The sequence below is a fragment of the Oryctolagus cuniculus genome, chromosome 4, assembly GCF_964237555.1.
Source record: "Oryctolagus cuniculus chromosome 4, mOryCun1.1, whole genome shotgun sequence".
NCBI lineage: Eukaryota > Metazoa > Chordata > Mammalia > Lagomorpha > Leporidae > Oryctolagus > Oryctolagus cuniculus.
In genome coordinates this window covers 120134853-120279031 of record NC_091435.1, presented here as the reverse complement: position 1 = coordinate 120279031, position 144179 = coordinate 120134853, and the positions used below count along the sequence as shown (strand labels likewise).

The window sequence follows — 144179 nt, the reverse complement described above, 5'->3', positions numbered from 1 at the left end:
GCTTTCCCAGGCACACCAGCAGAAAGCTGAATTCGAAATGGAGCAACTGGGAAATGAACCAGTATCCATTTAGGGAGCTGGTGTCACAGGCAGCAATCCTACCCACCATGCCACAATGCTGGCCATAGGATTAATTTCAAGAGTACATAAGGAACTCAACTCAACAGAAAAATCCCAAATAATCTAATTTTAAAAATGGGCAAATGATCTGAGTACATATTTCTCAAGAGAATATATGCAAATGGCCAATAAGTAAATGAGAAAATTCTCAACATTATTAATCATGAGGAAATGACAATTAAATCATGCATTAGATGTCATCCTAACTCACTAAGAACATTTGTTATCAAAAATGCCAAATGCTAGTGAGGATGTAGATAAAGGGGAACTTTGGTAGAACCATCATATGAACCAGCAATTCCACACGGGGTATATATCCCAAGGTCAAGGGAACATCTGTTCTCATGTGTTAATTGTAGCACTATTCACATGGGATCAACTTATATGTCCATTGACAGAAGAATGGGCAAAGAAAACGTGGTAGATATACACAGTGGAATATTATTGTCATAAAAAAGAATAAAATTCTCTTATTTGTAGCAACATGGAAAGAACATCATATTAAGTGAACTAAATCAGGCACAGAAAGACAAATACTCCATGTTGTCACTTACATGTGAAAAGTGAAAATTTGATCTTGTAGAAGTAGAGAACAGTAGTAAGCAGAGCCTGGGAAGGTTGTTGGAGGGGGTGGTGGGAAGATAATGGTTACTGGGTATAAGGATGTGGTTATATAGGAGGGACAACTTTCTTTTTTTAAAATATTTATTTATTATTTATTTGAAAGGCAGAGTTTGAGAGAGAGAGAGAGAGAGAGAGAGAGAGAGAGAGAGAAAGGCAAAGAGATTATCTCTCTGCTGGTTCACTCCACGAATGGTTGCAATGGCTGGGACTGGGCCAGTCCAATGCCAGTAGCCAGGAACTCCATCCTAGTCTCCCACATGGGTGACGGGGGTCCAAGTACTTTGGACCATCTTCTGTTGCTTTCCCAGTCTCATTAGCAGAGAGCTGGACTAGAAGTGGAGCATCAGGGACTCACACTGGCAGCTTAACCCACTGCACTGCAATGCCGGCTGCAGGCACAACTTCTTCTTCTTTTTAAATATTTATTTATTTATTTGAAAGGCAGAGTTACAGAGAGGCAGAGGCAGAGGGAGAGAGGTCTTTCATCCACTGGCTCACTCCCTAGATGGCCGCAACTGCTGGAGCTGTGCTGATCCAAAGCCAGGAATCTGAAGCCAGGAGCTTCCTCCAGGTCTCACATGGATATAGGGGCCCAAGGACTTATTAGGCCATCTTTTACTGGCTTCCCAGGCCATAGCAGAGAGCTGGATCAGAAGTGGAGCAGATGGGACTCAAATTGGCACCCATATGGGATGCTGGCACTGCGGGCGGCGGCTTTACCTGCTACACCACAGTGCTGGCCCCATGCAGGCATAACTTCTGATGTTCTGTAGCACAGTAGGATAACCATGGTTGACAACAATTAATTGCATATATGAAAATAGCTAGTAGAGAAGATTTTGAATGTTTCCAATTCAAAGAAATTATAAATATCTGAGGTGATCAATGTACTAATTATCCTCATCTGATCATCATACATCGTGTCTATGTATCAAAATGACACATGGATATGTGTAATTAGTATGTGTCAACTGAAAATAAAACTATTTTTTAAAAAGTAAAGGTAAGCCGCGGCTCACTAGGCTAATCCTCCGCCTTGCGGCGCCAGCACACCGGGTTCTAGTCCCGGTCAGGGAGCCGGATTCTGTCCCGGTTGCCCCTCTTCCAGGCCAGCTCTCTGCTGTGGCCAGGGAGTGCAGTGGAGGATGGCCCAAGTCCTTGGGCCCTGCACCCCATGGGAGACCAGGATAAGTACCTGGCTCCTGCTTTCGGATCAGCGCGGTGCGCCGGTCACAGCGCGCCGGCCCTGGCAGCCATTGGAGGGTGAACCAACGGCAAAAGGAAGACCTTTCTCTCTGTCTCTCTCTCTCTCACTATCCACTCTGCCTGTCAAAAAAAAAAAAAAAAAGTAAAGGTAATACAATTTGGAGATGAAAGAGGGACAGATAGATGAAGAAAAGAAGTGAAGTGTTGTTACTCTTATCTTACATATCAGGGAGTTAAGAGAAAATATTGAAGACTAACAGAACAAGAAATGGTGGTTTCACTGCATAATTTAAAGTATAAATGTAATCAATAGAAAAATTATAAAATAGTTTATCTACAAAATGAGCGGGAAGAATAGAAGTGGGAGGAAGCAGTAGTGAGCTAAATCCTTGTCTTTTGTATATAGGTAGTATATACTATACAAAATTCAAAAATCAAAGTGAGAGAACAATTCATGTGATTTAAAATTTTAGCTATAACCCCATTAACAGTAAAAATAGTTGTCTCTGGGGAATATACATGGGAAAGAGAAGAAGAATGTGATGTTTCATTAAAAATCCTTTTGTAGGGACTGGTGTTGTGGTTCAGTAGGTTGTCGCCACCTGTGCTGCTGAAATCCCATATGGGAGCGCCAGTTAACATACGTGCTGCTCCACTTTGTATTCAGCTCCCTGCTAATGTGCCTGGGAAAGTGGAGGAGGATAACCCAAATGCTTTGACCCCTCCCAACTATGTGGTTGACCTGGGTGGTGTTCCTGGCTCCTGGTTTTTGTGTGGCCCAGACCTGGCTGTTGATGTAGGGAGTACCAGCAAATGGAAGATATCTCTCCCTCTCCTTCCGTCCCTCTCCCTCTCCCTTTCCTTCCCCCTTTTCACCCCCCTGCCTCTCAACCCCATTACTCAGACTTCCAAATAAATAAATAAATCTTTTTAAAAATCCCTTTTTACTATTTTTTTGGAAAAATTAACAGGCTAAATACAAAAACGTGTATCATGTGACACATTTCAAAATACTGTTCTATAAAGCCTTTAACACTGCCACCTTGTGGCAGCACAACCAAAACTTCATGTAAAAATCATGTATTTCATGAGGCTCAAAATTTAACAGTATTTTCCTTTTTTTTTAATTTTTTTTTATTTAGTAAATATAAATTTCCAAAGTACAGTTTATGGATTACAATGGCTTTCCCTCCCCCCATAATTTCCCTCCCACTTGCACCCCTCCCATCTCCCGCTCCCTCTCCCACTCTATTCACATTAAGATTTATTTTCAATTATCTTTATATACAGAAGATTGATTTAGTATATATTAAGTAAAGATTTCATCAGTTTGCACCCACACAGAAACACAAAGTGTAAAATACTGTTTCAGTACTAGTTATAGCATTACTTCACATTGGACAACATATTAAGGACAGATCCCACATGAGAAGTAAGTACACAGTGACTCCTGTTATTGACTTAACAATTTGACACTCTTGTTTATGGCATCAGTAATCAACCTAGGCTCCAGTCATGAGTTGCCAAGGCTATGGAAGCCTTTTGAGTTCACCAACTCTGATCATATGTAGACAAGGTCATAGTCAAAGTGGAAGTTCTCTCCTTCCTTCAGAGAAAGGTACCTCCTTCTTTGATGACCCGTTCTTTGCCTCTGGGATCTCACTTGCAGAGATCTTTCATTTAGGTCTTCTTTTTTTTTTCCAGATTGTCTTGGCTTTCCATGCCTAAAATACTCTCATGGGCTCTTCAGCCAGATCTGAATGCCTTAAGGGCTGATTCTGAGGCCAGAGTGCTATTTAGGACATCTGGCATTCTATGAGTCTGCTGTGTATCCTGCTTCCCATGTTGGATCATTCTCTCCCTTTTTGATTCTATCAGTTAGTATTAGCAGACACTAGTCTTGTTTGTATGATCCCTTTGACTCTAAGACCTATCAGTGTGATTAACTGTGAACTGAAATTGATCACTTAGACTAGTGAGATGGAATTGGTACATGCCACCTTGATGGGATTGTATTGGAATCCCCTGGCACGATTCTAACTCCACCATTTGGGGCAAGTACGATTGAGCATGTCCCAAATTGTACATCTCTTCCCTCTCTTATTCCCACTCTTATATTTAACAGGGATCACTTTTCAGTTAAAGTTTAAACACCTAAGAATAATTGTGTGTTAATTACAGAGTTCAACCAATAGTACTAGAACAAAACAAAGAAAAAATACTAAAATGGATAAAGTATTACATTGTACATCAACAGTCAGGACAAGAGCTGATCAAGTCACTGTTTCTCATAGTGTCCATTTCACTTCAACAGGTTTCCCCTTTGGTGCTCAGTTAGTTGTCGCCGATCAGGGAGAACATATGATATTTGTCCCTTTGGGCCTGGCTTAATTCACTCAGCATAATGTTTTCCAGATTCCTCCATCTTGTTGCAAATGACCGGATTTCATTGTTTCTGACTGCTATATAGTATTCTATAGAGTACATATCCCATAATTTCTTTATCCAGTCTTCTGTTGATGGGCATTTAGGTTGATTCTATGTCTTAGCTATTGTGAATTGAGCTGCAATAAACATTGAGGTGCAGACAGCTCTTTTATTTGCCAATTTAATTTCCTTTGGGTAAATTCCAAGGAGTGGTGTGGCTGGGTTGTATGGTAGGGTTATATTCAGGTTTCTGAGGAATCTCCAGACTGACTTCCATAGTGGCTTTACCAGTTTGCATTCCCACCAACAGTGGGTTAGTGTCCCTTTTTCCCCACATCCTCGCCAGCATCTATTGTTGGTAGATTTCTGAATGTGAGCCATTCTAACCGGTGTGAGGTGAAACTTCATTGTGGGTTTGATTTGCATTTCTCTGATTGCTAGTGATCTTGAACATTTTTTCATGTGTCTGTTGGCCATTTGGATTTCCTCTTTTGAAAAATGTCTATTGAGGTCCTTGGCCCATCTCTTAAGTGGGTTGTTTGTTTTGATGTTGTGGAGTTTCTTGATTTCTTTGTAGATTCTGGTTATCAACCCTTTATCAGTTGCATAGTTTGCAAATATTTTTTCCCATTCTGTCGGTTGTCTCTTCACTCTCCTGACTGTTTCTTTTGCAGTACAGAAACTTCTCAATTTGATGCAATCCCAATAGTTAATTTTGGCTTTGACTGCCTGCACCTCCAGGGTCTTTTCTAGGAAGTCTTTGCTGGTACCTATATCTTGCAAGGTTTCTCCAATGCTCTCTAATAATTTGATGGTGTCAGGTCGTAGATTTAAGTCTTTAATCCATGTTGAGTGAATTTTTGTGTAAGGTGAAAGGTAGGGGTCTTGCTTCATGATTCTGCATGTGGAAATCCAATTTTCCTGGCACTATTTATTGAATAGACTGTCCTTGCTCCAGGAATTGGTTTTAGATCCTTGATCAAATATAAGCTGGCTGTAGATGTTTGGATTGATTTCTGGTGTTTCTATTCTGTTCCATTGGTCTATCCATCTGTTTCTGTACCAGTACCATGCTGTTTTGATAACAACTGCCCTGTAGTATGTTCTGAAATCTGGTATTGTGATGCCTCCGGCTTTGTTTTTGTTGTACAAGATTGCTTTAGCTTTTTGAGGTCTCCTGTGCCTCCATATGAATTTCAGCATCATTTTTTCCAGATCTGAGAAGAATGTCTTCGATATTTTGTTTGTTATTGCATTGAATCTATAAATTGCTTTTGGAGAATGGACATTTTGATGATGTTGATTCTTCCAATCCATGAGCATGGAAGATTTTTCTATTTCTTGGTATCCTCTTCTATTTCTCTCTTTAAGCTTTTATAATTTTCATCGTAGAGATCTTTAACGTCCTTGGTTAAGTTTATTCCAAGGTATTTGATTGTTTTTGTAGCTATTGTGAATGGGATTGATCTTAGAAGTTCTTCCTCAGCTGTGGCATTGCCTGTGTATACAAAGGCTGTTGATTTTCGTGCATTGATTTTATATCCTGCTACTTTGCCAAACTCTTCTATGAGTTCCAATAGTCTCTTAGTAGAGTTCTTTGGATCCCCTAAATAAAGAATCATGTCATCTGCAAAGAGGGATAGTTTGAGTTCTTCCTTCCCAATTTGTATCCCTTTAATTTCTTTTTCTTGCCTGATGGCTCTGGCTAAAACTTCCAGAACTATATTGAATAGCAGTGGTGAGAGTGGGCATCCCTGTCTGGTAGCAGATCTCAGTGGAAATGCTTCCAACTTTTCCCCATTCAATAGTGTGGGGAGCAACTGGGAGCAACTCGGACTAGACTAAGTTACTGGAATTAAGACTTATTCTATGCATCTGCTTTCCCACAATATGGCGCTGAGAAGGGAAACAGCTTCTACACAGCTGCCTCCAGTTCAACCAATAAACTGTGGGACCTGCTCCTGATTGGAGGAGAGCAGCATACTCGGTGTGTGGGTAGCAGAGTTGGGATTGGTGGAAGAGGACTATAAAGGAGGAGAGAGACGGCATGCACCAGGAACATCTAAGGGGAACATCTAAGGGGAACACCTGTGCAGCCCCCGAGAGAGCGCCGGCCGGCGGTGTGCCGCTCCCCCGCGGAAGTGGGGAATGTGGCAGGGGGAACCGCCCTTCCACGGAGGTGGAAGGGATGGTAGCCAACCCGGGAAGAACCAGCAGCAAACCCGGGGAGGGCCAAGCAGACGAAAGAACAGCGCAGGGTCCTGTGTCGTTCCTCCACGAAGACGGGGAGCGACAAATAGGATGTTGGCCGTGGGCTTTTCATAAATTGCTCTGATTGTATTGAGAAATGTTCCTTCCATACCCAGTTTGCTTAGAATTTTCATCATGAAAGGGTGTTGTATTTTATCAAATGCTTTCTCTGCATCTAGTGAGATAATCATATGGTTTTTCTTTTGCAGTTTTTTAATAGTATTTTCTTAAACATCATCTGAGGAACGTCTCCCTCCAGCCCAGTTTTTCAGAAACAAGTTTCCATAGATAATCCAATATAATTTCTTTTATTCTTCTAGAGATATCTTAAACACACTCAAGCAAATGTGTGTAATGTATATTCTTTTTAAAATACATACATTAGGGATTAGCATTATGGCATAGTTGGTAAAGCCGCCACCTGCGATGCTGACATCCCATGTGGGCACTGGTTCAAGTCCTGGCTGCTCCACTTCTCATGCAGCTCCCTGCTGATGGGAAAAGCAGTGGAGGATGGCCCCTTCTCCCTCTCTCTCTCTGGAACTCTGACTTTCAAATCAATCAGTCTTTTTTTAAAAGTATGTTAAAATACCACATGCATTTATATTTTTTATTTTTCATTTTTAACAAGATTTATTTTATTTATTTTCAAAATCAAAGTTACAGACAGAAGGGGAGAGACAGAGAAAGAGACATCTTCCATCTGCTGGTTTACTCCCCAGAAAGCTGCAATGGCCAGCAATAGGCCAGGTTGAAGCCAGAAGCCTGGAGCTTCATCTGTGTCTCCTACGTGGGTGGCAGGGACACAAGTACTTTGGCTGTCTTCTGCTGCTTTCCCAGGCACATTAGCAGGGAGCTATATCAGAAGTAGAACAGCAGGGTCTGGAACTGGTGCCCATATGGGATGCTGGCATGGTAGGCGGAGGCTTACCCTACCACAGCACACTGGTCCCCTTTTTTTGAAAGGCAAAGTTACAGGGCAGGGGAGAGAGAGAGAGAGAATGATTATTTTTAAGCACAGATGAAGGAATAGTTTTTTTTTTTTTTTTTTTTTTAAGATTTTTGCCGGCGCCGCGGCTCACTAGGCTAATCCTCCGCCTAGCGGCGCCAGCACACTGCGTTCTAGTCCTGGTCGGGGTGCTGGATTCTGTCCCTGTTGCTCCTCTTCCAGGCCAGCTCTCTGCTGTAGCCCAGGAAGGCAGTGGAGAATGGCCCAAGTGCTTGGGCCCTGCACCCCATGGGAGACCAGGAGAAGCACCTGGCTCCTGCCTTCGGATCAGCGCGGTGTGCTGGCCGCAGCGCGCCAGCCATGGCGGCCATTGAGGGTGAACCAACGGCAAAAGGAAGACCTTTCTCTCTGTCTCTCTCTCTATCCACTCTGCCTGTCAAAAAAAAAAAAAAGATTTATTTTATTTGAAAGTCAGAGTTACAAAGAGATAGAGGAGAGGCAGAGAGAGAGATCGTCCATCTGCTGGTTCACTCCCCAAATGGTCCGAACAGCTAGAGCTAGGCCAATCCGAAGCCAGGAGCCAGGAGCTTCTTCCAGGTCTCCTATGTGGGTTCAGGCGCTCAAGCACTTGGGCCATCTTCCACTTCCTTTGCAGGTGCATTAGCAAGGAATTGGATTGGAAATGGAGCAGCTAGGTTTTGAATTGGTGTCCATATGGAATGCTGGCATCAACAGGTGGTGGTTTTACCTGCTACACCACAATACTAGTCCCCATTTTTTTCAGTTTTTTAAAGAACATTCTGGAGGGCTTTTTTTCAGTCAAAAATCATCTTTATCTTTAAAGTTGGTGTAAAATAAGCCACTATATAGATGTTGATTGATTTAACCAGCTCCCTATTGATGTTTAGTTGGTCTTTTGAGTTTCCAATGATACTGCAATGAATAATTTTTTAAAGATTTATTTATTTATTTGAAAGTCAGAGTTACACAGAGAGAGGAGAGGCAGAAAGAGAGAGAGAGAAAGAGAGGTCTTCCATCTGATGGTTCACTCCCCAATTGGCCACAACAGCTGGAGCTGCACCAATCTGAAGCCAGGAGCCAGGAGCTTCTTCCAGGTCTCCCATGCGGGTACAGGGGCCCAAGGACTTGGGCCATATTCCACTGCTTTCCCAGGCCATAGCAGAGAACTGGATCGGAATTGGAGCACCTGGGTCTCAAACCGGCGCCCATATGGGATGCCGGCGCTTCAGGCCAGGGCGTTAACCTGCTGCGCCACAGTGCCAGCCCCTATAATGAATAATTTTGTGTGTGTGCCATTTCAAACATTTTGCTAAAGGCAAATGTATAATTTGCATAGATTTTTGTCAAATGCACCTCCACTGAGTTTGTACCAATCTGCACTGCAAACAGCATACTATGAGAGTTCTGTGTTCCCACACCAATGACAAACATTTTGATATCCAGATTCTTTTGATCTTTACCCATCGAAGGGACCACAAATGAGTTCCTACAGTTTTGAGTTTCACTTGTTACCGGGCTGGGGAGAAGGTTGAGTATTATTTGCCTATGTTTGAGAGCTTGTGTTAGTTTGCCAATGCTGCTGTAACTAAGTGCCACAAACTAGGTAGCTTGAATAACCGAAAGTTATTGTTCTAATTCTGGAATCTAGAAGGTGTGAGATCAAGGTATTGGCAGGGCTTGCTCCTTGTGCACTTGTAAGGAAGGGCCTGCTTCATGCCTCTCCCTGGCTTGTGATGGGCAGTCAGCAATGCCCAGCATTCCTTGACTTGTAAAGCATTACTCTGATTATTGCCCTCATCTTCACATGGCAGTCTCTCTGTCAATCTCTCTCCCTCTCCGTGTGTGTGTGTGTGTGTGTGTGTGTGTGTTCAAATTGCCCATTTTTAAAAAGTCCCTATTGGCTGGCGCCGTGGCTCACTTGGCTAATCCTCCGCCTGTGGTGCCAGCACCCCAGGTTCTAGTCCCGGTTGTGGTGCCGGCTTCTGTTCTGGTTGCTCCTGTTCCAGTCCAGCTCTCTGCTGTGGCCCAGGAGTGCAGTGGAGGATGGCCCAAGTGCTTGGGTCCCTGCACCTGCATGGGAGACTGGGAGGAAGCACCTGGCTCTTGGCTTCGGATTGGCGCAGCGTGGGCTGTAGCGGCCATTAGGGGAGTGAACCAATGGAAGGAAGACCTTTCTCTCTATCTCTCTCTCTGTCTATAACTCTACTTGTCAAAAAAAAAAAGTCCCTATTGGCCAGTGCTATGGTGTAGTAGGCTAAGCTTCTGCCTGTGGTGCTGGCTTCCCAAATGGGTGCCGGTTTTAGTACCGGCTGCTCCTCTTAGGATCCAGCTCTCTGCTATTGCCTGGGAAAGCAGTGGAGGATGGTCCAACTGCTTGGGCCTCTGCACCCATGTGGGAGACCTGGAGAAAGCTCCTGGCTCCTGGCTTCAGATTGGCCCAGCTCTGGCCACTGAGGCCATTTGGGCGTGAAATCAGTGGAAGGAGGATCTCTCTCTCTCAGTCTCTCCCTCTCTAATAAATAAATTTTAAAAAATCTTTAAATAAAAAGTCCCTACTGATCTTTGATTACCTTTCTAAATACACTGTCTCCAAGAAAGACCATGAAGTACATGAAGTGGGTAGGACTACAACATATCAATTTTAAGGGAACACAATTCAATCCATATGAAAGCTATTCATATTTTCTTAAACTGCCTATTCACATAATTTTCTATTTAGCCTTTTAAAATTGATTTATAGAAATGTCTCAGATATTGAAAGAACTGGAAATTTGTCTATAATGATTAGAAATATTCTCGGGCCTGGCACTATGGCATAGTTGGTAAAGCTGCCGCCCACAATGCTGGCATCCCATCTGGGTGCCAGTTCATATGGAGAGTGAACCAGTGGATGGAAGATCTCTCTCTCCCTCTCTCTCTCTGGCTCTGCCTTTCAAATAAATAAGATAAATCTTTAAAAAAAAGTCTTCTTTTCACTTTGCTTATTAAGATGTCCCCGCACAGATTTTAAAAGATCTTTTTATTTATTTGAAAGGCAGAGTCACAGAGAGGTGCTCCATCCACTAGTTCATTCCCTAAATACTCAAATACCCAAACATCTGGGGCTGGGCAGGGAGGCAAGAAATCCATCTGAATCTCCCATGTGGGTGGCAGGAGCCCAAGTACTTGGATCATCAGCTGCTGCTTGCCAGGCACATTAGCAGGAAGCTAGATCAGAAATGGAGTATCCAGGACTCAAAACCAGCACTTTGTATAGGATTTAGCCTTCACAGGTGGCAGCTTAATCCACTGCACCACAATGTTTGCTGCACCTGCAGTGATAATCTTATTGATGGCTTGTGAATTTTTCTACATATCCCAAAAGATCATCTACACTTTGCCCTTATAATTCTCCCATGGCTTTCCACTAGTACTTTTATATATTAGTTTTTTAAAAACATATTTATTTATATCACACATATGTGCCCCCCCACACGTACAGATCTCCCACCCACTGTTTCACTCAAGTAATTGTAATTGCAACAGCAAGAGGTGAGCCAGGTTGAAGCCAGGAGTTGGGAACTCAGTTTGGGTCTCCCACATAGGTGGCAGGAACACCTGAGCCACCACCTGCTGCCTGCCGTGTCGCACATTAGCAGGAAGCTGGAATCAGAAGCAGAGCTGGGACTTGAACTCAAGCACTCCAATGTGGGATGCAGGCATCCCAAGTGGTGTCTTCACTGCCGCACTAACCAGCTACCCACTTCCTTTTTTTTTCTGAAGTGTCACATTTATATTTTTATTAAATATTTTAAATTCCTATTTATTTACCTAAGAGGAAGAGAGGGAGAGAGGGAGATGAGAAGACAGTGAGGGGACAGAGATAGAGATGATAGACAACACACCCCAATTTTCTGGTTCACTCCCCAAATGCCCACTAATGGCTAAGAGTGAGCTGTGCCAAAGCTGACACTGGAAATGCAATCCAGGCCTCCCAAATAGTGGCAGAAACACAATTACTTGTGCCATGCTGGCTGTCTCCAAGTACTACCCTGATAGGACACTAGAGTTGGGAGCCAGAGACAGGAATCAAATGGAGGCTTTCTGATGTGGGATGCGGGTGTCTTAACCTGCAACTTAAAAAAAAAAAAAAAAAAAACAAAAAAAAAACATTTGAGAGGTAGAGTAATAGACAGAGAGAAAGGTCTTCCATCTGCTAGTTCACTCCCCAAATGGCTGCAATGGCCAGAGCTGGGCCAACTTGAAGCCAGGAGCCAGGAGTTTCCTCCAGGTCTCCCACAAAGGTGCAATGGCCCAAGCAGTTGGGCCATCTTCCAATGCTTTTCCAGGCCATAAGCAGAGAGCTGGATTGAAAGAGGAGCAGCCAGGACTACAATCAGTGTCCATATGGGATGCTGGTTCTGCAGGTGTAGGCTTAACCTACTACTCCACAGTGCCAGCCCCTTAACTTCATCTGAATCACTAGGCAATCACCCACTCTTATTTCATTGTTCTTTTTTTTTTAAGTCAGAGAGAGAGAGAGAGAGTCATTCATTTGCTGGTTCACTCCACAAATGCCTGTAATAGCCAGAGTTAGTACAGGGTTAAGCTTATCACTATAAAATAAACAAAATATGTCATTCTAAAAATTAAAAGAAAAATAAGAAAGGAAGGAGTAGGGAGGGTGGGAGCATGAGCAGGAAGGAAGGTAGAGTGGGAAGTATCACTATGCTCCTAAATCTATATCTATAAAATACATTAAATTTGTCCATCTTATATAACTATTTTTAAAAAGATTTATTTGAAAGCCAGTGGACAGTGGCAGAGAGAATGAAATCCATTTGCTGGCTCACTTCCCAGATGCCCAGAGTAGCCAAAGCTAGGCCAGGGCAAAGTCAGGAGCCCAGAATTCCACTTGGGTCTCCCATGTGGGTGACAGGGTCCTCATCTACTGCCTCCCTGACACATTAGTAGGAGGTTGGACTGGAGTGCAGAATAGTTGGGACTCTAACCTGGCACTCTGATATGGAATGGGGGCATCCCAAGGGGCAGCTTCATTCCCTATGTCACATCTTCCGCCTTTGTAGTTTTATTCATTTGGATCTTCCCTGCTATGGGGGAGGGGGTGTGATGCCAACTTTCTTTCCAGATACATACTCAGTTTTCCATGATTAATTATTGAGTAGTTCATCTTTCCTTAGTTTTTTGAGATGCCATCTTTATGATATACTATGTTCCTATTTGGATTTGGGTCTATTTATTCTTGGATTTTTAAAAAAGATTTATTTATTTATTTTAAAGTCAGAGTTAGAGAGAGAACTTCATCCCCTGGTTCACTCCCCAAACAACACTAGTGGCAGGAGCTGGGCCGATCTGAAGCTTAAGAGCCAGGGAGCCTTCTTCTGGGGTCCCCTCAGGGTTTCAGGGGCCCAAACACTTGGGCCATCTTGTACTGTTTTCCCAGGCCATAACAGAGAGCTGGGTCAGAAGTGGATCATATGGGACTTGAACTGGCACCCATATGGGATGCCAGCACTGCAGGTAGCAGCTTTACCCGCTATGCCAGAGCCAGCCCCTATTCCTGGATTTTAAAAAAGTTGTTTTAGTGAACTATTTTACTAATGAATGAATTCTAGACTATTCTAACTATTAGTAACTTACATCATTAAATGTAACAAAACTTTTCCTTTTCAGAATTTTTACAAATATTCCTATTTATATATTTTTCATATATTTATTTTGGGGTGGAGGGAGGGGGGGGGAGAGAGAGAGAGAGAGAGAGAGAGAGAGAGAGAGAAAAACATCCCCTCACCATTGGCCTATTCTCCCAAATGACCACAACTGGGGCTGAGGCTAGGAACTCAATCCAGGTCTCTTCAAGGGGTGACAGGAACCCAACTACCTGAGTCATCACTGCTGCCTCCCAGTCTGCCTTAATACGGAGCTGCGATCTGGGACATGAACCCAGGCCCCAGGCATTCCAATGTGGCATGCAGTCATTTTGTTTGTTTGTTTGTTTTTGTTTTTTTTTTTTTATGTTTATTTTAATCTACTTGAAAAGCAAAGAGAAAGAGAGAGAGAAAAGGGGGAGGAAGGGAGGAAGGGATATATATATAGAGATAGAGAAAACATGATCTTCCATTTGCTGGTTCACCTCTCAAATGTCCACAACAGCCAGGCTGGGATAGGTTGAAGGCAAGAGTTAAGAACTTCATCCAGGTCTCCCACATGGGTGACAAGGGTCCAAACACTAACAGGATGCATTAGAAATGGAGTATCTGGGACTTGAACTGGCACTCTGATATCAGATGCAGGCTTCCCAAGTGTTGGCTTAACCCACTACGCCAATTACCTGCCTCAATATTTTTTCTTCAGAGAGATAAACTCTGAGGGCAGGCATAGCAGGTCAAATTGCTTCCTGCAACATCAGCATCCCATATGAGTGCTGGTTCAAGTCCCGGCTGCTCCACTTCTGATCCAGCTCCCTACAAATGGCCTGAGAAAAACAGCAGAAATGGTCCAAGTGCTTGGGCCCCTGCCACCCATGTGGGAAGCATGGAAGAAGCTCCTGGTTCCTGGCTTCTGCTTGGCTTAGCCTTGGCCACTGCAGTCATCTGAGGAGTGAACCAGCAGATGGAAGATTTCTCTGTCTCTTCTCTGTGACTCTGCCTTAAAAAAAATAAAAGATAAACTTTAAGGGTGGCATTGGGTACAGGGGTTAAGATTCTGCTTGGGATGCCTGCATCTCATATTATGACTCCCATGTTTGAATCTGAGCCCCACTTCTGATTCCAGCTTCCTACTAATGCCCACTTTGGGAGGCAATAACAGATGATGGCTCACGTACTTTGGTCTCTGCCACCCACATGTGAGGCCTGGATATAAGGTCCTGGCTCCTGGTTTAGCCTGGTCTGGACCTGGCTGTTTTGGGCATTTGGGAAGTGAACCAACAGATGGAAGATCCCTTTCTGCCTTTCAAAGAGTGAGGGAAAAAGGTCAAACTGGAGAGAACTGTCTTCTTAAAAAATCTGTATAACTTTTAATTCCAATCTCCATTTGTGTTCAAAAGGATTTAAGAAAAAATCAGGTTACAATATACTTACAGTGAACATTACCCCTTTTAAAATATAGTTCTATGCCAAAGGGATCACATAAACAAGAATAGTGTCTGCAAATACTAGCTGGTAGAATAAAAAAGGGAGAGAATGATCCGTCATGGGAAGCAGGATACACAGCAGACCCATAGAATGGCAGATGTCCTAAACAGCACTCTGGCCTCAGAATCAGCCCTTAAGGCACGTGGATCCAGCTGAAAAGCCCATGAGAGTATTTCAGGCATGGAAAGCCAAGACACTCTGGAAAAAAAAACCTAAATGAAAGATCTCCGTGAGTGAGATCTCAGTGGAAAGAATGGGTCATCAAAGAAGGAGGTACCTTTCTCTGAAGGGAGGAGAGAACTTCCACTTTGACCATGGCCTTGTCTAAAAATGATCAGAGTCAGTGAACTCAGGGGGCTTCCATAGCCTTGGCATCTCATGACAAGAGCCTAGGTTGATTACTGATGCCATAAACAAGAGTGTCAATTTGTTAAGTCAACAACAGGAGTCACTGTGCACTTACTCCTCATGTAGGATCTTTGTCCTTAGTGTGCTGTACATTGAGATTTAATGCTATAACTAGTACTCAAACAGTATTTTTCACTTTATGTTTCTGTGTGGGAGCAAACTGTTGAAATCTTTACTTAATGTATGCTAAACTGATCTTCTGTATATAAAGAGAAACGAAAATGAATCTTGATGTGAATGGAAGGAGAGAGGGAGTGGGAAAGGGGAGGGTTGTGGGTGGGAGGGACGTTATGGGGGGGAAGCCATTGTAATCCATAAGCTGTACTTTGGAAATTTATATTCATTAAATAAAAGTTTAAAAAAAATAATAGTTCTATGTATTTTGATAGATAAATACCATTCTGTAATTACAGCAATCAAAATATAGCACTTTTCCAACATCTCACCCTCAAATTTCCCTTGGGCTCCTTTATTGTAAGTTTCTTCCTTCCCTAGTATGTGGTAACCACTAATCAGTTTGCTTTATACTTTTGCCTAGATTGTCAAATAAAATTATGGAGTGTGAAGTCTTTTAATCTGGTTCCTTTAACAACAAATTCACCCATGTTGTTTCTTTTTATTGGTAAGTAATAATCCATTATCTAGATTTTCCAGTCTGCCAACTGAAGGATTTCTGTTTCTAGTTTGGAGTGATTATGAATTATGCAGCTATAAACATTCACAAACAGGTTTTCACTTATTTGAGTGAATATGCAGGATGGGAATGCTGGTTGTAGGGTAAATTACATGCTTAACTTTGTAAGAAACTGCAAAACTGTTTTGCACAATGGACCATTTTGCAACCTGCCAAGAATGAGAATTCCAATTGCTCTGCTGTGCATCTTTATCAGCACTTGGTGTTGTTTAAAAAAAAAAAAAAAAACAAAAAAAAAACAAAAAACAAAAAACAGAAAAACAAAAAAGCCTTTCTAAAATAGGTGTGGTATTATCTCATAGCTTTTATTTTTGTCTCAGGATTAATGATGAGTTTTTTTCATGTTTACCATCCACTTACCTTTCATAAAGTGCCTGTGCTCATTTTAAAAATGTTTCTTAATAGGCTGGCACCGTGGCTCACTTGGCTAATCTTCTGCCTATGGCGCCGGCACCCTGGGTTCTAGTCCTGGTTGGGGCACTGGATTCTGTCTCTTCTTCCAGTCCAGCTCTCTGCTGTGGCCCGGGAAGGCAGTGGAGGATGGCCCAAGTGCTTGGGCCCTGCACCCGCATGGGAGACCAGGAAGCACTTGGCTCCTGGCTTCAGATCGGCACAGCACACTGGCCGTAGCAACCATTGAGAGGTGAACCAACAGAAAAGTAAGACCTTTCTCTGTCTCTCTCTCTCACTAACTCTGCCTGTCCAAAAAAAAAAAAAAAAAAGTTTCTTAATAATTGATTTTTTCCCCCTGTGAACATTTAAAGTTCTCTTCACCCTAATCCGGTACATTATAAGTTTCATTCCTTGGATAAATTTCTACTGTAAATACATTTTCATATCTTCTATGGGATACACATATTACTGTGGAAGTGGCTTTTTGGTGTTGCTCTGAAGCAGCTGCCATGTCAAGAGAGTATGGACTGAAAGCAAAGTAGTGGTGCTGATTTCTGAGGGCCACTGACAACTGGAACCCAGAAGTGTCTTCCTGCCATAATAGTCTTGTGGTCTCATTCCAGTGCTATTGATAAAAGGCAACACTGTGCCAGCTGGGAAAGGAAAAATGTTTACTTGGTTGAGCTCTTGCATAATTCCTGCTACAGTCTAGTAATGTATGAAACTTAACTGTGACGTTCAGTGTGCTCTAAAAAAAATGCATGGAATTCTACGAGAGCTTTCAATAAAGAAATTTTATGAAGTTACAAAGCCAGTGCAGTTTCAACAGACAAGAGTGGTGTAAGTGTGAGAAATGGCTAGAGCAGGAAGAGGCCAGATAATGGAAGGCTTTGGCACTTTTATCTTAAATTTGTTTTAAGATTCTGTCTTAAAATGAAATGCTTCTGAATACTAATTAAATATCTGCATTAAGGATTTGTTAATTTTTGAAGATGGTAATAGTACTATAGCTAGGCTAAAAAAAGCCCAGTATTTTTAGATACATAATGAAATGTCTAGGATTTGCTTGAAAATAATCCAAGTGAGATACGAAAGATGGATGGTCAAAGGATGAATCAAGTTTGATGATGCATGAATGACTGAAATTGGGTGATGTGTACAAGAGGTCTTAACTTTGTACATCCTTAACATTTTCAATGATTTAACTAAAAGAAAAAATCAGTTTTCTTCTTATAGTAGTGAGAAGATATGAGGAGTAAAATCAAGGATGTTGGAGGACTGCATTGTGGCACATGCATCCCAATTGGGTGCTGGTTCATGTCCTGGCTGCTCCACTTTCGATCCAGCTTTTTGCTAATGTACCTGGGAAAAGCAGCAGAAGACAGCCCAAGTTTTAGATCCCTGCCACCCATGTAAGAGACCCAAATGAAGCTCCTGGTTCCTACTTTTTTTTTTTTTTGACAGGCAGAGTGGACAGTGAGAGAGAGACAGAGAGAAAGGTCTTCCTTGTCCATTGGGTCACCCCTCAATGGCCGCTGCGGCCAGCGTGCTGTGGCCGGCGCACTGCACTGATGCGAAGCCAGGAGCCAGGTGCTTCTCCTGGTCTCCCATGCGGGTGCAGGGCCCAAGGACTTGGGCCATCCTCCACTGCACTCCTGGGACAGAATCCGGTGCCCCAACCAGGACTAGAACCCGGGTGCCGGCGCCGCAGGCAGATGATTAGCCTATTGAGCCATGGCGCCAGCCCTGGTTCCTATCTTTAAGCCTGGCTCAGACCTGGCCTTTGGGAACCATTTAGTGAAGTGAACCAGTGGATGGGAGGCCTCTCTGTCTCTTCTCCCTCTCTAAGTCTGGCTTAAAAATGTTACTACAACTGGATTTGAGTTTATAAAGATCAATCTGGTTTCAATTCAGAGATTAGATTAAAAGATCAGAATGATTATGGGAGATCATTTTTACAGGCTTTTGCAAGGAAGATGGTCAGGCTAAAAGGAAACGAAAGTAAACAGATGACAAAGCTATCCTGGAGAACTTTACTGGGGGGGGGAGGTGACACTCAGTGAGATAGGAACAGGAAAGAGGAACATGTCTGAGGATAGAAGAGGACCACATGCTTAGTCTTGGACAAGTTTAGTGGTTGCCTTTGAGACGAGTGGAAATTTCAAGGAAGCAGTATGGAGATTTCAGTGAAAGCCAATACTCAAGTGGCAATCGGTGGCATGCCATAGATGATCATTCAATTGTGGCCATTTTATTTATGCATAGAATATAGGAAGTTCAGTGTGACAAGAAAATCTTGGGCTAAGAATTTAAAGAGATGCTGGCGAGGATGTGGGGAAAAAGGGACAATAACCCACTGCTGGTGGGAATGCAAACTGGTAAAGCCACTATGGAAGTCAGTTTGGAGATTCCTCAGAAACCTGAATATAGCCCTACCATACAACCCAACCATACCACTCCTTGGAATTTACCCAAAGGAAATTAAATTGGCAAATAAAAGAGCTGTCTGCACCTCAATGTTTATTGCAGCTCAATTCACAATAGCTAAGACATAGAATCAACCTAAATGCCCATCAACAGAAGACTGGATAAAGAAATTATGGGATATGTACTCTATAGAATACTATATAGCAGTCAAAAACAATGAAATCCGGTCATTTGCAACAAAATGGAGGAATCTGGAAAACATTATGCTGAGTGAAATAAGTCAGTCCCAAAGGGACAAATATCATATGTTCTCCCTGATTGGTGACAACTAACTGAGCACCTAAAAGGAAACCTGTTGAAGTGAAATGGACACTATGAGAAACAATGACTTGATCAGCCCTTGTCCTGTCAAGGAACAACTTACTACTTTATTCCTTTTAGTATTTTTTTTTGTTCTACTTAATACCATTGGTTGAACTCTGTAATTAACAATTATTCTTAGGTGTTTAAATTTAGCTGAAAAGTGATCCCTGATAAATATAAGAGTGGGAATAAGAGAGGGAGGAGATGTACAGTTTGGCACATGCTCAATTGGACTTACCCTTAATGGTAGAGTTAGAAACGTGCCAGGGGATTCCAATTCAATCCCATCAAGGTGGCATGTACCAATGCCATCTCACTAGTCAAAGTGATCAGTTTCAGTTCATAATTGATCATAATGATAGGATTAAGAGTCAAAGGGATCACATAAACAAGACTAGGGTCTGCTAATATTAACTGATAGAATTGAAAAGGAGAGAACAATCCAACATAGGAAGTGTGATACACAGCAGACTCATAGAATGGCAGGTGTCCTAAACAGCACTCTTGCCTCAGAATCAGCCCTTAAGTCATTCAGATCTGGCTAAAAAGCCCATGAGAGTATTTCAGGTATGGAAAGCCAAGACACTGTGGCAAAAGAAAAAAAAATTACCTAAATGAAAGATCTCTGCAAGTGAGATCCCAGAGGCAAAGAACAGGTCATCAAGAAGGAGGTACCTTTCTCTGAAGGGAGGAGAGAACTTACACTTTGAATATGCCCTTCTCTAAACAAGATTGGAGCTGGTGAACTCAAGAGGCTTCCATAGCCTTGGCAGCTCATGACAAGAGCCTAGGGTGATTACTGATGTCATAAATAAGTGTCAATTGTTAAATCAGCAACAGGAGTCACTGTGCACTTACTCCCCATGTAGGACCTCTGTCCTTAATGTGCTGTACTATGTGAATTAACGGCATAACTAGTACTCAAACAGTACTTTACACTTTGTGTTTCTGTGTGGGTGCAAACTGTTGAAATCTTTACTTAGTATATACTAAATCGATCTTCTGTATATAAAGATAATTTAAAATGAAGCTTGATGTGAATGGGATGGGAGAGGGAGCAGGAGATGGGATGGTTGCGGGTGGGAGGGAGGTTATGGGGGGAATAGCCGCTTTAATCCAAAAGTTGTACTTTGGAAATCTATATTTATTAAATAAAAGTTAAAAAAAAAACTGAGGGCATGATAGAGAAGAGACAAATTGCTTAATACGGATCTGGAGAGGGACAAAGGGATGTGGTAGTGGTCAGAGGAAAGACGAAGTGGTATGAAAAACTAGCAGTTGTAAAATGTCTAATGTTTCTAAGTGTCAAAAACTGCCCACCCAATTTTGTAACATACAAGTACTGGTGACTTAAACAGCTCTATGATGTTATGGGGCCATTGAGATTGGAATAGGTTGAGTTCTTGGGATTTGAGCAATTGGAGCTTACTTCCTGTAAGAATGTTGACTGTTTCAACAGGGGAGTTTTAAGCTTTCAGAACATGGGAAAAACTTTTTGAGCATGTTTAAATGTTAACAGGTAGGATCACACTGAAAGAGAATAGTTAACTCATAACTTGACATTGGGTTCAGAACAATGGGAATGCTTTAGTTATAAAGATATCTCCTCTAGAACAGAAAGGAAAACAGAAAGTGGCTTCTTAAATGGGTTTCTAAGCTGAAGTGAGCTGACGAAATTTCATATAACTAATTTCTCTTTGCCACTCCCACCAATGAAATCAGAAAGTTCATCTACTAAAGCTAGTGTTAAATTTTATTTGGCTTTGTAACTGTATCTTGTTTACTGTTTAGCCCAATGAGGGTTCTCGAAATCTTTCAAATGTAGAAATAAATAAAGCTTCTGTTTTTATCTGCAGCAAACTTTAAAGGAAATTTCCATATATGCTATAAATATTTATCATCTACCTAGGATTATTCTACTGTGCTTTACTTAAAATTAACTCATTGAATAACAGTACAATAACCCAGAGAGAGGTACTTTTATCAGTTTTCATTTTTAAATGAATAAATAAAGCACAAGGAAATAAAGTAACTTCATAATGTCCCAAGGAGTTAAGCAGTGAAACTAAGATCTGAAGGTAGATAATCTATCAAAAGGGCCACTTTATGAATTCATACCTAAGGCCTCTAAACAACCAATAATGAAAGAATGGATAAACACCATGATATCAAAACTGGTTAGAATGGGACTGGCTAAAACAGAGGACAGTGTTCCTTGTGTTTGCTTGTAGTTATTTCCAGCAAGTAAAAACTGAACTGCTATTCTGGAAGAAGCAAACTCGTAATTATGTGATTATTTTAACCAACACTGTAACATCAATAAACCAAAGCACTCTGATTTTCTTTCCTTTTTTCACTATTGTTGCCTTACCAAATCAGCAGTTACTTAATCTTTATGGTTTGGAAATTTTCTTTGTAAAAACACCTATTATAATTGAAAGTAATTTCAATAAATGGCATTTTTTTGTAAATAGTTTTTTTTTTTTTTCAAATGATTTATTAGAGACAGAGATAGAGGCCTTCCATTCGCTGCCTCACTCCCCAAATGGCTGCAATGATCGAGGTTGGGCCAGGCTGAAGCCAGGAGCCAGGAACTTCTTTTAGGTCTCCCATGTGGATGCAGGGGCCCAAGTACCTGGGCCACCTTCCACTGTTTTTGCAGGCCATAGCAGTGAATTAGAAGTGGAGCATCTGGGTATTGAATGGGTGCCCATATGGGATGCCAGCATCATAAGCAGAGGCTTAGCCCACTATGCCACAGCACCAGTCCCTCAAGTTTTATTTTGTAACATGTGACACGAGCTCCTTCAGCAGTCTTTTTGATCTTTATTAAACGAAGTAGCAGAATCTCAAGAATATGCACAGGACTGTTCCCAGTGTCCCTGTTCTCAAGCTCCTGGGCCATCCTCTGCTGTTTTCTTAGGCACAACAGAAAGGAGCTGAATTTAATCTGAAGTGGAGCCGCTGGGACTCAAACTGGTGCCCATACAGGATGCTGGTGCTGCAGGCCAGGGCTTTAACCTGCTGAGCCACAGCGCCAGCCCCAAATGACATATTAAAAAAAAAAAAAAGAGTTGTCGTTGTCAATAGTATTAGATGCTATTAGCTTACTTTTGCTTGGATGAAGGGTCTTAAAAAAATACAAGCAAAATGTGTATCATGAAAAAGCTTCATGGATTTCAATTCTTTTCACCAAAGTATATTTGTCTTAATTACACTTTCTATAAACTTTATGAAATATCATTACATGTAAAACTGTCATCTGAAACACACAATGGTAGGCATTGTGGCACAGCAGGTTGAGGTGCTGCCTGAGATGCCGGCATCTCATATGAACACAAATTTGAGTCCCAGCTGTCCCTCTTATGATCTGGCTCCTTGCTAATGCACCAGGTGAAGTAGTGGAATATGGCCAAATGTCTGGGCCCTCACCATCCATGTGGGAGACTTGGATGGAGTTCCATTCTCCTGGCTTTGGCCTGGCCAAGTCCTGGCTGTTGCAGACCTTTGGGAGTGAACCAACAGATAGATCTTTTTTTCCTCTCTGTAACTCTGCCTTTCAAGTAAATAAATAAGCCTTAAAGATCGTTCACACACACACACACACACACACACACACACACGATCCGCTGCATCTGTCACTGCATCCCCATCTGTCACTGAGTAAATATATAAAGTGAGGAAAAGAAAATGAACACTCATCTGGAAAAGGACAAATTCTCTTCTCTTCCTGTAGAAAATCTCAGATGCAATGAGCCAAATTTAAAAATTCCAAAGTGAAATAAAATTTTTAGGGGTAGTCACTATAATCAATAATCTAATCTGAGAAGTTGCATCATTATCACATTTATTGAGTGCTCACAGAACTCAAGGCACCTTCATGGTGTTTACAGAGCTTTGCTGATATGCTGATCTTGCCCTGAAGGAGCTTACAGTCTAGTGTTAGATGAGTGCACAAACATTAAAGATCAAAAAATTACCATACATATGAATCACATACCACAAAACCAGGGTTAATTGAGATCCAAAGATAGTAAGAGTGCTCTGGATGTATTCCTTCCAAAGATAGTTATCTTACTTAAGAGATGTGGAGGGGTTGGCACTACAGCATAGTGCACAAAGCCACCACCCGCAGTGCGTGGCATCCCATATGGGCACTGGTTTGAGACCCAGCTGCTCCAGCGCTATGGCCTGGGGAGGCAGAAGATGGCCCAAGTCCTTGGGCCCCTGCAGCCATGCAGGAGATTGGAAAGGAACTCCTGGCTCCTGCCTTCAGATCAGGATAGCTCCAGCTGTTGCAGCCATCTGGGGAGTGAACCAGTGGATGGAAGACCTCTCTCTCTGTAACTGCATTTCAAAAAAAAAATTTTTTTTTTTTTTTTTTTTTCAAAAAAAGAGGTATGGAATACTTCCTATCACTGCCTCTTTACTTACTTGCTGCAGTTGGGTAGAATTGCAGAGCAAGTATATGTGGATAACAGAGACTTTCTAGTACTTTTTCAAAGCATCTCTGATTATATGTTAACTTATACTGAAGTTATTTAGGTAACTTAACAGTTTAGGCAGTCCTGATACAAAGGAAAAATAACCCAAACCAAAGTTCTCCCCATTGGGTTCTATGCAAAGCTTAAAGTGAGAATTCCCACTATGCTATAGACCAACACACTGGATATTAACACAGTAGAACTGTGAGCTACACAAGTGGGTGCATCTCCAATATTGTGCTGGGACCTACCAGATCTGTGGCAGAATACACTTGTTTCTGGAGGTAATACACTGGCAAATACAAAAGGAAATGCTTGGAGGTAGAAAACACCTGCAATTGATGTTTTACACTCGAGTTGGACAGTGGATCCCACAGGAGACAGAGTTAAGGGCACCTTCTCATCCTTTACCCTATTGAGTCAAAATACATGTGCATCTGGTCATCTGCAAACACATTTAACTTGGCTGTTTTCCAATTTTTATGCCCATTCTTTCTTCTCCCTAATTGCTCTTGCTAAAACTTTCAGCACTATACTGAGTGGTAAGAGTGGACATACTTGTTTCAGATTTGAAGGGAAGTGCTTTTTGTTTTTCCCCATTCAGTGTGATACTGCTTGCTGGTTTGTCTCCTATAGCTTTCTTTCCATAGAAGAGATGATCATACGGTTGTCCTTCATCCTACTGATGTGATTTGTTGCTGATTTGCATATGGCGAATCCTTGCATTTCTGGGATAAATCTCACTTGATCATGATGTATGAGGTATGATCTTTTGATGTGATTCTGAATTAACCTGCTAGTATTTTTTGAGAATCGATAGGTTTTTGGTTTTCATATTGTCCCTTTGGTTTTATCATTAAAGTAATGCTGGCCGGAGTTTGGCAGCATTCCATCCTGTTCAATATTTTGTAATAGTTTGAGTATAGATTTCCTCTTCACAAGTTTTATAAAATTCAGTAGGAAAGTTGTCAGCTCCTACTTTTCCTTGATGGAAAACTTTTGATTACTGCTTCTATCTCATTGCCAAGTCCAGACTGTCTGCATCATCTTGAATGGTAGTGATGGAGGAAGAAAAAGCCCTAGATCCACGTTGACCTCACAGTAGGTACAGCAAGTAGGCCCCCTTTCTCTGCCTGCCCAACATAAACCCACCCTGCCTTGTTTGTTGGACACATCATGATTTGAAAAACCAGTTAATCAGCCCAAGCTCTCTCCCCACTATCTCAACAGCTCAGCCTTAGCCCCAATCCCTCCCAGGACTTACAGCACTAGCCCAAGCTCTCCCACTATCTTGGCAGCCCAGCTTTAGCTCAGACCCCAATTCCCTTCCCACCGTTATGTACTTTATAAGCACTTGTCTCAAAGGGAAGGTAATCTCTCTGCTGTGTGTTCATGGGCAACTTCACCCTGGAGCGAGACCCTCTCAAGCTTATTTTCAAGTAAACTTGGTCTGGTCATGGTTTCACACTTTGCATCCTCTTACAATGTGAGTCCAGGAGTTTATTCATTCCTCTGAGGCTTTGCAGTTTGGCAGTATATGATTCTTCAGTTTCTTATGATCCTTCTTATTTCAATAGTGTCGACTGCAATGTCTCCTTTTTATCTCTAATAATTTCGAGTTTTGTTAGTCTGGCTAATTTATCCATTTTATCTTCTCAAACTTTGTTTCATTGGTTTTTAGTTTTAATTTCATGTTTCTGCTCTGATCCTTATTACTTTCTGCCTTTTTCTGACTTTGGATTTGGTTACTTTTTCTTTTTTTAAAAGATTTGAAAGTTACACAGAGAGGAGAGGCAGAGGGAGAGAGGTCTTCCATCTGATGGTTCACTCTCTAATCGGCCGCAACAGCTGGAGCTGTGCCGGTCGGAAGCCAGGAGTCAGGAGTCTCTTCCTGGTCTCCCACATGGGTGCAGGGTCCCAGGCCACAGCAGAGAGCTGGATTGGAAGTGGAGTAGCTGGGTCTCAAACCAGTGCCCATTGGGATGCCGGCACTTGAGGCCAGGACATTAACCCACTGCATCACAGCACCAGCCCCTGTTACTGTTTTTCTAAGTCTTCAAGATGCATTAGATCTTTGAGTTTTTCTTTTTAATGGAAGCACATAATGCTATAAACTTCCTTCTTAATACTGCTTTTGCTGTACCCCACTGCTGCAATTAGTTTTCTGAACTTTAAACTTTTGTCAAACCAATGGCAATGGTTAAGCATGTTGTACTACCATAGTTTTCATGATCTGTGATTACTTTAAAACTTATTATATATAGGTGAAATGGTCATTTTTCTACTCAATTATTATTTATAGCTATTGTCTATACTCCAGGGTCTTTTTACTTGTTAAACTTATTCACTGATATATTAAGATATATTAAGCCTTTTTTTTAAAAAAAAACTATAATGCAAATTTAAAATATTATCTCAAAACCAAAAAAAAAAAAAAAAAAAAAAAGAGAAGGAAGGAGGGTGAAGAGGGAAAGGGAGGGAATATCATTATGTTAGAACTGCACCAAATCACAGATTACAAAGGACAAGATAGGACAGAGAATTACCTAAAAGGCAAGTAACTGGATTGAGAGCGCTAGCAAAGCACGTAGATTTACGCAGATCAGACACTTCTGTAAGTTGTTTCAAATTAAGAGTTAGAACAGGCTACAAGGAATCTTGGGTAAAATTAGAGGAGTAACCATAGTCAAGGAATCCGTTAACTACAGATAGGAGGTAAAAATGGTCATGAGAGGTAGGATTCATGCTTCAAGTGCACAGAAAAGCTAAGTGGAAACATTACAAAGTTTCTTCATAAATAAAACTGAAGAACTGGTAGTCCAGCCAAGCTAAATAATCAGGAGTAGGTAGCATATTTAAAGCTACAGAAGTCACAAATTTTGCCAAGGAAAAGAGAGATATTGAGGCAAAGAGAATGTAAGTGATAAAGAAGCAATGTAGTCTAATGGTGGGAGGCAGATCATAAAGTGTTTGTAGGAACATTCACCCTTAACATTCAGTGGCTTAGGAGGAACGAGGGGTGGAATGGCTTTAAAAAAAAAAAAAAAAAAGAAATCAGTGGCTCCTATACACAAAGTAGTAGCTGTTAAGTCAATTTCTCAAACAAACTGACAAAGGCATCCTGGAAGAGGTTTTTCGAGCCACCCAAAGAACCTGGATTTACAATGAACAGTCAAAACTGATGGGATTGCTAGGTTGTTAAGGGAGAAATGTAAGTTTTACCTTCCTTGTACATGACTGATGTGCTAGTTAATATGAAATGTGATGCTACTGTCCAGAATTGCTTCCGATCACACTGAAATACGGGTTCTACAAATCATTTTTCTCACCTGTATTTGTGAGGATTTTTTTTCTTTAGATGTTCAGAGTACTAAGTTGTGAGGCATAGATTTGCTGTTTGGGATAATACTGGATCAGACAAATTTTGGACCAAATTTGGAAAATTTTCCCCTCCTGTCATATTACTGGCTGACAATGAATTTTGGCAACATGAATAAAGTAATCAAGAAATTTTTTAAAAAAAAAAAAGGTACAATAGAACTGCTTTTGATTAAGCTTAAGCTAGTCTGTTTACAGTTCATCTTCTCAATAACTCTAATGGAAGATTCAATTTTGAGAACTCAAAAAAAAAAAAAAAAAAACCAGATCAAATAATTTCAAAACTCTTAGGCAAGAGCTAAAGAATTTTAGCCATTCTTTAGTATATAAAATAAAGGAAAAGTTTCAGAAATACTCTTTGTATTGATCCACAATTAACTTGAGAGTAATAACTGGAAGTACTACATGGTATGGGAGTTTAATTCTGGGCCTTATTTGGCCCTTATTAACTGTGTGACCTTAGGCAAATCACCCTGACAACCTACCTTAGGGGGGGGGGGGGGCTGAGACAGATAATTTTTACTCTGTAATCCACGGACTCCTATGAATTCCCTAATAAAAATATAAAAACTGCATTATGTATACTTTTTCTGATTTGGTTATCAAAGGCAACCCTGGTCTAAAAATAAGCTTGCACCACATTGAGATGATCACTTCCAAATTGTTACAGTTTAAAGTAGTGATACCTCTTGTGGTAGGCAAACTCTTAAAGATGATTCTTAAGATTCTCTGGTATACACACCCAGCATAGCAAATATGACACAGAAAAACCCTGTGACAACTAAAACACAGGGAGGAGAAGGGAATCCACAGGTTTATCCACTGGTTCACTCTCCACCTGCCTGCAGTTTTGGGATAAGCTGAAACCAGCAGCTCAGAACTAAGTCCTCATCTCCCACTTGGGTGGCAGGAAGTCAAGTCCTTAGGTCCTCACCTGTTGCCTCCCAGGGTACACATTCTAGGAAACTGGAATTGGAAGCAGAACAGCTAACACTCAAACCCAGACACTCTAAGATGCAGGCTTCCTAAGTGGCTTGAGTCAAATACTTATCCAAATAAACTTACTCCTAAATTCCATTTACTTTTTGAATTACCCATGTATTATTATGTAGAACTTTACTAATCAGTTACTGAATAATGATTTTAATGTTAGCAAGTAATTAAACTTTATGTGTAATTTTCTCTTTGCAATTGTAGTGGATCTCTTTATGAAGAATATAGTGAAATAAAAAAGGCAACAGTAAATCTAGTTCCTAAAAAAAATATAAATATATGCACTATCCTCTACCCTTTCCCCAAATAAGAAATTTTAAATGTACAATTAGGATTCCAAAAGGAAGATCCCAACAGATGTGATTCATATGCATATTTTTTCATAATATGCATTTTCCATGAACCTGACCATCCCTTCTATGAATAATTTCAAAATTTTCTTGCTCCAAAATAAACTTACCTTTTAATTCCATTTTTCATTAATTTTCTCAAGTAGCCTCATGCAGCAATTAGTGTTTAAAGGCAAAACTTAGCTTAATTTCTACAGCTTTTTTTCTTGAGAACTGAGGCAATGGAGAGTTGAAAAAGAGCACCTCCTAAGTTATAATAAAGTCATTTTATCATGTAGCTGTACATTTTAAGAAATGAACAAAGCCTCTCAACTTATGAATTGAAGCCAAGGCAAGCCTAAACTAAACCATCCTCCACAGCTCCCAAATTCTTTCAGATACTAAGCCTTCTGACACACTTCTAATACCACATTCTTATTTTAAAGCATGTGAGAAGGGCACCATACTCAACAGAAGTCCTAAGATGAAAAAAAAAATCAGGGACACAGGCTTATTATTCCATTCCCACCCCAACACCTACCCCTACCATCAGAGTAATGGTTTGTTAAAAATAAATCCATTACCTAGACGGAGAATTTAAAAAGTTGTGTTTAAACCAGGTAACTCTGGTGAACTGTTAACTGTATTGAAACAATCTCAGACACGCCAAAGCCTTTCCCAGAATTCTATTAGAAAATTTATGTCCCCATACAAGATCACAGGAAAAATATTTAGACCATCAGGTAGTCCTTATACTCAAATTATTATCATAATATCACCCTACCTATTTTATAAAAAAGGATATTTTTTTTTTATTTTTTTTATTTTTGACAGGCAGAGTGGACAGTGAGAGAGAGAGACAGAGAGAGAAAGGTCTTCCTTTGCCGTTGGTTCACCCTCCAATGGCCGCCGCTGCAGCCGGCGCACCGCGCTGATCCGATGGCAGGAGCCAGGATCCAGGTGCTTTTCCTGGTCTCCCATGGGGTGCAGGGCCCAAGCACCTGGGCCATCCTCCACTGCACTCCCTGGCCATAGCAGAGAGCTGGCCTGGAAGAGGGGCAACCGGGACAGAATCCGGAGCCCCGACCGGGACTAGAACCCGGTGTGCCGGCGCCGCAAGGTGGAGGATTAGCCTATTGAGCCACGGCGCCGGCTCTAAAAAAGGATATTCTATAAAAATCATTTGGCCTAGCAAAAACTCAGTGACTGACTTTGAACCAGATTTTTCTTTACTAAAAACAAGAATTATGTAAAGTAATGTTGCATTTATCTTCTAGGAACTAAAGTCTTCTATATAAACCACCCTTTGTATATAATCTATCATCTGGAAACATGTTGAAGTTGGGTTCAGAGATAAAATACAGCTCATATTCTTTCTCTCAGTCTATTTTGCTGGGAAAGTGAAGGAAGGTTAAAATCTTGGCTTTGACAAACAGAAAGCAGAAGCATAGACCGTGTCAACTGAGCAAATTCAGTGGGCCAAAATATTAGTATGTACATATTGAAATTACAGAATGAGATTTCTTGTTTTGTTGGCCCTAGGTAAAGAGCTTAAGAAAGACAACAAGCTAATTCATTCACTGAGTTATAGTCTAATTTAAAGATTAACATTTAAAAAATCCACACACCACACACACACATCCCATGTAAAACATTGCTTTAAGTTTTAATGTTTATTTCCCCAAGACAGCCTAGCCTGCAGTCTACTTGGATAAATTTTACAAGCTAGTTTTCTGCTGCTTCTAGTTTTAAACTTTAACCATGTTTCTGATGACAAGGAATGCTGCAAAAATACTCTAGTTCAACAAAGAGTTATGATCACAAAATAATTTTTATCCATTCTACAGTGTTTCAGAATTACCAGTTGATTTTTAAACACAAAGTAGATATAGATGCTAATGGTGGCTAATCTGGTATGTTTCTTATAGCAAACTGTTGTTCATGCAACACTTGTGCTCAAAGGGGAAGGCACAGGATTTCCTACAATGAGCCACCTTATAAAGAGTTCTTTTTGTACAAATTAATTTATGTCACATTTAATTTAGTGTGCATAACCTCAAAACTGAGGCATTATTCCAATTTATAAAAACCACTTGCATAACTTTTATGCAAGTTTTAAAAATACAAAGTTTTCTCTCTAAAGTGGCTCAAAATAGATTGTTCATGGCTGCCTACATCTAAGATAAAAAGATTCTAAAACAATTGAACAGATTAGGCATATTATTAAAGGTGTTCAAACCATTACTTGATTTGTACATCTACTCAAACCTCTTCATCGGTCTTTATTCAGCAGTACATATGCACCAAATTCCATTTTAGAAGTTTCCATATCATTTTCATAGAAAACAAAGTTTGAAAACAAGTAACATTTAAACACAGCACGGTATTCTACCACAACTGAAACTTTTTTCTTCTTCTTCTTTACAGGACTCAACAAAATCTAAAAATGAACTATGCTGTAGATTTACTTCATGCAAAGATCTTTATGTTATCTCTGAAAATGAAAAGGATGGCCTTTTAAGCACATTTTACTGTTTTTATACTATTATGGCAACTTGTGTACTGCAACACAGTCTATTTTGAGGGAAATTTATGATTTTTTTCATGCAAAAATCTACACAAATTAGTTTTGATGATATGGAAAGCTTTTCATAGCATCAAACATTCATCTGGTGCAAATGCACAGGGAAACCTTCCTGAAGTTTTCTGACTTGAGAAGCAACTAAAAAAAAAGCCATATTAGGTAAAGTAAATTAAAAAAAAAAAAAAAAAAAGGGTGGGATGGGGAAAGGGAATAGAGGAAATAGAAAACACAGGCTGCAGAGTAAACCAATGTCTGCTGCTAAACCGGTCTTTGTTTTCATGTCCAGTGTACAATAACACTTATGATCTCACTCTGATGATTTACTAGGTTTGTTATCAGCCCCCCTGAAGGCGAATCAAGCTTGCATGCGTTCACATACAGCACCACAACCACACTCTCGTACACAGTCACTCCAGGACTAGGAGTCTGCTTCATGAGTGAAGAGCCCTAGATTTGAAAGATGAACCTGGCTCTTTATCACTGAGCCAGACATTCATTCAACATTGTCCACTCACACACTGCTTCATAGCAAGGCCTGGGCTCATGTTCCTTTGACTTATATGGGCATTCTTTTCTCTTTTATGCTTACAAGGCTTGAAGATGACAATACTGCATTTCCCCTCAATTGATATAGAGTTAAGTCAATGTTCCTTTCTCAGGCACTGAAGATCTGTGACCTGTAGCCCTTTTTACTTTGAACAACCTATATAAGCATCCATGTAAAGTTTTCATTACATTTGCCACTCATTCTCACTCGCACCCACTCGCCATCTAGACCTCATTTGGGCATTTTCTGTGATTCCAAATGAAATCTTCACATTTTCTTTCCCGATTTAATGCAGCAGCAGATCCCATGAGCCAAGCTTGATGGATCAAACCTTTTTATATATATGTATATATATATATATATCTCAGTGCTGCATTGTACCTAACTTCCACAACATCTTTCTAAAACTGGAACCCTTCTGTTGGTACATTGGCAGATGAATTGAAACCAAATGTTCCACCTTGGATCGCCTCTGGAACAAGGCTAGGATCTTCATCAATCTAAGGGGAAAAAGAAAAGAATGTGATTAGTTTTAATGTATGTAGTAAACTGCAGAATAGCATTATTCTCACTATCCTTAAAAAAAGTTGTAAGGCCGGCGCCGCGGCTCACTAGGCTAATCCTCCGCCTAGCGGCGCCGGCACACCGGGTTCTAGTCCCGGTCGGGGCGCCGGATTCTGTCCCGGTTGCCCCTCTTCCAGGCCAGCCCTCTGCTGTGGCCAGGGAGTGCAGTGGAGGATGGCCCAGGTGCTTGGGCCCTGCACCCCATGGGAGACCAGGAAAAGCACCTGGCTCCTGGCTCCTGCCATCGGATCAGCGCGGTGCGCCGGCCGCAGCGCGCCGGCCGCGGCGGCCATTGGAGGGTGAACCAATGGCAAAGGAAGACCTGTCTCTCTGTCTCTCTCTCTCACTGTCCACTCTGCCTGTAAAAAAAAAAAAAAAAAAAAAAAAAAAAAAAAAAAAAAAGGTGTAGAGAGGTAAGTGTCAATCTTGCCCCACCATTCTTTAGAAAGCTGATACACTTTGCAAAGGTTTTTTCTTAAGGGACACTACAATGAGAAGAAACAATAAGCAGAATGGCTATCTTCTAATATAATCAAATAGTAGAAATAGATTGGGAGATGGTCCTAGGTCTCAAATCAAAACATATATACTAGTACTCACTATTACTTCCCTTATACCGAGCAAGTTAAGTTGATGACATTTAAAAAATTAACACCACTACTTTTGGGAAGTAAGCATAATCAATCTGGTCAACTTATAAATAATAATTGGAAATGAATGGTATTTGGCTTCAAGATAATAACAGTTTTGCTAATTAACCAACAATATACAACATGCTTTATATCTAAACACTCTTGAAATTCATGAAGTTACAAACCTACAGTGTGGTTCCTATAATCAAGAAAATCATCTGAATTACTCTTTCCACAATGTAAGAAAGAACAAAAACTTCCTGGCCTTGGGGTGGGCATTTGGCACAGCAACTAAGAGACCAGTATCCATCCCATACTGGAATGCCTAGGTTTGAGTCCTAGCTCCATTTACAATCTCACATCTTGTTAATGTGCACTATGAAAGGTGGTAGTACACCTACTTGGGTCTGTTCTACCAATATGGGAGGAGCTGTACTGACTCTAGGCTTCCTGGCTTTGGCTTAGCCTAGCTCTGCCTATTGTGAGCATTTAGGGAGAGAAATCAGCAGATGGAGATCTGTCTTCTGTCTCTGTCTTCCAAATAAACAAAAATTTTTAAACAAAAAGAAATCATAAGGTCTTCTCATTTTGTTAGTCACATAATTGCAAATTTGGACTTGAAAAAATTCAACTTAAAGAAATGTGATAAAAGTTTTCTTAGGAGTGGGCATTGTTAAGCAGAGGGATGCCTGTATCATATATTGCAGTGCCTGCATTAGAGTTCCAGCTCTGCTCAGACCCAGCTTCCTGCTAATATGCATTCAAGGAAGCATCAGGCAATGGCTCAATGGTCCCTGAAACCCACATGGGAGACTTGGGTGGATTTTCGGGCTCCTGGCTTTGGCCTGATCAAGCCCCAGCTGTTGTAGATATTTAGGGAGTGAACCAGGAGAGAGGAAGATCTCTTTTTATCTGTCTCTGTTGCTTTGCCTTTCACATAAATAAAAGTTTAAAAAGAAACTACTCTTAAGAGAATGTTCCTTTTCTGGATTTATTTCTGATAACTTCCATTATATTCTAAATAGGCCTTAGCTTGGACAAAACTAAAAATAGTCTAATTTTTTTAAAGATTTATTTATTTTTTTTGAAAGGCAGAGTTACAGAGAGGAAGAGATAGAAACAGATCTTCCATCTATTGGTTCATACCCCAAATAGCCTCAATGGCTGGGACTGGCTAGGCCAAAGCCAGGAGCTTCTTCCAGGTCTCTCTCTTGGGTGCAGAGGTCTAAGCACTTGAGCCATCTTCCACTGCTTTTCTGTGTGCATTAGTAGGGAACAGGACCAAAGTACAGCAGTAGGGACATGAACTGGCACCCATATGGGATGCCAGTGTTTCAGGTTGTGGCTTTACCCACTGCAATACAATACTGGCCCCTATAATTTTCTTTTGTGGCATTTTCCTTATTAGGTTCATGTTCAAACCATTCATGCTTAACAAAATAATGATTAATAACATAATTTTACTATTTTGATATTGAGGAAGAGTATATAATAAGAGTCATTCTTTGAAAAGGTGAGAAAATATTTCAAGAAATCCACTGTTGGCTCTATTTAGTCATTATATTTTTCTAAGAGGCAACTGTTTTTAGTTTTCCAAAGAGGTAATAATAAATTTCAACTAATATATACTGACAATCTGAAAATATTTTTATACGCTATATTTTATATTATAAAGTACCTTTCTCTTATCTGATAATCAGTAGCAGTTTCATTTTATCTATCTTCTTCATATTTGTTTTTGGTTACCAAATAAAAATAAAAGTGACAACATTCAAATGTGAATTACCTAGATTTTATCATAAAGGATTTATTAAAGGACATATGCTAATATCACAGATTTATAAATGTTATGCTATTACCAATAAAAATATGAGGACTATCAATACATCAAGTTTAAATAAAATGTGACTCATCTGGTGTCAAAAAAATTATTATTTTGGGGCTGAGGCTGTGGCATAGTGGGTAAAGCTGCTGCATGCAGTGCCAACATCCTATATGGGCACCAATTTGAGTCTTGGATGTTCTACTTCCCATCCAGTTCTCTCTGTTATAGCCTGGGAACGCAGCAGAAGATGGCCCAGGTCCTTGGGCCCCTGTACCAGTGTGAGAGACCCAGAAGAAATTCCTGGTTTCTGATCAGCCCAGCTCTGGCCATTGCAGCCATTTGTGGAGTGAACCAATGGATAGACCTCTCTCTGCCTCTGTAACTCTGCCTTTCAAATAAATAAATAAATCTTTAAAAAAAAGTTTCCAAAGAGTTCAAAATGTGTGTCTTAATAAACTTAAAAAAATTATCATTTTGCCATAAGAGTTAATATACCCTGAAAGGACTTAAAAATCCTGACATAGGTGTTTCTTTAAGCAAGTGACACTACCTGTCATCTATCTAATTAAAACACACACACACATATCCTGTAGTTTACTATCCTACGTCATCTAGAATAAGGTTTTTACATAAAAATAAGAAAACTACAAAGTTATGAAATACATCATCTGAAGAGAAGAACTGATCAATGATCTCATAGGCCAATTTGTAGATGTCTTCATTTTCATGATTTTGAAGTTGTTCAATTTTCTCCAGTCCTGCAAGAAATTTTATTAAGTAAAACAATGGTAATGTTTTAACAAATTGTAATAATCTTGGAAATACACAATAGCATATTTATATTATAAAATTGAACAACTTGAGTGTCTAACTTCATGTAGATGTGTAAGTAAGCAATGGGACATCTAGACTCTGTATTAACCCATTAAGTCCCAAGTTTTCAATTCTATGAATATTTCAATGACATATTTATTTCAAAGGTACCACAATGGTTTATTTATTGCTCAATTTAAGTCTTTATAGGTGTCCTTTACATAGAATGAGACATAATGAGTTAAGTAGAATAATATATAACCAATACATATAGAAACAATATGTAAAATTGCTTTTGTTTCTTAAAAGTAAAAAGTAAAATCTTCCTACTTCCTAGTACCTTCTAAGTTTTTCTAGAGAACAGTTGTGAGGGATTCTCAAAAAGTTCATTTAAATATGTACTTTTAATTTCATTTTTAATGAACTTTTTGAAGTGTTCCTATATGAAAAAAATTAGAAATACTAATATGATTAACAAATATTATGCTCAAAATACCTGTTAATTGTATGGGAAAATGATCAAGATCAATCACAGTATTTCAGGGGAAAAAGGAACCTTCCCTGTGAACAGTTTATTAAATCTTAGGCAGAAACACTGAAAAAATAACTGGTTGACATGCAAAATGGATCTTGTTTTGCTTTATAGGAGTAATATTTTAAGGCTTCTGAAATAAAGTGAAATTGCCCCTTTATAAGCAAAGTTCTTCCTCTTTTTTTTTTAAATGGAAGAAGTTATGCAGGCTCATTAATCATTTTATGTGCTTTCCTTTTGGTGATCCTTACATTAAAAAACTTAACTTCAACATGTAGGTTGAAGATTTGCAAGTGAACAGCTTTATTTCTTTTCTGAGCTTCTCATGCAAAAAATTTTAAATGCTTGCATGGTAATTCCATCAGGACATTTTACAGATATTTAGAACTAAAATTATCCCGTAGTTTGTTATCTTTCTCATTTAAACTGTTCTACAACTGTATTCTTACTTGCTGACAAACAATATTAACCCAAATCTAAAAGAAAGTCTAAATTCCCCTTTCCTTTGATGTCCCATAATATTCTCAAAATCCTATGTCACCCAACCCCTCCCACTAACATCATTAAAATGCTCTACCTGCTGGCCATACTCTATAGCAAGCAGACTCCATTGGTGTCCTTACAAAATACATATTTCTGGGTTTCACCACCAATAAGGTAGGCAATGTTCAAGAACCTATATTTTTAGTTTAACAATTAAAACATATTTATATGCCAATAAAAAAAATCAAGTAGTAGAAATAATTATTCCTTTTGTTAACTTTTCTGGTACCTACTCCCTAATTCGTTCTTGATATTCCTCATCCCCTTTTCCTAATTTGATAGTAATATGTCATGTTTTGTTATTCTATTTATCACTTTAGTAACTTTAAATACAACTATTTCTTATTAATTTTCAGGCTTCTAACTCTCGCACTTGGTTGAAGATAAAGGTTTTCCTACTATTGCACTTATTTTCCCTTCTATTCACTTCTCAAATAATGTCTTAAATACTTTTACTTTTATGATTATCTAGGTTGACAACATTCACAATCTGTTTCACAGCCACATTTGAGACTTTGTGTCCTGTCTATATGTTAATAACTTTAAGAGTTGAAGGCGAGTATGTGTTGTTTAAATCCCAGGTGGCTCTAGTACACAGCCAGATTTGGGAATTTCAGCCTATAGCATAAAATATCTGCTGTTCTACAAAGCTTGTAAGACTTTGGAGGGGTCTGGTTATTGGCTGCTTCTCCAGCTAGAAGTTGGCAATTTCTACCCCATATTTTATGATTCAGCAACACTGAACTACTTATAATTTGCTGAATGCTATTTCTCACCTCAGACTGTGCTCATGGTGTTATCTCTGCCTGGAACACCTTTCATCCCTTTTTACTTTATTAATCCTTATTCATCTCTCAAAATCCAGCTCAGGTGCCACTTCCTGCTTCTTCCAGGATGGATTAGGTATCCCATTTTGTTGTACATTTCTATTAGGGTAATTAGCACATTAAATCAGTTCATATTTATCTCCAAGACTAGACTACATGCCTTGAGGGTAAGGATTATGTCTTGTTACCACTATGTTCCCAGTACCTTAGCACAGTGCCTGTTCAATCTATAGCAGCAATTAAGTTACCTAAGCATATATATATTCAAAAGGCTGAGCAGAATTCTACACATAATATTTACATTATTCTGTTACTTAAGAGAGAAAAATACAGAAGTGTTATATTAGCAAGAAAATAAAGGCAGCTAAAAAAAGAGCATTAGAATTTGGAATAGCTGATAACAAACTTACCTCCACATTCTTCTATAAGATTGGCTATGGTTTCTGCTTCATCTTCAGCCATTTTTAATATATTACTTAGTCCATCGAGTACTACTTGCACAACTTGTGCATCTTTTACAGTCAACAAGTTGCAAAAAGGTGGGATAACATTTTGTTGGATAAGGTAGGCCACCTGACAAATAAAAACACCATGAAATATAAAATGTAGGTTAACTGTCTGTGTATCATATCATCTCACTGGAATCATTTTGACTTTGGAATTTTGAGCATGGACACATAACCTCCTCTCTCACACGATAAATTAACCCAAATTAAGCTCCTTTTGACATACAGCAAGCTAATTTTTCTTGAATTTAGAAAAAAATTGAAATGAAAAGGTATTATTTTTAAAAATTACAATGGTCAATGTGATGGCATCATGGGCTGCTTTGCTGTAATATTTAGCACTCTCACATGCCTGATTACCTCTCAATTCACTATTATATTTGTAATATTTTACAATCACTTAAATATTTCATTATTTATGTTATTATTTCTATTCTTTGTATTCATATTTAAGTGAATTCACTGCTCATCACCAGGCCACTGCTTTCTGGGAATCTACTGTCACCTAGCTCTGAAGTCACCCTCTTTACCTGCTCTGTGAAACAGATCTGAGCCTTTTAATAACACTACTGTTTCTTTGCCAGTTGGCACAGCTTAAGTTTTGTTACTTACAGGCCTCTGAATAGCCTTTCAATTTTACATTCCAGTCACCTCATATTTCTCACTCTACTTACTAGTCTTAGACACCTGGCTGATGGTTAATTGCTTGTTTGACTTGCTGTTGGTGAATCTGTTTATTGCTGTTGCTGTTTTTATTTTGCTTCCGTGTTGTCATTCATTTATTAGGACAATTTATAAAGCTGTTTCTTCCTGCCATATATTAACTAACTTAAATAGTCTGTTCTTTCTTAAAAAAAAAAGTATGTTCTGTGAACACAGGAATACACACACACACACACACACACACACACACAAAACCCGTGACTATAGCAGCCTCAATCTTATCCTGGATTAGAAAATTATTATAGGTTGATGACTGGAAGAACATTTCTCTTCAACAGAATATCCCTAAGAGAAGTGAAGGTGATACTTTTACATAGGGGAAAAAAATAACAGAATGCCTGCTTTCTTACTATTTTTCTTACATTATGATTTACCTAATTCTAAATCATAGGATTATTTGGACTGTTATTTGATTAGTTTTGAGAAATAAAGCTTAACTTACTTGATCTTTCCTTCCACTAATTGTTAAGTTACTTATGGCCCAAGCAGCTTCTTTCTGAGTGCCAAAATCCCCCTGTGAAAAGCAAAAGCAAACGGCTACAAACTGCAATATAGGATTAACTGGATAATATGTTTTCTGAAGTGATTTTTTAACTATTTCCCCAGTTTTCCTCCTAGACTCTCTACATATAATTTTTACTTAAGATAAGCCTTTGAGCTATATCAACTATATCCTACACATATGTAGGAGACCTTTTTATGAACTTTCCTGGAAACAAACTGACTTGACATTACTATTTAATAACACTTCAAATAAAATCAATGATAAAATGAAATAAATTAGTAAAGAAAATTCAGAAAAGTCTAAATTTTACCATATAAAGTTAAAAAAGATATTCTTTTAAACATATAAGAATTTTTAAAAATACCACTTAATGAAATTATGATAAAGATTTTATATATTGTCTTCCAAACATAAACTGAAAAATGGTGTTTTTAAAAATCACTCAAAAAGTCGCATATTTAATTTAGTAATCCACTTTTGAGAATTTACCAAGAAAATAATCGAAAATAGGGGCTGGAGTTGTGATGTAGCAGGTTAAAGTCATTGCCTTTGATGCCAGCATCCTATATGCGTACCAGTTCATGTTCTGGTTACTCTACTTCTTGTCCAGCTCCCTGATTAAAGTCTGGGAAAAGAAGAAGGGGAGGTCCAATTGTTTGGGTCCCTGCACCCACAAAGGAGACACAGAAGAAGCTCCTGGCTTTGCCTTGCCCCACCTCTGGCAACTGCAGCCATCTGGGGAGTAAATCAGTGGACGGAGGAGATCTCTCCATAATTCTGACTGTCAAATATACAAATCTTTGAAAAAATTTAAAATATAAAAAAATTTAAAACAATATTATGTACTTTTTTATATATGGTCAGAACAGCACCCTAACTTACCCACAGTAAAAGCAGCTAAAATTACTAGCAGGGGCATAACTGGCTAATAACAATAAGTCTACTAAATGAAATAACCATCAATTATTAGATATTAAGATATTGTTAGATATTACGAAGACTAGCAAAAAAAAGCCTATTACAAAAAAATAAGAGAAATGCAAATTAAAACAGCAATGAAATATCTTTTTATATTTATCAAACTGAGAAAATGGAAGTATCTGTTAGTGAAGCTGATAGGATAGCAAAATAGTTAAAATTTAAAGGTAATAATTCTTATATTTAATCCAACATGATTGGCATTATTGTTCATCTATAGATCCAATAATCCAAAATCTTATCTGGCAAAGAGAGAAAACTGAACAAGCTATTCCTAATAAAATACTACTATTTAAAAGCAAAACACTGGAAACATCTCAAATGGCATCAATAATAAAATGAGTACATTATCTATATATTGCATTACCATATGGTGATAAAAGGAGTAAGGAAAAAATAAACAAGGAAGCTCTCTATATATATAGTGTCATAGGAGTGATCTCTAGGAACTATTAAAATAAAGCAACGTGAGAATATTTAGTATGTTATCTTCTGTGCAAGGAAGGGTAGAAATAAGCACTTGAATATGTATTTGTGGGGCCAGCACTGTGGTGTAGCGGATAAAGCCACTGCCTGCAATGCTGACATGCCTTATGGGCGCTGGTTTGAGTCCTGGCTGCTCCACTTCCTATCCAGCTCTCTGCTATGGTCTGGGAAACCAGCAGAATATGGCTCAAGTCCTTGGGCTCCACCACCTGCATTGCAGAACCAGAAGCTCCTGGCTTCTGATTGGCCCAGCTATGGCTGTTGCGGTCGTTTGGTGAACCAGCAGATGGAAGACTTCTGTCTCTCTGCTTCTGCCTTTCTGTAACTCTGCCTTTCAAATAAATAAACCAATAAAAATTATTACTTTTAAAGGAAGATGGAATAGGAAGCAATGGACAAAAATGGAAATTAGAGTGGTGCTCATGTACCTTGAAAAAAGTACATATTCTTTCACTGGGAAACCACATAAATAGTTTTATATAATGGTGCTGGCAATAAGGCACAGCAGATTAAGCTGCCACTTGGGATGCCCACATCCCATATTGGGAGTGCCAGATGAGTTCTGGATCTTTTGCTTCTGATCCAGCTTCCTGATAACAGACCTGGGAAGGCAGCAAATTATGGCCCAACTATTTTGGTACTTGCTACCATCATGGGATGCCAGGATGGAGTTCTGGGCTCTTGACTTTAGCCTAGTTTAGTCCTGGCTGTTGCAGCATTTGGGGAGTGAACCAGCAGATGGAAGATTGCTCTTTCCCCTTCTCTGTCTCACCCTCTGTCACTCTGCCCTTCAAACAGATCAATAAATCTTAAAACAAAAAAAAACTGTAACAGAAAAACCCCAAATTAAAACATCTAAATAATCAAAAAAATAAAGAACAAATGGAAGCAAATAACTATGTATCATGTTTAATTTCAAGTGATCTTATTTTAAGCATATCACTGATGGGATGAATATACATTAAAAACAAAAACAAAAAAACAAAAACGCAAATTCTCTCATTATAAAAATACATTTTGGGAGAGGGCATCTGGCGTAGCAGTTGAGAGCATGCTTGGGATGCCTGCATCTCCTGTCAGAGTGCCTGCTTTGGTGCCAGCTCCATGTTAATGTGCATTCTAGGAGGCAGCAGATGATGAATTAAGTACTTGGGTCTCTACCATCCATATGGGAAACCCAGATGGAGTTCTATACTCCTGGCTTCAGCCTGGCTTAATCCTAGCTACTGGAAGAATATGGAGAGTGAATCAATGGAAAGATGATCTCTATTTCAAATTAAAAATTTTTTTAAAAAAGGAAAAAATGTTAAAAATTAGCAGCAATGTGGTCTCATTTTTATATAGGTTATATGTATAGACAGTCTATGTACACATATGTAATATGTATTTATGTAAAATATATTTATATTTGTGTTATTTTCTCTTATGAAACTCAGGATTTTTGTCATCAATGATATACTTTAAAATAATGTATTCAGTGCAGACCATTACAGCCATCTTGGGAGTGAATAAATACATGGAAAATCTTTCTCTCTGTGACTCTTTCAAATAAATAAATGAATTTTTCTTAAAAAATTATCACTTATTTTGTTTACTCAGGCCCAGAAGTAATAACAACCTTTTAACAATAATCACTCTTATACCTGAACTATGATCCTTAAACACCATTTCCTACTAAAAGAATTAACACACAATGGAGAAACATTTAACTCCAAGTCTAGGTCAGAAAGTATACAAGATAAGCCTGGGAATCATGTCATATAGAGCTCTCAAAAGCTATTGGGTGATGTCAAATACACAGGTACCAACCTAAAGAAGTTCCTGTTCATCAGGGGCAACTTGAATATCAAAACCACTAAACCATTAATTGAAATAGACTAAATCTTGCCAAAAAATGATAATTCATATTTTCCTAATGATACTAAAAAATCCATTCTGGTCTCTTTTTGAGGTTGTTAGGGAACTATCTCATTCTTTAAAAAAATGGATAAGAAAAACCAAGCACTTATCTTGCCTTTTCTAAATGAGTTACATTTTGGAGTAATTAATGGCTAATAAAGAAAAGCATTTCAGGGGCCACTGTTGTGGTGCAGTGGGTTAAGGCGCCATCTGATAAGCCAGCACCCCATATGGGCACTGCTAAGTCCTGGCTGTTCCATCTAAACCAGTTCCCTGCTAATGTGTCTGAAAAAACAGCAGAAAATGGCCCTAATGCTTTGGCTCCTGCCACGTACATGGGAAGCCTGAATAGAGTTCTAGGCTCCTGGCTGTTGTGGCAATTTGGAGAATGAACCAGCCAGCAGATGCAAGATCTTCCTTTCTGTCTCTTGCTCTCTAACTCTACTTTTCAAATAAATACAAATAAATCTTTTTTTTAGCGCTTTACTGAAGAATTGTGGCAATACATAAATGACAGAATTAGAAAGTAACCATTTCGCAACTTCTAGTAAAATAAGAGGTCCATGAAACATTCACCAATTACTACCTAAAAAGCTATTAGATGAAAGACTGATGGATAACTTCACAATTACCATGTGCAGTACGGTAGTAACAAATGAAAATCACTCATCAATCCTGAAATCACTAGATGTATGACAAAATATTGGTTCCTGATTTGAATTATTGGAAACAACATAGTAGTGTATATAGCTATTGCCTAAAACATTTGATTTTATCTACCAATTTACAGGAAAAATGGAGGCATAGAAGATACACAAGATATCTTTTCTTTAATCACAGACCAGTATTCAAAAAAATTGATGCTGTCATTGTGATACTATATTTTTTGTTTTTTTGAAAGTCTGTTTATTTTTATTAATTTGAAAGGCAAAGCAAGAAACTGTGAAAGAGAATTATCCATCCATTGGTTCACTTCCCAAATGGCAGCAATAGTTGGGGCTGCGTCAGGCCAAAGCCAGGAACCTGGAACTGCATCTAGGACTCCTGTGTGGGTATAAAGATTCAAGCCCCTGAGCCATCACCTGCTGCCTCCCAGGGTGTGCATTTGCAGGAAGCTGAATTAGAAGCATGGCATAACCAGGTCTCAAACCAGGCACTCCAATGTGACGTGTCACATCACAAGCAGTGGCTCAGGTCACTGTGCTATAACACTTGCCCCTTTCCCAAATGTTAATACAAGCACAAGAGATGATATGGCATACAATTAATAGCATACTTACTATTTGATTTGGGGCAATTTATTTGTCCATGCATGCCATAGTTTCTTCACCAGTCAAATGAGAACAATCCTGACCCTTAGAGGCATAATATATCAAATGAGTTAACAAAGGTTAAGTAGCCTTTATCTGAAATGCCTGGGAAAGAAGTGTTTCAAATCTCGGATTTTTTTGAACTTCGGAATATCTGCATTTGAGGGGTCTTCAAAAATTTCACAAAAAAATGTGGACTGTGAAAAAACTATGCATGGACTACAACAAGTTTTCTGTACCCATAAACTTATCTTTTAATTCTATTTTCCATGACCTTTTTGAAGTACTGCTAAGATTTGGATATTAATTTGGATGTTAAATGTTCTGCCAAGGCCCACATGTTTAAAGGCTTGGGACCCAAAGTTTTATGTTAAATGTATTAAGAGGTGTTTTTTTTTTGGGGGGGGGGGAGGATGGGGCTTTGGGAAGTGACTGGATGGCTTGGGTTGTTAAGAGTGGAGCCCTTATGATTCAATTCTGGTGGCTTTACAAAAGACCACATAGACACATACAGAGAAACATGATCTCTGTCTATTCCCATGTGATATTCTGCATCATCAGCATCACCAAACGCCAAAACAAGGTGACCTGCCCAATCTTGAACTGTGAACCTCCGAAACTGTGAGCTAAAATAAAGCTTTTCTATTTTCTAAGTTAGTTGTCTTGGGTATTTTGCTGACTCAGTACATAGTGAGATATACTGGGGATGGGACCAAAGTCTAAACATAAAATTAAATAAATAAACTTTATACAGTCTAGAGATAATTTTATACCCAATTTTAAAATTTATTTATAAAGATTTATTTTTCTGAAAGGCAGAGTTAGAGAGAGAGAGGGAGAGACAGAGAGAGATTTTCTATTTGCTGGTTCATTCCCCAAATGGCCACAACAGCTGATGCTGGGCCAGGCCAAAGCCAGAGCCTGAAAACTCATCTGGTTCTCCCACATGGGTGGCAGGGGCCCAAGCACTTGGGAATATCCTCTGCCACTTTTCCAAGGGCATTAGTAAGGGGCTGGAACAGAAGTGGAGCAGCCGGACTGAAACCAGTGCTCAAATGGGATGTCAGCATCATAGGTTGCAGTTTATCCCACTGTACCACAATGCTGGCCCTGTACAATATTTTTAGTGTGCATGTATTTTGATTGAAACCTATCACATGAGGTAAAGCGTGGAATTTCCCACTTTTTATATCACACTGATGCTTAGAAAGACTGATTCTGATGCATTTTGAATTTTGGATTTTCAGTTTAGTGATGCTCAATCTAAACATGTAAAGTGCTTACAATAGTATGTAGGCATTGATGCTCAGTACTAATAGTATGTATTTTTAGTAAGTCTGAGGACATTAGCAACCTTGGTAAAAGGATGACATTGAAGAAGGGCCAAGAGTTTCCAAAAAGAAATGTTGCTTGCATATAAAAACTGTTGAGCTCAAAATCTTTAATACTGCTACTTTATTGTAGCATCCATTTCACTAAATAAATTCTAATAAAATAAACAGAAAAGTATATATTCACATAGTTTTCATGTTTAAGTCCTTTCCTTTTACTCAGATATATGCAAGGTGATTTTCTTACCTTATCCAAAAGGTGTATTATCATTGGTACAAGATTGGCATCAATTACTGCCTGAACCTGCTGCTGATTTCCTGCAGTGATGTTAGAGAGGAACCACACTGCTTCCTGTAAAACAAGACCCTTTTAATATTTCTCATTAAAAAACAAAAACTGCACTTAAGGAAAAAAAGCACTCGCTACTACACTGTCCAAATGGTTTTATTATATAATGAATTCTGTAATCAAAATCTTAGGAATTTCACTTCCTTTTACCCTCCTTTTCCCATGTTTTTTTTTTGGACAAATGGCTAATGGCCCTAATCCAGGTCACAATGAACCCTTGTGAAGAATTCTTGAAAGCAATGCTCCCAAAAAGTATGACTCAAAAGAAGCTTGACTGAACAAATACTAAAGAGCTGATGAACTGTAATACAAATACAATTCCTAAAACTATTGGAAATGAGATTCAGTGCCCTTCCTGCACGTAATGTGCTTCATCTCTATTCTATTCTGATTAAGAGTCCTAGCCAAAGTATATAAATATCAATTATCTAAAACAATAGAGACATGAAAAATTAAATATTGGGTTGTTTTAGCATACCTATTCATATTAGTTATTCAATGCACTATTTTTCTGAAGTACTAACGTGGAACCAGATGTTTGATTTCTTTATTGCTCTACCTTAGTGATTTTTTTATATTTACCTTTATACCACAATGGTGGGTCCTAAGTGTTTTACCAGTTTCATAAATAAATCTATACTGAAGTGACAGCATGAAATAAGACAAATTATCTAATATCTTATGTAGGATTTTATTATAATTTAACAATAAATTTATTAAACTTACCAGTTTACTAAAGGGAAGCAATTTTCTCTATTTTTAAAAACCAATAAACAAGTTTTACTCCAAAAGTAGTATTAACTACTGTATTCGTAGGCTCTTTTGGATCAGATCACAGGACCATGTTTAATGAACCTGTCAGAGATTTTAGGGTGTTAGGCTACTTAGGTGAGCTGTTTTTGGGTCATAATCATCGGCAATGTTGTAATCAACAACCCATGTTATTTCTACAACAGCCTCAGATGCACTCCAATATCAGCATCACCACTCAGTGCCCCCTTTCCATAGCCACCATAAGCACACACATGCTCACACACACACACACTCTAGTAAGTATCCATAAAACATTAAACTTATAATTTCTTAACATTAATACTAACAATTTCCAGTCATACAACATTCAACACCCAATTATCTCTATTTCATCATTTCCAAGAGAGCCAAAGAGCACTTTACAACTGGTTTGTTTTACATATGGTAAAAACCATACATTAATCCATGTTAGAAACAGTGGACTATTTTATTTTCTCTCAATGTCTAAATGACAGTTTATATTAATAATCAATATTACAGATACCTCTTATATCCTAATTTTATAAATGAAAACTTAGCATTTTATGTGCCATTTACTAAATAGTATTTTAAAATACTTACTTTATTAATTTTCTCTTTGGGATGTGTCAGGAGTGCCGGGAAGTGTGAAAGAGCATCACAGTTCAAAACTACTTGTGTTTGCTCATCAGTTCCAGTAACAATGTTGCCCACAGCTCTAAGTGCAGCTGTCTGAAATGTAGAAAGATTTAATGAAATCATGCCCTATGTGAAATACTCCTTACAGGTTACAAAAGATACATGTGTTCTTTCACCCATTCTTTTATTCCAACTAACCAATCATTTCAGAGCACTTTCTGTCATGTGCTTATCTATGAACAGAGGTGTAAATAGAAAAGATAGAAGTTTCAGCTCTTATGAAGCTTACATTATTTTAAGAAAATACCAAACAAACAAATCAGAAGGATCATTTTAGATAGTAAATGCTTCTATGAAAAATTCGTATACGAGTTTCTTCCTCTTATACAAAATTCTTTTGGGTATATATCTAAATGAGGAACTGCTGATTCATATTCTAACTGTAACTTTTTAGGTACAGTATCCAAATCAGCTGTGCCATTTTACATTTCCAGTAGCAGTATATAAGGATTCAATCTCTTTACAACCTTGCTAATCTCTACTATTATATTATTACAGCTACCACAATGGACATGTAGTAGTACTAACTATGGTTTTGATGTGTTATTTTTCCCTCTTAATGATTAATGAATGATGTTGAACACTTTTGCATGTGCTTATTGGCCATTTATATGTCTCTTATGGAGAATAAATCAAATCTGCTGATTTTTAAATCTGATTGCTTCTTTAGTTTTGAGTTGTTAAAGACTTATTTGTATATTTTGGATATAAGTTCCTTTTCAGATATATGGTTTATTTATTTATTTATTTTTATTTGACAGGAAGAGTTATAAACAGTGAGAGAGAGAGACAGAAAGGTCTTCCTTTCGTTGGTTCACTCCCCAAATGGCCACCATGGCTGGCACTGCGCCAATCTGAAGCCAGGAGCCAGGTGTTTCTTCCTGGTCTCCCATGCAGGTGTAGGGGTCAAAGCACCTGTGCCATCCTCCACTGCCCTCCTGGGACACAGCAGAGAGCTAGACTGTAAGAGGAGAGACCAGGACTAGAACCCAGCACCCATATGGGTTGCCAGCGCCGCAGGTGGAGGATTAACCAAGTGAGCCACGGCGCCAGCCCCTCACATATATGATTTATAAATACTTTCTCCCATTCTACAGACTTTTGCACTTTCTTGAAAATGATTTTTTTATTTGAAAGGCAGAATAACAGGAATGGGGGAGAGAAAAACAAAGAAAGAGAGGGAGTTCTTCAATGCGCTGCTTCACTCCCCAAGCATGGTTTTTAATTTTGGTGAAGTCCAATGGATGATTTTTTTTTTCTTTAGCGCCTTGTGCTTATGGTGTCATATCTTGGAAACCACTGCCTAGTTTGAAGTAATAAAGATTTATGCTTTTTTTCATTTAAGAGGTTTACAATTTTGGCTCTTGATCCATTTTGAGTTAACTTGCATAATATAGTTTGAGGTAGGGGTCCAACTTTATTATTTTAAATGTGGATATCCATTAGTTCTGGCACTACTTCTCAAAAAACAGTATTCTTTCTCCCAGTGAACTGGTTTGGCACCTTTGTTGCAAACCAATTGGCCAGAAATGTATAGCTTTATTTAGGAAATTTTTATTCTATTTCATTGATCTGTATGTTTATCCTTATGCCAGTATCACAGTTTCGTTTACATTAGCTTTGAAGTTTTGAAGGTGAAAATTCCTCAAACTTTGTTCAAGATTGTTTTGGCTATTTCTGCCTTACTGTGTTTCCATATGGATTTAAAGGGCAGCTTGAAAATTTCTGCAAAAGAGACACCTGGAATTTTAACATTTAATTTTCATTTAATCTGTAGATAAACTTGGGGAACAATGCCATCCTAGCAATATTATGTCTTTTAATCCATGAACATGGGATGTCTTTCCATTCTTACAACAATGTTTTGAAGTGAATCAGCTTCTTTAATGAATAAATTTAAAAGGAATAAAGTAAAGTTACTGAATAACAGAAACTTGAAAGACATAACAACCAGACGCATTGTGTGGATTCTGTTTATCAATTTGATCAAACAGTGAAAACAATCAGGAAGCAGCAACCAGAATTTGCAAATTAGATATTCAATACTGTATTGTTTTGTTTTGTTTTTAAAGTGTGCCAAAAGTATTTTGGTTATATTAAAGAAAAGTTTTAATTTTAGAGATGCATGCTGGATGAAATAATATTTCATATTCAAAATAATCTGGAGAGAGTTGGGACACAGAATAAATCAATACGGGAATTCACTGTACTATTTTTCTAAATTATTCCATGGAAGTTAAAAAGTTAAGGAAATCTCTATTGGTTATAAAGTAAAATACAGAACATTAACTTTCCTTGAGCGCTGGCTAAAGGAAAATTCCAAGCCCTATATTCTCAATGAAGTCCAGTATTAAAACTGAAGATGTATTCTGAAAAAACAAAAACAAAGTACAAACCAAAAACCTATACCAAGACATAAGCACCATACTCAGTAAATGCAAACTTAATGATAAACGTAAAATAAATCACAAATAGCCCTAAGAGACAAACTATTTTATTAATCAATTCTGAATTTAGCTATCAGTTTCTCTTTCTTTAAAGTGCTGTTATTTCTAAGGCAACGAGTCTCTATTCCAACTGCATATCAGTATTACCTGAGGAGCTATTTAAAGGCTAATCAGATTTCTAGAAAATATTTGAGTTTTACTTAAACAGAATCTTGGGAGGTGTGGAGTTTGAGGTGTTCTTCCTGGTAGTTAAGAATCTGATTAAGCACCTATGTCCCATATCAGAGTACCTGGGTTCAACATCTGGCTCTGGCTCCTAACTCCAGCTTCCTGCTAATGTAGACACTGAGAGTCAGTAGGTAATGGCTCCAAGTAATTGTGTCCTTACCACCTAAGTGAGAGACCTAGACTGAGCTCCTGGTTCTGGCCCAGTTCTAGACATTACAGGCATTTGGGGAGTGAAATAGCAGGAAGGAGCTTTTTGTTTCTTTCTCAAATAATTCATGGAAAAAAAAAAAAAAACAATCTCTAGGAGTTGAACAATTAAAAAAAAAAAACTTTCTTTTTAAAGTTTTACAGTTGTTCTCGTTATCCAGCCAAGGCTAAGTGATGACTTAGGTTAAGTTTTTCTTATGCTATTACTATACTTTACAGACTCTAAGTCATTGCCACATAAAACATTCTATTTACCTCAGAAAATTAGAGAACATGCTGCATATCCCTTTACCATTGCAGTTTGACAGTTATTACTTCTATTTGTGTGAACTTCTCATCCTCTCTTTTGACACTACATATAGGTTCTTTCAGATAAATACTGTGTAAGAGGATTTAAGAACAATTGAATAAAATAAAAAAACAAGCTTAAAAAAGTTTAAGATGGTGAAAACAATTTAGGGAGCTAAGTAGCATTTATCTGCACAAAACCTTTTTGCACAAAGTCTTTATAAGTGCCAGTGAAGCTAAGAGCGAACCAAACTTTCCAGATCAGTAAAAAGGGACAGGGCGGAATGGGGGGTGGGGGGAATTGGACTGTGGAAGAGGAAGAAAAATAAGAAAAGGAGTAGGAATTCTAAGTATCAACACCTGTTTGATTGCACTCAAGCTGCTAAACTGAATTGCCTATAATACAAATCTGTATTCTACAAAGGAGTCTCTTCCTAAATATGTATTTTTCAGAGAGGGTGGGGAAAGGTAGGTTCAAGCTGTAGTATCCTTACCTCATTTTTTTCCACCTTTAAAATGGGAATAAAATAATTTACTCTTACCATCACAGACATGCTGTCATGCTAAGAATATCCTTTAAACTATTGAAATTGTTTGGCTCTGAATGTCATGTTTACAGCAATTATTATTAGAAAAACTTAAAATTTTTTATCACGAACAAACTTACCTGAACTTTAACTTCCTGATGGCTGAGCAGAGGAACCAAATGAGGAACTATTCCAGAGTCTATTACCATCTGTATCTGTTCATTGCCAGCATCAGTAAGGTAAGAGAGGGCCCACACTGTATCTACCAAAATCTAATGAGTAAAATGAGAATTCAAAGAGCATTTGAATATTTTCTCATTTTAGTAATTCTTAACCATACAATTAATCTAAGATTGTTCTACCACTTGTTTTCTTCTCTCACATGACGCCTTCAAAGAAACACACCAACACTTCAAAAATACAATGTGAAAATGAAGAGACTGAAGAAATGCTGGAAATGGAATTTAAATTATAGATTATAGGATTACTCAGAAGTAATCAGAAGCAAATCCACGAATTAAAGTAATATATACATGACACAAATAAAAAAATTTTCCCATGAAATTGAGAATTTAAAGAGAAATGAAAATGAAATATTGGAAATGATGAATTCAATAGATCAAATAAAAAATGTGGTGGAAAGCCTTAACAACAGACTCGGTAAGGCAGCAGAAAGAATATCCAAGTTAGAAGACAAATCTCTGGAGATTTTAGACCAAAAAAAAAAAAGAAGAAATAAGAAAATTAAAAAACAGTGTTGGAGATTCATGGAATACTATCAAACCACAAAACATACAGGACACAGGAGTTCCTGAAGGTGAGGAAAGAGAACGGATTACAAGGCCTTTTTAGTGAAATAATTACAGAAAAACTTCCCAAATTTGGAGAAAGGGGCCTCCAAGTACAAGAAGCACATAGAACTCCTAATAGATATGACCAGAAAAGATCCTCACCATGACACATTGTACTCAAACTCTCCACAGTAAAAAAATGAACACGAGAGAAACTCCAGATTACTTTCAGAGGATCTCCAATTATACTCACAGCCGACTTCTCATCAGAAACCCTGCAGGCTAGGAGAGAATGGTGAGATATATTCCAAGTCTAAAGAGAAAAAAAAACTGTCAACCCAGAATACTGTACCCTGGCAAAGCTCTCATTTAGGAATGAAGGTGAAATAAAAGACCTTCTATAACAAACAGAAATTCAAAGAATTTGTCACCACTCATCTAGCCTTACAAGAGATGCTTAAGATGTGCTACACACAGAAACACAGTCATCACTATGAAAGAAAATCTCCCAGCACGAGAACAAAGGAAATAAAAAGTAAGCAATAGGAATATTTATGGAAAACATCAGGGCCAATAGGCACCTTGAATGTAAATGGCCTCAATCTCCAGATAAAAGATACAGACTGGCTGAATAGATTAAAAAATAAAACTCATCTACTTGTTGTCTACAAGAAACATATCTCACCAACAAAGATAAATGCAGGCTGAAAGTGAAAGCATAGACGATATTCTACGTTAACAGAAACCAAAAAAGAGCTCGTATAGCCATCCTGGTATCAGACAAAACAGTTTTTAACACAAAAACTGTCAAAAGAGACAAAGAGGGCACTATGCAATGATTAAGGGTTCAACTCAACAGGAAGATGTGACAATAAATGTATACAAATCTAATTACAGGGCACCTGGCTATTTAAAAGAAATGTTAAGGATCTAAAGGGAGAAAAAAAAAAAACTCCAATACAATAGTAATGGGGGACTTCAATACCCCACTTTAAAAATGGAAAGATCATTCAGACAGAAAATCAGCAAGGAAATAGTTAATCAAAACTATAGACCACGTGGATCTAACAGATATTTTCAGAACTTTTCATCCTACAGTTGCAGAATACACATTCTTCTCACCAGTGCACGGAACTTTCTCTAGGATGGACCACATGATAAGCCATAAAGCAAGTCTTAGCAAATTCAAAATCATACTATGCCATCTTCTCTGACCACAATGGAATGAAGTTGGAAATCAAGAACTTAAGAATCTCTAGATCACATGCAAATTGAAAAACATGCTCCTGAATGAACAGTGGGTCATAGAAAAAAATCCAAAGAGAAATCAAAAAACTGTTGAGTAACAGTTTTTTTTTTAATACTATTTGTTGAACATTTTACTTAGTACAGAGTTAATCTTCTGTGTATAAAGTTAAATGAAAATAGATTTTAGTAAAAAATAAGAATGGGAATAGGAGAGGGAGTAGGAAGAAGGGTGGAAGGGCAGGTACGAAGGGAAGAATATCTATGTTCCTAAAGTTGTATTTATGAAATGCATGAAGTTATATACCTTAAATAAAAGGTTTCTGGGGGAAAAAATCACGATTTAAATCAAACTAGATTTCATATATTCTTTTGTGACAAAGTTTGTATTCTGTAAGTTTACCAATTACAACTAAATGTAATGTTGGTGCTTTAGTTATGGCTTGTAGAAGCAGTTAACTAGTTTTATCTTTAGTTCTTTGATGGCTTGACTTAAGAACACACTGCTAAATGTCTACCCAAGATGACTCTAATAAACATCACTATTTAGTAAATAATATTATTAATTAAATATGTAACTAAAAACAACAATATAGACTGGCTTGAGAAATTCAAGGCACATAAAAAATAAAGATAAATGTAATCAGAATCTCACCTAGATTGAGGTAAAGAAACATAATGCATCTCTGAATAAAGTAAATGAAGATGTCTGGTTTTTTAGTGGTAGTATAACTTTGAGATTAATCTTTTTTTATGAATATTTTAAAAGAAAAATGTTGAAATTTATACTTCAGTCAAGGAACGTGGCTTTCAGGAACCAAAAACAAAAAATGCTTATATAAATATTTAAGATCTATCTGATTCAATCAGACTATCTGGCGCTTAAAAAACATCTTTAGAGCAAAGAGCATGTTTAATAAATTTTGTACATTATATCACTACTTGATGTAGCAAAATTCTGATTTTAATTTGTTCTACATACTTTTAGGGGATTCTGGCAAAAAAAAAGTATAATCCTAAAACTGTAAAGAAATGAAATAGCTCATCAAACACTGCTATCACCATAGCAAATCGTTTTTTAAAGAAACACATTACTTTCTGATTATTGCTATCTATATTTCACACATGGATAGTCCCTTACCTATTATATTCCCTAGTTTTTCTAACAAATCAAAGGCTAGTCTGGCTTTTATAAAAAATCAGGTCAGTTTCCCACCTCATTTATTTGTTATGTTTAAAATCTTGCTTGTGCTGTTTTCTTCCCTTGTTTGAGAATAGTATTTTTTTTTTTTTGACATGCAGAATGGACAGTGAGAGAGAGAGAGAGAGAGAGAGAGAGAAAGGTCTTCCTTTTCCACTGGGTCACCCCTCAATGGCCGCTGTGGCCAGAGCACTGCGCTGATCCGAAGTCAGGAGCCAGGTGCTTCTCCTGGTCTCCCATGCGGGTGCAGGGCCCAAGCACTTGGGCCATCCTCCACTGCACTCCTGGGCCACAGCAGAGAGCTGGACAGGAAGAGGAGCGACTAGGACAGAATCCGGCGCCTCACCTGGGACTAGAACCCGAGGTGCCGGCGCCAGTCATTATAACTGGGAGAAATGGAGTAAAAATATGAAGAACAACTGATGTTCATAGGTTTGGTAAATGTATAGGAATACAAACTCATGCATACAGGCACAGTATTTCTACTCATTTTTCAAAAAACAAAAATGTCACTAAGTGCATGTTATCTGTATTATAATTGGCCAGGTTATCAATAAAAGCTTCCATTAAACATTCATGAACAAAGATAATCTTAGTAAGGGAGATTACTGACTAGAAACTTAAAAACTTTCTATATGAGTTTTTCTAACATTGATATACATGAGAGCACTTCAAAATCTGTGGAGACATCAAATTAAAAGACAAGCTTATTTTAGTGAAGAAAAAAAAAAAACCTGAAATCCATCCAGTTTCTTCATAATATACAACTTCCTTGAAGTTTTTGAAGACAACTTGTACATACATACATCTTTATGTATGTACATGTACATTACTGCATAGACTAAAATAATAACTGGGCTTGACTTCCTCACTGAAATTATATTTTATGATACAGGTAAACATAAATATAAAAATACCAAATTTGTATTTCAACCCTTGAAGTACAAAAATCAGATAGTACAATGACATGTCTTCAAATAACATTTTCTCCCCAATTTCCAGCCCTAAACATAAATGTACATAAGATATATACACACACACATAATAAGACATAAATGTATATACATAAACATAGGATAGAAAGCATTTACTCACATTTACGTCTGTATGATGAATTAAAACACAAAGGGCTGGAAGAATCTAAAGAGAGAATTATACAGATTGAAAAATACACATATATAACAACATACATAATGGTATCCTCTTTAATACCTACTTTTAAAAAATTTACTTATTTTCATTTCATTTGAAATATATATATAGAGAGAGATCTTCCATACATTGATTTACTCTCTAAATGCCTGCAACAGCTGGGGCTGGGCCAGGACTAAGCCAGGAGCCTGTAACTTAATCTGGATCTCTGGGTGGGTATCAGAGACCCAAGGACTTGAGCCACCATCTGCTGCTTTCCCAGGGTGCAAATTAGAAGGCAGATGGAATTGGAAATGGACTGGGACTCAAACCCAGGCACTATGATATGGAAAGCAGATGTCCCAAGTCGTGTCTTAACCACTGTGCCAAACATCCACCCCATCAACTTAAAAAACTAAAATTAAAAATAAAAATTTTTACCTCTTGAATGGTTTCCATTGGTGGTGGTGGGTCTTTGTGGCGACATAAGTTGACCATAACCCAAGTAACATTTCTTAAGAATGTTATAGGAATAGATGGACTTATGAACGAAAGTAAAGGTTTCACAACTCCAAGACTTATGACATAATCTCTACACCGGGGCCCATCACCTGTAGAAATAATTTATAAATTCAATAAAATATAGTGACAATAAGTTTTTCAGAAAACATAAAGTACTGGGTCCAATATGTGGCTTCCCATACTTTAAAAATTTCTTATAAATATTTATTTATTTGATATGAAGAATTACAGAGGGGGTAAGAAGGAAGAGAGATCTTCCATCTACTGGTTCACTCCCAAAATGGCCTTAATGGCTGGCTGGGCCAGGCTGAAGCCAGGAACCTGGAATTCCAACTGGGACTCCCAAGTGGGTATCAGGGACCCAAGTACTTGAGACATCACCTGCTGCCTCTCAGAATGCACACGTGCAGGAAGCTGCATGCATTGTATGTGGAGCGGGACTTGATCCCAGACACTCTGATACAGGATGCAGGTTTCCAAAGTGGCAGCTTAACCTGCTGCACTGCAACATCCACTCCTGCGTTCTGGATTTTAACCAGATGTATTACTTAGTTTCTAGTCAGTGATAACCAAGTTCATACTCTAGGCCTTAGGAGCCATAGATCTTTGGACCAAAAGAAGCAACATAAGATGTTACAGTACTCTTTTAAATATTATTCACATGTGGGACTTTATAAACTGCTCTCTTATCAAATGTCTTCATACCAGCTAAATTTTGGAGGGCTTACGGTTTTCAAAAATACTTTGTGGGTGGATAACTGCTGCTTTTATCTTCTCTTTCAATGTTATTTCATATAATTAAAAAAGTATAGGGGCCAGTACTATGGTGTAATAGGTTAAGCTTCTGCTTGCAGCGCTGGCATCCCATATAGGTACCAGTTCAAGTCCCAGCTTTTCCTTTTCTAATCCAGCTCTCTGCTTATGGCCTGGGAAGGCAGCAGAAGATGCCCAAGTGCCTGGGCCCATGCTCCTGCATGGGAAACCCAGAAGAAGCTCCTGGCTTCAGGATCGGCTCAGCTCTGGCCACTGCGGCCATTTAGGGAGTGAACCAGCAGATAGAAGATCTTTCTGTCTCTCCTTCTTTCTGTCTGTAACTCTACTTCGCAAAATAGATAAATAAAATCTTTAAAAAAAGTATAGAAATACTCTTACAGAGAAAATATGTGTTGAATTTCCATGTATGACTCAGTATCAGTGGACCAAAACAGTGAATGACAAATTATTCTGTACACTTAGAAAACTATGTCAGAAGAAAAGATAGTCCTATAATAGTCCTAGAACAATGATTCATTCCCAATGTGGTTTTTGGGCTTGTGCTCAGAGCAAAATCTCTGTGGGTACAGGAGTCCGTGTTTTAATAAAGTCTCTATATGATTCTGACAGTATGCTAAAGTTTGAGAACTAATGCCACAGAGAACTGTCAGATCAATTTCTGAATTGTCACTGTAATTTCTAATATGAAGGCATGCTGAAGTTACTATCCTGTGAAAACATTTTTTTCCTGCACTAAAATATTTAGAGATAAAACAATTGCTCCCTTTGCACTCATGTATTCTAATTACTTCCAGAATGTCACTAAAATAAAAAATTAAAGATCAAGATATGGCATAATAGTTATAATTCTAAAATTTGGTATAAAAGTAAAGGAATGAAGGAGACAGCATTCCTAACAGCACTATACCCTATGCTAAGAACAGTTTACAGAGATATCCTCCCAGAAAATTCATAACCATCTCCTGTCTTCCATGTTGTCCCTGCAAAAGGGCAATAAAGAGGAGGTACACCCAAGCAATTCTGATTATTTCTATGTGAGAAACACAAACAATATGTGGCATTAACAATCCTTAGAATCCTTCTGGTTTACTAAGTTAGCTTTGATAGGGAAAACTGAGAAAATAAAACAGACCTCAGCAGAAAATAGAAGACCCAAATGACATACATATTTCATAGTTATTCAAATAATTAAATGGTATAACAAGTAACAAAATGTTAATTCTGCCTATCATGACTTTATACTCAGTTAAAATTCCTGTAAGCTGTTTACCACAACTAATATTAAAGGCAAACTTTTTCCTTTTTGACAATTAGTAATTATTTTTATAACCTAGTAACAACTGTTGAACTAGTACTCTAAATGTTATACAAACCTATGATATTTCCCAAAGCCCATACTGCTTGCTCACAGACATTCTGATGGGGTGAATGAAGAAGCCTCAGGAAAAGTGGCACAGCATCTGAAAGAGGAAAATGTAAGTTAACACTTCAGGTTGAAGATTCTCTCTCTCTCTCTCTCTCTATATATATATATATATAAATTTATATACACACACTTTTTCCTTTTTAAAGAAATATGCATTTATTTGAAAGCTAGAGTCAGAGAGAGAGAAAGCTTCCACTCCTCAAATGGCTTCAAAAGCCATGGTTGGTCCAGGCTGAAGTGAGGAGCCAGAATTCCATCTGCATCTCCCACAAGGGTGGCAAGGGCCCAGAAACTTGGGCCATTATCCACTGCTTTCCAGGAGCATTAGTAGGAAGCTGGATCAGAAGTGGAGCAGCCCGAATTTGAACTGGGACTCTGATATGGGATGCTGGTACTACAAACAGAAGTTTAACCCACTGTACCACAATGCTAGCTTCATAAAGAAACTACTAAAAAACTGAATTTTTTTGCTGATATCTCAAAATAAAAATAGAATCTATCAAAAATATATCCTCATTAAATAATTTTTATTAGATTGGGGCCAGACTGGGGCCAGCACTGTGGCGCAGCAGGTTAACACCCTGGCCTGAAGCACCGGCATCCCAGTGGGTGCCGGTTCGAGACCTGGCTGCTCCACTTCCGATCCAGCTCTCTGCTATGGCTTGGGAAAGCAGTAGAAGATGGCCCAAGTCTTTGCGCCCCTGCACTCGCCGGGGCGGGGCGGGGGGGGGGGGACCCGGAAGAAGCTCCTAGCTCCTGGCTCCGGATCAGTGTGGCTCCAACTGTTGCGGCTGATTGGGCAGTGAACTGTCAGATGGAAGACCTTTCTGTCTTAAAAAAAATTTTTTTTATTAGAAACAGCACTTCTGGAAGAATTCTGACTAGCAGATAATTTAATTAGCATCGAAATGAGTTTTAAAACAAATATCAAATAAAGTTCATAAAATTTCATTTACAATTAAACCTGGGCTTAAACCTAATTTTAAGATTAATTCAGGGGCCAGCGCTGTTACACAGTGTGGTAAAGCCACCACCAACAGTGCTGGCATCCCATATGGGCGCTGATTCGAGTCCTGGATGCTCCACTTCCCATCCAGCTCTCTTCTATGGCCTGGGAAAGCAGCTGTGTGGGAGACCCAGAAGAAGCTCCTAGCTCCTGGCTTTGGATAGGCCCAGCTCTGGACATTGTGGCCGTTTGGAGAGTGAAGGAGTGAACCAGCAGATGGAAGACCTCTTTTTTTCTCTCTGCCTCTCCTCCTCTCTCTGTGTATAACTCTGATTTTCAAATAAATAAATAATTCTTTTAAAAAAAGATTAATTCATCAAATTTGAGAAGAAAGTTCCAATATTGAAATAACTTTTAAGCACTTTAATTTAAATAAACATCATGTGGCTGAACAGACAGGCCAGTGATTCCTGGACCACTTGAGACCTTCTGAATCAGGAAGTAATTGTATTGCTCAATAAAGATGGCAAACACAAGACAGGCCTTTGTCTGAACAGACTAGTATTACACTGAACAAGTGACTCTTTTTCTTTCTTTCCCATATAACTTTGAAAAATGCTATTTAAATATGAGGTACCTCAAAAGCTTGTGGAAAATGGATTAAATGCTAACTTTTGGTGCACACAAGTATTCATATTCATACATGTAGATTAATGATGATTACTTATAAAAACCTCTTTCTGATCTTTAAAGACCATATGAAACAGAAAAGGAAAAAGGTAGGGAATAAGATATTGTCTTGAAAAAATAAAATTTACCTAGGAGTCAACCATATAAAACCAAAAAAAAAATCACATTTAATAAAACAAAAAAAATATGAATCCAAAATTTAATTTTAATAGAATTTAAGGTAATTTGTTTTTCTAATATTACAACTATCTACATAATAAGGTACTAACTTAGATATCATTTTTGTTCCCTTTCAAAATCAAAAGATTAGTGCTTACGATTTTACAAGCTTAGACAAGTATACTGCTTACATATTTAAGATGCATTTTTAAAGTTCCTTTTAAAAATTATTAATTTCTTTGGCGGAAAAATTAAATAGTACTCATGAAAACAATATACCTGTTAGTATTATTATTACTATTTTAAAATATTTATTTATTTATTTATTTGAAAGTCAGAGTTACACAGAGGGGAGAGTGAGAGAGAGGTCTTCCATCTGATGGTTCACTGCCCAATTGGCTGCAACGGCTGGAGTTGAGCTGATCCAAAGCCAGGAGTCAGAAGCTTCTTCTGGGTCCCCTATGCAGGTGCCAGAGCCCAAGCATTTGGGCCAATTTGCACTGCTCTCCCAGGCCACAGCAGAGAGCCGCATTGGAAGAGGAGCAGCAGGACTAGAACTGGCGTCCATAAGGGATGCCGGCGCTGCAGGCAGAGGATCAACCTACTGTGCCATAGTGCCGGCCCCAAAAACATAACTTCTTTAAGAGAAGCTGAAACACAGTATGGCAATGGGAAAAATAATTTTATTTCTTCTGATGTCCTATAAATAAAGTATAACTATAATAATATAATCTGCTATTACAATTAGGAAATTACCCAGATTTTGAAAGGAATTAAATGAAGTTTTAGAAACAGAGTGTGTTGGTCAACTGAATAAGATTGCTAGGCTGGTCTACTTCAACAACTCTACATGTTATTGAGTAGCTATAACTTTACAACATAAATAGCTATATTTTTTTAGGAGAATCAGCGGGTTCTGTTGACTTTTTTTTGAAAAAATACAATGTTATTTGTTAATAAGCAACTTACTGGATTGAACTACTGCTTGAGTTTGTTCAGAGGTTCCAGATGCAATGTTCGTCAAAGCCCATGCAGCTTCAAACTGTAAAGAAGGACTACAAAACAAATAAACAAAAACAAATAACTTCAAACAGTAGTTATTTTCACATTGGTACAAATTTCTATCAACATCGCTGTCCACAAGTATTTTAAATATATTAAATATTTGTCTCTAAACATTCAGCATTTCTGAAACCTCCAAGGCCTTGTTTTCTCAAGTACCTACATGCTCAACCTAGTTCCTGTTAATTTTCAAAACTTAAACTAAGTCCCTCTTTGGCTTTTACCTTCATCTGTTGGCATAAATATAATTTGCATCATTTTTCCCATTCCTTTTGACTTTTCAATTCCATCCCATAGCTCCTGTCTTTTTTCTTTAAAGATCAAACTATCTACTAGAAAATCTTTCCTTCTCAAAGGGTACATACTAAATTAAAAACAAAGAACTTGTACTTACTTGTCATCTCTTTCAAGACAATGAACTAAAATAGGTAATATTCCAGATTTTATTAAGTCATCAATTGGTGGATTTCGATCACTGGACAAAAGCTTTCTGTAAGACATAATATATATGTATACATATAAGCTCCTTATGAAACTTGATGATACACAATATTAAAATGATCCAAATTCATATTTGACACTGTCATAAATCTGAATATTTGGTACAATTCTCAACTTGGAAATTTCATGTGAATTTGAAAGGCAGAATTACAGAAAAAGAGGGGAAAAGACAGAGATCTTCCATCTTCTGGTTCACTCCCCAAATGAATACAACAGCTGAGGATGGGCCAAGCTGAAGCCAGGAGCTTCATTCCAGTTTCTCACATGGGTGTAGGGACCCAAGCAATAGGGCCATCCTCCACTGCTTTCTGGGGCACATTAGTAGGGAGCTGGATTGGAACTGGAGCAGCCAGGACTGGAACCAGCACCCATATGGAATGCCAGTGTTACAGGTGGCAGTTTTACCCACTATGCCACAACATGGGTCCCTGAAAATATTTCATAACTTATTTAATGCAATCTTTTTGCTAATTTTATAAAAAGATTAATTTATGACTTAAATTTAGAGATGAATAAAAATTACAAAAATATCAATTATGAACCACTATTAGTACAATGTTATTCCTTAATGAGTCCTGAAGATAACTTATAAAAAGAAATTAAATATTTTATGTAAATTATTAATTTGAGAGGCAGAGAGACAGAGACAGAGAGAGACCTTCTATTAGCTGATTCATTTCCCCAAATGCCCTGAACAGCTGAAGCTAGGCCAGGCTAAAGCCAGGAGCCTAGCACTGAATCTGGGTCTTCCACATGGGTGGTAATGCCCCATGTACTTGAGCAATCACATGCTACCTCCCAGGGGGCACATTAGCAAGAACCTGAAATTGGAAGTGGAGGTGGGACTTGAATCTCCAGGCATTCTGATAGGAATTCAGGTGCCAAACGCCCACATCTACATGTTTTATATATGTTAGTATTACTTACTTTTGAGCTCAGAGAAGGAACTAGACAAACTCTATATAACACCTACCTTGCTAAGAAAGGAATTAAGAGATCACCAAAATATACAAAATTATTCACACTAGGTCACAACAGTCAAAAGACAAAAGACTTAAATTGCTGCTGTATTTTATTGCTGATATTCGTGTTCAATTCTTCATCCTACTCTACACTTAAAAAATTAAAGAGCATAAAAGCTCAACAACATTTTCATTTCAGCAACTAAAGAGAAATGGAGTAAGTACACCATCATACAGGGAAATACCTAAAGAGATGCTGGATATACTAAGGTAAATAATACACGTAGATTCCTGTCCTCATTGGGAAAAAAAAAAAAAAATCCAGTGTCTATTTTCAGATGTAGAAGATTGAAGGTTTAGCTGGTAATCCTCAGTGTGGCCTAACACAAATCTTTACCCAACTGGAATCCTCTGCACTACTATATGAAGGGAATTGTTTTAGAAAGCTTAACCTGATCATCCCCCTATATAAACTAAGAGATGGTTGCTTATTTTTACTTTATCAAGGTAAATTCTTTGACCTAGCTTTAAACTGCTCCACAAAAAGGCTGTCTTAACCTAACAAATCTTATTCTCTAAAACTCAATAATGTGTGGGTTGTATGTACCATTTCAATTTCATTTGCAGGCCCTTCGAATCTTACACCTCTTACTTTCCAGTTCAAGTAGTATGTTTTACACATCATCAATGAATTTCAAGAGTACTTACAGAGCCATAGTCCTACATTTGAATTGAATACCTTACCTACAGAGAATGAATTGTAACAAATGCTATGAAAAGTGTTTTTCCATACCACATGCTTATAAAGAATCTTAACCTAGTCTCTTTCAACTGAAGATCCATGAGACCAAGGGTCAAGATTTAACAAAAGATTTTTTTTTTACTCCTTCATTGAGGACATTTTGAAAGAGAAGTGGTTTTTATTCTTTGAGGGTATAATGCTGAATACAACATTATTTTATAAAGTTTGTTTGTGAGAAATGGTGACTTGATCAGCCCTCACCCTGACTGTTGATGAGCAACTTAATATGTTATCCCTCTTAGTATTTTTTTGTTTGTTCTACTTAATACTTTTGGTTGAATACTGTAATCAATACACAATTATTCTTAAGTGCTGAAACTTAACTGTAAAGTGATCGCTGTTAAATATAAGAGTGGGAATAAGCGAGGGAAGAGATGTGCAATTTGGGACATGCTCAGGCTGACTTGCCTCAAACGGTAGAGTTGGAAACATACCAGGGGATTCCAATTCAATCCCATCAGGGTAGCATGTACCAATGCCATCTCACTGGTCCCAGTGATCAGTTTCTGTTCATTATTGATCATAATGATGGGACTAAGAACCAAAGGGATCATATGGACAAGAATAGTGTCTGCAAATACTAGCTGATAGAATCAAAAAGGGAGAGAACGATCCAACATGGAAGGTGTGATGCACAGCAGACCCATAGAATGGCAGATGTCCTAAACAGCACTCTGACCTCAGAATCAGCCCTTAAGGCATTCAGATCTGGCTGAAATGCCCATGAGAGTATTTCAAGCATGGAAAGCCAAGACACTCTGGGGGGGAGGGGGGAACTACATGAAAGATCTCTGTGAGATCCCAGTGGAAAGAACGGGTCATCAAAGAAGGAGGTACCTTTCTCTGAAGGGAGGAGAGAACTTCCACTTTGACCATGGCCTTGTCTAAATATGATCAGAGTCGGTGAACTCAGGGGGCTTCCATAGCCTTAGCAGCTCATGACAAGAGCCTAGGGTGATTACTGAGGCCATGAACAAGAGTGTCAATTTGTTAAGTCAACAACAGGAGTCACTGTGCACTCACTCCTCATGTAGGATCTCTGACCTTAGTGTGCTGTACATTGTGATTTAATGCTATAACTAGTACTCAAACAGTATTTTTCACTTTATGTTTCTGTGTGGGAGCAAACTTGAAATCTTTACTTAATGTATGCTAAACTGATCTTCTGTATATAAAGAGAATCGAAAATGAAAAAAAAAAAAAAAAGTTTGTTTGGTGCCACTATCTTAAATTATACTAAGGTACCAGAAGTTTTAAATCTGTAAGTGCTTCTGCAACACCAACATAAAGGTTAGTACCACAAAAAAGGGCAAGTCAAGTCTCAGAATTATTGTGAAAACCAGACTATTCTTTCAGACTCCTGAAACTGTCTCAGGATCTCCCAAGGTTCCAGACAGTACTCTGAGAATCTCTGTTTCAGGGGCACTGGGCTTTAATTTTCATGCAGAACTCATGTTGGAAAGAATAGTCCATTAACTTGGACAACTGCGAGCATTAACTGATTTTTTATTTTTAAGACAACTTAAGTTTTTCTTAATATTTATTTATTTGTTTGAAAGGCAGGGTTACAGAAAGAGAGATCTTCTACCCACTAGTTCACTCCCCAAATGGCCGCAACGGACTGAAATGGTCAGATCTGAAACCAGGAGCAAGGATCTTCCAGATCTCCCATAATGGGTGCAGGGGCCCAATTATTTGGGCTGTCTTGCCCTGCTTTCCCAGATACATTAGTAGGGAGCTAGATTGGATATGGAGCAGTTGAGACTAGTGTGCATCCATATGGGATGCCAGCCTATGGCACAGTGTGGGTCCCCAAGCATAACCGATTCTTTATCATTCTTCGTATAAACATCAATTGCCATTTTGAGATATGAATAGTTCTATAATTCTTTCCTGCATGAAAAAGTCTTTAGAAGTTATTTTTATCTGTGGTACGTCTAACACTGTAATTCTATAATGTCCCTATCTGTTCTAGATTAAGGTAAATACACAAGGTAGGAAAAGTCAAATAATTATAAAAGGGATTCATTTACTAGACAAGACACTGGATGGGCCTATGTAATCTTTTTCTATTTAGAAATTTAAAAAAAAATTTTACTTATTTGAAAGGCAGTGGGAAAGAGTGGGAAAATGAAGGAGGGGGTGGATAGTAATCTTCCATCTAACGGTTTACTCCCTAAATGGCCACAATGATTGGGGCTGGGCAGGGCTGAACCCAGGAGCCTGGAACTACATCCAGAGCTCCCACATGGGCAGCAAGGGCCCAAACACTTGAGTCACCATCTGATGCCTTCACAGGCACATCAGCATGGAGCTGGATCAGATGCAGAGAAGCTGGGATGTGAATGGCACTCTGATAAAGGGATGCTTGCATTGCCAGAGTTGATTTACCTGGCTGTACCACAATCAGCCCCTATTATGAAACTCTGCAACTAGGATCAATTTCCTGTATAAGGTCTCTTTCCCACTGATAATCACAACATAAGGTATTATTCTTATATTCATAAATATACAAAGCAACCACTATGTTGTATTATGATACAACTGTATCTTTCTCAACCTATCTGTTTATGCAAAGATCTCAGTAGTTAACTTTTTCTGGCTCTTCCCTTAAAATATGAAACTTAAGTTTGTAACAGAAATGTGCAAGATAATTTGGTATTTCCAGCCGAGTTAGACACTGAGAGCATATGCACCTCTAAATCTTAATGTCTATTTGTCCATACACTGATGCAGTGAGTTCATAATTCTTTATGTACTGCTTGATTAATATAAACATTGTGAGAAGAATTAGCTACTTGGTTAACTGTTAGCAAAAGAAGCTTTGCAAATGATGTTTTTCTACCACTCTGTGGCACTGATCTGTCAAGTGACCTTTTTCCTATCATAATACCTATATATTATGCAGAATAAAGCTTCAATGTATTTAAAGTACACCTTTCAGCGCAGAAAATGTGTTGAAAGTACACAGTTCATTGCTAACAGTTTTAATACTCTGAATCAGAGAACATTTTTTTTAGGATAAATGATCTATGACTGTTTTCTATTATCTGCCATCAAAGCTAACACTGATTCATAGGATTACACATAGTTAACAACTCAAAATAAAACCTCTGTTCAAGTTTTAACTGAAACATGTCCTCAAAATTTAACTTACCTAGCAGCCTGAACTGCACTTAATTGAATTCCTTGGTTATCACTTGAAGCATTCTATAAAATATAAAATAATTTTATGTTGTAAATGCACAGTAATTAGTATCAAGTCTAACAAATAAACAGAGAAAATAAATCCCAACTTACTTGAACAATAGCTTCTAGAGAGGTATTTTGCTGGGAAAAAAGTTAAAAAGAAATTAATTAAAAGCCATCTTAAAATTCCATTATTTATGTAAAACTTTCATTGAATCAGCACAATATTAACAACTTACCACTCTATAATCACCATCTATATCAGAGTCTTCACAGATATCCTCATGCGGTACATTCCTTCTCTTTAAGAGATGTTCATCTCTTTTATTCTTTTAAAAAAAAAATCAAAGAATCTCATTTAAAAAAAACGTTACATACATTTGTAAGTTAGGCAATCCTGTGCCTACAAACTGAATGGCGTGCCTTTTGAAAGTAAAATTCAAATGCCAAATAGTAAACCAAACTGTGAATTAAACCCTTAAGCAACAATGAGGCCCAGACCCCAAATATTACATTTTTAATGAACCGTGAACCACATAAAAACAAACAAAACAAGAAGTATAACTAAAAAGACAATGTACCGTTTAAGTGAGAACCAAACATATGTGCATTTAAGAATGTATTTTACACATCATCGGGGAGCTTCTCTTTATCACCTAAAAGTAGAGTCAAAGCAAAAGTTGGGAAGTTCAAAATCAGGCAAAAACCAACCATGCTTTACGAAAATCAAGGGTTATTTGGATTTCACTTAAAATGTCTGGGCAAATTAAAAATACATTTAACTGTAACCTATTTTCATTCTTTAAAAATCGATGAAATTTGGGGTTGGTGCTGTGCTACAGCAGGTAAAGCTGCCGCCTGCCACACCAGTATCCTTTATGGGTGCTGGTTCAAGTCCCAGTTGCTCCACTTCTGATCCAGCTCCCTGCCAATGTGCCTGGGAAGCAGTGGAAGATGGCCCAAGTCCTTGGGTCCCTGCACTGGGAGATGCCAGGACCTTTATTTGGCTTCGGCCTGGCCAAACCCTGATCTTTGCAGCCACCTGGGGAGTGAACCAAGCTATTCTCTCTGCCTCTGCTTCTCCTTTTCCATAACTCTTTCAAGTAAGTAATCGTTAAAAAAAAAATTGATAAAATCTGTAACTGACAAGTTCTCCACTATCTTTTTTTTTTTGACAGGCAGAGTGGACAGTGAGAGAGAGAGACAGAGAGAAAGGTCTTCCTTTTGCCGCTGGTTTACCCTCCAAGTGGCCGCCGCGGCCAGCACGCTGCGGCTGGCGCACCGCACTGATCCCAAGCCAGGAGCCAGGTGCTTCCTCCTGGTCTCCCATGGGGTGCAAGGCCCAAGGACTTGGGCCATCCTCCACTGCACTCCCAGGCCATAGCAGAGAGCTGGCCTGGAAGTGGGGCAACAGGGACAGAATCCGGCCCCCCGACTGGGACTAGAACCGGGTATGCCGGCACCGCAAGGCGGAGGATTAGCCTATTGAGCCACAGTGCTGGCCCAAGTTCTCTACTATCTTTTAATAGCAAAATTATTTAGCATAACTGTATCTCTATGATTTACACGTTATATAAATCATTAAAAATGACAAAACAAAAAACATGTTAAGTTGCTGTTTATAGCCATTTTTGGACAGTAGGTAAGTTCTGCCTTGTTATCCTCAATACGTTGTTGAATTTAGTGAAAATCTTTTACTTCAAAAGAAAAATAAATGCTAAAGCACCTAAGAGTCACAAAAATCTTAACCACACTCAGCAAATAAAATGTAGTTATACAACAGTTAACATATTTTACATAAAAATATAATTTACATTTTATATATATATATTTTGTTAAAATTATACCTGGTAGTATTAATCTGACTTACCTTCCTTAATTCAACTACAACTTCATTTCGTTGTCTTCTCATAGTCTGCAAAAAATTTAAGGGAAAATGTTTTTAAATCAGCCCAAATTCCATCACCAGAATAAATCATTATTTACATTTTACTGTAAATTCCTAATCTTTACTTTTAGTCATTTATGTACAGTCTTATTTTACCGCTAATAAAGATGTTATCATACTATAAAATTTTCTATCTTCATTTCACAGTTATATTCCAAACTTTTTAAAATCTCTAATATCATTCAATTTATAACGTGGATAAATAAAAATTCTAAAAACAGATATAAGGTTTATTAAAATATAGAGGTATACCAAAGAGCTCATAATCTCACCCCCACATGAACTAATGACATTTTTAAAAACAATACATGTACAAGGTAAGTAAATTCAACTGCTTTCAAAGAAAAAGGGTTAAGGGAGCCTTCCTGAATGCACAGTCTCTTTCTCTAAAAGTAAACTTTGTACAATACTGACAGATTCATCTATTCTATTCTTCATCTTATTTTGGTTCACTTTATAGATCTTAAAACTCTTCCATGTGGGGCTGGCGCCGTGGCGTAGGGGACAAGGCTTACAGTGTCGACATCCCATATGGGCGCTGGTTCGAGATCCAGCTGCTCCACTTCCAATCCAGCTCTTTGCTATGGCTTGGGAAAGCAGTAGAGGCTGGTCCAGGTACTTGGGCCCCACACCTGCATTGGAGACCAGGAGGAAGCTCCTGGTTCCTGGCTTTGGATTGGCCCAGCTCCAGCTGTTGCGGCCTTTTGAGGAGTGAACCAGTGACAGAAGATCTCTCTCTCTCTGCCTCTCTGAACTCTGCCTTCCAAATAAATAAATAAGTAAATATTCAAAACTCTTCTGTGTTTGCAACATATGGATTAGCTTTTTCTAATGTTCCCATAACTATTCTGACAAGTAACCAATCTCTTATTTTCTAACATTTTTCTCATTTTTAAAATACATGGATACATGCTCACTGTAAAAGACTCCAACGTTCAGAAACGACACCATTTCCACAAGTTCAAGCTATTTCTAAATATCTTCTTCCCCAGTCTATTCTTATAGCAATCAGAGTAATTCTTATAGGCAGTCTAAATTTTTGTATGCTACAGAGTCCTTTGGCAGCCTGGTGAAATCAATGGACACTTTTCAGGTAATGTTTTTAAATACACAAAAGAAATACATAAGATTCCCAAGAAAACCAATTATGTTAACATGTAAGTAAAAAAATAATCCACATATTTATGTAAAATGTCATTAGAATGTATTTATTGTTACATCAAATGGGACCTAGCAGGACTGTAACAATAATATTTCAAACTAATGAAGTGATTTTTGATAGTAAAAAAAAAAAAAAATCACAGGTAACTTTAACAGTACTACTGTGATTCACTGGCTACACCCTAAATGAAGGAAATACTGTTTCAATTAGAAGTATAAATAGGGGCTGCCATTGCGATTTATCAGGTGAGGCCACTACCTGAGATGCAGCATCCCAAGTAGGCACTTTGTACAATTCTGACACATATGTCCCAGCTACTCCACTTCTACCCAGCTCCCTACTGGTAGCCTGGGAGAAGTAGCAGAAGATGGCCATGTATTTGGGCCCCTGTCACCCATGTGGGAGACCAGGATGAGGCTCCCAGCTCCTGGCTTCGGCCTGGCCAGACCTAGCTGCTATAGCCATCTGGGAAGTAAACCAGTAGACAGAGGATCTTTCTGTCTCTACAGACTCTCTCTCTCTGGCCCTGACTTTCAAATAAATAAATAAATCTGAAGAAGAAGGAAGAGGGAGAATGAATGAAAGGAGGAAGAGGAGGGAGAATGAAAGGAGGAGGAAGGTGGTGGAGGAGGAAGAGGAAGGGGAAAGGGAAGAGGATGAAGAGGGAGAAGAGGAGGAGAAGGAAGAGAAGGAGAGAAGGGGGAAGAAGAGGAGGAAAGAAAGGAACAGGAGGGGGAGGAAAAGGAGGAGTCCTCTTGAGCTCTACTCACAGACTGGGAGGAAGGGCCCAAGAACTCACTAGATCGTATCACTTCCCTGTTACAAAAACTTCTGATGGCTCTCTATAAAAGTTCAGTCTCTACAATGGCTTAAGTTCTGACCACATCACCTTCCCAATTCCCACCACTTGAAATCTTAGCTCCTACCATTCTATTTATTTTGCTCTATTCACACCAAGCTAGCAATTCCTCTAACACAGCCTAGCTATTTCTCTACACTGTCTTGCCTTAACTTAACTAATACACTATACAGTAACTCCTAAGAAGATGGACTCAGTGCCAACTGCTTAGTTTCCATTTTTTAGCCACTTTAAGGACTAAATTAGTTAATATATGTAAAATACGTATACAGTTCTTAGCACACAGCAGTACATGTGTCAGCTTATTGTTACTGCTACTGCTATTTCCTTAAGCTGGAATATCTTTTCTTCATTTCTTTAAGGCTCAGCCACTCAACTCTATAATAAGGTCTTCTTCTGATCATCTACCAGCTCTCTATCTGCTTACTCTTTCTCTCCTCCTTGCTTTATTTTTCTCCCCATTCACTGGTTTATACCCCAAAAGTGTGGAACAGCCAGGGCTGGGTCAGGCCCAAGCCAAGAGCCCAGAACTCCTCCAAGTCTCCTACATGGGAGGCAGAGACCCAAGGACTTAGGTTATCTTCTGCTGCATTCCCAGGCAAATTAACAGGAAGCTGGATCAAAAGAAAAGCAACATCCTAATATGGGGTATGGGTGTTGCAAGCAGCCAACCTAGTTGCACAACACCTGCTGCTACAATCAGAGTGTTAACATCCACCATCTCATTATTACAGCATTAAGAAGTAAACAAACAAGCAACTCTTTTATTTAGTTTAATAAATAACAAAACTGAGGCTTAGAGAAGTTCATTACTTGCCTACAAAGTAATCCTAGTCAGGATTAAAGCCCTAAGTGGCAGACATTTGGTGAAGTCAATGTTTGGGATACCTGTATCTCATTATGAGTGCCCATCTTGAGTACATGCTACTCCACTTCTCAGTAAGTGTCCTGCTAATGTGCACCATGGGAGGCAGCAGGCGATGCCTCCCGTACTTGGGTTCCTGCCACCCACATGGGAGACCTTGATGAATTCCAGGTTCTAGTTTTGGCCTGGCCCAGTCCCAGCTGTAAATGGGCATTTGAGGAATAAACTATCAAATGCAAGATCTCTGGCTCTCTGCCTTTAAAATAAAAATGAAAATAAGTAAGAATTAAAAATAAGAGAACTTAGAAGTCTCCTTCAAAGTCACTTAATCACTAGACTTTATTATTTCCCACAATTTAAGTCAAATAAAGTTTCTGCCAATGTGAGAGCCTATGGTTCACACTAAAACAAAATCAATGACTTTAACAAAACACACAGAAAATAGTATCTTCAAAATGTACTTAAAAGAATAACTTCAGAAGGACACAGATATTTCTAAAGTATCAGGATTAAAGTCGAACAGGTTTTAACTTTTCATTACATCATTAAATAAAACTGCAGTCACATGAATGCTTTGTTCATACTCAAATTATCTCCACATAGCACTTCTTTTTTTTTTTTTTTTTAAGATTTATTTATTTATTTGAAAGTCAAAGTTACACAAAGAGAGGAGAGGCAGAGAGAGAGAGAAAGAGGGAGAGAGAGAGAGAGGTCTTCCATCTACTGGTTCACTCCCCAGTTGGCCGCAATGGTTGGAGCTGTGCCATTCCGAAGGCAGGAGCCAGAAGTTTCTGGGTCTCCCACATGGGTGCAAGGGCCCAAGGACTTGGGCCATCTTCTACTGCTTTCCCAGGCCATAACTGTGTTGGATGCGAGGGGTTACATACTTTCTAAGCTCTAATAGGATGCAGGCTCTAGCACTTTTTCCCCCAACTAATAGCTACTTAATTTCCAATTACAGGTTACTTAATTTCTGCTAATTCTCAAGTTGTCAATGCATAGCTTTTTCTTTAAAACTCTAAAAATTATTAATTTAAGATATGATCACAGGGCCAGTGCTGTGGCATAGCAAGAAAAGCTGCCTCCTGGAGTGCCGGCATCCCATATGGGCGTCAGTTCAAGACCAGGCCGCTGTACTTCGGATCCAGCTTTCTGCCATGGCTTGGGAAAGCAACAGAAGATGGCCCAAGTCCTTGGGCCCCTGCATCCGTGTGGGAGACCTGGAAGAGGCTCCTGGCTTCGGATCGGCGCACCTCCGGCCACTGCGTCCAATTGAGGAGTGAACCAGCGGATGGAAGACCTCTCTCTCTCTCTCTGTGTATTTCAAATAAATAAATAAATCTTAAAAAAAAAAGATATGATTGTATAATATTCTATATAAAATTTAGCTATTTTAAATTTTCTTCAGCAAAAAGCTAGGACTCAATCTCACTAAAAAACAAAGGTTTAATGAAGAATTCTTTCTCAAGCTAATCATACAGAGGATAAAGTAACAATACTTTGATTTTATTTCATCCAGCCTGGATGTCATTCATACCCTGGGAAAGTTAAAACTTAGGCAACAGCAATAGCACTACAAACAAAATAAAATCAATCAGGCATGAAAAATCTTTTGTGTGCTAATGAGATATACTCAAAACTGGATTGTGCTAACAGATACACAGCTCCAGAAATTTACAAAAGTTCACTGAACAGTACATTTAAAAATGGTAAATTTTCTGACAGGTAAACTGTATCTCAATGAAGCTGTTTTTAAAAGGCTTATGTACATAACACATATACAAATGCTGCTTCTTCCTCCAACAATGGTTAATATTATCTTATTATTTAGAGCCTGCTGGAATGTAGTCAATCCTCAAGCATTTATTAATCACCTATTTGTCGAGGCCTAGAAATACAAAGATGGATCAGTGATGCCCTTAAGTAGGTAGTACTCTTTATGACACAAATATATAATGCCATATAAACAGAACCTTCACGACTAAATGGAAACTAGTGAAAGGCATTCCAGGTAGAAAACAGCACACACAACAATAGAGGACTACAAAAAGATTATATGTAGAATCTGTTTAAAAACATCAGAAGCCAGGAATGGAAAGGCAGGCAAGGAGTCAATTAAATCACGTCATGGAAACCTAAGCAGGGGCTGGCACAGTGGCATGGTGGGTAAAGCCACCACCTGCAGTGCCAGCTTTCCATATAGGTGCTGGTTCCAGTCCCAGCTGCTCCACTTCTGATCCAGTTCCCTGCTAATGCTAATGGGAAAGCATCAGAGGATGGTTCAAGTGCTTGGGGCCTGCACCCACGTGGTAGAGAAGGAAAGAAACTCCTGGCTCCTGGGTTCATAACAGCCCAGCTCCAGCCTTTGTGGCCATTTGGGGAGTGGATCAGCAGATGGAAGATCTATCTCTCTTTTGCTCTCTCTTTTTAATTCTGCCTTACAAAAAAATAAATAAATGTAAAAAAAAAAAAAGCTAAGCTACACTTTTTGGAGAAAAAGGAATCACTGGTGTTTTTCAACCCCAACTACTACCGCAGCCAAAATACTTGGTAGGTACAACAATTGTTTAACCTAGTATGGGTAAATAAAAAGCTAAAAATAGCAAACCACCAAAGTTTTTGCTATCTCTTTGACAGCAAGCAGCATGCCCTTTCCAAATAGAATATGCTGGCAAACTGCAAATAAATTCTAAGTTTTACATTTATGGTAATAAATGTGAAATTTAAACGCCTAATAGTGTTAAATACTTACTCAAGTGAGTTAATAATATCTACTAAAGGTAAAGATGCCTGTTTAAATCCTTCATTTAGTAATGTGTATATAAGATTGCTTCTCAGCCTTTTGGCTAAGATCAAGTGCAGAAATGTGTACGTAAGAAATACAGGGCCAGTGCTATGGCACAGTAGGTTAAGCTTCTGCCTGCGGCACTGGTATCCCATATGGGTTACAGTTCAAGTCCCCCGCTGCTTCTTTTCTGATCTAGCTCTCTGCTAATGCACCTGGGAAAGCAATGGAAGACAGCCCAAGTGCTTGGGTCACCGTACTCATGTGGGAGACCTGGAAGAAGCTCTTGGCTCATGGCTTCAGATCAGCCCAGCTGCAGCTGTTGTGGCCATCTGGGGAGTGAACCAGAGGATGGAAGACCTCTCTCTCTCTTTCTCCCTGTCTGTAACTCTGCCTCTCAAATAAATAAATAAATATTACAAAAAAAAAATAAGAAATTATTTCTAATTTTCAGACTGCAGATTTCTTTTCTTAGAGATTGTACTCATTAACAGTATAGCACCAAAGAAAAGTCAATTAGCACTATGAGTGCTGGGTAAAGGTTCTCATCAAGTCTGACAAGTGAAAAGATAAATGGGGATTAAGTACAAGTGAAAAGGAGCTTTGAGAGTAGGTTAGATTTAACCTAGGCAAGCTATGAGAGTAGTTTTAAAGAAACAATTTATTCAATTATCTTGTACAAAAGGTTACTTAGGGTGGAACAAATAAAAATATACATCAGGAAATGGTTTACTAGTAGATATGATTTTACAACCCTATTAGTGTGTGTATATGTGTATATACATATGTATATATATTTATACATGTTGAAAATATGGTATTTGGTAGGAAAAGAAAAAAATAAATAACCAAAGGCTTGGTGAGACACATAATCTCTCTCAGGGAAGAGAAACACTGTAAAATAAACTTTAAAAAAATTTTTTTAAAGATTTATTTATTTGAAAGAGTTACACACAGAGAGAGAGAGAGGCAGAGAGAGGGAGAGGCAGAGAGAGAGAGAGAAAGAGAGAGAGGGAGGGAGGGAGGGAGACACAGAGAGGGAGAGATGTCTTCCATCCGCTGGTTCATTCCCCAGCTGGCTGTGAGGGCTGGAGCTGTGCTGATCCGAAGCCAGGAGCCAGGAGCCAGGAGCCAGGAGCCAGGAGCTTCCTCCACGTCTCCTATGTGGGTGCAGGGGCCCAAAGACTTGGGCCATCTTCCACTGCTTTCTCAGGCCACAGCAGAGAGCTGGATCGGAAGTGGAGCAGCCAGGACTCAAACCAGTGCCCACATGGGAATGCCGGTACTGCAGGCGGCAGCTTTACCTGCTATGCCAAAGTGCCAGCCCCGTAAAACAAACTTCCAAAAATCACTTGTAAGAAGTTATGGAGGACAGTAATATACATGTTTGGACACCCTGGTCCCAGTGCAAAGTTCTTTATACAATATACTACATTACTTACATTACTAGGCTGACTTCCATTATATAGTTATTCAAATAAGTCTCTTTTCTCCATCAATATGGTATTTGCTTTCAAAATAGTCTTTTTCTTTGTGAACTTAGGTTTAAAGACTTCAACTTTAGCAATACAAGAAAATCTTCACTGAAAGGCAAATTACTGAATGACTTTGCTAAAGCACTATTTAAGGGGCTGGTGCAGTGGATCGACTTGCTGCTTGCTATACCAGCTTCCCAATCGAGTGCTGGTTCCAGTCCCAGCCGCTCCACTTCTGATCCAGCTCCCTGCTAATGCACCTGGGGAAGCAGTGGGAGACAGTCCAAGTGCTTGGGCCCCTGCCACCCATATGGGAGACCCAGAAGAAGGTCCTGGTTTCATCCTGCAAAAACTGAAAACTCATACCTATTAAACAACCTCTGATTTTTCTCCTTCCACCAGCCCCCTGGAAATCGTCATTCTACCTTTTGTTTCAATGCACTCGACTACTTCTAGGTAGCTTGTCTAAGTAGAATCATAGAGTATTTGTCTTTTTCTGTTTTGCTTATTTCGTTTAAGGTTCATCCACATCTTATCATGAATCAGAATTTTCTTCCTTTGTAAGTGTATCTAACATCCCATTGTATATGCATAACACATTTTGTTTCTCCATTTATCCTTGCAAGGATACCTGAAATGCTTCCACCATTTGGATGTGTAAATAATACTGCTATCAACATGAGTGTACAAACATGTCTTTTTTTTTTTAAAGATTTATTTATTTGAAAGTCAGAGTTACACAGAGAGAAGAGAGTCATGGAGGGAGGGAGGGAGAAAGAGGGAGAAAGAGGGAGAAAGAGGGAGAAGAGAGAGAGAGAGAGAGAGAGAGAGAGAGAGAGAGAGAGAGAGAGAGAAGAGAGAAGAGAGAAGAGAGAGAGAGGTCTTCCATTCGATGGTTCACTCCCTCACGGGCCGCAACGGCCAGAGCTGCACCGATTCAAAGCTGGGCGTCAGGAGCTTCTTCCGGATCTTCCATATGCGTGCAGGGGCCCAAGGGCTTGGGCCACCCTGTACTGCTTTCCCAGGCCACAGAAGAGAGCTGCATGGGAAGTGGAGCAACCGGCACCTGGGTGCCAGCGCTTCAGGCCAGGGCATTAATCCACTGTGCCACAGTGCTGGTCCCCCATATTTTAAAAAGTTCTTATTTTCGGGGCTGGTGCTGTGGCATAGTGGGTAAGGTGCCGCCTGCAGCGCAGGCATCCCATGTGGACACCAGTTTGAGTCCAGGCTGCTTCACTTCCAATCCAGCTCTCTGCTACGGCCTGGGAAAGCAGTACAGGGTGGCCCAAGTGCTTGGGCCCCTGTTCCTGTGTGGGAGACCTGGAAGAAGTTCCTGGCTCCTGGCTTTGGATCAGCCCAGCTCCGGCTGTTGTGGCCATCTGTGGAGTGAACCAGAGGATGGAAGACCTCTCTCTTTTTGCCTCTCCTTCTTTCTCTGTGTAATTCTTTCAGATGGATAAATATTTGGGTATACTGAACAGGACTTTCTGGATCATGATTCTATATTTACATTCTCACCAACAGTGCCTTAACGCTTTCAATTTCTTTCCATCTTCACCAGCACATGCCAGTTTCTATTTTTGTTGTTTTTACAGTAGTTGTCCTAATGGTTTTGATCTGCATTTTCCTAACAATTACTGATATCAAGCATCTTTTCATGTGTTTGTTTGGCTATCTGTGTTATCTTTCTTGGAGAAACGTCTACTCAAATCTTTTACCCATTTAAAAACTGGATTGTGTTTTTCTGCTGTTGCTGAGTTTACCTTTTGTTAGGAAAAAAGAACGAAATTTTGGATATTGACTCCTTAACAGATAAACCCTTAAAATTCAATAAAACATTTCTGGCACTGGGTGTTTGCCTTAGCAGTTAAGATAGCAATGTTCCATATCACAGTACTTGAGTTCCGAGACAGGCCTTGGTTCCCAACTCCAGTTTACTACTAATGCAGACCCTGCAAAGGCAGCAGATAACAGCTCAAGTAGTTGGGTCCTTGCCACCATGTAGGAGACCTGGACTGACTTCTCAGCTCCAGGCTTTGGCCAGGACAGTCCCAACCACTGCAGGTATTTGGGGAAAGGGTGGTGGGGGATTTGAACAAGAGGATGGAAGCTGTCTCAAAAATATATTCTGGATACTAACCCCTTACTACATTTATCATTTGCAAATATTTCCAAAGGGTGCCTTTCTTTTATTATTTTGCCACACAGAAGCTTTCTGAGTTTGATGTATTCTCACACGTCTACTTTTATTTTATAGTCTCTCTTCTGATGTCAAATCCAAGAACTCACTGCTAAGAATAATGCTATGAAACTATATAGTTTCAGGTCTTTTATGTCCTTTATCCATTTTTAGCTTATTTTTTGAGTACACTGTAAGACAAGGGTCCAATTTCACTCTTTGCAAATGGACATCAAATTTTCCCTGAATTATTTGCTGAAGAGACTTTCTTTACTCAATGTGTATTTTGTTATCTTTGTTGGGCTGTGGTGTAGTAGACTGGGCTGTGGTGCTGGCATCCCATATGGGCACAGGTACGAGAATGCTGGCCTGGAAGGCAGAGTGGACAGTGAGAGAGAGAGAGAGAAAGGTCTTCCTTTTGCTGCTGGTTCACCCTCCCATGGCTGCCACGGCTGGTACACTGCGCTGATCCAAAGCCAGGAGCCAGGTGCTTTTCCTGGTCTCCCATGCAGGTGCAGGGCCCAAGAACCTGGGCCATCCTCCACTGCACTCCCGGGCCACAGCAGAGAGCTGGACTGGAAGAGGGACAACTGGAATAGAATCTGGCACCCTGACTGGGACTAGAACCCGGGGTGCTGGTGCCACAGGTGGAGGATTAGCCTACTGAGCCGCGGTCTGGCATACAGTTGCTACTGAAATAAATATTTGAGATGTGTGTGTATATATATATATAAATTTTTTTTTTTTTTTTTTTTTTTTTTTTTTTTTTGACAGGCAGAGTGGACAGTGAGAGAGAGAGAGACAGAGAGAAAGGTCTTCCTTTTGCCGCTGGTTCACCCTCCAATGGCTGCTGCGGCTGGTGCACTGCGCTGATCCGAAGCCAGGAGCCAGGGGCTTCTTCCTGGTCTCCCATGCGGGTGCAGGGCCCAAGAACCTGGGCCATCCTCCACTGCCTTCCCGGGCCACAGCAGAGAGCTGGCTGGAAGAGGGGCAACCGGGACAGAATCCGGCACCCCGACCGGGACTAGAACCCAGTGTGCTAGTGCCGCAAGGCGGAGGATTAACCTAGTGAGCCGCGGCACTGGCTTCATATCCACTTCTGATTCAGCTCTCTGCTATGGCCTGGGAAAGCAGTAAAAGATGGCCCAAGTCCTTGGGCCCCTGCACCCACATGGGAGACCCAGAAGCAGCTCCTGGCTCCTGGCTTCCGACTGGCGCAGTTCTGGCCATGTGGTCAACTGGGGAGTGAATCATCGGATGGAAGACTTCTTTCTCTCTCTAATTATTTCAAATAAATAAATCTTTAAAAAAAGAGAAAAGAATCCAGTTTAAGTTCAAGAATATCTGAAACAGTGTTCACAAGATAAAAGAAACATGCCAAAAAATTAGTAGTAGTGAGAATGCAGATGATTATTTTTCCAAAAAAAGTATAATTACCTCTCACTACTCCTAATGAGAGAATAAACAAACCTCAAAACTGATTTAATCATTAATTCTGATCAGAGTACATTTCTGATTTCTTTGATTTTAAAAATATACACTTATCGGCCGGCGCCACGGCTCACTAGGCTAATCCTCCGCCTAGCGGCGCCGGCACACCAGGTTCTAGTCCCGGTTGGGGCGCCGGATTCTGTCCCGGTTGCCCCTCTTCCAGGCCAGCTCTCTGCTGTGGCCAGGGAGTGCAGTGGAGGATGGCCCAGGTGCTTGGGCCCTGCACCCCATGGGAGACCAGGAAAAGCACCAGGCTCCTGGCTCCTGCCATCGGATCAGCGCGGTGTGCCGGCCGCAGCGCGCCGGCCGTGGCGGCCATTGGAGGGTGAACCAATGGCAAAGGAAGACCTTTCTCTCTGTCTCTCTCTCGCACTGTCCACTCTGCCTGTCAAAAAAAAAAAAAAAAAAAAATACACTTATCTCAGGCCAGCGCCACGGCTCAGTAGGCTAATCCTCCACCTGTGGCACCAGCACCCTGGGTTCTAGTCCCAGTCAGGGTGCCAGATTCTGTTCCAGTTGTCCCTCTTCCAGTCCAGCTCTCTGCTGTGGCCCGGGAGTGCAGTGGAGGATGGCCCAGGTTCTTGGGCCCTGCACCTGCATGGGAGACCAGGAGAAGCACCTGGCTCCTGGCTTTGGATCAGCGCAGTGCACCAGCCGCGCAGCCATTGGAGGGTGAACCAGCGGCAAAAGGAAGACCTTTCTCTCTCTCTCTCTCTCACTGTCCACTCTGCCTATCAAAAAAAATTATATATATATATATATATACACACTTATCTCAAATATTTATTTCAGTAGCAACTGTATGCCAGGCCCTGTGATGAGAATTAGAATAGTGTACAGAACAGACAAGTACATAATCTAGAGGGAGTATATAATCTAGAGGGAGTTTACACTCTGATAGAGAAAATAAACACCGAGTAATTTATACAAATTATCACCCATATTTTTTAGGAAAATGACAACAGGGAGGTTTAATTTCTAGCTTGGTTTTCAGGAATGGCCTGTTAAAAAATGACACTGGGGGCCAGCATTATGGCAGAGCAGGTTAAGCTGTTGCTTGCAGAGTCTGCATCCCCTATGGGTGCTGTTTCTCTCCTGGCTGATCCATTTCTGATCCAACCTCTTATTAATGCTCCTGGGAAAGCAACAGAGGACAGCCTAAGTGCTTGGACCCCTGCATCCACATGGGACACACAGAAGAAGCTCCTGGGCCCCTGCCTTTGGTCTGGCCAAACCCAGCTGTTACAGACATTTAGGGAGTCAAGAGACAATGGACGATCTCCTGTCACTTTCTCTAATTCTGCCTTTTAAATAAATATATCTTTAAAACAATGACATTGAGGGGCCAGTGCCATGGTGCAGTAGGTTAATCCTTTGCCTGTGGTGCCAGCATCCAATATGGGCACAGGTTCTAGTCCCAGCTGCTCCTCTTCCGGTCCAGCTTTCTGCTGTGGCCTGGGGAAGCAATGGGAAATGGCCCGGGAGCTTGGGCCCCTGCACCAGCCTGGGAGACCAGAAGAAGCACCTGGCTCCTGGCTTCAGATTGGCACAGCTCTGGCTTTGTGGCCATTTGGGGAGAGTGAACCAACGGAAGAAAGACCTTTCTCTCTGTCTCTCCCTCTCATTGTCTGTAACTCTACCTCTCAAATAAATAAAATCTTTAAAAAAAAAAATGACATTGAAGCTCAGATTCAAAGGATGAGAAATAATCATGCAGGTAAAGGAAAAGCGATGGGGATGATGAGTAGTTAGGGAAGGCATTCTGACAGAGTAGCATGTGTAATGGAATCAGAATATAAATTAATATGTAGAACAGTGAAATGAGAGAGATAAGAGTAGACAAGTATCAAATATGTCAAGGTCATAAAAGTCTTATAAGGAGTTTACAAGTTAAATGCAGAGGAAACCACTAAAACAAGAGGGCAGTGACTTGATTTGATCTACTTTATTTTTAAAAGAACCACATTGATTATTTTATGAATCAGAGGGGCAATAGCAGCTAACTACTTTGGAGATGAAACAATGAGGTAACCATCACTTGCCCTAGATTATAACAATAAGAAAGCTAATAGAAAACAAAAAATGCGAGTAATATGAAATAAATAATGTCACTCACAACACTGTTTAAAAGAAACTGCTCTTTCCATGGATGCTCCTCAAGAAGTAGACAAAGGCTATTCCTTACCATGTGACATCCTCTCTTCCCCCACACTACAGATGACTGGGGATGGGAATTAAGGAAGGAACCTACTCAGGAAAAGCCAATCCATAAGCAGGCCAGCAGTTAAAAAAAACAAATCTGTTTCAGTTTGGGCAGTGCTTATTAGCTCAGATTCTTAGTAATTTTTTTTTTTTTTTTTTTTTTTTTTTGACAGGCAGAGTGGACAGTGAGAGAGAGACAGAGAGAGAAAGGTCTTCCTTTGCCGTTGGTTCACCCTCCAATGGCCGCCGCTGCAGCCGGCGCACCGCGCTGATCCGATGGCAGGAGCCAGGATCCAGGTGCTTTTCCTGGTCTCCCATGGGGTGCAGGGCCCAAGCACCTGGGCCATCCTCCACTGCACTCCCTGGCCATAGCAGAGAGCTGGCCTGGAAGAGGGGCAACCGGGACAGAATCCGGCGCCCTGACCGGGACTAGAACCCGGTGTGCCGGCGCCGCAAGGTGGAGGATTAGCCTAGTGAGCCACGGCGCCGGCCAGATTCTTAGTAATTTAATACAGAATTACATTCAAAATTAAAGACTCAGTAGCTAGCAAAAATCAAACTTAGTAGCTGACTTAATGGCTGGTGGAGCAATAGGTGAAGATTCATGAATTCCTACAACTGAAACAATCCTACCTCAACTATGTTGGGTAATGTGAGGACCAGTCCCTCAACTTTCCTAAGACTAAGGGTGGGTTCTTTGTTGTCTGAAAAACCAAATTCAAAACAAGTACCTATTAAGATGGGATTTTAATTTTTACAGAAGTAGAAATTGTGGCTGAAAAAATTATTAAACTTTCCTAATGGCAAATAGCTAATAAGATACAATCCTAGCTCTTTCCATTCTAAAAATCAAGGTTTTCCACAAATCTCAAGAAATAGTTATCAGATACAAAACATTTTGGATTTCCTTTCTCTTCAATTGTACACAGGGTCAGCTTAAGGCCAGGTACCTGAGAGATCCTGACAAGCTGGAAAGTCAGTATCATGAGAATAGGAACTTTGCCTGTGTTATTCATATTCTCCATCCTCACAGCTTACAACAGAGCCTCCAGAAACAGATGATGAATAACTATCTGTTGAATAAACGAATTCACTTGAGGAAACGGTAGAAGGGAAAGTCAGCGAAAACGACCTCTTGAAAGTTCAACTGTAACTCTCAGATAGCAGAAAGTTGTCATATCCCACCCACAACAAATCATTTCTTGTACATAAGTTTTCTTTGCTGTTGTTTTCAACCTAACAACTTATTGAGATGCAAAATGTTTACGGAAAATAGAACTAAAAGTATATTTTAATACAAAAATTTTAGAAATCCAGTTTTTTGTTTTGTTTTGTTTTGTTTTAAAGATTTATTTATCTGAAAGGTAGAGTTACAAAGAAAGAAGAGAAACAGATGTTCTATCCACTGGGTCACTCCCCAAAAGGCTGCAAAGTCTGAGGCTGGGCCAGGACAAAACCAGGAGTTTCACTTGGATCTCCCATATTGGTACAGGGGCCCAAGAACTTGGGCCATTCTCCATTCCTTTCCCAAGAGCTCCAACCAGTACCCATATGGGATGCTGGCATCACAGACAATGCCTTAATGCATTATGCCACAATGCCGGCCCTGAAATCCAATTTTTCTTACTACACATTTTCCATGAACTCAGCATCCCAAATGGGTGCCATTTCGAGTCTTGGCTGCTCCACTTCCTATCTAGCTCTCTGTTATGCTCTGAGAAAGCAACAGAAGATGGTCCAAGCTCTTGGGCCCTGCACCCACTTGGGAGTCTCTGAAGAAACTCCTGGCTCCTGCCTTCGGATCAGTCCAGCTCCGGCCACTGCAGCCATTTGGGGAGTGAACCAGTGGATGGAAGACCTCCTTCTGTCTTTGCCTCTGCCTTTTTGTAACTCTGCCTTTTAAATACATAATCTTTTTTAAAAAAGTATATAATTTGCAATGTTTAGTAAATTCACAAAGTTGTACATTGATCACTACTAAGTCCAGATGACTTTCATCTTCACAAAGAGCAGTTTCATACCCTGCTAATGCATCTGAGAAAGCAGTAGTAGATGGGTTAAATGATTGGGCTCCTGCCACCAACATGGGAGCTCTGGCTCCTGGCCTGGCCATTTTGACCAATTGGGGAGTAAATCAACATTTAAAGATCTCTATCTCTAACATTGTGCCATTCAAACACATTAATTTTTTTTTAAGTATTGTATTGAGTATATCAGAGTAGATAGTAGGAAACAGTTTTTTCTTTTGTGGTATCCTTTTATTTATAAATGCAATTACAGAATTTGTGATCTTCTATAACTGGCTTCTTTCAGGCAATGCAATGTTTTTAAGTTTAATCTATATAGTTGCATATATCAGCACTTCATTTCTTTTTATAGCAAAATAGTCCACTGGATGTATATACCATATTTTGTTTATCCATGTTACTTCATAGATATTTGAGTTGCTTGTTTTGGCTATTATGGATAATGCTGCTACAAACATTTTCATATATGTTTTTGTACAGATACATGCTTTCAATCCTCCTGGGTTGATATCTAGGAGTAAACTAGTGGGTCACATGTTAACTGTTATACTGTTTGAATGCCAAACAGCATTCCAAAGTGGCTGCAGTGTTTTTCATGCCCATCCTTACCAACATTTGTCACTGTCTTTTTGTTTATTGCCATCCTAGTGGATGTGAAATAGTATCTTGTGGTTTTGATCTATATTACCCTAATGACATTTATCATACTTTAAATTTATTGATTTCATCAATTAAAGGTAGTAATGTTACTGTTTTAAAGCTGGGAAAGAAAAGAGAATAGGGAAAATACTGAAGACATTAACAGGAAAAACGTGAATAAATATTTTGATGTAAGTCAAAATTATTTATCAACCATGAACCCAATTCTATATATGCTTATAATATAATGTGCATCTTATTCAAAGGAGAAATAATGACCCAACCATCTATATTTACATTGGATATTGGTACTCTGTAATAGGCCTTTTCTTCCTTTTTTATTCTAACATCCCTCACTCTCGTGGCATATGTGTCAATATCCCTCCTCATCTACAACACACACAAAACTAGACATGTGCCACATAACCTTTTACTGGCCAATCACAGAACCACATTTCCCTACCCACAAATGTTAGTTCAGGTATAAATATGCAATCAAAGTCTGGCCAATCAAACCTATCCCTAGATTTTTTTTTTTTTTTTTAATTTGACAGAGTTTGACAGTGAGAGAGAGAGAGAGGGAGAGAGAGAGAGAAAGGTCTTCCTTCCATTGGTTCACTCCCAAAATGGCCGTGACAGCGGGAGCTATGCTGATCCGAAGTCAGGAGCCAGGGGCTTCCTCCTGGTCTCCCATGAGGGTGCATGGGCCCAAGCACTTGGGCCATCCTCCACTGCCTTCCCAGGCCACAGCAGAGAGCTGGACTGGAAGAGGAGCAACCAGGACTAGAACCTGGCGCCCATATGGGATGCCGGCGCCACGGCCGGAGGATTAACCAAGTGACCCATGGCACCGGCACCTATCCTTAGACTCTTGACTAGCACTCTTATCATAAATAATGGCAACTGTACTCTATACTTACCTGGTTATGATACCTAGATTTTCCTATTATGTTTAAACTAATTTGAGCTAGGTTTCTATTCCCTACAACGTAACTACATATAGATTAGCTCTTTCTGCCTAAAACTACCAGAACGTTCAATATCAATCTTACTGAAAAAGTATCCTTATAGTCATTACTCTAAAGAGAGCCAGAAAATAAAGTTGGATTTCTACCAAAGACCAAGAATAACATAACAATTATTTGAAAAATCTTGAAGACTATTATTTTGCTTGTTTTTCTGGGCCAGTAACAGTTGAGAGTGGCTGAAGAGAATCAGGGTGAAGGAAGCTGTATGGGAAGCAGACAGGATTTGGCCATTTAATACAATTCAAGTATAGACACTAATTAATGTACGGCTTTTGGCACACAGCTATTAAACCAAATGAATTTATGTAATGTCTACTTCAAAGAACCACAAAGATATAACATAAAAACTAAAATATATATTAAGAGTAGATACTGAGGGGCTGGCATGGTGGCGCAGCAGATTAAAACCTGGCCTGAAGCACCAGCATTCCGTATGGGTGCTGGTTCGAGTCCCAGCTGCCCCACTTCTGATCCAGCTCCCTGCTAATGTGCCTGGGGAAGCAGCAGAGGATGGTCAAAGTCTTGGGCCCCTCACTTGTGTGGGAGACCTGGAAGAAGTTCCTGGCTCTGGCTTCAGATCGGCTTACCTCCAGCTGCTGTGGCCATTTGGGGAGTGAATCAGAGGATCTCTCTCCCTCTCTGTAATGCTTTCAAATAAATAAAATAAAATCTTTAAGAACAAAAGTAGATACTGGGCAACTTAAAGTTTTATTAAAGATCAGGACATTGAGATAGATAGAATGTAATTTTTACTTTCTAATATTAGAAAATATACTCATCACCAAACAAGGAAATACCATATTATCATAGTATTTTGACTATTGTTAATAAAAATTTAATGGAATTTCAGGTTTGCCAAAATACAACTAAAATGTAATTTACATTAGTTTCAATGTAAATTAAATTAAGGATAAAAGGGGCAGGTCACCAAATTTTGTTGTTACAGTGCATAAACAGTAAAACGTTTAGCATTTTTAATAATCAAGTTCATCTTGGGGCTGGCACTGTGGCGCAGTGGGTTAACGCCCTGGCTTGAAGCGCCACCATCCCATATGGGCGCCGGTTCAAGTCCTGGCTGCTCCACTTCCTGTCCAGCTCTCTGCCTTGGCCTGGGAAAGCAAGTCCTTGGGCCCCTGCACCCATGTGGGAGACCAGGAAGAAGCTCCTGGCTCCTGGCTTCGGATCGGCACAGCTCTGGCCGTTGTGACCAATTGGGGAGTGAACCATCAGATGGAAGACCTCTCTCTGCCTCTCCTCTCAATGTGTAACTCTTTCAAATAAATAAATAAATCTTTTAAAAAAAGTTAATCTTGTATTACCAGTAAATGTGACCTTCCATCATTTTTATTATGGGTACCAAACAGTACAAATTAGAGCTACTTTCTGATTGCAAGACCTACATAAAATATTTACTAACCAATTCACAACACAGGATTAGAGAAACAGAAGTCAGAAACTAGTAATTTTGTGACAATATGGTCAAAGCAAGTAGGAGAAAGTAGGCTTGCATTTGTGTTTTAAAGAAGGAAAAAGGAAGCCCAATCCAGCTCATGGTGATTTGGATTACAGCACACAGTGGCACAAGAAATCACAAGCAAAAGGTTATCCCGACATGGAACATAGGGATTTATTTGGATATAATGCTTGATGAAGTCAGTAGGTAGAAACAGTACGAGCCTCCATTTATTTATTTTGCATGTACTACATGCTAGGCATTAAGCATGTTAATAGCTTAGATCAAGTTTATTTCCATTACTATTAAGTAGAAAAAGGTTCAAAACCCAGATCTAACTGACTTCATAGCCCATGTTCTTTTAACCCTTATCCTCTTAAGACTTTTAATAGCCTGTATTAGCTCAAAGTGACAGTCATTTGTAGCAATAATAAGATAGCAGTTCTCAAAGTGTGTTCCACAGATGCCTGTGCGGGCCTTGAGACCTTTTCAATAGTCCACAGGCATAGTATTAACCTAAATGTCCGTCAAGTGAAGACTGGATAAAGAAAATTATGGGATAAGTACTCTAAGGAATACTACACAGCAGTTAAAAAAAGAAATCCAGTCATTTGCAACAAAATGAATGAATCTAGAAAACATCATACTTAGTGAAATAAGCCAGTCCCAAAGGGACAAATACCATATGTTCTCCCTGACCTATGGTAACTAATAGAGCACCTAAAAGGAAACCTGTATTAGTAAAATTGACACTTTGAGAAACAATGACTTGAAAAGCCCTTGTCTTGATTGTCAAGGAAGTTTTTATTTTCTTCTTGATGGAGAATGGGACTAGGAATGGGAGGGAGAGGGGGAGGCTGGGGGGTACGAGGGGCCAGTGTCGTGGCTCACTAGGCTAATCCTCCGCCTTGCGGCGCCAGCACACTGGGTTCTAGTCCCAGTTGCCCCTCTTCCAGGCCACCTCTCTGCTGTGGCCAGGGAGTGCAATGGAGGATGGCCCAAATACTTGGGCCTTGCACCCCATGGGAGACAGGATAAGCACCTGGCTCCTGCCTTTGGATCAGCGCGGTGCATTGGACGAAGCGCGCCGGCCGCGGCGGCCATTGGAGGGTAAACAAACGGCAAAAAGGAAGACTTTTCTCTCTCTCTTACTGTCCACTCTGCCTGTCAAAAAAAAAAAAAAAAAAAAAAAAAGATACGGGGTGGGAGGGCAGATCCATTGGGAAGAGCTGCTGGATTCCTTAAGTTGTACTTATGAAATCTGTACTCATTAAATAAATGGTTTCTTTGGGGGAAAAAAAAAAGAGTCCACAAGATTGGAGCTATTTTCCCAACACTACTACAGATATTTTTCTTATTGTGTCAACAACTGCACTGATATAATATGGTTTGTAAAACTGCTGGTACTTTAGAATGAATTAATAAGGCACATGAACCAAACTGAAAGAGTAGTCATAGTATTTGCTATTTAAAAAAAAAAAAAAGCCAGCTTACTTAAAAATATCTTTAGTGGGAGCCAGTGTTTTGTGGCATGGCAGGTTAAGCCTCTTACTTGCAATAACAGATATCAGCAACCCCTATCAGAGTTCCACTTCTAGCCTTGGCTGCACCACTTCCAATCCAGCTTCCTGCTAATGCGCCTGAGAAGGCAGTGGAATATGTATGGCCCAAGTACATGGGCCCCTGCTGATCACCAGGAAAGTATTCCCAGCTCCCGGCTTCAGCCTGGCCCAGACCTGGCTGTTGTGGTCATTTGAGGAATGAACCAACAGATGGAAAATCACTCTCTCTTTACCTTTCAAATAAATAAACCTTTTAAAAAAATACAAGAAAGAAACAAGAAATTAAAAAACCAATTTAATGAAATAAAAAATGGTTACTTTTATTAAATACGGCCTTTTCTAATTGTGTGATGAATTGAGAATTACACATAAAACCCTTCTGTAGCATTCCAACTATAGTCCTATAGTACAATGAATGTCTCAAGGAAAAAGTACTTGTGAAATTGAGTTGGGAACTGACCCAGCCACCTTTTTCACAAACATCATTTTACTTGAAAGAATGACTGACAAATTATGGTTATACAAACTCAGTGTCTAGCAGATATTTTCACAAGAATGAGCTAAGTGAGCCCATGGCTTCAAAGAAAACAATTTACACTATCCACTGCTAATGATAAAATATGAGCTCTTAAGTATAAATTAGAATTTTGGAAAACTTGTATGTAACACTGTAAACTTGACAGATTCTCAATAGTTAAGATTTTTCTGACCTGTAGTGACAATAATTTGGAATTATCTTCTACCATATAATAAAATGTGTCAGCATCTGGAAATCTCATAATACAGTGACAAAATGTTTTCAAATGATCCAATACATGGCGTTACAAAATTAAACCTATGAAAAAGACATTATTTGAAGTATAAGACAGACCAATGGATTTTAATCTAGGGTAAGAAAAGTTCACCCATGTGGCTTCATATTCTCATTGCAACTAATCTTTTAAAAAGATTTATGGAGTTATGGTGTAGTATCAGAGAATAATCTCCATAATTATCCTAAAAAAGCAACTAAAATACACCTCTATTTTTCAATTGCCTATCTGGTGAAGGTGAATATTCTTCATATTCTTCAACCAAAACAGCATATCATCAAAGAACTAAATTCAGAAACAGATAAGAGAATTTAGCTGTATTCTCTTAAATCAAACATTTAAAAAAACCTGAAAAAAATGTTAAACATGGCCATTCTCACTAAAAATTTTTGGTTCTGGAAAATAAATTCAGTTTCATTAAAACTTTTGTTTAAATAAAATGTATTATATATTAATAAATAAAATTTCTTAATTTCTATTTCTAAAATGGTAAATATCAATAAAAACCCAGAAACAAAAATTCTTGAGGGTCCTTAATCTTCCACACTGTAAATAAATACTATGGACCCTAAACCTTTGAAAACATCTGAACTATGTTCATTATAAAGACGTTCTCATAGTATCTACAGAAAAAGGGAGTTTCTAAAACTTTTACCTAACCTAAATGGAAAGCACAGAAAATGGATTGTGTTCTCTAGTGCTTAAAGTCCAGAAATGATACACAGTATCAAAAGATTTCTCTAGGAGAAAAAAGAAAACATTTACTGAATACCTATTATAGCCCACAGACTCTGCTAAGAGTTTCCACGTAAAACTTGTTAATCAAATTTAAGACCTGGATTAAGGCTGAGTGAAGGTAAAGGGAAGCAGAAAAAAATGACTTTGACACAATTGAGTTATACTCATTCCCTTGTATATTATGCTATTAGGTGAGAAGCATACAAATTTCTTCTTCAAAATGCACTAATTCCTATTTATAACATTGAGAGAAATGAGAATTAAGTAAAAAGCATGTACATAGGTGCTCACAAAGTTCCAAAACTAAACCAGAGAGTTCCAACATCAGCAATCAAGGTTAAATTTGATCACAGGCTCTCATTTCATCCTTACAGGCCTCAAGTAGATGAACACTATTCTAGAAAATACTTTAAAATATTTAAGGACCCATGGCCACTATTAGGTATTAGGGACCAATGTTTAGAAACTACTTACATATTTTTTTCTAAAGTGATTCTATTCTTTTACATCTAAATCACTCCTAAAATTCTTTCCAATCTTATATATTCATTTGACACATTAGTGACTATAAAAACAATTTTGTTACTTCTAAGAAAATTATCAAGAAGCAATTCTAAAATTAGTTGCCCTGTAAACTAGAAAAGCTGGCAGGAAGCATTAAAACAATCATTTTATTTCTAACTTTATTTCTATCAGGCATTTCATAACGTCACACACTTGGACTATTATATGAAAAATTAGACAGTGGTTATTTTAAGTACAGTAAATATGTTCCAAGATGTGTGATGAGAGAGGTCAGTGTCTAAAAGCTAACTAGACTTAATAGCTTAACAATGCTTTTCACTCTGTATGTTTTAACAAATCACCAAGGCTATTTCCAAACAATAAAACAGCTGATCAATTTATTAAATTCTTGCAGACCAAACAACTTTTTTAAGTTCAAGCTGATTTCACATTTTATGCTGAATGGACAATCATAAAATTATAATTATGTAAAATCTTAAAATTCTTTTATATACAGGTAAATTGTTTTAAAGTTGTGACTGACTTATTAAGACCTAATTATTTTCTAACATATCTCAATTCTATCTGAACCTGGATACGCTTAGAACTTCTTTAAAAACTATGTGGGTTTATTATAAAATCTATAGAACTCCTCTGTACTTCAGAAATACAAATTAGATATACTTATCTTGCTTTATCCTGACAAATTTTTCTATTTGAAGTTTGGGCACTACTCATTTCTTACGTTGCACTGTTTACCTTCTCTATGGTTACCATCCTCAAACTAACAATGGTGATCCACTAACACATCGTAAGGAAGAAGTCAAGTCTTGGTGGATATCATCCGACAGTTCTTGAAAATAATTTTAAATATATGCTCACATATGCCTTTTTTGATACTTTTCTTTCAAGAAAGCATGACTGCATTTTGGAGGAGCCAGAATGTTAGGTTGAAAAGTAGGCACAAGTATCAGATTTGAAAGTTATGAATTACTTTCAACTCTAACACTTAGAAGTTACAATTTCACAAAGGTCACTAATTTCCTGTGCCTGTACATTCCTTCAATGAGCAATTACATGTCTCTGTATTTAAAACTTTCCCTGGTACAGGCATTTGGTACAGCCGTTAAGTTGCTGCTTGGGATGCCTGCATCCCATACTGGAAAACCTGGTTCCAGTCCCCACTCTTCTGCTTCCAGCTAATGTGCCCGGGGAAAGCAGCAGTTGATGGCCCAAATGGTTGGGTACTTTCCAGCCATGTGGAGAAGATCAGATGGAGTTCTGAGATCTTGGCTTTGGTCTGGCCCAGTCCTAGCTGTTGTGGGTGGGTGAGGAGTAAACCAGTGGATGGAAGATCTCTGTCTTTCAACAAAATGAAAAATAAAATCATGAAAACTTTCCCCATTAATTGTGCAGTGTAACTTAAAGTTCAATGCAGCATAAGTTATACACACACACAAAAATAGAGCTAACTGTAAATAAAGGAGAGAATGAACTACACTGAATTCTACTAAATCCTCTCCCTCCTCCCAAAAGGAAACACCGAAGGTAATAACATGCTCAGAGAATTGCCAGGCATCTTAATATTAACCTATTAATCTGCACAACACTGATGAAACAGATGTCAACTACTTCTAGTTTTACAGACAAAGAACTGTTAAAACTACATGCTTTCCCCAAGGTCACAAGAAAGTTAGAGACTAGGTTAAACCCAACTGTAGAACTTTGTACTATTCATCATTTCCAATCAAACTAAAAATGGCTACAACTATCTTACTCTATATGCCGTCCAATGAAGTAGCCAATAGCCACATGTGGTTATCAGCACTTGAAATTCAGCTACTACTAACACAGAAATGCCATTTACTTGTAAAATACAAACTAGCTTTCAATATCTCCATTTTTTTTCCATATTGTAATAGTATTTTTGACATACCAGATTAAAGATTCATTGATTTATTTGAAAGTCAGAGTTTGAGAAGAAGAGGCAGAGAGACAGCTCTTCCATTTGCTGATTCAATGCCCATAGGTGGCTGCAACCGCCAGGGCTAGGGCCAGGCAGAACCCAGGAGCCAGGAGCTTCTTGCAGCGTATCCCAGGGTAGCAGGGGCCTAAGCCCTTGGGCCATTTTCCACTGCTTTTTCCAGGCCAATAGCAGGGAGCTGGATAGGAAGTGGAGCAGCTGGAATTTGAACCAGGGCTCATATGGGCTGTGGGCATTGGCTTTACCTACTATGCCACAACAGCAGTCTCCTATACATTGGATTAAATAAAATTCAGTGGACAGCACTGGCCCATACTTCTTTTAGAAGATTTCCCAATGAAACAGATGTCATCATAAGACCTAAACCAAACAGCTATATTTTCTTGGAGTTTGTTGTATTCTACATACATTACGTATGCAGTGTAATATCCACATATGGAGGAAAATGGGCCTAAGTGTTCTGAGAGATTCAGACATACAGATAATTAACACATAAAACAGCCCATCATTAATGTTCTTTAAGGGTAATAAAAGACATTTCTATCTCATTATGAGTTACTCTGAGTAAGTCACACTGAAGAAAAAGTATGGCCTCTGTTATAGTATATTTCATTTTGTTAAGTGTGAAATGAAAATATTTCTATTTCTAATGACATATAGGGGTATCAAAGTCAGCTGAGGATGCCAGCAAGACACCTCAAACTTCTCAAAACAGAAACAAGTCCTGTTTGATGTGTAGATACTTAGTGACAAGCAGCAAGGGGAAATAGCAATCTTTAAAATGAGGATAACTTTAGAAAAATAATCTGGCAATCCCCAATTTTTTTTTAAGTTTTCCATATGACCTAGTAAATTCCACCCGTAGATACATGACCAAGAGACATGAAATGACACCCATACAAATGTACATGAATGTTCACAGAATTACATATTCATATATACCTAAAAAGTGGAAACACAAATGTCCATCAACTTATGAATGGATAAACAAAATGCAGTACATCCATATGCTGGAATATCATTCAGCCATAAGAAGGACTGGAAACACTGATACATTCTTGTCACAATATATATGAACCTTGAAAATATACTACCTGAAAGAAGCCAGTCACAAAAGCTCACAAATTGTGTAAATGAAATGCCCAGAACAGGCACATCTAAAGAGACAAAGTGGTTGCCTGGGGCTGGGGTAGTTGAAAAACGAAGAGTGACTGCTAATGAGCACCAGTTTCTTTTTTGAGGTAAGTGAAAATATTCTAAGAGTGATCCCGGTAATGGTTGCACAACTATGTGAATATGCTCAAAAGCCACTTTTAATGGGTGGATTATATGGTATGTGATTTATAACTCAACGCAGGCAGAAATGTAGAGAAGAAAGGGCTATTTTTTTCTGGACTTTGTTACTGGTATTCATCAGTTTTTAAATTTTGTAATTTGCAATTTCTTCATTCTAAATAGATATTAGTTAAAAAAAAAAACCTGTTACTTTATTGGCACAAATTAATTTACTGAAAATAATACTGTACATTTAGAAGGTTGATTTTTATGGCATGTGAATTATCTCAATAAAGATGTTAAATTTTTCATTAGAAAAAGGGATCATAAGGATTATATCTCATGTTAACCAAAAAGCAATCATAGAATTAATGGCCACAACTCCAATACATAGTCTCTCAAACTATGCAACCCACTAAAACAGCACAAACTACCTCAGAGATCTGAATGGCTTTGTGAAAAGCCCCCAAAGTAAGTTAATAGTCAAGCAAATGCTCCAGTTCAGAAAAAGGCCAGGGGAATTTGAACATCTCACTATAAAAATGCAGAGAGGGATAACATAAAAAAATACTTGACCACTTTTTCCCTTAAAAGCTGAACTCTTGATTCAGATGTAGAAGATTTAAAAACAACAAAAACCTATTTACTTGAACTCTCAAAGCTGAAGGGAAGATAGTCTTGTATCAGAAATCTGACTGTGTGCATACACACACCTTACACAGACCGAGAACCTCGGGAGCAGCTGTATCTAAGACAATGAAGCTTTTTTCCCCCTTTTAAATAATAAAATGTGATGGTGCCATTCCATAGCCCACCCCATCCCCCACCACCACCACCAGCAGGTGGAGGGAAAGGATACTGTAGACTAGAGGATGACAGCTTTGTATAACCCTTTGGACTTTCTATGTAAGAATGCAGCTGGTGGTCTCCTCTCAGGAGGGGATAAAGAGATTTGTGGACAAGCTGAAATAAGGGGTATCCTCTGCCTGGAAGAGGGCACATCGTGAGCCACATCTTGAAACAGCTATATCCAGAGTAAAAACACAGGCCGCTGGAAGGCACTGTTAGCATCACCAGGATGGCCTCTCACGCCGGGGGTGTTTTTTTCAACGGAGAAGTTGACTCCTGTAGTTTGGACATCGGGGGGAGGCAGGGGTAAAGCGGGAGTCGGGAAGACCAGAGAAAACGCCTTTAAGTGGAGACGTCTCGGGCCCCGCCGAGGAAGTTCCGAGCCCCACTCGGTCGCCACACGCTCGCCCCCGCCCCCCGCCGCCCTCCTTTCCCGCGGCGCCAGACGTCGGTGCCGGGGCGAGAGCCGGCCTGGCCGCCGCGGCCGGGGAGGGGGCCGGGCCGGGGAGCGCCGGCCGCACGCGCGCGCCGCTTCCACACACGCCGCGCGGCCCAGCCCTCGCACCCGCGCCGGCCCGGCTCTGCGGGGCAGGCCTAGGCCGCGCCGGCCGTGGCCCGGCACCTCGCTCCCCGGCGGAGGCGGAGCAGGCCCGACACAAACTTCCCGGCGCGGTAGCAGAGGCGTCACGGGCGGGCCGGCCCCCAGCGCCATTCCCCCGCGGCCCCGCGGCGGCGGCGGCGGCTCCCGCCCCTGCTCCCCACTCTGAGTCCCGGCGGGCACCGACCGCAGGCCCACGGCTCCCACCCCTCCAGCGCCTCCGAGTTTACCTCCAAGTCGCGGCCTTTGTTCTTGAAATTCTTGAGCCGTTGGTTGTCCAGTTTCTCGTTGTCCGCCATGGCCGGGCCGGTGACTCCTTCCCCCGCCCGGGCCCCGCGGGATCCGCCCCAACCACCGCGCCGCACCGACACTCCCAGGAACCGGGCCGCCGCCTGAGCTGCTCTGCCCGCCCGGCCGCCGCTTCCTTCCTCCTCTCACCTGCCTCGGCCGCGGCCTTCTCCTCCTCTCCCCGCCCGCCCCCCCGCCCTAACCCCAGCGCGACGGCAGCTCCGGCGAAGACAACTGCGGGGCCGGGCGGCGGCAACGGCGGCGGAATGTGCTGCCGGCTGAGAGGGGGAGGCAGCCTCGATCTGAGGGCCCCGGCGCCGCAGCCACGCCCATCGCCGCCAACCGTGCTCGCCGATTGGCCGACCAGGCTCCGGCGCGCTCGACCAATCGGAAGGGTGGATGGGGAGCGGGGGCGGAAAGAGCGAACGGAAAGGGGAAGCGAGGAACGCAGGGAGGAAAGGGCCGGGGGCTGGGAGGGTTCGGAGGGGAGGGGTAAGGAGGGGCGCGGCGGGGGCAGGGCAGGGAGGGACCACGTGCAGCTGGAGAGCAGGGGGAGGAAGCGAAAGAGAAGTAGACTTGCGGGGAGGCGGGGAAGAGGAACCCGGGACCGCCGCGCAGACGAATTGGTTTGCTCCGGTTGTCAGGGCAGCTCCGGACCTCTGGCGTCCAGGGAGGAAGCCGAGTTAAAGTGGCGTTCTGTCCACGTCCCGCGCACCCTGCCTTCCAAGGCATTCCTTGCGCGCTCCGCTCGCCTTACCAGGAACCGAGCCACGACTCTGTTCCATCGCGGCTCGTGCGTCAGCCCTGACTTTAGTTCTCCGGCGAGGGGTTGCGGGCGTCCGAGGGTCGCTCCTTGGGGCCAGGACTGGCTGGGGTTCTCCAGGCAGCTGCGGAAGGCCGAGAGGGGCAGTGGGTGGAAAAGGAGAGGGGCCCATTAGACCAATCTAGTTCGTCCTCTCCGAGCAAGGGCCCGCAACAGGTAGGAAATTGGGTAGAGCAGATCCAGTGACGATACCACTTCCTAGGTGTTTCGTCTTGACAAAGTTAAAGCATCTACTTGGCGGCGAAGTATTAGCTTCTGGAGGGCGTGAACCATGGCACCTGCCGCAGAACTGTAATATTGTAACTCGTTTGAAGGGAGTAAACTCCCGGGATACTTTCTGTACTGGGAACATCGTTATCAGAGGCAGAATAACGCAAGACACAGAAGAACGTATTCAAAAATTTCAAAATAAGAAGACGAAGAATTGGTTTTTAAATGTATTTAAATACCAACTAATAGCCCCTCAAATGTGCAGGGATGAGAAACAGCAACAAACCGGGTGGAAAGCAAGGGATAAAGGCATTGGCTTTGTTTAAATCTGGTAAGATAGGGGAAGAAACTGTGCTACCGACTCCTTTGGGAACTTTGACTCTTGGTCCTTTCTAATATATTAAGTAGAACAGCATGCAGAAATAAATGTTGAGATGCAAATGTTCCTTAAGTAAACACTTTATAAAGTCAAAGGAGGAAAAATTTAAAGGCGGGAGCTAGGGTGCTGAGGGAAATCTGTGGATTTAACGAGTACCAAACGACCGAGTTCCCTTTCAGAGAGGGGGAAATGAGGAGAGCTAGAATACTGTAGGAGCTGCTTGAAGATGTTGTAAGGTGGAGGAGGGGGTAAATTCTTAGAAGCAGAGCAATACCTTTAAAAACCTTAGGAGTCTATACTTTGAGCTGGGCTATGGCTATGGCAAACAAGCTGTGTCCGGAAATCACATTGTATGTAAATTAAATACAGATCTTAAAATACAAATGATGAGGTTCATTATAAATTGTAAGTCCCCAAAGACAAAGTAATTGAAGTAACATTGTATTTGCATGCTGGAGCACTGACACATTTGGAAAGGAGTTTAGTATAAAAACATTCAGTTGAAAAGCTGAAGAGTGTGTGTATGTGTGTGTGCATGTGTGTGTGCATGTGCTTGTGTGCATGTGCGTGTGTGCATGTGCGTGTGTGCATGTGTGTGTGTGTTTAAAGATGTATTTATTTATTTGAGAGGTAGAGTTACACACAGAAAGATGGAGAGACAGACAGAAAGGTCTTCCATCTGCTGATTCACTCCCCAAATGGCACAATGGCCAGAGCTGCGCCAATCCTAAGCCAGGAGCCAGGAGCTGCTTCTGGGTCTCCCACGCAGGTGCAGGGGCTCAAGCACTTGGGCCATCTTTTACTGCCTTTGCAGGCCATCAGTGGGGAATTTGGATCCAAAGTGGAGCAGTAGGGACTCAATCTGGCTCTGCAGGCAGAGGCTTCACCTACTATGCCACAGCGCCAGCCCCATATGTGTGTGTTTTCTACCACCATGGTTTTTGTAAGGAGGGTTCAAGAAAAAAAACAAAATTATTGGTGAATTACTACCCTATGATTAGAAGTTATCCTGTTAATATGCATGTATAGATGAATGTTTTTCTAAAGAAAGTTTAGTTATTTGAAAAGCAGAGTGACAGGGAGAATTAGAAAGAGAGAACCTCCATCTATTGGTTCACTCTCCAAATGGCTGCAGGGCTTGGCCATGCTGAAGCCAGGAGGCAGGGGCAAGGAACTCCATCCAGGTCTCCCATGTGGGTAGCAGGTACCCAGGTACTTGCAGCATCCTCTGCTGTCTTCCCAGGTGCATCAGCGGGAATCTAGATGTAAAACAGTACTGGAACTCAAAGCAGCACTCAGGTATTGCATGTAGGCGTTGCAGACAGCAGCTTAACCTTTCTATGCCGCAATGCCTGCCTTCTAGATGAATAATTATTTTACTTAGAAAAAATTCACAGTAGTTTTTATGATGGAGTTTATGAAATTGTCTGCTGTTGCAGATTTATAAGCCTTCCTGTCTTCTAGCTACAGCTAGTTGTAGCTGATCATTTAACATTATCCCTAACTTCTCTCTGCAGAGTGCACCAGTAAAAAGGGTGTGATCGTGGCTACCAACTGAGAGAGGCCTTACAAGAGAAGTAAAACTTTAATTTTATTTAACATCTACTTTTTGTCTTCCTCTCTGGACAGTAAGCTCTTTGAAGTCAAGGGCCATGTCTGTTTTGTTTACTACTGTATAATACGTGGCTGTATTATACAGTATATACTGTATAACACAGTAGGTAGTGAGTGACTGTCAGATGTAAGACCTGAATCTGAGGTTTTTCAAGTGTTTGTCCCTGAAGTTGAAAAATAAACTACACTTCTTGATAGACATGTGGACTGAGCTGTTATTGCTTCTGATTTACACTGAGTTCCTTCTAAGAATTCTTGGTTTGGTGTCATGCTCATACCAGCGTTAAACATTAGGAAATAAATTAGACTTCATGTTTCAGGGCAAAACTACAATATTTAAAAATAATTGACACACTTTGTTAAAACAATTATCCTTAATTATAATTTTTTTCAAACATTTATTTTATTTGAAAGGCAGAGTAATAGAGAGAAGAAGAGAGTGAAAGAGAAATCTTCCATTCTCTGGTTAATTCTCCAAATGGCTTCTTCAGCTGGGGCTGAATTGGGCTGGGCCAGGCAGGAGCCAGGAGTGCAGAACTCCATCTATGTGTGGCAGGGACCCAAGTACTGAAGCCATCTTCCACTGCTTTCCCAAGTGTATTAGAAGGGAGCTGGGATTAGAACCAGAGCTGCCAAGACTGGAAAGTTTGCTCACACATTGCAGCTGATGGCTTAACCTGCGGCACCTTGATTTGAGCACCTTATGACTCTTAGGTAGTCTGTTTGCTGACTTAAATTTTTTTGAAATTGTCACTACTCATTTGCCAACAAATTTACATGTTTGGTGTCTGTACTTTCTGGTTCTTCTCAGAGAGACATAATTTATCAAGGGATGAAGAGGTTCTTCAGGGGCTTAGTAATGGTTCTAATGCAAGTAGGCAACCTAATTGGCAAGATACATTAGAACTAATTCTGGTCAGGTTTCAGAAAAATTTTTAATTTGATTTTTTTACTTAAATTTCTTTGTTTCCCTGACTATGGCATCAGTACAATGTTATTTATTTATTTATTTATTTGACAGGTAGAGTTATACACAGTGAGAGGGAGAGACAGAGAGAAAGGTCTTCCTTCTGTTGGTTCACTCCCCAAATGGCTGCTATGGCCGGCGCTGCGCCGATTTGAAGCCACGAGCCAGGTGCTTCTCCCGGGTCTCCCATGCAGGTTCAGGGGCCCAAGCACCTGGGCCATCCTCTATTGCCCTCCTGGGCCACAGCAGAGAGCTGGACTGGAAGAGGAGCTAGAACCGGGACTAGAACCAGTGCCCATATGGGATGCCGGCACTGCAGGCGGAGGATTAACCTAGTGAGCCATGGTGCCGGCCTCATTTTTTTTTAAAGATTTACTTATTTATTTGAAAGAGTTACAGAGAGAACGAGAGGCAGAGAGAGAGAGGGAGAGAGATCTTCCATCCACTGGTTCACTCCCCAGTTGGCCACAACGGCTGCAACTGCACCAATCTGAAGCCAGGAGCCAGGAGCTTCCTCCAGGTCTCCCACATGGGTGCAGGGGTCCAAGCACTTGGGCCATCTTCTACTGCTTTCCTAGGCCATTGCAGAGAGCTGGATGGGAAGTGGAGCAGCCGAGACTTAAACCAGTGCCCACATGGGATGCTAGCACTGCAGGCGGCAGCTTTACCTGTTACTCCACAGCGCCAGTCCCAGGTTTCAGAAATTTAATTTGCTGAACTAAGAAAGCAGTAAAATGCAGAATCATTAATACATTTCAGCATAATCTTAGTTGTAGCTTAAACAACAAACATTGATTTCTCATACTTCTGGAACATGTCAAGTCCAATATCAAGAGCTGGCAGGTCTGGCACCTCTGAGGGCTGCTTTGTAGAAGATTGTCTTCTCATTTTTGTATCTGGTGGTGGAGAACAAGCAGACAGGAAGCTCTCATATTTCTTCTTCTTTTTTTTAAAGATTTTATTTGTTTACTTGAAAGTCAGAGTTACGGAGAGGTAGAGGCAAAGATAGCAAGAGAGGTCTTCCATCTGCTGGTTCACTCCCCAGATGGCCACAACGGCCAGAGCTTGTGCCAATCTGAAGCTAGGAACTTCATCCAGGTCTCCCACACAGGTGCAGCGGTCCAAGCACTTGGGCCATCATCTTCTGCCTTCCCAGGCCATAGCGGAGAGCTGGATCGAAAGTGGAACAGTCGGGACTTGAACCACTGTCCATATGGGATGTGGGCACTGCAGGTGGCGGCTTTATCTGCTGCGCCACAATGCTGGCCCCCTTGTTTCCTCTTAAAAGAATACTGATCTCTTTTATGAGGGCTCCACCTTCATGACCTGATTACCTCCCAAAGGCCTCACATCTTAGTAACATCACAGTGAGAGTTTGCATTTCAGTGTGAATTTGGGGGGCACACAAGCATCCGGCTTATAACAAGAAGACTAACGGGCCGGCGCTGTGGCGCAGTAGGTTAATCTTCTGCCTGCAGCTCCAACATCCCATGCCGGTTCTAGTTCCTGACTGCTCCACTTTCGAGTAGACGATGGCCCACGTCCTTGGGCCCTGCACCCACATAGGGGACCTGGAAGAAGCTCCTGGATCCCTACTTCGGATTGGCCCAGCTCCAGCCATTGCGGCCATTTGGGAAGTGAACCAGTGAATGGAAGATCTCTTTGTCTCTCCTCTCACTGTCTGTAACTCAACCTGTTAAATAAATAAATAAAATCTTTTTTTAAAAAAGAGAAGACTAACAAAGGTAATTTTCATGTATATGAAGTGTAGTTCTTAAAACCAAACACTATACAACAATATATGAGACCTGTTTTCAAATAAACTATATTGATTCGTTGTACTTTTATTATAGAGAATGTCTCAAATATTATATACATGCTTGCTTTAAATGGGTCATGAGATTCTCTGAGTCACTTTCTGAACAAAGAAACTTTCTTTGTTCTGCAGCAGGTACTTTTGAGTGGATTTGTGAAGTCTTACATAGAATTTTAGTTGATCAAATGTAATCTCAAAATGAATTGTTAATCATTTAAGCAGTGGGGACTATTTTCATGATTTATACATTGAGTTAAAGATTATGGAATCTAATCTGTAATATGAATTTTATTTGTTGCTAAATCTTGCTAAAATATGATTTATGTTTGTTATAGTTGGGCTGGTTCTTTTTTCAAAGAACACTGACAGTGAACCTTTGGTAATATACCTTTATTCTCTCTGGATAGCAAATTTCATCAGATCTTAGGGGACAACTTAATTAATTCTTTTTCATTGCCATACTTCCTGACATATAACTTTGTGAGTTAGGGGGAAAATTACTTATTTTGACTAAAGTAATGAAATGCTTAGAGAGGATAAATTAAAAAGAAATAGTCATTCATACTGATTTGATTGAGAGAAGTTAATCACTGAGCTTTTCTTTAGCTTTTTTTTTTTAAGATGTATTTATTGGGGCAGGCATTGTGTTGTAGTGGGTTAAGCCACAGTCTGCCATGCTGGCATCCCATATGGGTGCCAGTTCATGTTCCCCTTCCGCACTTGTAATCCAGCTCCCTGCTAGTGTGCCTGGGAAAGCAGCAAAGCATGGCCCAAGTGCTTAGGCCTCTGCACCCACGTAGGAGACCTGGAAGAAGCTCCTGGCTCCTGGCTTCAGATTGACCCAGCACTAGCCGTTATGGCTATTCGAGGGAGTGAATCAGCTGGTGGAAGTTCTGTCTTTCCCTGCCACTCTCTCTGTAATTCTGCCTTTCAAATAAATTCAAATAAATTCCAAATAATTTCTTTCTTTCTTTATTTGAAAGGCAGAGTTATAGAGAGAGAAGAAGAGACAGGTCTTCCTTTCCCTGGTTTACTCCTCAGATGGCCACACCTTATGGGGCTGGGCCAGGCTAAAGCTAGGAGCCTGGAATCCCATCCAGGTCTCCCACGTGGGTGCGGGGGCACGGTATTTGGGCCATGTTCCACAGCTTTCCCAAGCACATTAGCAGGGAGCTGACTTGGAAGTGCAGCAGCCTGGACGTGAACCAGCACTTATATGGGATGCTGGTGTCACAAGTGTCCGCTTAACCCCTGCACTCAAGGCTGGCCACAATTTAGTTTAGTTTTTTTTTAAACTTAGTTTTGACTAGTTAATTGGAGAGAAACATAGAATTGTAAGCCCAACCTCTGGCCCCAAATACTTCTTACCACAGGTAAATTATTTACCCCTTTTAAAAATTATTTTTTAAAAAATATAGATTCACAGAGTTGCAAAAAATGTGCAGAGAGGGCCGGCGCTGCGGCTCACTAGGCTAATCCTCCGCCGTGCAGCACCAGCACACCGGGTTCTAGTCCCGGTCGGGGCGCCCGATTCTGTCCCGGTTGCCCCTCTTCCAGGCCAGCTCTCTGCTGTGGCCCGGGAGTGCAGTGGAGGATGGCCCAAGTCCTTGGGCCCTGCACCTCATGGGAGACCAGGATAAGTACCTGGCTCCTGCCATAGGATCAGCGCGGTGCGCCAGCCGCGGCAGCCATTGGAGGGTGAACCAACGGCAGAGGAAGACCTTTCTCTCTGTCTCTCTCACTGTCCACTCTGCCTGTCAAAAAAAAAAAAAAAAAAAAAGTGCAGAGAGATTTCATATATAATTTCTTGGTCTCCCTCAAAGGTAACATCTTATGTAACTATAGTATACTATCAGAACAAGGAAATTGATACTGATATAATCCATAGTAGTAGTTCAGTGGGGCAGGAAGACATGAGAATGTGGATAATGTGTGAAAATATTAGGGGATGCCCACATTTACTGGAACCTCTAATAACTGTACTTTAAGGGAAAATATTCCAAGACAGTAATAATTGTCACTAAATATTTAACACCTACCATGTTAACATCTAGATTTTTATCTACATAGTTTATTATTGTTTTTTTGTATTCATATTATTATAAACAATGGTTATTGAGCACTTATGTGGCAGACATCTTCTAAGCAATTTGCATATATTTATCTACTCATTCCCTGTAACAACCCTATCAGGTAAGTGTTTTCACTTCACAAATGAGAAGATTGAAGCATAGAGTGGTTTAGTTACTTGCCCAAGGTCACAAGACCCTACACAGCTAACTGATCTTCAGGCCCTAACTTGATTCCAGGTTTGCATAGCTGCAAAACCCTGTTTCTCATTTTCTTCCCTACCTCTCTTGCCTATCACACAGATCCTAGTTAAACTTCTAGAGAAGTCTAATTTGAAATGCCCAAACAGTGGTTGTCAAACTTCAGAGTGTGATAGAACTCCCTGGAAGGTTTAAAACCCGAATTGGTGTACTCTGGATAGGTTTGGGTTAACCCCTGAAGCTTGGAATTTCTAACAAGAGCTCAGGTGATGCTGATGATGTTTGCTTCCCAAAACATACTTTGAGAACTAATAGATCCGGACTAGCAATTCATTGTAAAATGATTGCAACATTAAGGCAAGGGCAGAGTTAAAATAAGGATAATTAGGCTTCACAGAAGTAGATCATATGCCACGTAACATTTCAAAGTCATTGTATATATAAAATCATGGTTCTGTATGACTTCCTTGAAAAATGTACCAAATAATTAGTGTTTTAAGAACAGAATTTTTATAAGCCAATAATGTTCAGTGCCATATTACTTTCTGAGTAAATTTATTCAGTATTTTCATGGATCCCTCTCTGTCTCTAGTTTTCTCTTGAGTTTTCTCAAATACCATTTTGCTTATGGCATTCTTCACAATGACCTGTTCCTTTGAGCCTATGAATTCTATTCTGAGTTCCTTAGTGTTCAGTTTAAATCTCATATATGCTGCCACTGCTTTCCCTAGCTCCTTGAAAGCTCAGGCCTGTCCCAGTGCTTTATTTTTCAAAAATTTTAAATTTATTTTCATTTTATTTGAAAGGCAGAGAGACAGACAAAGATTTTCCATCTGCTGGTTCACTCCACAAACGCCCACAACAGCCGGGGCTGAGCCAGGTTGAAGCCAGGAGTCTGGACATCTTCAGAGTCTCTCATGTTTGCTGCTTATCCATTCCCAATGCTACATTTTTCTGCCATATTCTAGACCCGTAAGAATTATTTCAAATTGATGACGTCTCAGAGTTGGAGGGGAGTGTCAACGTTACCTAGTTCAACCACATTTTGTACTTGATTTCTTGTTTTAACATCTTCATCAAGTAGTTTTTTTTTTTTTTTATTGTATTTTATTTTGAAAGGCATAGTTGTAGAGAAAGAGAGGAAGAGAAATTTTCCATCCACTGGTTCACTCAACAAATGGCCACAATGGCCAGGATTGATCCAGACCGAAGTGAGGAGCTTCTGGGTCTCCCACATAGGTGCAGGGACCAGCGCTTGGGCCATCCTCCACTGCTTTCCCAAGCACATTAGCAGGGAGCTGGATCACAGTTGGGACTTGAACCTGGGCCCATATGGTATGCTGGCATTGCAGCTGGTGACTTTACCCACTAGGCCACAAATTTGACCCTCTCATAGTGTAGTTTTCAAACTCAGTACTTTTCAATTTCATAGCCCATTCAGACTTTAGAGGGTATCATTAGAGATTTCTTCTTGTCAAATATAATCATTTCATTGTAATACATATTTAAAATAAAAGCAGTTAAGCGGGGCCATCGCTGTGGTGTAGTGGGTTAAAGCTCCAGCCTGAAGCACCAGCATCTCATATGGGCGCCAGATCTAGTCTCAGCTGTTCCTCATCCAATCCAGTTCTCTGCTATGGCCTGGGAAAGCAGTAGAAGATGACCCAAGTCCTTGGGCCCCACATGGGAGACCCAGAAGAAGCTTCTGGCTCCTGGCTTTGGATCAGCTCAGCTCCGGCTGTTGTGGCCATTTGTGTGGTGAACCAGCAGATGGAAGACCTCTCTCTGTCTGTGTCTCTGCCTCTCTGTAACTCCTTCAAATAAATATTTTTTAAAAAGTGGTTAAGCAGAGAGATAACAAAGAGTAAATACACTAACTAGAGCTCTGTTTTTTTATTTGTGAAAAATGATAGATTCCTACCTTTGCTAATATATGTGGAGTGCAGTGGAGGATGGCCCAAGTGCTTGGGCCCTGCACCCCATGGGAGACCAGGAGAAGCACCTGGCTCCTGCCATCGGATCAGCGCGGTGCGCTGGCTGTGGCAGCCATTGGAGGGTGAACCAACGGCAAAAGGAAGACCTTTCTCACTGTCTCTCTCTCTCACTGTCCTCTCTGCCTGTCAAAAATATATATATATATGTGGATTATGGGTACTGTTTTAGAATTTCAGAATATCAGTGCTGATCATATTGGTGAAAATACTCATAAATATGAATGGCTTTAGTAAATTTCATGAATACAGACTGATGCCCTAAAGCAGATGACTGCCTTGGATAATAATCACATATAAGTAGGACTCTGATGGATTTATTAGTTTTTTTTCTGTACTTCTGAGCATAGTTTATAGTAGCATATGATATCATATATACACATATAATTCTGGAACATGAATTTAAAAATAGTACAAGATTGAACAATTATATGACACAGATGTTAGTGGTTTTTTTTTTTTTTTTTTTTTTTTGACAGGCAGAGTGGACAGTGAGAGAGAGAGACAGAGAGAAAGGCCTTCCTTTGCCGTTGGTTCACCCTCCAATGGCTGCCGTGGCTGGCGCGCTGCAGCTGGCGCACCATGCTGATCCGATGGCAGGAGCCAGGTACTTATCCTGGTCTCCCATGGGGTGCAGGGCCCAAGGACTTGGGCCATCCTCCATTGCACTCCCTGGCCACAGCAGAGAGCTGGCCTGGAAGAGGGGCAACCGGGACAGAATCCAGCGCCCTGACTGGGACTAGAACCCGGTGTGCTGGCGCCGCAAGGCGGAGGATTACCCTAGTGAGCCGCGGAGCCGGCCTATTAGTGTTTTTTTTTAAAGATTTATTTTATTTATTTGAAAGAGTTACAGAGAGAAGTAGACACAGAGAGAAAGAGAGAGAGAGGTTTTCCATCTGCTGGTTAACTCCCCAAATAGCTGCAATTCTTGAGCTGAGCCAATCTGAATCCAGGTGCCAGGAGCTTCTTCTGGGTCTCCTATGTGGGTGCAGGGGCCCAAGCACTTGGGCCCTCTCCACTGCTTTCCCAGGCACATTAGTAGGGAGCTGAATCAGAAGAGAAGCAGCTAGCACTCAAACAGGCACCCATATGGGATGCTGGCTATGTTGGGGCTTTAACCCGCTGCACCACAGCACTGGCGCCAGATATTAGTCTTCAAGTACAAACCTCATAAGGTTTATCAGCTTTCTATGTATAGTCTGCCCCCATGTTACACAAAACTATGAAGTTTTTGGAGAACTTCTTAAAAAAGAATTTCAACAGATTCTCCAAATGCCTACAAAGTCAAACGTCTATAGCACTCAATTGTCATTTATTTTTATTTTTATTTTTTAAAAAGATTTATTTTATTTATTTGAAAGACAGAGTTACAGAGGTAGAGCCAGAGAGAGAGAGAGGTATTCCATTCAATTGGTTCACTCCACAAATGACTGCAATGGCGAGAGTTGAGCTAATATGAAGCCAGGAGCCAAGAACCTCTTCCAGTTCTCCCAGGCAGGGGCCCAAGAACTTGGGCCATCCTCTACTGCTTTCCCAGGCCATAACAGAGAGCTGGATCAGAAGTGGAGCAGCCGGTACCAGAACCAGAGCCCATATGGGATGCCAGTGCTGCAGGCTGGGGCTTTAACCCACTGCGCCACAGTGTCAGCCCTAAATTTTGTCATTCAAACTCATTGATTACCTTACTATAGACTTTAGAAAGATCCACAACAACAAATATTTTCATGTTTTTCTTGCTCTTTTCTCACTCTGTTAAATCCTGGAGAACCTTGCCATTTCATCTACGTGTTTATTTCAACACTCTTATTAGGGCCTGTTAAAGGTGGCTGTCTATATATCTGATCAAGATCAGAGCCTGGTAAATGGTAGATCATCTTATTTAGTGCCCATTAACTATTAGAATGTCTTGTACTCTTGCTTTTTGGCTACCATCCTAAAATCTGCCTAATCAAACCTTAATGTTCTACATGGCAGAACATAAGCTACCATTCTGATCCCAAATTAGACTTCCTAGGGTTTTAGTTCTACTTATAAATAGAACATTCAGAGGAAATATTTAACTTGTAGATAGATCAAGTCAACTAATGACTGGCAATTCTGTGATTTGGTTAGCTCCAGAATATCATAGAACCACTTAGAACAATAGAAAAATATAAGTATCCCTATATATTAGAAGAGGTATTTAATTTCTGGAGATAGGGAATTCTTTTAAATGGGAATTACATATTTTTAAAGATTTATTTATTTATGTATTAGAAAAGCATAGTGACAGGGACACACTCACATGCACGCATGCACACACACACTCAGAGAGAGAAAAAGAGGGAGGGAGAGTGAGCTTTACCATCAGTTGGTTCATTCTCCAATTGGCTGCAACAACCAGGACTGGGTCAGATCAAAGCCAGGAGCTGCAAGCTTCATCCTGGTATCCCATATGGTGGCAGCGTCTCAAGCCCTTGGGCTATCATGCACTGCCTTCTCAGGCTCATTAGCAGGAAGCTGGATTGGAAACAACAATTAGGACTAAAACTGTTGTCCAAAAAGTGATGAGAGTTTTGCAGGTGGCAACTTAACTTCCTGTGCCACAAATGGCCATATATTTTTTAAAATATTTTTGTTCTTATCTTTTATTTCCTTTTTTAAGAGATTTATTTATTTATTTAAAGGCAGAGTTACAGAGAAAGAGAAAGAAAGTGAGAGAGTGAGAGAGTGAGAGAGCGAGAGTGCTTCTGTCTGCTGGTTCACTCCCAGAATGGCAGCAACGACCAGAGCTCGGCTGATCCAAAACCAGGAACCAGGAATGTCTTGTGGGTCTCCCATGTGGATGCAGGGGCCCAAGGACTTGAGCCATCTTCTGCGGCTTTCCCAGGCACATTAGCAGAGATTTGGATTGGAAGTGGAGCAGCCAGGACTCTAACCGGTGCTTGCTATGCTGCGGTGCCAGCTCCTTGTATTTCTACTTGCCACATGAAAAAAGAAAAAAATCACCCTGCATTTTTCTGTCCCAATAGCCATTAGCCTGAGAAACTCTTGAGGGGCAGGTGCTTAGCTTTATAGTTAAGATACCCATATCCCACATCAGAGTACCTGGGTTTGATACTTCCCTCTGGCTCCTGATCCCACCTTCCTGCTAATGCAGACTCTGGGAGGCAGTGGTGATGGCTCCAATAATTGGGTCCTTGCCGCTCACATAGGGAAGACTTAGACTGAGCTCCTGGACTCAACTCTCCCCATCCCATAGGCATTGAGGGAGTAAGCCTGTGAAAGGGAACTCTTATCTATCTCTGCCTCTCAAATAAAAATAAACAAAAAACTTCTCAAGAGAGTAATTAAAATTTGCCATAAAAATCTCTTCTAAAAGTCACAGTCTGTCTCCTCTCTGGGTCCCTATCAAGCCTCTTGGAGGCACTCTTGTGGCGTGGGAAGTGATCCACAGGTACACTGGCAAATGGCTAATTTCAGCACCCTTAATGTGCTAGAACATTTTAGGAATAATTTAAGCACACTTCATAATGCTTTGATCACAAAGTATACTGCTCTTATCACAGTATATAAAATAACAGAAAGAAGGTAAAGAGAAAGATCACATATATATGAGGACACTTTAAAAATTTGATGGGAAATGAAAGATAAGATTACTTTGGCACAAACTTTTAAGAAGATTTATTTATTTGAAAGGCTCCGGGAGGGGAGGGAAGTGGCGAAGAGAGAGATATCTTCCATCCACTGGTTTACTCCTTAAATGGCTACAACAGCTGGAGCTGGGCCAGGTCAAAGCCAGGAGCCAGGAACTCTTATCTGGATCTCCCCCATGTGTGGCAGGTGCCCAATACTTAGGCCATCTGCTGCTGCGTTTCCAGCTGCATTTGCAGGCAGCTGGACTAGAAGCAGAGCATCCAGTACTCTAACTTGTGCTCATAAGGGATACCAGCACTACAAGCCACAGCTTAGCCCACTGTGCCACAACACCAGCCTTGGTGCAAAAAATTTTTGAAGTCCTTGCAAAATTATTTATTTGAGAGGTAGGCACACACACACATACACACACAGACACACACACACACAGAATTCATCCACTGGTTCACTCCTCAAATTACCTCAATGGCTAGGGCTGGCCTGTGCACAGTGCTGGAACTGGGGATCAGGAACTCAATCCAGGTGTTCCACATAGGCAGCAGAAACCCAACTATTTGAGCCAACACCACTGTCTCCTTGGGTCTGCATTAGCAGGAAGCTGGAATTGGAGGCCAGAGCTTGAATCTAGGCACTCTGACACAGACACAGGTGTCTGACCCGTCAGAACAAACGCCTACTCTGTTGCATATAATTGACGTTTTACATGAACTTTTTGAAGAAGCCTTCATATGCATGGAATTCAGAAATTTGGTGTGCCAAAATAAACCTATTGCTTCCATTTTCCATGAAATTTTGGGCTCCTCTCGTATTTCCACCCATTGTCCTTACACATCCACTTAGGGCAGTATATATCTTAGTATAAACTTTGTAGGAATACATAGTTCAGTGTAGCATACATCTCAGCATATGGTCAAGACTGGCTTTATGGGCACACAACCCAGACAATCACATAGGACCCCACACTTGGCTTAATATTCATCAGGGCTGGTGCTGTGGTATAACAAACAGGTAAAGCCACCACAGTACCAGCATTCCATATGGGTGGGCACCAGTTCAAGTCCTAGCTGCTCCACTTGCAATCCAGCTCCCTGCTAATGTGCCTGGGAAAGCAGCGGAGCATGGCTCAAGTGCTTGGGCTCCTGCACCCACATGGGAGAACTGGAATAAGCTCTAGGCTCTTGGTTTTGCCCTGGCACAGCTCCAGCCATTGCAGCCATTTGGGGAATGAACCAGTGGTTGAAAGATCTTTCTCTCTGTCTGTCTCTTCCTCTCTCTCTCTGTCACTCTGCCTTTCAAATAAATAAATATTTTAAAAAATACTCTTTTGGAAAAAGAATGAAGTAACTTCCAAGCAAGTTTTCCAATCCAAAGAGAATGCTAAGTTTGTATCATTGCTCTGAGTATTAGTAAAGCAAGAATATCGGTTCACATTATAAAAAAAAAAAATACTCTTTTGTCACACTCCTGAAATTTTTAGTTTTTAAAAACAAAGGACTCTACATTTTTATTTTCTACCAGTCTTAGCAAATTATGTAATCTACCATGTATAGTGTAGTGTATATTTTTTTTAAGATTTATGTATTATTTTACAGGCAGAGTTACAGAGAGGCAGAGGCAGAGAGAGAGAGAGAGAGAGAGAGAGAGAGAGGTCTTCCATCTGCTGATTCACTCTCCAAATGACTGCAATGGCCAGAGCTGGGCCGATTTGAAGCCAGGAGCCAGGAGCTTTCTCCAGGTCTCCCATATGTGTGTAGGGGCCCAAAGACTTGGGCCATCTTCCACTGCTTTCCAAGGCCATAGCAGAGAGCTGGATCGGAATTGGAGCAGCCATAACTTGAACTGGCACCCATATGGAATGCTGACACTTCAGGCAGCGGCTTTACCCGTTACGCCACAGCGCTGGCTCCAGAGTATATCCTCATAACTCCTTACCTATCATTCTTTCCTGGCTTTCCTTCTTTCAATCTTTCTTTTAGAATGTCTATATAATATTTCTGTTTTAAATATAAGTAATATAAATGCAAAGAGGCTCGTATTACATATGTCTGCAACCTGTTTTTTCTTTCTGTATATTAATTTATGTTATACTTTGTGATGATTGAAGGATATCATATTCTCTTGTATGGATAAATCATAATTTATTTAATTGATCTCCTACTGAGGGATACGTATTCTTTTCTTTGCCATGATAAAAATTGAACATCCTTAAATACATGTTTGTGCATTTTCCCTACTACTTCCTTAGTATAAATTTCTAAAAATGGAAATGCTGAATCAAAGAGTATGAACATTTAAAAATATGGTACACACTACCTGCTTGCCCCTCAGAAAGATTATGCTAGATTGTGCCAATCTAAAGCCCACCGACAGTGTGTGCAAACACAATTGTTGCCCCACATGCTAACTGAGCATAATAACTTGACTTCATCTCCATCAATCTGGTAGTGCCTGCTATTTCAAATGTCTTTCTCCCACATTATTAGCTCACTAGGATACCATTGAGTTTGGTAATATGGAATGGCAGTTTATTGAATGAAACATCAGTGTATCCATCAGAGTGAGTACCTTTCAGGTAGTGATTTTTGTGTTGGTCTTCTTGGCCGGCTGTGTGGAGAATCTAAGCCCTCAACTTTAAAGTCATGAGGTGTTTGCTTTTCCTGTGTGACAGTCAGGGATCCTGAGAGTACACAAGACCCTCAGGGAGTCCTGATCTTATTCTTCCTGTTCTGAACCCCAAATGATTAAAAATGTTAATTCTGAGACAATTTCAGATTTTCACTGAAGCTGTAAGAGAAGTCAAATAATTCCACATACCCTTCACCGGTTTCCTGAAAGTCAATATTTTACCCAATTGGCTATTGCAACTCCTCTTCATTGTTTTTTTTTTTTTTTTTTTTTTTTAAGATTTACTTTATTTATTTGAAAGACAGAGTTACAGAGAGAGGTAGAGACAGAGAGAGAGGTCTTCCATCCGCTGGCTCACTCCCCAGATGGCTGCAATGGCCGGAGCTGCACCAATCCAGTGCCAGGAGCCAGAAGCTTCTTCCAGGTCTCCCACGTGGGTGCAGGGGTTCAATGACTTCCACCATCTTCTACTGCTATCCCAGGCCATAGCAGAGAGCTGAATCGGAAGAGGAACAGCCGGCACTAGAACCAGTGCCCATATTGGATGCCAGCGCTTCAGGCCAGGGCTTTAACCTGCTACAGCGCCGGCCCCTGCAGCTCCTCTTTGAACTGAGAGTAAGTTGCAAACATGATGTCTCTGTACTCCAGAGGCTCCAAGTTCCTTCTCTTCCATAATAGCAGTATAATTACTTAAATCAGGAAAATTGATCCAAAGTTATTATCTACAGACATTATTTAAATTTTATCAATTTTCCCAATAATACCTTTTATAGAAAAAAAATTTCTGTTCCAGAATTCAAATTAACGCATTACTTTCAATTGTCATTTAGTCCCTCTACTGTTTTGGTCATATTTTTAGATAAGTCCTAAAATAGTATAGAGAAATACTTCTTAACAACATGAATTGTAAAGAGTGGCTATATATATATATATATATATATAACCATATATAATATAAACATAAAATACATATATATATATAGTATGTTCTACAGCATAGAAAAACTGCTTGTAAAAGAACAAATAGGATCCAGCAGGTTAAAGTGGTGGCATATTTGACCAGAGATAATAGAAAATTAACAAAAAATTTAGATAACATTCTAGTTTTTTTTTTTTTTAATGTGAAAAGGAGACTGGCAGAGAAAGAATCAGAGAGAGAGAGAGAGAGAGAGAGAGGTCATCCATTGGTTCATTCCCTAAATGCCTGCAACAATTGGAGCTGTACCAGCAGGAAATCAGGAGCCAGAAATTCTGTCCAGGTCTCCCAAGTGAGTAGCATGAGCTGAAGTACTTGAGCCATTTGCTGCCTTCCAGGTATCAGCAGCAGGAAGTCGGTGTGGAAGCAGAGCCAGGACTCAATCCCAGGAACTCCAGGATGGGAGGTGTGTGTCCCAAATGGTGGCTTAATCTGTTGTACCACAAGGCCTACCCCAGATCATAGGCATTTGCAGCAGCAAATTACGGACTGTAAAAAGTGAAAAATCAGGAACCTTTACAGCTTGGAGAAAAGTTTGGCAAAGCTTTTTAAAAAAGATTGTTTGCTGCCCTTGCTAATGGTACCACATGTTGAGAAGCCCTGTGTGATTATATGCAAATAATCTCTAAGTCCCAAGAGGTCCTAGGGAAAGGGAAAAATGAAACAGATATAATGAGAAATACCCTTTCTTGATTCTATACTGGAAATGAAGGGCATTTTTTGGTGCTCTTAGTAGGACAACACTGAATAGTTTTCCTTTCTTTTTTATTAAAGCCAAAATAGTATAAGGTACATTGGCAGAGTAAATTAAGGCTGTAACTGTGGTTAGCACAGAAATGGAGTCACTGAGGCACTGAGGGGCTGAGTTGAGATCAGCTGACCCAAGGGCTTCTACAGCTTCAAGGTGAGTTAATAATACAGAGCAGTTAGATATTTTAGCGACAATATTAGACAGTCAAAGAGTGCTCACTCAGTGTCAAGTAATGTAAGCACCCTGGATGAAAATGCACTGTCCTAATCCTTGATCTCTATTTTGTAAATAAGGAAATGAAGGCATAGAGAGGTAGACAATTTGTCCAAAGTCACACAGCTAGGAAGGGCCGGAGCTAGGCAGCAGGGAGGATCACAAGGGAAAGCCTACAGGGCCTCCTTACTATCATCCCATGAGCTTTTGAAACTGACCCAGCAGTTCCACTTCCAGGCTGGGGCCTCACACTTAGGCAAATGGGTGAGAGCAAACCAGAAGTTCAGTGGACAGGGTCTACGGAGAAGGAAAGAGAAGGTCCAGACAACAGTGGGAAAGGGGAACAGAGCCAGGAAACCTCTGAGAACTGCTGTATTTAACAACCCAAGTTAGGAAAGTTATGTGTATCAAACTTCCTTCTTAAAGCTCGGGACAGCTAACGTCATCTGAAAATGAACAGCAGAAAAACACTGAGGTCATTTGCCACGCAAAGCTATTATAAAGAAAAAAGACGACAGAATAAAGTAACATCCATACAGATGATAGAAGTGTGCCTGCCGGCACTGGCACACTGGGTTCTAGTCCCGGTCGGGGCACCAGATTCTGTCCCAGTTGCCCCTCTTCCAGGCCAGCTCTCTGCTGTGGCCCGGGAAGGCAGTGGAAGATGGCTCAAGTGCTTGGGCCCTGCACCTGCATGGGAGACCAGGAAAAGCACCTGGCTCCTGGCTTTGGATCAGCGTGATGTGCCGGCCATAGCGCGCCAGCCGCGGTAGCCATTGGAGGGTGAACCAGCAGCAAAAGGAAGACCTTTCTCTCTATTTCTCTCTCTCACTATCCACTCTGCCTGTCAAAAAAAAAAAAAAAAGAAAAAAAGAAATGTGCCTGCAACACACATAGTCCAAAAGCAGTTCTGGGGGAGGCATTTAGCCTACTGGTTAAGCTGCTGGTTGGGACACCCACATCCCGAATTGGAGTCTCTGGGTTTGATTCCTGGCTCTGCTCCTAATTCCAGTTACCTGCTAATGTGCTTCCTCCAGGGTGGCAGTAGTGGTGGCTCAAGTAATTGGGTCCCTGCCACCCATTGGGTTTCTGGTTACCAACTTTGGCCTGGCCTGGCCTTGGTTATTGTGGGCATTTGGGAAGTGAATCAGAAAATGGGAACTCTGTGTCTTTATGTCTGCCTTTCAAATTAAAAAAAAATGTTCTAAAGCACTATGTTATTTCAAAATGAAGTGAAATATATTAAGAAGATAAATAAGAATGGAAGGTAAAATAGGACTTAAAAATGAAGTAACATAGATCAAGAAAGAATTAAAAATTGCCTTCCCAACTCTATAGGTAAATGTCACAGTTCATGCTTGGTGAGGCCCCACTGTTTGCTCTTACCGCAGCTGCCTCTGCAGTTGTTAACCAATGAACTGAATTGTTTTATTTCTTATTTTTGAAACCATTTAATTCATAATGTTTTTATTTTTAAGAATGGCTTTAAAATATTTTAATAATAAATGTCAAGAATATTTTCTCACAGGCATGGAAAGCCAAGACACGGTGGCAAAAACAACCTAAATGAAAGATCTTAGTGAACAAGACCCCAGCAGAAGGAATGGGCCACCAAGGAGGGAGGCGCCTTTCTCTGAAGGGAGGAAGGAACCTCCACTGTGATATGGCCTTGACTAAACAAGTTCAGGGTTGGTGAACTCAAGGAGCTTCCATAGCCTAGACAGCTCATGGCAAGAGCCTCGGGTGATTGCTGAAGTCATAAATAAGAGTGCCAATTGTTAAATCAACAATGGGAGTCACTGGGCACATGCTCCCCACGTAGGATCTCTGTCCTTAATGTGTTTTACTATGAAAGTTAAAGACAACACTACTAGTCGAACAATACCCTATACCTTGTGTGGTTGTGTGAGTGCAGCCTGTTGAAATCCTTGATTAGTATATACTAAGTTGATCTTCAGTATATGAAAGTAATTGAAAATGAAACGTGATGAAGGGCGGGATGGGAGAGGGAGTGGGAGAGGGGAGGGCTGCGGGAGGGAGGGAGGTTGTGGGGGAAAGCCACAACAATGCAAAAGTTGCACTTTGTAAATTCACATTTATTAAATAAAAAAAATGCACACCAAAAAAACCCAAATATTGAAGTCTCATATTTTAATAATCTATCACCTTAGTTTTGAAGATGTCATCAGAATAAAATGCTTGTTTCTAACTGGAATTTTAGAAACTTTTTCCAAAAAGGTATAATTATAAACTCTAACAAATAGGTATTCATTGTGGAAAAGTTTAACCATAAGAAATATACATGTATGTATATGTATAAATAGGTAAGAGTTGATTGTTCCCCTTTATCACTTCTCAATTACACTCCCCTCCACACTAAATCAACAATTTAAAAAATATATATATATATTTAAAGTGTAAAAAAAATGTCGAGACTATTTTAAATAAAATATCAGAAATTTGTTTTAGAATGTTGTGGCTGCTTCAAAGAATTACAATTTAAATCCCAAGCCTTCTACTTTCAATCCAAAGACTGTTGTACCTTACTACATTAAATGTGATTCTATAGAAAGTTAGTGAAATTTTTTTGGAAGGGAAAACTATAAAAGTGAATTTAATAAGTGGCAGCAAATATCACCAGATATTTTAGAGCATTATACTTAGTAGAAACTCATACTTCAGGTCTCAGCTGGAATGTAAATGTCACTGTTCCTTGAGTGATCCAGGCTGGATTGGCTTCCCCATTGTTATGTTTTACTCAAAGCCCTCTATTCTTATCTTTTATAAAGTTGCCCATTAATAAGAACATCATTGTTTATAGAATTATTCCTTCCATATCCATTTTTCCTACTACTAAAAGCTCTATGAGAACAGAGGCTTTACCTCTTTTTGCTCACATTGTATCATAAGCTCCTAGCACAATAACTGTTCAATAAATATTTGTTGAAACATGGGGGCAGATACTAAAATATAGTATGGCTCAGCTTAATATACGGTGTTAGGTATTAAAGCAATGTTAGGTATTAACTGAGAATCTGTAAGAAATCAATCTGTTCTCTTTTCTGAGCATTGACAACATAGACTACAATTTAGCCAGTTTCCCTCTTTTTCTCTCTTTTAAAACAGCCAGAATCTATATATCCTCTCTGGTTTTCACTGGCAGATTTTTTTTTTTTTTTTGGATCTCTGTCAGAAGGGAGTCTTCACTTGTTTGCTGTGGGACTGGGAACATGTTTGTGCTGTTGCTAACTCTCTGGGTAGCACGATCTTAATGGCCCCATTCCCTTGATGTCCTGAAGGGAAGCATCATGTCTTGTCCCTGAACTCCACCAAGGTTGTCATGTAATTGTAATTATTTCTTCTGTATCTTAGTTTTCAGGTGTAAGTCTATGTGATATTTGCCAATGATGTTGCAGTTGTTGCTGGTCATTATCTATTGACCAGTCTTCACTTATTCCCATTTTTCATGCTATTTCATTATTGAGAAAATTATTTATATTGGAAAAGTGGAAAATTTTATTTTTCCTCTCTTCCAGATTATTTGAAAAATACAAGGGTGCTTCAAAAAAGTTGTGAAAAATGGACTTAAAAGTTAGCTTTATTTTGTTGGGAAAAGGAAAACACCTTGAAATTCATGAAGTTTTTCATAACAGGCGTTTTCTATCAATGTTTTGACTATCCTTCATATTAACTAAATTAGCTTTAATACAGATAATTTGGGTGCCACTGTGAGAGCTTTTCTTAATTTTTATCATTAAGCCAGTTCCCATTGTATAGGGCAGACTCCAAAGTGGCTTCATGATCTCTACCTTCTCTATTCACACCTTTGGATAATCCTATCCCTTGATGTGTGTAGGACTTATGATTCTAACCAACAGCACACAGCAGAGGTGAAAGAACGCTCTTGGTTGCATGTATGTGATTGTATTAACTAAGACTAATGTCCATCTTGTTGATTTTAAAGAAGCAGGCTTCTGTATTGTTCCCTTCCCTGTGGAGAGGGTCATGTTGAGAAGTTGAGGGCAGCCACCAACCCATAGCTGTCAAGAAACTAAGGGCCCCAGTCCATCATCCTGAAAGAACTGAATGCTGCCAACAAGTGTGTGAGCATGCAAGTGGGTCCTTTCCAAGTGACACCTCAGTTGAGAATGTAGCCTTCCGAAGCACCTTGATTTCACTCTTGCATAGGACCAGCCAAGCTGCATCTGGAGGCTTGACTCGCAAAATGGGGGTCATACATGCATTAATTCAAGCATTATTGTCATACAGCACAGGTGAACAATATATCTATCCTTGGCTGAAGTGCTCTTCTGATACTCTTTTCCCACCCACTAGTGGATGGGAAAACTTTCCGCATGGAGCTTGGTCAAAGCTTTCTGACAAAATACATATAATAACTTTTTCTTCTTACATATGATTGTTTACTTATGAAAAACAGTCCAGTCAAGTATGACTTTTGCTTTATGAATCCCTATGATTATTTCGTTTGCTCCCAGGGATCACATATTTGTACATATTCAGAAGTGATGCTTTCTGTAACTAATCTCAGCAGTTCCTTCCTAAGGAAATAGGGCTACAGCTACTCCTTTGATAAAATCTCTCTCATGAATAGGATGTCTTCCGTTCTATCACAGTGTAAGGTAACACAATGTCATTTGTCACAAATGTGTACTCTGAAGATATTTCCTTAGGAAAATGGTGTGTGAATATTCAGTTCCACACCATTTACATCTTATCAAAGATATGTTTAAACTGGAATGAATCTCAGCCTAAAAATGGCTAGATATGAGGGTAATCTCTAGATTAGCACTGCACTATAGATGTGTAAGACAAATTACATATTTAATTTTAGATTTTCTAGAAAACAGATGAGTGAATTTGGTATTATATTTCATTGGATTGAAGATGTCTAAAACACTATAATTTCAATATGTAACAAAATTAATGAGGGAACAGATGTTTAGTGGTTAAGAATCAGAGTACTTGATTCCAACCTCTAGCTCCTGCTCCTGATTCTAGCTTCCTGCCAATGCAGACCCTGGGTGGCTATGGTTAGGGTTAAGTGATTTGGTTCCCATGTAAATGGGAGACTTGGATTAAGTTCCCAGCTCCTGGCTTTTGTTCTGCCCAGTTCAAGCCATTGAGAACATTTAAGAAGTAAACCAGCAAATGAGAATTCTCTCTTTCTTGGTTTCTCTCTCTCTCTCTCTCTCTGTGTGTGTGTGTGTGTGTGTGCGTGTGTGTGTATGTGTATGTGTGTCTCTGCTTTGGAAAAAAAGTTAATAGAATATTTTTCCATAAGCCTTCAAAAATCCAGTTTTTTTTAACACTCACAGCATATGTCAATTTAGAATAGATATGCATCATGTACTCAGTAACAACATTGACAAATGTATTGGACAGTGCAGTTTTAGATACTTACATGAGCATGTTAAACCACAGACATAAAACACTCCACATAAAATTCTTCTTAAATCAACTGGATCCTTATGAATTGAAAATACATACCATGTGTGGGGAGCAACTCGGACTAGACTAAGTTACTGGAATTAAGACTTATTCTATGCATCTGCTCTCCCACAATATGGCGCTGGGAGAGGAGGAAACAGCTTCTACGCAGCTGCCTCTCACCAACTTGAGTGATGACCTGCAGGAGCTGATCCTGCTCCTGATTGGAGGAGAGCAGCGTACTCGGCGTGTGGGTAGCAGAGTTGGGATTGGTGGAAGAGGACTATAAAGGAGGAGAGAGACAACATGCACCAGGAACATCTAAGAGGAACACCTGAGGAACATCTGAGCAGCCCCCGAGAGAGCTGGCCGGTGGTGTGCCGCTCCCCCGCGGAAGTGGGGAAAGTGGCAGGGGGCACCGCCCTTCCACGGAAGTGGGAGGGACGGCAGCCAACCCGGGAAGAACCAGCAGCAAACCCGGGAAGGGCCGAGCAGACGAAAGAACAACGCAGGGTCTAGTGTCGTTCCTCTGCGAAGAGGGGGAGCGACAACCATGCATTCGTCTGAGTGGGTGGGTAGGCATGGATCTTAGAAAGGAGTTACATTACTCAGGAGTCTCCAAAGAAACACAACTAAAATGAGAACATATCTGAGGGTGGATCTTTTTAGTCAGTCTCTTGATTCAAATGCAGATCTCTTCCAGGAATACCTTCATAGGTGCACTCAGAAACAATGTTTTACCAGATAATCTGGGCATCCCTTAGCCCAGTCAAGTTGACACATAAAATTAACGTCATAGGAGCTATGTTCTATGTCCTATGACTTCGTAGATAATCAAAGTATTATTGGCATGTGCAGATTTTACATTTGTAGCACTACCTGCCCAAGAGTGTCCCTAAAGTATCTTGATATGTGAATTTGAGTGGACCTGACTGTGGTGGTGTGTAAGCACGTCTTCTCTTTCTGTGTCTGCATTTCTTCGCTTATCTCATAGGTAGTAATATTCACTAAGAGCCTCAGGGAATCACTTACTTTTTAAATTTATATTTGTGACATCTTATGAGAGGAATCACATGCCTGGCGGAATACATGGGCTGCAGATCATGCCCCTGCTGAGACTAAACTCTTTGCCAATGTCAGATTTTGATGGAGTAACATGAATCTTATAAGATTGGACTGAATTCTTCTGTCTAATTCCATGTAAGCAAATACTGTGGTGTTCCATCCCATGAAATGTCATACCCCATTTATTGGAAGGTTTCATCACTGCATCCAGCAATTTTTCTTTCTTTTCCAGATACTATGTTTTCTTAATGATATTCATTAATGTTGTTGTTTAATGAGCCAAATAGAAAAAATTTTCACCCTTAATTTAATGATTTATTCCCTCCAGAAAAATTCCATTTGAAAGTTCTGTGAAAGGGAAATGAAAGACTTACCTGAGGATATTTAAGTACTCTTCCATCAGATACTATGAAATTTTTTTGAAAAAGATTTATTTACTTATTTGATAGTCAGAGTTACACAGAGAGAAGAGAGGGAGAGAGAGAGAGAGATCTTCCATCTGATGGTTCACTCCCTCATTGGCCGCAACGGCCAGAGCTGCGCCAATCTGAAACCAGGAGCCAGGAGCTTCTTCCGGGTCTCCCACGTAGGTGCAGGGGCCCAAGGACTTGGGCCATCTTCCACTGCTTTCTCAGGCCATAGCAGAGAGCTGGATTGGAAGTGGAGTAGCCGGGTCTCGAACCAGCGCCCATATGGGATGCTGGTGCTTCAGGCTAGGGCGTTAACTCACTGTGCCAGAGCACTGGCTCCAGATACTATGAATTCTTGATCATAGATGGCTAGAGCATTCTCCAGGCTGAAGCCAGGAGCTAGGAGCTTCTTCTATATCTCCCACATGGGTGTAGGGGCCCGAACACTTGGGCCATCTTTTGTTGATTGAAAGATTCTGACAAGGGAATGGAGAGGAAATGCACAGATGGACATCTCTAAATTGTGCTGAGAACAACTGTGTATCATGTAGATACCTGTCAAGCAACTCCTTCTGCAGACAAGTGGACAAAATAGTCTTCCCCCAGAAATCCAAGTGTTTGTTCAAAAGGCTCATTTAAAGTCTTCGCGTGGCAGGGAAGGAGATTATGCATAGATTAAAAATTGGCTTCCCCTACTGGGCTGATTTGGTTACTTCAGATACTGAGTGTCTAACATAACTGCAGCAGTTATTAATATCAGTGCCCTGGTTCCACCCTTGAGTATCAACCAGCCATCTAGTGGCCTTGAGTATATAGGCCTCAGTTTTCATCATGCTTTTCCTCACTGTTACATGTCAGTATTTCTCATAGGTAGTTGTAAATATTTGTTTTCCCTGTGTGCCAAATTATTTATTTATTTATTTATTTATTTATTTATTTTTGACAGGCAGAGTGGACAGTGAGAGAGAGAGATAGAGAGAAAGGCCTTCCTTTGCCGTTGGTTCACCCTCCAATGGCACACCGCGCTGATCCGATGGCAGCAGCCAGGTACTTATCCTGGTCTCCCATGGGGTGCAGGGCCCAAGCACTTGGGCCATCCTCCACTGCCTTCCCAGGCCACAGCAGAGAGCTGGCCTGGAAGAGGGGCAACCGGGACAGAATCGGGCGCCCCGACCGGGACTAGAACCCGGTGTGCCGGCGCCGCAAGGCGGAGGATTAGCCTAGTGAGCCGCGGCGCTGGCCCCTGTGTGCCAAATTTTTACCTGTATCACTAGCCATGGATCTAGAGAGTCCCTAATTCATTGATGTCTCATTAACCATTCCTTTTGCTTGGAAACTTGCTTACTAATGAATGAAGTAAAACATTAGCTAATGTTATTGAGATTCATTGGTCATATTGTGTAGCCCATCACTCAGAAGTGAATGGGTTTTTAGAACAGTAGCAGGTCCTTTAGGAGACCCAGTGAAAGTAATAGATGGAAAACATTACCTTGTGAGGCTGTAGTAATTCTTTTTTAAAATTTTTGTTTTATGTATTTGAATGTCAGAGAGTAAGAACAGATTATGTGGGGCTGGCACTGTGGCGCAGTAGGTTAACGCCCTAGCCTGAAGCACCAGCATCCCATATGGGCGCTGGTTCGAGACCCAGCTGCTCCACTTCCAATCCAGCTCTCTGCTGTGGCCTGGAAAAGCAGTGGAAGATGGCCCAAGTCCTTGGGCCCCTGTACCCACGTGGGAAACCTGGAAGAAGCTCTTAGCTCCTGGCTTCGGATGGGCACATCTCCGGCTGTTGCAGCCAAATGGGGAGTGAACCATCGGATGGAAGACTCTCTCTCTCACTCTCTTCTCTCTGTGTAATTCTGACTTTCAAATAAATAAATTAATTAATTAAAAAACAGGTTATATATGTGTGTGTGTATGTGTGTGTGTGTGTGTGTGTGTGTGTGAAAGAGAGAGAGAGCGAACGAGAGAGCAATTTTCCCATCCTCTGGTTCACTCACCAAATGCTCACAATAGCCAGGGCTGGACCAGGCAGAAGCCATGAGCCCAGAACTCAGTCTGGGTTTGCCACTTAGGTAGCAAGGACCTGAAGACTTGATCTGTTATCTGCTGCTTTCCAGGGTGCATTAACAGGAAGCTGGAATCAGAAGCAGAGCTAGGAATCAACCAAGGCACTCTGATATAGACTCAAACTCAGGTATGCTCATATGGGATGTAAGTGTTTCAAGGGGTATCTTAACCCTGCACCAAATGCCTACCCTGTGATGTTGTAATTCTATCAACTAGGATGTAGTAAGTGTATATCTTCCATGGCCTTAATACCCGAGTTCAGGACCAATGGATATGACGTACAAGTGACATGTCTTACTAATAAACCTATTGACCTACTCCCCAAATTTTTGCTTCCTGTCTGCAATTTTTAATGTCTATGGTCTAACAGTCTAATTAACCAAGTGAAGAGTGACTCCATCAGGGACATAAAGGTGGTTACATTGAACTGAGGGTTGAGACTGACAGCTAATCTTTTTGGACTCCTCATGCCTCATGAACAAGGGAAGAAAAAGATTACATACATTTGCTGGAGTGCTTGATTCTGATTTCAAATGGTAAATGAAGCTTCTACTGCACAGAAAGCAAGGAGGAGAATATTTGGAACTCTAGGACATCCTTTGCTTTGTGCTAGTACTATGCCTAGCGGTAAACAAACAGTGGGTCACCTAGGTCATATAATCAAGTGAATAATTCCAACTATTTAAGCTTCTGGCTAAGGGAAAAGGGAGCATATACTAGGTAGTAGAGGAAGGAAGTTAGAAACACAGTAATAGCCTTAGAACTTGTAGTAGCAACCCTTATTTTCTTCCTTGCTATGTTCTTTTTTTCCTTGCCCTTTTCACTTGTGGTTAACTTCACAATTTAGTCCATAGATTTCAGGATGTCAAGACAGAGTGATGACTTAGAAGAGAAAAAAAATCACTCAAAGATAAATGAAGTTATTGATGAAATTCTGTGTCTCAAAGGGAGAGAATGGATGTAGCTTCTTTTGTCCAAGGAGTAATTGTACTGTGACAGAAATGTGTTATTGTTGCAATTTGTGGATTGAAATTTTAAGATGCCAAGAAGGGTGAATGGATGCTGAGCAGTAGCAAATATTACTGATGGGCTCATTCCATGCCTTCCCATTGTAGATTGACGTCCTGGACTTTGGAAGCTGCACTGCTAAAGACTGTAGTTCCAAGACTCCCTTGAAGTATAGCTAGGATAGCTCATGCTTTCTGCCAGGCAGAAGCACCCCTGCCAGACATGGCAGACAGAAGTGAGCATCGCAAGGCAGAGGCCACCTTGTTCTTCTGGCAAGCCCAGCTGTAGAGGCTTTTGCTTTTTTTTACTGCAGCTCTTACAGATGTTCTTGCGACCAGATCCTGGATCCGTGGGTATCAAACGGGAGGTGGTGGCAGCAGGGACAAATCTGCTGGAAAGTTCCCATGCTGTGGGATGATTATGCTGTTCCCATTGGTCATTTCTCCTGGCTTTGTTGTCAGTGGCTATGTAGGATACAGCTGTAAGCTAATCAACATCTGTAAGAAAAATCTCTTTCTGCCTAGACAAATGAGAATGTATTCTGTTGTCTAAAACTAGCACTGTAATTAATATGTTTATATTGGGTACCTCATTTAATCATCACTACAGCTCTATGAAGTAGCTTCTATTATCCTAATTTTATGGATGAGGAATTTGAGAAATAGACATATCATTAATTAACAGATATTTGTAAAGGTGTATGTGTTTGAAATAGAACTACAGAGAGAAAGAGATTGATCTTCCATCTGCTGGTTCATTTCCTAAATACCTGCAACAGTGAGTCAGGGTCAGGCAAAAACCAGAAGCTGAGAACTCAATCCAGGTCTCCCCACATGGGTGGCAAGGAACCAAGTATTGGGCCTTTGCCAGCTGTCTCCCAAGGTGAGCATTAGTGGAAATGCTGGAATGGGGCTTGGAGGGAGGACTTGAATCTAGGCATTTAAATATGTCCCAAGTGGTGTGTTAAGCTGCTATGCCAAATTCCTACCTCAATTCACAGACTTTTTTTTTCTCCCCCAGAGAAATCTTTTATTTAAGGAATACAAACTTCATGCATTTATTAAGTACAACTTTAGGAATATAGTGATTCTTCCCATTACACCCGCCCTCCCACCCACACTCACACCACTCCTCCTCCTCCCTCTCCCTCTCCCATTCCTAGTCCTATTCTCCACTAAGATTCACTTTTGATTAACTTTATACCTAGAAGACCAACTCTAAACTAAGTAAAGAGTTCAACAATTTGCATGAAAAAAACCATGTTTTTCAACAGTTGAGACAAGTGTTGTTCAAAGTCATTGCATCTTGAAGTTAGTTTCACTTTTTTTTTTTTAAGAAACTTAATTAACTTTAAAGAAGCACTTAAGAATGATACATCTTTTGTGAGCACTTAGACGTAATTATAATACAACTCTCTGAGGACAGAGGTCCTGCAAGGGAAGTTAGTGCACAGTGACTCCTGTTGTTAACTTAACAATTAACACTCTTATGTATGACGTCAGTGGTCACCTAAGGCTGTTGATATGCGCTTCCTAGGCTATGGAAACCTTTTGAATCCACGAACTCTGTCAATATTTAGAAAAGACCATAAGCAAAGTGGAAGCTCTCTCCTTCCTGCAGAGAAAAGTTCTATCTTCTCCTTCTTTGATAGCCACTTCTTCCCACCAGGATCTCACCCACCGCCCTCTTTCAATTCACAGACTTTCAAAGAGCTGATTGAAAATGGCTAAATAATTCAGTTAATGGAACTCTTCATTGTACTGACAAAAAAAAATCTAGCACAGAAAGCAGGCTGTGTCTTATGAAAACTCATCCAACTTATTGAAGATAGGAGATCTGGATTCACTGGAATACAATGGAAATGATGGTGTGTCTACTTTCTGCTCTTGCATCATTTACTCTGGGGGAATTCAGATGTGATGTTGCAGGAATCCTTAGCCCCCTGGAGAAGCTCCTGCAGTGAGAAACTGAGACCTCCAGCCTCTACTCACGTAAGTGAGCCATTTTGGAAGTGTATCCTAAGGCCCTGATCAAGCCTTCCGATAAACTGCAACTGACAGTTTGATTGCGACCTCAATGCAATATCCTGTGCCAGAATCACCCAGATGAACCGCTCTCAGATTCCTGACTCTCAGAAACAGAGAGAGAGCATATTTATTGTTACAAGTTGGCAAGTTTAAAGTAATTTGTTATACAGAAATTGGCAATTAATATCACCCTATCCCACCCCTATAGGGCCTTAGAAGACACTCACGCGACAGGCCCTGAGGTTTAAGTTGACCTCTGTCTGCACTAATGACCAAGTCTAATAGGTGGCTGCAGCAGAGATAGCTCATTCTTCCAACAAAATTTGTCCTTTCTCCCACCACAGCTGTAGCTAGGTCATACCTGTCAAGGCACACTGCCTAGCCTTCTTTGCAGTTAAGTGTTTCATGTGACTAAGCTCTTGATAATGGAATGTGAACAGAAGTGGTATGTGCCCTTCTGGACTATGCTTACAAGACACTGGGAAAAGAGCTTATTTCCTCCTTCTCATTGGCCAGATGGTGACAAACAGAATGATCTTGGAGGCCACATGCTGGTGACAACCTCCATCCAGCTGAGTCTCCAGATGACTACATTGGGCAGAGCCTCTACACCTTCAGTCTGGTGGTGGCTTTGCCTGCTATGCCACAGCGATAGTCCTGTTTTTTTGTTTTCGTTTTTTTTTTTAAGATTTTTTATTTATTTGAAAGGCAGAGTTACAGAAATAGAGGGAGAGACAGAGATTCTTTATCTGCTGGTTCACTCTCCAATTGGCCACAATGCTGGTGCTGAGTCAGGTTGAAGTCAGGAGCCAGGAACTCCGTAGGGGTCTCCAATATGGATGGGCCATCGTTTTCCATGTTTGTTAGGAAGAAGTTGGATTGCAAGTGGGACTTGAACCTGCACTCCTATATGGGATGCTGTGTTGCACGTGGAGGCTTAATCCACTGTGCCACAATACCTGCCCCATTGGAAAAGTTTTAAATATCATATAAGAAATCTTTTCCACTTTCCCTGAAACTCAGTGCTTTTTGTGAAGTTATGGGAAGACAATTCCCATTGCTTGACAATGCATGATGAGGACAGAGAGCTGCAAAGTTAAGCTCACGGGCTGATGTGACAGGCACAATGTAAGCCTCTACTTTCATCAATTCCAGCTGGAAGGTTTGAGCTTATAGAGGGACTGGCAGTACCAGGCAGGATGAGAGTATGGAGTGACCTGTGTGGAAAGTCATGGGAGTGTTAGGTAGGGTCAAGAACTGAAGCCAGGTAACTGGTCTATCTAGTTGTATGCCTTTCAACCACTTAATTACTCAGATCTTCAAATCTTCTCATTTACAAATTGGAAATAATCTATATTATCTGCCTCACTGGATTAATAAGAAAGCAGAACTAAATTTTTAACTTATATAAACTTTATATGATAATCAGTTTCCAACATGAAAGTAAACGTCAGCTAAGTTTTAAATTCTTATTTAACGCTTGCTTCTAGAGTAGTACTTGGAGTCACTTAAGCAACAGGGACCTATTAAAATCAGTGTTAACAGTGGGAGTGATTATTTCTCCCAGGTAGGTTTTGGATATGAATCAGCTCCACCATCTGTGAAAGGGAAAATGATGCTGCAGTTTGTGGGTATTTCTAAACATTTCATTTGAGAAAACTGGACAGGGCCATGGCGAGCTCCCAGTGGGGAAGGGCAAATAAACCCTTACAGGATTTTCTCCTGAGGGGCTTGCTTGGCCTCACCTTCCAGGGCACAGATTTTGACCTGGAAAGTTCTGCAGAGACTGGGATAAAGAGAGGAGGCACACCCCACATTTCCACATTTTAATGATTTTCCTCAAATGTCAGAATGTCTCTTTCTGGAATACTGAGCCCATTGCCAACTGGGTCATGGTGGTGGATGAGGCAGGAGTTGCCTGGGAAAGAGGCTGAGCGGGTTGTTTGCTCACGGCGCTGTGGGCTCCCGAGCTTGCTGTGCCAGCTGGGCAGCTCTGAACTCTTACGCGATCTTAGCTGCCTTCACCCTAACCTCTGACCTTGCTTGTTACTCTTTCTCTTACTGTGTTGTAGTAGTGTTATCGTGGAGCTATTTTTGCAGAGGAAGTGTACTATAATTAATATGAAAAATTGGCAATTTTTTCTTCTCTCCAGCTGAGTCCTAATGAGATTATTTCTCCTTTTTGTCTTTTATTTTTAACTACATTTTAAGCATCTGGTAAGTTAGGACTTTTTTGTTTATTTTTAAATCTTAGCATAATTTTAGGTTTATAAGAAAATGGAATGATAGTACCAAGAGTTTCCATAGATTCCTCACTCAGTTTCTCCTACTGTCAGTATCTTACATTATGAGATAACTTTGTCACAACTGAGAAACCTCCATTGTTATATTGTTTTTATGTAAATATAGATTTTATTTGTATTTAATTTTTTTCCCAGTGGTATCCTGTTTTGGGCCCTATCAAGGATAGTGCATTACTTTTGGTCATCATGCCTCCTTATCTGCTCTGATCTGGGATAGTTTTTTTAGGCTTTCTTTTTTTTCATGTCCTTGATATTTTCAGGGGGTATGGTCAGGTATTTGTAAGAATGGCCCTCAATTTGATTTTTTTTCCTTTGGTTGGACTTGGATGATAAGTTTTGGGGAGGATGACTACACCTTATCATGAAGATATCTATTTATCTGACTTATCACTTATGTTAACCTTAGTCACTTGGCTAAGGCATTGTTTGCTAGGTTTCTCAACTCTATAGAAACAAATCCCTGAGGGATTCCAAGATGGCTGAATAGGGAAAAGACATGCTGATTTTGACCAGGGGGAGATAGCAGAAGAAAAGCAGAGGAAGTGGATTCCTAGGGAAGAGCTGGAGAGAAGAGTGCAGTGGAAATTCTACAGAAAAGAATTCTATAGAAAGAAGAGGGACGCTGTGAGGCAGGAAGGAAACTGCGCATGCACAGGAGAAAGCAGGAATGCCATCGATGATTTGATGATATGCACAGCCAGGGGCTGGAGGTGAGGAAAGAGCAGACCGCCACAGCCATTGCCACTGGTGATGCTGCCTGAGGGAGAACCTTGAGGACCATGCTGACTGGAGCCCTCGCAGGGTGCCGGGTGCCACCTAATCCAGCAAAGGAAAAGCGTATTTCTTTCTCTTCATCTCCACATAAGGGTGCCCCACAACTGGCAGGGAGAAGACACCATCTTGATTCTAGTAGAGACTGTGGCAGCTCTCGTGCACACACGTATGACCAGGGACTTTTACCAGAGAGAAAACTCTGCATTTCTCACTGATTTGGAGTCTAGCTGGAAGGGTTGGCAGGAGGCTGGACACCCACTTAGGACTGTGAAGTGCTCCCATCCCCTCAACCTATCACAGGCTCTCGGGCTCAAACTGCCGAGGTGGAGCACCCCCAAGCAGCTGGCTCTGGGAATGTTCCTGCTTTCTTTGTGGACAGGGTGGGGCTGAGAGTCGATCCTCTGTATTCTGTGACTGTGGGAGCCTTACATGCTGTGACTGCGTGAATTCTGTGGCTGCACGATAGGACTTGGGGTGTAGCCGGGTCTCTGAGCAATCACTGTGGCTGGCTCCAGAGGTGCAGACCTCTGTGACTGCCTTGGGTGTGTCATTGCAGAGGGTTCCATGCTCACACTGAGGACCAAGCAGATGCTTTGTGCAGTTCATGTGCCTGTAGGTGGGGGGTTGTTCCACTGTGGGCTAACCCCAGGCACTGATCACCTTGGAAGAGAGTAGGTGGGGTTGTGACGATACCAGTAGGCATGATCATACCTCTACACTGTTGACAACAGAGAAGATCTATTTGAGCACTGACCCTTGAGCACTGACCAGAGCTCTGTGGCCCAACCAGCACAAGTCTCTAGATACCCACTTAAGGAATCAATGCTCTACTAAGCCATGGAGGCATGGTTGAAAGATAAAACCCATCAGAGGAGAAATCCAACAAATGTTTCCACATATCCCTAAAAATAAATGCAGAAATACAAGAAACAAGAGCAAGGAAGACAATATGACTCCCCAAAGGAACACAACGACTTTCAATATGAGAATGTGAAGACAAAGAGATTGATGAAATGCCTGAATGAACATGAATTCAAAAGAATGATCATAAAATTACTCAGAAACAGAGAAGCTGTGGCATAGTGGGTAAAGCCACCATCTGCAAGGCCGGCATACCACATGGGTGCTGATTCAAGTCCCAGCTACCCTACTTCTGATCCAGCTCCTTACTAATACATTTGAGAAGGCAACAGAAAATGGCCCAAGTCCTTGGGCCCCTGAGCCCATGTGCGATACCGGAAAGAAGCTCCTGGCTCCTGGCTTCGGATTGGCTCAGCTCTGGCCATTGTGGCCATTTGGGAGAGTGAACCAGCAGATGGAAGCTCACTGGCTCTCTCTCTCTTCCTCTACCTCTGTAACTCTGCCTTTCAAATAAATAAATAAATCTTAAAAAAATGAAATCCTGTCTTTTTCAACAAAATGGATACAACTGAAAACCATTACAGTTAGTGAAATAAGCCAGTCCCAAACAGACAAATATCATATGTTTTCCCTGATCGGTGGTAAATAATATAGTATAAAAAAGTAATGTATATGAGTGAAATTGACATTTTAAGATTTGATTATTATTTACAGCCCTTATCTCTACAACTGAAGAACAGTGGTTTTTTTCTGCTTACTTTTTATTGAATTCGTTACTTAGTTGAGGTTTAGGCTATATAATAAGCTAAAAGTATGTCATCATAATGATTAAAAGAAAGGATAATAAAGGAAGGTGGGGGAGGGGCAGAGCTTGGGTGGGAGGGAGGGAAAGGTGGGAAGTATCACTGTGCTCCTAAATCTGTATGCATGAAATTTGTCCACCTTATAAAAATAAAGAATTATTAATAGAAAAAAAGCAGCAAATCACTAAGTGCAGTCCACATTCAAGATAGAAAGAGGATTAAGCTCTACCCCTGGAGGGAGAGCACTTACAAAATTATTTGAAATTCCAGTGGAAAGATTTGTCTCTTTTCCCTTGTTTGTTTGTTTATTTATTTATTTATTTATTCAATTATTTATTTACATAGCATAAATTTGTTGGCATTTATTTTATACGTTGAGTTAGAATTTAGTATTGCATTGCTTTTGCCCTCAAATTATTGCAGGTTTGTTTTGGGAAGTCTTTTAGATTGGCTCCCCCACACTTTCTTTTGACAAGTTCTTGTTCCTGTGATTTTTGGTTATCATAGAATCCTTCATCTTATATAAGTATTTTCCCTGTTCCACCCCTGAAATCAGCCATTTCTCCAAGGAGTCCTGGTTCCATGTGTTAGGGATGTTATTAGAATTCAAAATCTGGGGGCCGGCGCCATGGCTCACTTGGTTAATCCTCCTCCTCCGGTTCTCCCATGTGGGTGCAGGGGCACATGGATGTGGGCCATCTTCTGCTGCTCCTCCAGACACATCAGCAGGGAGATGGATCAGAAGTAGAGCAGCTGGGACTTGAACTGACGCCCACAAGGGATGCGGCTCCAGAGGCAGCTGCTTCACCCATTACCACACAGCACCAGCCCCTATTTTTAAAAAATTAGTTAGGGTTGTATATGTTTTATGAATTACAGAAAGATTCTTATTCCATTAAAAAATCATAAACAGTAAATCCCCTAAATACATTTAAAATATAGTTCAATTTAACAAAATTTAATTTGGGCATGACTTTTCATTAACAAGTTTCTCACCCCAGATTCCCTAGCAAACAAAACCTGAGGCCCATCTTACCTGCTAAAGGTTTATTGATAACACAATATCAGGGCAGCAAGAGCAAGAGAAAAGGAAAATGAGACAAAAAAGGAAATAAAAGACAATGTGGTAGCTCATCAAGCTGGCCACAGACCCACAAAGAACACAAATTGCTCATTCATGCGGACCAGCTACGGGGAAGCCATATAAACCCTTGGGGCTCAGGATGGACCATGGCAGGAAGAGAAGGAACGTGTCTGTTGATTCCTTCTAACAGAGACTGTGGTCACCTGGGGGAGTCTGAGAGGTTGGTAGTGGTAGGAGGTAGCAGAAATGGTGGTGGGGGCAGGGAAGGCCAAGTAGATTTACTGAGGTGCATAACTGGGTCTAATAACACATGTGGAGCAGAGCAAGTTACCTAGATGTATTGTGCGTTAAAAGGCTGGAAGCAGAGGTGGCATTTAGCACGATGGTTTTGATGCCTCTTGGGACTTTCACATCCCATATCATAGTGTCTGAGGCGAAGTCCCAGCTCCACTTCTGATTCCAGCTTCCTACTAATGCAGACCCTGGGAGGTGGCAATGATGGTTCAAATAATCCCTGCCACCCACATGGAAGACCTGGGTCGAATTCCTTACTCCCTGGTTCAAATTGGTATAGGCCTGGCCATTGCAGGCATTTGGGGAGTGAACCAGCAGATGTGAAGTCCCTCCCATCCCCGTGTGTGTGTGTGTGTGCATGTGCACAGGGAGGGGACAGGAAGGAGGGGGAGTGGGGTTTTGGTGCAGTGGTTGTCAATGCTTGAGACAGAGTGTCTGGATCTTTAATACAGTTTCTTGCTAATGTGCATGCTGGGAGGCAACAGAGGATAATTCAGGTTCTTGGTCTCTGCCATCCTTTAGGGATACCTTGATGAAGTTCCAGGCTCCTGGCTTCAGACCGGCTTAGCCCTGGTTGTTTGCAGGCATTTGGGGAGTGAATCAGTGGATGCAAAATCTCTTTGTTTGCCTGTCTGTTTCTCTGTCTCTGCCTTTTAAATAAAATGAAAATTTTTAAATAGCTAGCTGCAAAATATATTTGACTTTATCATCTTAGACAACTGCCACTTCCATATCAAAACTACTACTATTACTAATTTCTTACATCTGTATAGTCATTCTTGTTCAGTTTTTAAGGATCATACTCTGGCTTAACTGCTAGTCTCAGCCTCAAATAAGGAAGTCATTATATAGGACTACAATTTAGAACATGAACTTTAGAATTACATATACTTTTTTTTGACTGTTTAAAATAATTTAAAAATGTTTATTTTGAAGTAAGTTGCAAAGATGGTGCAAGAAAGGTTCCATGTTGAGAGGGTCATCTTGTTTCCCCTGTGAATGTATCTTTTGTAATTTGTGATTGTACAATTCCATAATTCCATGGGACATTGATTTCAGGACTGTCTCTCAGATATCAAAATCTGCAGATGCTCCAGTCACATATGGAAATTGACATAGTATTTTCATATAACCTTCTACTATCCTCTCAGATACTTTAAATCATCTCTAAATTATTTGTAATACCTAATACAATGTAAAAACCATGTAAATAGTTATACTGTATAGTTCAGGAAATAATGACAAGAAAATGTGTCTGTAAATGTTCAGTACAGATGCAACATTTCCTGCATATTTTCCCTTTTTAAAAAAGAGTTATTTTGTTTATTTGAAAAGATAGAGTGATAGAGAAAGAATGAGAAACAGAGAGAAAGAGATCTCCCATCTGTTGGGCCAGGCTAAAGCCAGAAACCTGGAACTCTATCCTGGTCTCCCAAATGGGTAGCAGGGACCTAGGTACTCGGGCCATCTTCCCCCACCTTCCCATGCGTGCTAACAGGGAACCAAATCTAATGTGGGGCATCCAGGACTCAAACCTGTGCTCTGATATGGGATGCTGGTGACTTAGGTGGTGGCTTAACCCACTGCACTGCAACATTGGCCCCTCCTGAATATTTTTGATCTGCAGTTGGTGGAATCAACAGATGAGGAACCCACAAGTGTGGAGGACCAACTGTAATATCTTCCCCATAGCTTCTTCTGAAGATTAGTGGGATAACATTTATAAAACTGCCTGGCACATAAGAAGGACTCAAATACTAGCAATTTTTATTGTAATAATTATTTTCATTATTACTATTACTTGTGTAGGTGTTGCACTCTGGACAGAGCATCAAATTTGGGATATAAAGCCCGAATTCAAATTCTTACTCTCACTTTTGCAATGCTGTGACCTTGGATGAGTTAGTTTACCAAGTCTTTGTCCTAGACTATCATCTATATTGTTGTGGGAATTAAATGAGATTTGTGGATAACTCCAACACACCCAGGTGCCCTAATATTTTCATTTTTTTTTCTGAGTCTACCAAGGAAAGAGGTAAACCAAAAACAAAGCAAGCACAAATGGATGTTTGTTTTGTACTCCTGAGAAAGGTAATGGTGTGAGTTTCTAGACAGACCATGACAGCAGAGCTCATAAGAACAAGAGAGCAGGATGGGAAACCTGAGAAATATTCCCAGTAATTAAAAAATATATATGAAGGTCCATAGTGTCCTATAAGTGACTGAGGTATTCTGAATTAAATTGCCTGGGAAGGCCTGAAGAGTAGCTCTGGTTGGATGTGCTTGGCCTATTACTCCTGCTCCATTTCCCATGGCCCTTGAGGGTTGTCAGTTACAGTGCTCCATTTCACTCCACTCCCTCCCTGTTTGAAACAGACCACATGATCAAGAATGCCAGTCACCCCTTACACCTCCATGTGGAAGAGAAGCTGTATGCAACAGGAGAGGCTGAGACAGGTGGCTGTGGAGGCCATGGCAGGAGAATGTTTCCTGAGCCCCTGGCCTGGAGCTGCATTAGCTACTCAGACCCCCAAATCTCATGAGCCAGGTCAGACCCTGGTATTGCTCCTAATTACTTGCGTTGAGTTTCTGTAGCTACAAGTGTACTGAAGAATACAGGAACTTTTGCAAAATGCATGAATGTGGGCTCTCAGTCTGGAGTTTCTAATGTAGTAGATCACAAATGGCACTGAAGTATATGGCTTTTTAACATTTTTATAAACTTTACCTTCTTTTTTGTTCCAATTTAGAACTATCTTTCTGATGTTTTTAACTTCAGGTTTTTAATTTTGAATTCATAGGAGAGATGTGATAATATTCAGTTTATATCATGTTATCATTGGTCCATGCAATGTACCTCTCTCAGTTTGTTAATTTCACTTTATTGCCATACTCTTCTCCTGTTACCACTGTCCATCATTCTTATTACCACAGACCATCATTCCAATGTATGTATTGAATATCTTCCCTTTTAATGTGTTCTTGTAAAATGCATTTTGTTGTTTTTGTGCATACATTCCTCAATTATTAAAAAAGCATTTTATTAAATATTCCATTCTGTTCTTTTTACTATTTTAAAAATATATACTTTATATTTTAGAACCTTTTAGGTTTACAGAAAAATTTAACAGAAAGTGCAAAAAGTAAAGCCCCCTAAATTGCAATATTCTGCATCATTAACATCTTGCCTTGGTAAAGTACATGTTTTATAACTAAAGAACCCGTATTTATATAGTAATTAAATGAAGTCTATGGTATACATCAGGGTGTGCTGTTTGTGTTGTAGTACAGTTCTGAAAGTTTTGACAAATGTAGGTCTCATATCCATCATCACAGTACTATGCAGGACAGCTTCCCTGCCGTAAAACCCCCTGTGTTCCATTCAGGCATCCCTCTCCCCTTCCTTCCAAACCGTTGGCAACCATTGATCTTTTCACCATCTTCATAGTTTTATCTTTTCCAGAATGCCACACGAGGGGCATTTAATTACAATTCCATTTTCCATGAACTTTTTGAAGCCTTCTTGTATAGTTGGAATTGGAATTGTGGTATTTAGTTCTTTTAGATTGGCTTCTTTCATATACATTTTTGTAATATACAGTTTAGGTTCCTGCATGACTTTTCATGTCTTCATAGCTCCTTCCTCCCTTCCTCCCTTCCTTCCTTCCTTCCATATTTATTTATTTATTTATTTGAAAAGCAGAGTTACAGAGAGGCAGAGAGAAAGGTCTTCCATCCACTGGTTCACTCCCCAAATGGCTGCAACGGCCAGAGCCGGGCAATCCAAAGCCAGGATTCAGGAGTCAGGAGCTTCTTCCAGGTTTCCCACATGGGTACAGGGGTGCAAGAACTTGGACCATCCTCTACTGCTTTCCCAGGACATAGCAGGGAGCTGGATAGGAAGTGGAGCTGCTGGGACTCAAACCGGCATCCATTTGCGCTGTTGGAACTGCAGGCAGCAGCTTTACTCACTATACCGCAGTGCTGGCCCTAGCTCATTTCTTTTTATTGTTGAGTAATGTTTTGTTGTCTGATGTGCCATAGTTTGTTTACCCATTTGCCTGTTGAAGAACATCTTGGTTGCTTCCCAGGTTTTGGCAATTACAGATAAAGACACAATAAATATTTGTGTGCAGGTTTCTTTTTCTTTCTTTTTTATGAGATTTTATTTGTTTATTTGAATGTTAGAGTTACTGAGAGAGAACAGGCATGACACAAAGAGAGAGATCTTCCATCTGCTGATGCACTCTCCAAATGGCAGCAACAGCCGGAGTTGGGTCAGGCCAAAGCCAGGAGCTAGGAGCCAGAAGTTGTGTGTGTGTGTTTTTTTTAATTCATTTGACAGGTAGACTTATAGACAGTGAGAGAGAGAGACAGAGTGAGAGAGAGAGAGAGAGAGAGAGAGAGAGAAAGGTCTTCCTTCTGTTGGTTCAGCCCCTAAATGGCCATTACGGTCAGAACTGTGCCGATCTGAAGCCAGGAGCCAGGTGCTTCCTCCTGGTCTCCCATGCGGGTGCAGGGCCCAAGCACTTGAGCCATCCTCCACTGCCTTCCCAGGCCACAGCAGAGCTGGACGGGAAGAAGAGCAACCAGGACTAGAACCGGTGTCCATATGGGATGCTGGCGCCCAGGCAGAGGATTAACCAAGTGAGCCATGGCACTGGCCCCAGAGCCAGAAGTTTAATCTGGGTCTCCCATGTGACTTGCATGGGCCCAAACATTTGGGTCATCTTCTGCTGCTTTTCCCAGGCTTTTAGCTGAGAACTGGATGGGAAGTGGAGAGCAGGGACATGAACCTGCACCCAAATGGGATGTGGGCATTGCAGGAGGTGGCTTTACCCAATATGCCACAACCCTGGCCCCTGCTTGCAGGTTTCTGTACTAACATTAAGTTTCCAATTCATTTGGGTAAATATTGAGAAGTGAAATTGCTGTACTGTGTGGTAAGAGTATGTTTAGCTATGTAAGAAACTGCCAGCTGCCTTCCCAAGTGGCTATTCCACTTTGCGTTTCCTTCAGCACTGAATGAGTTCCTGCTGTTCCACATCTTCTCCAGTATTTGGTGTTGTCAGTGCTTTGGATTTTAGCCATTCTAATATGTATGTAATGATATCTCATTGCTGTTTTATTTTGCATTTCTCTAACATAGCATACTGAGCATTTTTTTTCATATCTTTATTTGCCATCAGTATATTTCCTTTATTGAAATGTCCAAAACTTTTGCCCACTTTTCAGTTGAGTCACTTGGTTCCTTATTATGGAGTTTGAGAGTTCTTCGTATACAACTCCTTTATCAGATACATGGTTTCTTAATGTTTCTTTCCAGGCTGTCACTTATCTTTGTCTTTGTTGCTCTTGTTCTTCTTGCTGTTACTCCTGTTCTTTTACAATGTCTTTCACACAGCAAAAGTGTTTTAGATTTTTTTTTACTTTTATTTAATAAATATAAATTTCCAAAGTACAGCTTTTAGATTACAGTGGCTTTTTCCCCCCATAAATTCCCTCCTACCCCCAACCCTCCCATCTCCTGTTCCCTCTCCCATTCCATTCACATCAAGATTCATTTTCAATTATCTTTATATACAGAAGATCAATTTATATATACTAAGTAAAGATTTCAACAGTTTGCACCCACACAGAAACACAAAGTGTAAAGTACTGTTTGAGTATGGGTTATAGCATTAATTCACATTGTACAACATATGAAGGACAGAGGTCCTACATGGGGAGTAAGTGCACAATGACTCCTGTTGTTGACTTAACAATTTGACACTCTTGTTTATGGCATCAGTAATCACCCTAGGCTCTTTTCATGAGTTGCCAAGGCTATGGAAGCCTTTTGAGTTCGCCAACTCTGATCTTATTTAGACAAGGCCATAGTCAAAGTGGAAGTTCTCTCCTCCCTTCAGAGAAAGGTACATCCTTCTTTGATGGCCTGTTCTTTCTACTGGGATCTCACTCGCAGAGATCTTTCATTTAGATTTTTTTTTTTTTCTCAGAGTGTCTTGGCTTTCCATGCCTAAAATACTCTCATGGGCATTTTAGCCAGATCTGAATGCCTTAAGGGCTGATTCTGAGGCAGAGTGCTGTTTAGGACATCTGCCATTCTTTTTTTTTTTTTTTTTTATTCATTTATTTGAAAGTCAAAGTTACAGAGAGAGAGAGATATTTTTTTTGAAGGGAGAGTTAGACAGTGAGAGAGAGAGAGACAGAGAGAAAGGCCTTCCTTCCATTGGTTCATCCCCCAAATGGCTGCTATGGCCAGCGTGCTGCACTGATCCAAAGGCAGGAGCCAGGTGCTTCCTCCTGGTCTCACATGCGGGTGCAGGGCCCAAAAGCTTGGGCCATCTTCCACTGCCTTCCTGGGCCACAACAGAGAGCTGGACTGGAAGAACAGCAACCAGGATAGAATCCGGTGCCCCGACTGGGACTAGAACCCCGGGGTGCCAGCGCCACAGGCGGAGGATTAACCTAGTGAGCCATGGCACTGGCCAGGACATCTGCTGTTCTATGAGTCTGCTATGTATCCTGCTTCCCATGTTGGATCATTCTCTCCTTTTTAATTCTATCAGTTAATATTAGCAGACACTAGTCTTGTTTGTGTGATCCCTTTGACTCTTAATCCTATCATTATGATCAATTGTGAACTGAAACTGATCACTTTGACTAGTGAAATGGCATTGGTACATGCCACCTTGATGGGATTGAATTGGAATCCCCTGGCACGTTTCTAACTCTACCGTTTGTGGCAAGTCCAATTGAGCATGTGCCAAACTGTACATCTCCTCCCTCTCTTATTCCCACTCTTACATTTAACAGGGATCACTTTTCAGTTAAAGTTTAAACACCTAAGAATAATTGTGTGTTAATTAAAGAGTTCAACCAATAGTATTAAGTAGAACAAAAAAAAATACTAAAAGGAATAAGTATTAAGCTGTTCGTCGACAGTCAGGACAAGGTTCTGATAAAGTCACCATTTCTCATAGTGTCCATTTCACTTCAATAGGTTTCCTTTTTGGTGCTCGGTCAGTTGTCACTAATCAGGGAGTACATATGATATTTGTCCCTTTGGGACTGGCTTATTTCACTCAGCATGATGTTTTCCAGATTCCTCCATTTTGTTGTAAATGACCGGATTTGGATTTCATTTTTTTTTTTACTGCTGTATAGTATTCTATAGAGTACATACCCCATAATTTCTTTATCTAGTCCACTGTTGATGAGCATTTAGGTTGATTCCATGTCTTAGCTATTATGAATTGAGCTGAAATAAACAGACAGCTCTTTTATTCGCCAATTTAATTTCCTTTGGGTAAATTCCCAGGAATGAGATGGCTGGGTTGTATGGTAGGGCAATATTCAGGTTTCTGGGGAATCTCCAAACTGTCTTCCATAGTGGCTTTACCATTTTGCATTCCCACCAACAGTGGGTTAGTGTCCCTTTTTCCCCACATCCTCTCCAGCATCTGTTGTTGGTAGATTTCTGTAAGTGAGCCATTCTAACCGGGGTGAGGTGAAACCTCATTGTGGTTTTGATTTGCATTTCCCTGATTGCTAGTGATCCTGAACATATTTTCATGTGTCTGTTGGCCATTTGGATTTCTTCTTTTGAAAAATGTCTATTGAGGTCCTTGGCCCATCTCTTAAGTGGGTTGTTTGTTTTGTTGTTGTGGAGTTTCTTGATCTCTTTGTAGATTCTGGTTATTAACCCTTTATCTGTAGCATAGTTTGCAAATAATTTTTTCCATTCTGTCGGTTGTCTCTTCACTCTCCTGACTGTTTCTTTTGCAGTACAGAAACTTCTCAATTTGATGCAATCCCAATAGTTGATTTTGGCTTTGACTGCCTGTGCCTCTGGGGTCTTTTTCAAGAAGTATTTGCCTGTGCCTATATCTTGCAGGGTTTCTCCAATGTTCTCTAATAATTTGATGGTGTCGGGTCATAGATTTAGATCTTTAATCCATGTTGAGTGGATTTTTGTGTAAGGAGAAAGGTAGGGGTCTTGCTTCATGATTCTGTATGTGGAAATCCAGTTTTCCTAGCACCATTTGTTGAAGAGAATGTCCTTGCTCCAGGAATTGGTTTTAGATCCTTGATCAAATATAAGTTGGCTGTAGATGTTTGGATTGATTTCTGGTGTTTCTATTCTGTTCCATTGGTCTATCCATCTGTTTCTGTACCAGTACCATGCTGTTTTGATAACAACTGCCCTGTAGTATGTCCTGAAATCTGGTATTGTGATGCTTCCGGCTTTGTTTTTGTTGTACACGATTGCTTTAGCTATTCGAGGTCTCCTGTGTCTCCATGTTAATTTCAGCATCATTTTCTCCAGATCTGAGAAGAATGTCTTTGGTATTTTGATTGGTATCACATTGAATCTATAAATTGCTTTTGGGAGAATGGACATTTTGATGATATTGATTCTTCCAATCCATGAGCATGGAAGATTTTTCCATTTTTTGGTATCCTCTTCTATTTCTCTCTTTAAGGTTTTATAATTTTCATCGTAGAGATCTTTAATGTCCTTGGTTAAGTTTACTCCAAAGTATTTGATTGTTTTTGTAGCTATTGTGAATTGGATTGATTTTAGCAGTTCTTTCTCAGCCATGGCATTGCCTGTGTATACAAAGGCTGTTGATTTTTGTGCATTGCTTTTATATCTTGCTACTTTGCCAAACTCTTCTATGAGTTCCAATAGTCTCTTAGTAGAGTTCTTTGGATCCTCTAAATACAGAATCATATCATCTGCAAAGAGGGATAGTTTGACTTCTTCCTTCCCAATTTGTATCCCTTTAATTTTTTTTTCTTGCCTAATAGCTCTGGCTAGAACTTCCAGAACTATATTGAATAGCAGTGGTGAGAGTGGGCATCCCTGTCTGGTAGCAGATCTCAGTGGAAATGCTTCCAACTTTTCCCCATTCCATAGGATGCTGGCCGTGGGTTTTTCATAAATTGCTTTGATTGTATTGAGGAATGTTCCTTCCATACCCAATTTGCTTAGAGTTTTCATCATGAAAGGGTGTTGTATTTATCGAATGCTTTCTCTGCATCTGTTGAGATAATCATATGGTTTTTCTTCTGCAGTCTGTTAATGTGGTGTATCACATTGATTGATTTGTGACCATTGAACCATCCCTGCATACCAGGTATAAATCCCACTTGTTCTGGGTGGATGATCTTTCTGATGTGTTGTTGCAATCTATTGGCCAGGATTTTATTGAGGATTTTTGCATCTATGTTCAACAGGGATATTGGTCTGTAATTTTCTTTCCATGCTGCATCTTTTTCTGGCTTAGGGATTAAGGTGATTCTGGCTTCATAGAAAGAATTTGGGAAGATTCCCTCTTTTTTCAATTGTTCTGAATAGTTTGAGAAGAATTGGAGTTAGTTCTTTAAATGTCTAGGAGAATTCAGCAGTGAATCCATCGGTCCTGGGCTTTTCTTTGTTGGGAGGGCCTTTATTACTGATTCAATTTCTTTCTCAGTTATGGGTCTGTTTAGGTTTTCAATGTCTTCCTGGTTCAATTTAGGTAGGTTACATGTGTCCAGGAATCTATCCATTTCTGATAGATTTCCCTGTTTGCTGGCATACAACTCTTTGTAATAATTTCTGATGATTCTTTTTATTTCTGTGGTGTCTGTTACATTCCCTTTTTCATCTCTGATTTTATTCATTTGGATCTTTTCTTTTTTTTAGTTAGTTGGGCCAGTGGTATGTCAATTTTGTTTATTTTTTCAGAAAACAAGCTCTTTGTTTGGCTAATCTTTTGTAATTTTTTTTATTCAATTCTGTTGATTTCTTCTCTCATTTTTTATTTTTTTGACAGGCAGAGTTAGACAGTGAGAGAGAGACAGAGAGAGAGAGAGAGAGAGAGAGAGAGTTATAGACAGTGAGAGAGAGACAGACAGAAAGGTCTTCCTTCCGTTGGTTCACTTCCCTAATGGCTGCTACGCCTATCTGAAGCCAGGAGCCAGGCGCTTCCTCCTGGTTGGTCTCTCACGTGGGTGCAAGGCCCAAACACTTGGGCCATCCTCCACTGCCCTCCCTGGCCACAGCAGAGAGCTGGACTGGAAGAGGAGCAACCGGGACCAGAACCCGGTGCCCCAACCAGGACTCGAACCCGGGGTGCCAGCGCCGTAAGCGGAGGATTAGCCCAGTGAGCCGTGATGCTGGCCTCTAATTTTAATTATTTCTCTTCTCCTACTAGTTTTGGATCTGGTTTGCTGCAGTTTTTAGATCCTTGAGATACACTGAAAGCTCACTTATTTGGTGATATGGATATACTTTTATGCAGCTTGATTTCCTCACTATGTAACTGGTTTCTTTATTCACTATGCAATTGATAATTCCTACTCTATTTTTGATTTTTAAAGTAATTATGTCTCCTTTTTTAGAACTTAAATTTTAAAGTAAAATCTACCCTAAAAAGAGATATGAAGATAATGAAGATCTACATATAATGTTTTCTCTAAAAGTCATTGCCAACCCAAGAGTGTCTAGATTTCCTTCTATCTTATCTTATGGTAGTTTTTATAGTTTTTGTATGTTACTTTTCAATCTATGATATATTTTATTTCTTAACCTTTTCATGATTTATTACATTGTTATGGTTTATGATCCATCCATTTTCTTATATGCACATTTTCATTTCAGTATAGACTTTTATGGTACATATTTGCGAGTTTACCAGTCCACCAGACCTCCAGTTTCCCTTCATTTTCTTGTAATCATAAGTAATGCTACAGTAAACTCCTCAGAAGAGAATACTCGAAAGTTTGTGGAAAAATGGGATTTAAAGATGTGTATTATCTTTACTATTGTACAGGATTTTGGACCCTATGAAAATTCTTTGGAACCACGCTCAAGGTTGGAATTACTGGGTCATGGAATATAGTTAATTTAAATAAGAAGAGACAGGGTTTGTTCCTAGGATGGCTATACCATTCTGCACTCTTACTTTCAGCTACACATTCCTGTCACATTAAAAAGCGTGAGTCAGCTTTCTAATTTTTGCCAATCTAATACTTGTAAAATGTCCCATTGTCATTTAAATTTGTATTTATGTGGAGTCATTGATTTATTGCTGTTCTAATTCCAAGATAAGGCAATATAATGCTATAAAGCTTATTCATTCAGATAATTACTGGCTCACTTGTATTTACATTTTAAAAGTACAAAAATATTACTTTATTATTGCAGAGACCTCTAGGTAAAATACCAAAAAAATTATGATAACTTGAGTAGTTCTTTCTTAGCTAAGAAATAAAATTTAAAAGACAAATTCTCCAGATTTACATTATAAATAAACATGAAGAAAAAATTTTCAATGTCCCAGTTTAAGAGCCTTGCAACTCAACTCAGCCTGGTAATTAAAGGAATCCAGTTGCTGTAGACTTTCAAAACAATATTTGAATGAGAGGTAACCTTTTAAAGCAAACAAATTTCTAGGTCATATAAAGGTTAGATGGCTGACTTTTGAACATTGCTGTTTTAGATATGAAGAGTAAAACAGTGCTGCCTGGAAGGGAACTTCTTTTTTATGATTTTTAAAAACTTTTCTCAGTGTGTTTTATTAATTTAATAGTAACTGGGCTCAATACAAGTAATTTTGTTAGTTTTATTGTTTCTAAACCCTGAATCAACTGACATTTGCACACAGGCTGCTTTATTTGATTGACTTCAGTATCTTTTTTTTCTTTCTTTTTTTTTTTTTTTTTTTTTACCCAGACACCTTTTATTTAAGGAATACAAACGTCATGCATTTCATAAATACAACTTTAGGAAAAGTGATTCTTCCCACATTCCCACATTCCCAACCTTCCTCCTACTTCCTCTCCTATTCCCATTCTTATTTTTTACTAAGATTCATTTTCAATTAGAGTTATACACATAAGATTAATTCTATATTATGTAAGAGTTCAACAAATAGTATGAAAAAAAAAAAACTGGAGAACTTCTTGTCCCCCAATAAATAACAGCACTTTGCTATGAAAACAAAGAGATCTCTTGGGATATGGAGACAGATACCACAAGACTCCTGATTGTTATACTAAGGGAGTATGGATCATTTTTTGCTTCTGATTTTAAAACTTTCAACTTGACTTCAAGGTGAAAAAGAATGAAGTTCAGTACAAATAATCATAGCAAGGTTGCAAGTTCTTTAATTTTATACTTGTAAGAATTAGTTTCAAAGTAAGTTCCCAATCCAATTCTTTGAATGTAATTGACCAAACAAAAAACAAAAAACACTGTACCAGAAAGAAAGAGAGAACATCTAAAGAGAGGTACTTGCATTTCTTCTAATGATGACTGTCACATGAAGATGTCATAAATTCCTGAGACATTCACATAGAAAGAAATTTCTGTCTCTGTGAGGCTGTGTGAAAACAGGCACCTTCATGTTTCTGGGAAACATTGGTACAAAGCCTTCGAGAGTCATTTTGGAAATATTTGTCAGATTTCTATGTGCATCTATTCTCAGGTCCATGGAAATCCTGTTCAGTGTGTGTCGCTCCCCCATTCGCGGAGGAACGACACAGGACCCTGCGCTGTTCTTTTGTCTGCTCGCCTCTTCCTGGGTTTGCTGCTGGTTCTTCCCGGGTTGGCTGCCGACCCCTCCACCTCCGTGGAAGGGTGGTTCCCCCTGCCACTTTCCCCGCTTCCGCGGGGGAGCGGCACACCACCGGCCGGCTCTCTCGGGGGCTGCACAGGTGTTCCTTCAGATGTTCCTGGTGCATGTTGTCTCTCTCCTCCTTTATAGTCCTCTTCCACCAATCCCAACTCTGCTACCCACATGCCGAGCACGCTGCTCTCCTCCAATCAGGAGCAGGATCAGCTCCTGCAGCTTATCAGTCAAATTGGCAAGAGGCAGCTGCGTAGTTTACTCCTCCCAGCGCCATATTGTGGGAGAGTAGATGCATAGAATAAGTCCTAATTCCAGTAATAGTCTCAGTTGCTCCCCACAAGTGTGGACTCAATCTGGAAGTTATTTCTTTCTAAAAAGGAATTAGATACAAACCTCAGTGAAAGCCCAAGCGATTAGAAAACATAGACAGGTCAAAAGCAGAGCTGTGCATCTGCAAGACAGTGCTGATCCTGAGGAGCAAGAAGGTGGTGGCAGGTTTAGCACAATGTTTTCAAGAAAAGCTAGGTCTGGAGCCAGCATTGTGGTGTGGCATGCTAATGACTGTGTGCAACACTGGCATCCCATATGAGTGCTGGTTCATGTCCCAGATGCTTCACCTCTGATCCAGCTCCTTGCTAATGTACCTGGGAAGGCAGTGAACAATGACCAAACTACCTGGGGCCCTGCA

At 40.1% G+C, this 144179-nt stretch overlaps 1 protein-coding gene and 1 non-coding gene across 8 annotated transcripts; both read right to left on the bottom strand.

The window, feature by feature from the left end:
- Positions 1 to 29591: 29591 nt before the first annotated feature.
- On the bottom strand, positions 29592 to 94783 carry KPNA4 (karyopherin subunit alpha 4). 7 transcript variants are annotated; one of them, XR_011388074.1, is made up of 19 exons: positions 94390 to 94747; positions 81641 to 93837; positions 67595 to 67639; positions 65964 to 66053; positions 65836 to 65865; positions 65693 to 65745; positions 60665 to 60760; positions 60178 to 60263; positions 57361 to 57447; positions 55133 to 55302; positions 54656 to 54700; positions 50464 to 50595; positions 46531 to 46659; positions 45055 to 45159; positions 38741 to 38812; positions 37480 to 37642; positions 37019 to 37168; positions 35018 to 35112; positions 29592 to 31833 (listed from the first exon to the last, which is right to left on the bottom strand). XR_011388074.1 is itself a non-coding variant. In XM_070072594.1 (19 exons), exons 3-19 carry the CDS (start codon positions 80674 to 80676, stop codon positions 31735 to 31737), a joined length of 1569 nt encoding a protein of 522 aa, XP_069928695.1. In that variant the 5' UTR covers positions 80677 to 80709; positions 93572 to 93837; positions 94390 to 94743; the 3' UTR covers positions 29592 to 31734. The 7 variants fall into 7 exon arrangements, 5 of the variants coding, with proteins under 5 accessions (XP_069928695.1, XP_069928694.1, XP_002716386.2 ...); XM_070072594.1 differs by lacking the exon at positions 37019 to 37168 and adding an exon at positions 80605 to 80709 and having other exon boundaries at positions 93572 to 93837; positions 94390 to 94743; XR_011388075.1 differs by lacking the exon at positions 81641 to 93837 and having other exon boundaries at positions 94390 to 94782.
- On the bottom strand, positions 45979 to 46310 carry LOC127483099 (small Cajal body-specific RNA 7). The gene has a single exon (XR_007909062.2). It is a non-coding gene; the product is annotated as a small Cajal body-specific RNA 7 (non-coding RNA).
- Positions 94784 to 144179: the final 49396 nt, after the last annotated feature.

Excerpts from the sequence above, each read along its gene's own strand:
- KPNA4 (XM_070072593.1), bottom strand. The coding sequence starts at position 81,715 with ATGGAGAATATGAATAACACAGGCAAAGTTCCTATTCTCATGATACTG. Across the intron at positions 66,054-67,594 it reads TTGTAGTTGAATTAAGGAAG|AATAAAAGAGATGAACATCT; the intron begins GTAAGTCAGATT and ends TTTTTTTAAAAG. Across the intron at positions 60,761-65,692 it reads AGTGCAGTTCAGGCTGCTAG|AAAGCTTTTGTCCAGTGATC; the intron begins GTAAGTTAAATT and ends TATGTCTTACAG.